The sequence below is a fragment of the Choristoneura fumiferana genome, chromosome 24, assembly GCF_025370935.1.
Source record: "Choristoneura fumiferana chromosome 24, NRCan_CFum_1, whole genome shotgun sequence".
In the NCBI taxonomy this organism is placed as follows: domain Eukaryota; kingdom Metazoa; phylum Arthropoda; class Insecta; order Lepidoptera; family Tortricidae; genus Choristoneura; species Choristoneura fumiferana.
Genome location: NC_133495.1, coordinates 7357594 through 7501772, shown reverse-complemented (window position 1 = coordinate 7501772; position 144179 = coordinate 7357594). Strand labels below are relative to the sequence as shown.

The window sequence follows — 144179 nt, the reverse complement described above, 5'->3', positions numbered from 1 at the left end:
AGAACAAATAGAGTTTAAAATACAAATATTATAGTTCCGTTTTTTTGTGTTTTTTCTGCCACATTAAAATGTGTCGTACTATACTCAGGGGGGCTAGGCTACTATACTATCTAGATAAATAAATACTCAAAGGCTTTATCGCTTTATGTCACGTGACCAGCAGGGCCACTACGAATCACGAATTTCGTGTCGTGCGGTCCCTCTGACACTATTATATACGAGAGCGAGAGGGACGGTACGATACAAACATCGAGTTTCAAGTTTCGTAGTAGCCCTGCAGTAGGGCTACTACGAAATTCAAAAATCAAAGTTCGTATCGTACCCTCCCGCCGACACTTATATTATTTAATACGAGAGTGAGAGGGACGGTAAGATACGAACTTCGATTTTCGAATTTCATTTCATAGTTAGCCCTGCAGGTAACTCGAAACTCGAAGTTCGTGTGGTGCGGTCCCTCTGACACTTATACTATTTAATACGAGAGCGAGAGGGACGGTACGACACGAACTTCGAGTTTCGAGTTTTGTAGTAGCCCTGCTGCTGATTTATCGCTGGAAACGAGCGTCGAGGGATGTGCATGTATGTGGCCGCACCGCGCGTCATATTCTGTTGCCATGACAACCTTCTGTCAAAATATCGGTGTTTACTTTACCTTTTATAATGTGAAAGAAATTTTGTGTAAAGTAAAACATTATCTCCACGTTTCCAGCGTTAAACTCAAGTATGGCATTTTAAATTTGCTGAAACTGTGCTAATTACCATATATTTAACAGTGAAACTGTAACTGACGGGGCGGGAAACGATTAAAATGTTTTATCAATACTTTCGTCACGTACCGAAATTTTGTGACCTACTTTTCCGGGTGAATTTGTGACCTACAAATTATTGAGAACACGCAATCAGCAAGGCTTTGTCTTAGCGGGAACTAGGATCGGAATACTTGCCTTTGTTGTGCGACTAACAATAACAATATGGGAGCTAAGTATTTAATTGGGAATAGTCGATGATGGAAGATGGTTTTTGTCCTTCGAGTCCTAAGGTAACCTGATTTATTTTTATTCTATATAAGAGGTTTTTGGGCATTCCAAAACCCCAAAAATAGAAATTGAGACTAGTGCCTCCCAAATGTGCAATAAAATGAGCACAGTTAAATTATTTTGTTTCTCTATTGTTTTTGGTATACCATGGCTGTTCTTATTCCTGAAACAATCACATTCAAATTGCTTTGTCATTTTTTTTAAATATTTATATGTTGAGCCTTAGGACGATATTCAGGGTTGTTAATTTTTTCCACACTGACTCTATTTACAGGTTTTATTTTGTTTTGTGACACCTTTATAAAAGAAAATAGTCAGTGTAGCTTTAAATAAGCATGGCCGGGGACTGCATACTCATCATATATGCAACCATCTAACAATGCCCCTGGGAGAGCACCACACTTACTATCATACTATACACCAGGGTTTCTCAAACTTATTGCTCCACATACCCCTGTTAAAGTTTCTAAACGATAGCGAAACCCCCACCAAAGAAAGTAGTCACGTAAACCTTGATGCGAACCCCCTACCGTCGAATAGCGAACCCCTAGGGGTTCGCGTACCCCACTTTGAGTAACCCTGCTATACACTATTATAGACAGCTTTTGAAAAAATCACAATAGGTTAGATACTTTGAAATACAAATTACCTAGTCTGTCACTTAGATTTTCAAAAAATATCACGCACATATTTCTCTTTCTTTGTTGTCATCTTTGTGCTTGTCAATTGTGACTGTTTGAAGATAACATCTTAGAAGTAGGGTGGATGCTCCGGTCCCAAACCAGTTAAGGAGAAATTTTGACTTTAAAGTGTTGTTACGCAAAATAGTATCAACGTTTATTACATTATGTAATTAAAAGTAAGTTTTTTTTATAGGTCCACTTAAGCCTCAAAAAAAAATAGAAAAAAAAGTAATGGTTCAAAAGGAAATTGCTTCGTTCTTAATAGTTTTTTTATTATTTTTTTAAAAGTTCAAATTCTGGAATGTGTATTTAGTTTGACCAGCCGGCCCCAGTTGTTGTCTGGATTTGTACCAAAGGTTGACCAGTGGTTTGACATTGGTGCTGCATACAAAAAATATTTTCCTAAGATTGACCAAACCTGTTAAAAATTTGCATTTCTCAAAAAAAATGCCACTTTCAATTTAGACTGCAGGCAGGTAGGGTAAATGATACTCAGCTTAATTAATATAGATTCCCAAAATAATTTTAAATTTACCATTCCTGTTCATAATAAATAATATTATACCTTACACAATTGTTATAATAAGAACAAGGCACCTACTGACTTAAAAACCATTCACATATTTGAATTAATTTAACAAAAAGATCATTATGTTTGCGTGTCTATTGAAATTACAGTTTTTGCGCTTTTTTATCACCTCATCATTGCCTATTTATGTTATTTTCGGGCCTCATTATAGCTTCATAGACATGGAATTATATTGTGTGAAGCAATTTTTTGTTTCTATCAGAATCATGCATGCATTCATCTTTGCAAATGGTAGTATTGCATACTTAATACTTAAAACTAATATAAAAAACATTCTGTCATTTTGTTCTCCAAATTTACATACTTTTATACTATATCTTTTACTCTCTGGATAATCCTACTAATATTATAAGTGTGAAAGTTTGTGAAGATGTTTGGAGGTTTGGATGTTTGTTATTCAATCATGTCTAAACAGCTGAACCGATTTAGATAAAATTCGGAATACAGATAGTTTGAGTCCCAGGGAAGGACATAGGATAGTTTTTATCCCGGAAAATTGCATTGTTCCCGCGGGATAGCGTTAAACGTATTCTGAGCGGACAGAGTCGCGGGTAACAGCTAGTAATGAATAAAGATTGTATCTCTACTCTGTGGACAGTGACTGAAATTCTGAGTAGAGTTCCATGTCAGGATTGTTCTAATATTGAAAATTATATGATTACATACTTAAAAGAAAAATATTTTCAAAATAAAATTAACATACATGTGTCCCGAAGTATTAAATCCTAAAATTCTCTGTTAATACTGCTGCGTTTGGTTTAAGGCCTTGTACTGTCGAAAAAACTGAATCACTACTAATGTACTAGGGTGGAACTTTGTGCCAGTAATGTTGTGTTGACATCTCATTACTTTAGTCAAGGAAATGATAGTGAAATTGATTATTAAAAAGTTCCATACTAGTACATGAGTCGGTTTGTTCAACTGTACATAGGTTAGAAATGCCTTAATCAACATGTTCTATTCATCTTAGACATGTTTTATAACTTTTAATTCCCTGCAGGTGTTGCTAAGGAAATCTAAGAAATGTCTAGCTCACATAAGTCCGGAAAAGCTCACATTTTCCGGTAACTTCACAGCTCACCATAGACACTTTGACATCAGAGCTACGGAGAAACGAGCCAGCATGAGAAGGGATATACTGAACACTGTTGTAAAGAGAACCGAGTCAAGATTGCTGGAGGGTACTGACGAGGTTCCCAGTAAATTGATTGATGAGAATCCAATGTATGAAGACCCTAGAGATCTTGTTGGTATGTATATGTTGACGCAATGTCATTATATTATTTTTCATCACACTTGCTCGTAAACAGCGTCGAAACATGCAGGCTACCTTTGTTGCAACCCCCCAAATAAAACCCTCGACCTTAATGTGCTTGTCATGAAACCCGTGGTCGGTAAATGAGTCATTGCGCGTACACATTGTCTTGTCATGAAGCCCAAGGTCGGTAAATGAGTCAGTGCCCGTACTGATGGTGCTGCGCGCGCTGCTGCGCATGGCGTAGCAGCAGGACCACATGCACACGCGGCTCAGGCACATGCTGAGGGAGGGGGAGGACGACGCTGCCAAGAGCGCAGCCTAAGGTATCGCCAATATTTGGAAGAATTATATTTTTTCTTTTACAAATATAAAATTTTACTCGCAAATGTGATGAAAAACATTGTATGTCGCACGGGCGGTACTAGAATTACGAACATCGACTCATTAAAGCCCTCAGTCTTCGACTTCGGGCTTCTAATAGACTCTCGTTCGTAATTCCTTATTTACCGCCCTTAAGACACAATGTACTAAAAAGAGGCGGAAACTGGTCTTCGCATAGTAGCCAACACATGCAGTGGGCTCGGCAACAACCCATCACGCCATCTCAGGTACCCCAGGTACACTACCTGACTTGTAACTGTGGTGGTCTTACCTGAGTTGTTTACGCCCGCTTATAAAAGCTGGAGAAAAGCGATGGGGGGGAGTTCACACTTAGGATAGAGTCGTGACCCGATGCACATGTTGTAGCTCCGCTAAGCGGTTGATTATTGTGTGGAGAACTTGTTACCGCGTAACTACTTGTGTTCGTTGGTAGTTTTAATGACATAAGATATAATTAGTATTAATTACGTTATGGAAGTATTTGTGCAATTAATTGGCATTGAATTGATTGCCGAAATACAGCTTAAAACAGCATTACTCCCGGGTTTTCTTGATAATGACTGACCTGACCTCTTCTCCTACATATACGAGTTTTAGGGGCTGTTTCACCATCCATTGATTAGTGTTAACTGGCGGTTAGGTGTGATGCCGTCTCTATTTGTTTTGTTCGAATAGACGGAGACGGCATCACATTTAACCGTCGGTTAACGCTAATCAATGGATGATGAAACAGCCCCTTAAACTAGTTTTTTTTTCATGGAGGTATACAATATACAAGAAAGTGGGCCATCGGATGTTGAGTTACCCTTACCATGGAGGTAAACAGTTTTGTTGCTCTGTTTTTTTTTTTTACATTAAACTGACCATGATTGACCCCTATCTCACCTGATGAACTCTAATTGAGTTCGAAACGCGTTAGTTTAGTGTGGTGGTGGTGATAGATGGTTTTGTGTGATTTGTATGTGTTCTTATAGTTTGGAGGTGATGATGATGATAAATGTTTTTGCTTTCTTTCCTACTTATATTCTGTTTCAGGAGAGAAACCCCCGAAGCCCCCGCGCAAGCGCACCATACAAGCCGTCGCGATGACGTCGCCGCGCCCCAGTCGCGAGAATAAATCCTTGCTCAAGGAACAGAAGAGGAAGCTGTCAAAGAAGTATGAGGGGCTCATAACGACGCTTATTGGTCGGTGCGAGGAGAGTGTGGTTGTGGTGAGTGCTTTGATATGAAGGGTACGGTCAGCATTCAAAGTAGCTGATTCCTTTTTTAACCGACTTCAAAAAAGGAGTTTGTTACTCGATAACTCCGCCAATATAAAGGACATACTTCCGAGGTGGTCCCATTGACACCAAGTTAGGATCTGATGATGGAATCTTAGAGAAATCGAGGGCAACCCTGGAATTTTTAAAGCACACCTATAGCGATTTTGGCATTTTTAACATCAAGTAAAGTATTTACATTCAGAAAGTATCATTTGGTGAACTGGACCCTGATCAAGATGACCGTAGGTACCGGTACTCTGTTATAAAATGATATAACTATGCTGTGTTTGAGCTTAATGGAATCGTTGTGAGATGCTCTTTGGCTACAAATCACTAAAAAGTATGTTTTTTTTTTTTAACAAAAAATGGAACCGAGCAAGAGTGATTGAAGCTCAATATTAATATATAGTTTGTAGGTGAGTTAGACGACTATAGTTCCACTCCTGCTGGCTCGTGCTGAGGCACCGACTTCAAACTAGTAGAAAATTATTTTCAAGGTTTTTGAAGTCTGTTCCATTTTTTGTTACAAAAAATTACTATGTGACTTTAACACACATTTGTCAATCTTGTATGTCGCTAATTACGTGGCTGTTAACCGATAAAGTACAAAAGTAACCAGCTACTTTTTAGGGTTTCGTACATTTCAAAAACGGAACCCTTATCTTATAGGAACACTTAGTTGTCCGTCCTTCAGTTCGTCCATCTGTCCGTCAAGACCCTTTATCTCGGGAACGCGTGTAGGTATCGAGTTGAAACTAAAGCTATATTCTCAGGTCTACAGTCCCTTCAAGCTGTGAAAAAATCAAACTTCTGAGTCAACTTAATCAAATGATACGTCATGAACAAAGGTGTTCCACACAAATTGCCTCAACCGAATTTATAGGGTACTTCCGGCTCTCATATAAATTTGAAATTTTGTACTTATCTAAAAATCGTAATTTCATAATCATGATATTAATCATAATTAAAAAAAAACTGTTTTTTTATGTCTGACCGTCTATGTCAATAAACCATCTAAAGTTACTCTATACCATACCCACTGCGTACATTTTGCTTAGGAGAGGGCCTCTGTTAATACTGGATGTTCAAGATTAACCTTTCAGTTTTTCATCCTAAAACCCACAACGAATTCATTCACAGATAGCAGAAAAAGACTCGCAAATGTTAAAACTCAAAGACAAACTAAAGACAGTGCTAGAGTACAACAAGCTGTTTGCCGACGAAAATGACCAGCTAAAGAGCCAGTACTCAACACTAGTGGAATACGTGGAAGAGTGTAAGACAGCGCTGAAGGAGGAAAGGGAAAGGAATAGCGAGTTAGTCGCTAAGTGCAAGGAGTTGGGCGATAGGGTGAAGCAGTTTGATGTACCTGACAAAGGTGAGTTATGTTTATTACGTGACGTTAGAGTGATTTCAATTTTTTTTGGAATTTACCCCTAACAACAGTGTCCTAAAAAATTTATTTAATCCGTCGGTCAAATTGTCAGAAGATATGGACACATATTTTTCTTTTGTCAATTAAACAAAAAATTATAAAGTAGTTTGTTAGGTCAATTTCCCAGAATCGTTATTTCCTTTCGCTAATTTATTGAATCAGGCGTTACTTTGCGGAGGTCCATATCAATGAACTAAAATAATTTCCTTGCTCACCCGCGACCTTACGATAGCTAAGCTTATGCAAAATATGCGTGTTCATGCAGTTCCTCCACCTCCAAACTGTAAGAACACACACAAATCACACAAACCCATCTATCACCACCACCACACTACACTGACGCGTTTCGAACTCAAACTCTTTCTTGGTGTACGGTTGTGTCACTCTGAAGATGAGCTCTGGTTGAGTTCGAAACGCGTCAGTGTAGTGTGGTGGTGGTGATAGATGGGTTTGTGTGATTTGTGTGTGTTTTTACAGTGTGGAGGTGGAGGAACTGCATGAACACGCATTTTTTGCATAAGCTTAGCTATCGTAAGGTCGCGGGTGAGCAAGGAAATTATTTTAGTTCATTTCCTTTCGCATTTTTCCCGAATGCCTTTTTTCCCACTATGGTTCTTTACTGAAGCTTATTTTCACAGTAGCGTTTTTTTTTTCAATTAAAATCGACACAGACAGTGTTGCGCGGAGCTCCTGGAAACGGAGGCTTAGGAATGCCGACAAAAATGGGCCAATCAACTTTTTTACCGACACTAATCTGTCCGCTACATTTTTCAAACAAATTGTTTCAAACAATTGTAGATTTTTGTAAGTAAACATGTTTTTTCTGTAATTTAATAGATCACGGTCATGTACACCACATGAATACATGCCATCCTACGTAAGTTTAAGCTATTAAACCGTGAAATATCTTGTTGGAAGTACGATTTTTTTGGTAACGCAGGAGACGCCCAAAGTGTCGGTAAAATAGTTGATTGACCCAAATACGATTTACACACTAATCTCTGATCTCAGAATAAGGAGTTGATGGAATATAATATAAAATCTTGGAGATCCAATTGACATTCTCTTTTTTGCGCCAGGGCCGCCCTTAGCCATCAAGACGCACCGGGCAAGTCATAACTTTTAGATATGACAAAAGACAAAATTACAGGTCGTGTTTGTTAGACATAGAATAATCCAGGGATGTTATGGATATAAATTTCGGATCTGGATATGGATACGGATATATGTCAAACATAATACCGGTTTCGGTTACGGTTACGGATGTTAAATTATTGCGGATTATCCGTTAGTTTCGGTTTCGGTTACGGATATTGGATTTTTAAGGAAGTGTAAAAGTAAAAGTAGTTTCCCGTGTGGTGTCGGGTTAGAATTACACCACTCCATTTCTTCCGTGGATGTTGTAAGAGGCGACTGAGGATATAGGTTAAGGTATACCGTAGGCGACAGGCTAGCAACCTGTCCCTATTGTACCGTTTTTGTCAAACTTAAAACCTAAAATTGCTAACAGTGGCTCCGAAACGGTAACGTTTCGTGTGCTCTGCCTACTCCATACAATTGGCAATACAGGCCTGTAGTAGGTACCTGGCACCCCGGGCAGCCGCCGCAGTCTAAAGTCGGCATTTTCTTGAGTCACACACGCCGTGACATCGCAATGACGTACATCCATCACATTTCAGAGCTCACGGAAGCCATCCCGCTGGTGGAGGTATGCATGAGTTGCAGCAGCCGTCAAATCCTGCTGCATCAGTCCAGGGAGCAGACCGCCCGGCTGCAGAGAGACATGCAAGGGCTGAAGGATGTGCTGTACAGGTAGTTCGTTTTGTGAGGCGCCATCTAGTGTCGAAGAGGTGAACTGCTACGACGAACAAAGATAAATGCGCAGTGGCGTCACTTGTGGCCCTATACTACGAACTAGTATGAAGTGCAAAACTCGAACTTCGTATGTTGCCGTACCGCTGACGCTTCCGTCATTTAATACGCGAGTGAACGGGACGGTGCGATACGAACATCGAGTTTCGTAGTAACCCCTCTGCATGCTACTATCGAAGATAAACAAGGAGTTAAGGTGCAGTAGTGATTGCATCTGCCTTGCAGTACGTCTTGCAGTGCGCTGAAACTAAACTGTGCAGTCACCAGTGCCAATATCTGACACAACAAAGACCATTCTATTTGTCGGCCCGTAGGACGTGTCAGATATTTTTGCACGCTCCGCTGTGGCAGATATTAATTTAGTGCAAGTGACTGTACAGGTAATTTGTAGCGATCCTAGCGCCACCTAGTGTCCAGTAGATGAAGTGTTATGACGATCCAAGGAACCAGCAAGTGGGAGGATAACGCTAGATGGCGTTAGTGTCGTGAGGTCCAATTGACGTAATACTGGCTTGCGATTGACTCATCTAGCAAACCCAAACGTGACACAAGTGTCAAACGGACCTCATGCATGATACTAGCGCCATCTAGTCTGGGACAGAAACCCTCATTCAAAGTTTTACAGTCTGTTCTTTACCACTTTCTTCCAGACTGAACGTCCAACTGTCAAGATATCAAGAGAAACTGCGTGTCAACATCCAAAACATAGCATCAGAGCAGGACAAGAGTAAAGTCGAGCGGTCCCATTTGGACTCCCTCATCGCCACAAGTCTAGGGTACAAGGGAACAGGTACGAAATCTAGATATTCAGTTAGTCTACGTGTACTAACAACAATCCGCTCCTTTTGCCATAAAAAACTGTTTTACTGATTAGGTTTAGCGTATATTTTTCTTTTTCAGCTGTTTTTATTTTTTATTTTTTTTGTTGCAACAAATGATTTCTTTCTTTCTTTATTAGGCAAGCTTATGTTTTTATTTTATTCGACTGGATGGCAAACGAGCAAGTGGGTCTCACCAGGGGGATTCCAGATGCGTTGCCAACCTAGAGGCCTAAGATGGGATACCGCAAGTACCATTAATTTCACCGGCTGTCTTACTCTCCATGCCGAAACATAACAGTGCAGGCACTGCTGCTTCACGGCAGGATTAGCGAGCAAGATGGTGGTAGCAATCCGGGCGGACCTTGCACAAGGTCCTACCATCTGCAATTAATTATGTAGTTTGTATGTAAGTTTATTTTGTCTTTTTGTTTTTATACGTATTATGTAAACCCTTGTATTGTATAATGTTATGTGTGGAAATAAAAACAAAATATGGACAAGTAAACAAACCTTGTTGAAATTGTCTGTGATTTGATCTGTAGATAAGTAAGAGGTTGGTTGTATTTGCCAGTGAATGTAGACAGAGAGACAGTAACCTGCAATCCACTCTCAAAAGGTTGTGGGACTGCGTGCATTTGGTAGATATAATCAGACCAGTCCCAATAAAGTATAAGGGAGAAGACTAAAAAGTTGCACACGAAAATTAATCATACATTTGTATGGATAATTTTCGTGTCACAATGGAAAAAGTTAATGGAAATCATAACTACCTGCTAACGCAGCTTTAACGGTGTGCAACTTTTTGGTCTTCACCAACGAGTTTAGCAATATCTGCAAGGCAAGTTCTGGGGCGCAGTTTCATCATCATCCCAGCCTATATGCGTCCCACTGCTGGGCACATGCCTCCTCTCAGAATGAGTGGGCTTGGGCCGTAGTTCCCACGCGGGCCCAGTGCGGATTGGGAACTTCACACACACCATTGAATTGCTTCGCAGGTATGTGCAGGTTTCCTCACGATGTTTTCCTTCATCGTAAAGCTCGTGGTAAATTTCAAATGTAATTCTGCACATGAATTTCGAAAAACTCAGAGGTGCGAGCCGGGGTTTGAACCCACGACCCTCTGCTTGAGAGGCCATAGGTCAAACCACTCTGCTACCACGGCTTCTACGCAGTTTCATGATCATGATATTTTATAATTTTATGATTTGTTGTGTTTTTGTTGTACAGAGGTTGTCAACACGGAAGAAAGTCAACCGAAGAGCGGGACGGAAGATCAGCCGCAGACTGCGAGGCTTGTGGACCTTTCTGGGCTACTCAGTGCACAAGCATTAGGTAACATACAGATATAACCAGCGGCACAACATTTCGGCCACTCTGCTTACAAAATTACCTTTTTTTTTTTTTTTTATTTGCTGGATGGCAAAATGCAAATCTCTCCTGATGGTAAGAAATCACCACCGCCATAAACATCTGCAACACCAGGGGTATTGCAGACGCGTTGCCAACCTAGAGGCCTAAGATGGGATACCTCACGTGCCAGTAATTTTACCGGCTGTCTTACTCTCCACGCCGAAACACAACAGTGCAAGCACTGCTGCTTCACGGCAGGATTAGCGAGCAAGATGGTGGTAGCAATCCGGGCGGACCTTGCACAAGTCCTACCACCACACATACATTTAAGGGACAGATTTTTTGCCGCTCAGTATATTATTAATAGCTTTCTACTCCTATACTATAATATTATCTGTGTGTGAATCACGAACACTTATGTGAGAACACACATAGCAAGACTTTGGATAAGTCTAATCTATTCCCATTACCAATTCCACAGAGTCTAAAGACGAAAGTCTTCAATCAGTGCGTCCTACCCGTCATGACATACGGTGCCAAAACATGGACGCTCACGGTAGGGCTGGTCCACAAATTTAAAGTTGCACAACGTGCTATGGAAAGGGCTATGCTCGGAGTTTCTCTGAAAGATAGAATTCGTAACGAAGTGATCCGACAGAGAACCAAAGTTATCGACATAGCCACCGCATTAGCACGCTGAAGTGGCAATGGGCCGGCCATATAACCCGAAGAACCGATAACCGTTGGGGTAGACGAGTTCTTGAGTGGAGACCACGGATAGGCAAACGTAGCGTGGGACGTCCTCAGACTCGGTGGAGCGATGATCTTCGCAGGGCGGCTGCAAGAGCTGGATGAGAATAGCGAGGATCGTGCTCAGTGGCGTGCCATGGGAGAGGCCTATGTCCAGCAGTGGACGAACATAGGCGGATGATGATGATGATGATTTCCATTACAGCATTTGTAATGTAATGATGCTAAAACGATTCGCTGCAGCCACAGACTGCCAAATCAGGGTTAACTTAAGAAATTTCTTAACGCATGTGGTTTTTATCTATACTTCTATACTAATATTATAAAGAGGAAAACTTTGGATTTTTGGATGTTTGTTACGAATAAACTCAAAAACTACTGGACCGATTTTAAAAATTCTTTCACTATTAGAATGCTAAAGTATTCCAAAGTGCCATAGGCTTTTTTTTTCTGGCTCGCGCGGTATGCAAATTACTGGACCGATTTTAAAAATTCTTTCACTATTAGAATGCTAAAGTATTCCAAAGTGCCATAGGCTATTTTTTTTCTGGCTCGCGCGGTATTGAAATTACTGGTATAGAATAAAAACTTTCCAAGCTAACTGAATATTTATTTATAATATCCTAACTTTACACTAATAATATTAGCATTATATGATTGTACAGTCAAGTGCAAAAATAAGTATATATTCGAACCACTCAAAAATATTTTACTACGGCCTTATTGCGTCGGAATAAGAGTCTGTGGTACCTACATATTTTTGAAACTTTGAATAAGTACATATTTTTACACTTGACTGTAAATTAGGTATACAAAAAAAACTTTAATTAATCTCTGCTCAAATTTTATTCTTCGACAGCACCCCTTTTTGACGCCTATCAAGAGAATTTGCAAGAAAAAGACAGCCTCATTTTAGACTATGAAAAACAATTCGAGAAAATAAACAAAAAGTCAAAACAAATTGTCGATGAAAACAAAGGTTTGGTCGAAAAAGTGGCCACTTTAGAGCAAGAAGTCGCGCAAGTGAGACAGAGCTATAAGAAGCTGGTGGTCGAGAAAGAGACGGCTGATATAGAAAGAGCTACGCTGTCGGAAAGGGCTGAAAGGGCGGAGTCTAAGTTAAAAGAGGTTTATGAGTTATATGAAGATAAAAGTGAGTTGTAGTGTTTTTAGTACTAAAAATATTTTTTAATGTAAATAAGTTTTTGCAAAAACTCCCTTTTTAATATTTGTGCCTTGCCAAGAAGGTATACAAAATGGAATATTGACGATACGGAAATGATGACGAGTTAGGAAGGCGGTTAGTTGATTTGAGAATTGTATGTGGACGACATAGCATAGATGACGATTTAAGTTGACAAAATGGAATTTGGTCGAAATTAAATTGTGAGTTAAATAGCTCGCGGTAAAAACCGTGTAAAATATTTAGTAAGCTTATTCTGTAGACTTTCTATACCCCTTTCGAACCCAGCCGAGTATGAAAAGAGTTACGAAAATGGACTTTATGTACAATACATGTCAAATTAAAATTCAAATGTCATTAACCTGCACAACTGTATCGGCTGGGTTCAAAAGGGATACATATAATCAACTGTCAAGTCAAGCTTAACTATTTTTTAACCCAGTGGCTGCCATGATGCGTGACTACGAAACCGTCCATCGGGAATATTTCGGTCTGAAGACGGCTCTAGAAGCTTCGGAGGGCAAGATGGCGCAGCTTAACGTGCTGCGTACGCGCACCGTGCCCGCCGACCTGCACGAGCGAAGACTGCAGCACTGCTCTAGGTTAGCTGTATTTGTCGGTTGACCGAATTACTGTTAGTCGAGGAGACCATTCGTAGAATTATCGTTTCCTAGAATTTAGTGTGTGACTGCGGTTTATTTCGAAATGCTGTGTCATTGCAAGGGATTCAAAGAATTACTTGATAGAGTAGTTAATACTATAAACCCGCATGACTGTAATTATAATAAAAAAAACTTTATTTTAGCCCCGAAGGTTTCCACTGATTGTAAAATTTGATTTTTAGTTACTTTGAAATAAATAAATGGGTAACGAATTGAGATAGCAAATAAGTGACTCCTATACACAAAACCTATCCTATACTTAAAATCGCGTTTAAAAATTACAGCTCATAAAATAAGGATTTCAATTTTAGTGATCTCATTATAGCATCTGCAAGGGATTTCTTACATTTGACAGAGTAAAATATCGTCATTACTTTGAAAAAATCTCGTATCTAAAACCAATGTGTCAACAAAATTCAACCTTGACGTAATGTTCATAAGGTCCACTCAGAAAAAATATCTACTTCGAGATACGATTTTTTTTAAAGTAGTGACGATATCTTATTAAGTAGAGGTAAAATTGGACAATAAGAACTCAACGTCCTGTTATCAATCAGCCAGCAGCTATTGAAGCACAAGACACAACAATCAGGAATATATTTTTCTGCCTAAAAATAACCTAATATTATACAGGCTACTAGAAGAATTAAAGCATCAATACAGCATGGAAAACGAGCGGAAAACAGAGCAGATTGGCAAGTTGCAGCAACAGTTGCGCAGTTCGGAGGAGCGTTGCGGGGACGCGGCAAGCGCGCTCGCAGCTACCAAAGACGAGCTAACTGTCGCACTCAAAAACGTCCGGTAGGTTAACTAATGGTAATGTACGGTCAAGGACTATTCATGAGCTACCATGGAACTATTTCACAGTTAATGTAATGATTTTTCCTTTGTGGCTCATGAATTAAAGTCCTTGACCGTACCTTATTTTTACATTTCACTCGATAAGGTACTAGGCTATTGCTTAGTAAATAGTATATTAAGATTGGTTTTTGGAATCTTTTTGTATTTTTTATTTCAATTCCAAATTTTCCAAAAACCAATCTTAATTTGATTGCTTAATAACGACATCTCTTGTCCGGGTGAGCGGTTAGTTCCAATGCAGCATAGATGTCGCTAGTGTCGCTGCTTAAGTGACTAAATAAGAAAACAAACAAGCTGAGATATGTGGTGCATAGGAGAAATTCGTGTCTGTATCACTGTCCAGTGGTGGTGTAGTGGTATAGCATGTGGCACGGAATGCCGAGGACCTGGGTTCGATTCCCAGCACTGGTCTTATTTTTCTGGTTTTTCTATGAATCTATATTTCAGTTTGTATTTTCGAAATAGTATATTTCCCGCGCGGTCAGTGCGTTTCAAGCTTGATAATGTTCTTTAGGCTGTACCGGAAGGCGGCGGTGATATTCCGTCAGCGCATGCGCGCGGCGGCAGCTCGGGCGCAGCGCGTGCGACGCAGCGTGAAGACGCAAAACGCAGAGCCGCTCAAGAGGGCGCTCGATACGCTCGAGCGGATTAAGCGGGAGATCAAGGTTAGTGAGTGTTACTTAATTATAAGAATCTGGCTGGAAGAGCCTGGACTGGAGGGAGTTAGCTTGTTACAAGCTTTTCTTTAACTTGCCCTGTTTATTTATTTGTTTGTTTGGGTCAAATCTTGACCCACTTCCATTGGTCTGATTGACTTGAAATTTGGCATACTTATGTAAATCTGGTGATAATAGAATAATCTGGTAGTGGAATCCTGGTAGACCAGCTAGGATCGTCTCCGCAGAACGGAACTCCTCAACGGTTAATGGCATCGACTTTAAATTTGGTACGGAAATGTAGCTTGGATGACAATGCAAGTACAGTCAACAAAAAGTACAGTTAGCAAAAAGCTTGTTTTAAAACTCATTTTTAATACTAAAATAGGCTAGCGTTGGACCACATTCATCCCTTATGGTAAGCGAAGATGTAGACTAATTGAAGCACGCTAGTATAATAAAATAAATTATGTAACATATATTTATATATAATATATATATGTGTCATGAAAAAATCTCGTATCTAAAATCAATATGTCAACAAAATTGAACCTTGACGTAATGTTCATTAGGTCCACTCGGAAAAATTATCTACTTTGAGATACGAGTTTTTTAGGGTTCCGGAGCCAAGATGGCAAAAACGGAACCCTTATAGTTTCTCCATGTCTGTCTGTCTGTCTGTCCGTCCGCGCGTTTTGCTCAGGGACTATTGATGCTAGAAAGCTGTAATTTAACACGAATATATAGGTAAACTATGCCGACAAAATGGTACAATTAAAAGCTTAAAAAAAAATTGTTTTAGGGTGCCTCCCATAGACGTAAAGTGGGGGATTTTTTTTTGTCATCCAACCCTATAGTGTGGGGTATCGTTGGATAGGTCTTTTAAAACCATTAGTGGTTTGCTAAGACAATTTTTCGGTTCAGTGGTGTGTTTGCGAAATATTCAATTTTAAAGTGCAAATTTTCATTAAAATCAAGCGTCCCTCCCCTCTAAAATCTAAACCGGTGGGTGGAAAATTTGAAAAAATTCAGGATGGTAGTAAGTATATCAAACTTTCAAGGAAAACTATAACGGCTAAGTTTGCTTGAGAATTATTAGTAGTTTATGAGTAAATAGCAGCCTAAGGTACAAAATATACCTTAACTTGGAAGATTCCGTAAAAAATAAGAAATCCTTAGAAAATTATTACTTAATTTTTTCGTAATGGCTACGGTACCCTATTTTGGGCGTGTCCGACACGCTCTTGGCCGTTTTTTTTAAAAGTAGTGACGATATACACATTGTTTACGTAAAGGGGGGGGGGGGGTTGTCTTTGCTTCCTTTTTATGACAAGGGAAAGGGGAGGGATGACCCTCCTCTCTCTCTCTACTAAACTATTAAAATTCTGCTCACGTAATACTTGAATTTATCCTATCTGTTGAATTGAACAAAACAAACAGAGACGACGCTAAAATACCAGGAATTCATAGACAATCGGTCATAATACATTTCGTCACTACTTTTAAAAAAACTAGTAGCTCAAAGTAGATAATTTTTCTGAGTGAACTTTATAGACTAATGTCTATAAAGTCAACATCAAGGTTCAATTTTGTTGACATGTTGATTTTAGATACGAGATTTTTTCAAAGTAGTGACGATTTTCTTTTCCAATAAACGCCATATTTTTATACAGGAAGTAAAATCTCGCGCTCATTGTTCACTGGAGGAGTTAGAGCGACGTATTTTGGAGCAGGAACGCCGTGCTGCCTCGGCCCAAGTCGAATACAGGTTTTTCTTATTACTAACTAGGGCCCACCCCGGCTTTGCACGGGTTTAGGGTTAGGCACGGACAGGGTCAGGTCCAAAAACACACAAGCCGGACAGTATTTCATAATAAAAAAACAATTAATTATAAAAAAAAAAATTATGCACCCATGAACCAGTGGCGTTGTGGCTTTACTTGCGTTCGAGTTTCGACTCGCGCGGCAGCCACACAAAAAGCCTAATAAAAGATGGACAGGCTGGATGAGAATTGGCTTTGGCCGGACAGGTCCGTAAAAACCCAAACATGTCCAAAGCCGGACACCTGGCAACCCTACACGGGTGCAACTTTGAAAATGAGGCTAAAAAGTATTGAAAGTCTTGGTGGTAACTTCACACTTTTCACATTTTGTCAGTATGTGTGTGTGTGTGTTTGTTCGTTACTCCTTCACGCTAAAACGGCTGGGCAGATTTGGATGGAATAGGCTACTTTTTATCTTTAAAGGGAACCGAGGCCTTATCGTCTAAAAGCCTTGGAATCATAATTGTTTTCACCGCTTCTTTCTGTCACACGGCATAAGACGAGGGTAGAAAGTGATGGTGAATGCAATCGCGAGCGCCCGGGCGTTAAGCAATACATTGCGGTTAAGTTGCATTACATTGCGGCGCTCGATTGACCACTACAAAGTCATTGGCATTGCGGCCTCGCAATGTAATGCCACTTGCACGATTTTTCTTGCAAGTTTAAACTCTGCTTTAGACAATACGGCCACTGTACCAGTTAACCTTCGAACGGGTGACATCAAAACCCATAGTGAAGTCTAAAGAATTCAAACTTAAAATTAACACCGATCATTTTTAGTTAAGTTTGTTGTATTTTTGACCAGGAGAGAATTGGAGCGGGCTAACCTGGCCCTAGAACACAAGGAGGGAATCATACGGAGCCTCATTGACAAAGTGGCCGACGTCGAAGAAGTCAGGCGAGTATACAGAAAAACGTGAATCAGGCCCCAAGTCATAACTGACACAGGTTGCTTTAAGTAAAAAAACCGGCCAAGAGCGTGTCGGACACGCCCAAAATAGGGTTCCGTAGCCATTACGAAAAAATTAAGCAATATTTTTCTAAGGATTTCGTATTTTATACGGAATCTTCCAACAAACAAACAAACTTAGCCGTTATAGTTTTCCTTGTAAGTTTGATATACTTACTACCATTGCGAATTTTTTCAAATTTTCCACCCACCGGTTTAGATTTTAGAGGGGGGGGGGGACGACGCCCTATTTTAATGAAAATTTGCACTTTAAGTTGAATATTTCGCAAACAAAAATTTGAATCGAAAAATCGTCTTAGAAAACCCCTAATGGTTTTAAAAGACCTATCCAACGGTACCCCACACTATAGGGTTGGATGAGAAAAAAAAAACACCCCCACTTTACGTCTATGGGAGGTACCCTAAAAATTTTTTGTTTTGAATTTTGAATTGTACTGTTTTGTCGGCATAGTTTACTTATATATCCGTACAAAATTACAGCTTTCTAGCATTGATAGTCCCTGAGCAAAGCCGCGGACGGACAAACAGACATGGCGAAACTATAAGGGTTCCGTTTTTGACATTTTGGCTCCGGAACCCTAAAAAAGATAAATTATGAAAAATTGAAAATATATCCTCATGGTAGGCCCACTAGGTAGACCGACGACATCGCGAGAGTTACGAGCAACGGGTACGTAACGATCGATATAAATCATTTGATATATTTTCCGATGTCATCCCTCCAACGAATCTGAGGTCTTCCAACCGGTCTCTTGCACCCCCACGGCCTCCATTCCAGTAAAGCCTTGCACCACGAGTCTGTTTCTCTGGCAACGTGACCAGCCCATTGCCACTTCAGCTTGGCTACCCGCTTTATAATATATTTTATCTACATGCATATCATAACTTCCCTATTATATGTTCAGAAACGACTATCAAATGCCCTTTATTAAGAAACCTGGTATCTGCGGGTGCATCTTAATGTTTACATTAAAGTATCGGTAATACTTTTTTTAACAATGCATATCTGTACATATTGTAGAAAACTTATGACATGCATGTAGATAATAATTATTATTCAAAGTCAAAGTCAAAGTCAAAGTCAAGTCAAGTCAAAGTCAAAGTCAAAGGCAAAGTCAAAGTCAAAATACAGGCCATATCTGAACATATTATAGAAAACTTATGATATGCATGTAGATAAAGTTATGTATGCGGCTATACATAATTAGGCATTAAAACACTCGTGTGATCTTATTATGAACCACACTCGTACTTTAATGCCTCTCATTATGCACCAGCCACATAAATAACTATAACCAGTGCATCTTAGCAATGAATACTAAAACAAATGATTTATACCAGACCCTTTAGACAAGGTTCCGAAGATGCCAGCAGCGTTCCCTCTTTGATTTGCTAGGCTAATTCTTTGTCCGGAAGCTGCCAGCCCTGTGACGTCTACTAACCTCTTCGATATGTCATTGTAAAGTTTCAGAGCGCTTTCGGTTTATTTTATCTTTTATAGTATGTATTCGGTTGAATTGTCTACAGGCTGAGCCAAACCAACGCGCATCGCTTGCAAGGCATAGTGTCGGACTCGTCTCCTGAACGGACCGGCTCCCCGGATGAACAGGACCGTGCCGGCAAAACGCCGGGACCCGGCTATTCGCAGGATAGGAAAAGAAGAGAAAGGGATAGAATAAAGTAACCCTCAGTGTCAAGGGAATACCAATGTATTTAGCAGTATGATACCGTAGAGGTCAAAGATATCTTTACACTTTAGTACCTTGTCGCTGTCACTCTGTTTGAACTTTTGTATAAAATTGACAGAAGGCAATATACAGTGACAAGGTACGAAAGTGTTATAATAGGACGTTGTGTCTTAAGGGCGGTGAATAAGGAATTACGAACGAATCTGTCAGAAGTCTGAAGTCCAAGAGCGCGGCAGCCAGCGGTATCGACAATTTTTGTAAAAATATTAGTTTTTCTTTTACAAATATACAATTTTACTCGCAAATGTGGTGAAAAACATTGTATGTCGCACGGGCGGTACTAGAATTACGAACATCGACTCATTAAAGCCCTCAGTCTACGACTTCGAGCTTCTAATAGACTCTCGTTCGTAATTCCTTATTTACCTCCCTTACGACACAATTAACTATTACAGGATCTTATGAAAATTCTACGTATTTGCCACTGAGTGTAGGTAATTAATTTATTGTTACAGTGGCTGCTTTTGTAAGCTTGTATAAGGATTAATATAATCTATGATGAGAGAAGTTATACAGGGTGTTTTTTAATCAGTGACCAAATTTTATATGTGATTCAGAATCGCTAAAAATATATTAACGTATTGTAAGAAACAAACGAAAGAAAAACACTTGTGAACGATATTATGAAACGTAATTTTGGTACTGAATAAAAAAAACCTAGGTTTTTAAAATATATATCTTTTTGGTAAAAAATAAAATATACAATTACGCGATGGTATTAGTAGGTAAACCTACGTAAAGCTAGTCCTGATAAAATGTACTAAATACAACAGCTGTTGTCATAATTTAAAGATAAAATATGTATATACAGGTGTTAAAAATATCCTGTACTTACTATAATTTGACCCACATTAAGGCTACTGATTACTATATGATTTTTAACAACATGTATAGATTTTAGCAAGCCTTTTATTATTCAACTTTATACTGTATTTATAACTACAGTAAACAGTGACTTTTAACTCGCTTTTCATGTATTTAGAAATCTGATGAGAATACTGTAATAAAATGACGTCCACAAAAAAGTTCGTGTTCAAAAATTTAATCTTTAGCAAAATCTAATAACTGGATAAATTGTAATTATTATTTGTAATATTATATATATATATACCGCTTTTATCTATTCCCTTGTTTCAACAAAATTGCACTCAATATAAATAAGAAGAGTTAAGGATAACAAAATAAGTACAATTAAGATAACGAATATCTAGTAAAAGTAAACTATAGAAAGTTGTAACTTCTACACCGTGTTTTTCTTAATTCCGTTATTTTCAAAGGTGGCTCAGAGCATTAATTGGAATCTAAAGCCAATAAAAAAAAGAGTTTTCTCTTAATTTATAATATACCGTAAGGTCTGGGTACTTTGACCCTGAAGGGTAACTTTGACCCTTGAGATTAATTCGTGAGGCCGTATTTTCTAACGTTTCTGGCGCTCGCGATCGCTATAAAATGACAGTTTTCGTATGCGAAATCTGTCATTTGATTGCGATCGCGCGCGCTAGAAACGTTAGGCAGTACGGCCTCTACTGTTATTGCTTTGAGAATATGGCTCTTTGTCGTGTGCTTGGTGTTATATGATCGATCACGTTTTTTATGGAGTTTTATATGGGACAAAAACCCGCTCCAATGGGTCAAAGTACCCCGACCTTACGGTAACTTTACAGTAGTTTTTAAAGGTCAGATTGTAAATTTTACAAATTTAACGAGTGATATTGACGTGAAATGTAAAAGAGATATTAAATATCATTTTTTTAAAGTTAATTTGTTAAATAGGCACGTGTGAATTAAAAACACTTTATTTACGGGCTTTAAAAAAAGTCACTTCTGATTATATTTAAACAGTAGGTAAGAGTTAGGCAGCTAGAGTCTTGTTCAAATTAACTTCATCTGACTCGTTGAAAGTTCCCTTAAAGTTACCGGAAATCAAAAACAACACGTCGTATTCCAAAATACGAAAACAATCGTTGCAGTTCAATATCATGAAATTTTTAAATTTTATTACAAATGAATAGAATTAATAGAATGTAGATACATACAATTAATTGAATAAATGTATTCCTACGGATTTTTTTTGAGTTTGTTTTATTTGCTTTGTTAGCCTCAAATTGCATTACCTATGTTAGCATGTGAAAATAGTCGTGTTCAATATTTAAAGCTAAACTTTTTTATTTATTTATAACAAGAGACATCTCGTATTGTTTTCGTTGCGTGGTGTTGTTCGGGTCGATGTACCTACCTCCTATGTATATGTAACTTGTGACACGGAATGTCAATTACATATATGTGTCGCACAAACGTATATGTCTTGTACGTACGTGTGGTCGCGGAGTAACCAGATAAAAGGTGAACTATTGATAAGGACGTAACGATTGAATTTTTTTTCAGCTGAAATATTTTAAGTCCATTTTAACCAACTTTACAATAATTACAATACCTTGAATTTATTGTACACCACAGAAAGTAAGCAGTAAAGAAAACAGAGGAAAGAAAAATTTTCAAGGTAAGCAATAGGCGGCCTTATTGCTTCGGAGCGATCTTTATTTAGTGTAATTGAAAAAAAAATGTAACTTAGGCGATTTAGGCTGATTTGTTCGAATATTTTAACGCCTAAATTTATTGCGTCTCATGTCCCATGACATTGTGGGGATTGACGTAAGACCTGCATACATCTATCAGTTATCTAAACGCGTGATTACACCGTCCCCTTGCGCCAGCATGCCATTGAAAATACCTTGTTACCGAGAAAACATCATCCGGTGGAGTTGTGTTGCATTTACGAAATCTTGACAGTCGGTAATTAATAAATGCGTATTCATTGAACCATAGTGTTCCAAAGACAATCTTTGCAATGAAAAAGTGAAGTGAATTTATTGTGTACCTTCCGAAATGTTTACTGTTTAGCATATTTGGGGGAAGTTACAGAGCTGGTTGGTTTGTTTGTTAGGTTATTCTTTCACAGGGTTATTATTATTACCGCACTTTTATTTCAAAACAGAGTGCAACTTAATAAAAAGTACATATCAAAAATAGCCACACATAAGGTACTTGCCATTTTACTGAGCAAGCTTGCGGCTTTATATGACTCCAAATATAACATTTTAAAAAGAGCCACATCTTAAACAAATAACAAATGAAATTTTACTTGTGCTGTACAGTCAAGGGGATAAATATCTATACAGCCATAGCGTCAAATATATGTATACATCGACCTAATAGTGGCATTAAGGTGTAGATATAGATATTTTTGACGTCTTGTTAACGTTGTTATTTATGCCCTTGACCAGTGGCGTAGCTACAAGGGCCCTAGGTACTGCATAGAGAAAGAATTGGGCCCTCACCCCCTCTTTCCACGTTCACAGCTTGAACTTATATTGGCCTTCAAAATTATAGATAAGAATAAGAATAGGATACAGTGAGTTTAAATTATCCCTAGTAGGCTCGAGGCTCAAGCCTGTTCACAAGATTTTTTTTCCTCTCTTTCTTTTATGCTCCTCTCTTGTCAAGGCTTAGGTTAGAGGGCCCCTTGAGCTCCGGGGCCCTGGTGCACAGCACCACTTGGCCCTACGATATCAACGCCACTGCCCTGGACTGTACAATGCTATTCCTCGTACGCAAAGATGCCTAGTGTAAAACATTAGCAATGAATCAAGAATTAAACTGGCACGGTAGACGCGGACGATTTAGTACAGCGAAATCGGAATGTCCTTAGGAGATTATAAATACAGTGTCATATTTTGCATGAGTACGCCGTAATTTTCTTGTTTTCTGCTAACTTCGACAGAAGGCTCAGTTGATAAATGGTAACATTGGTAATTATGTTTTCGGCTACATGGAAAAAAAAAACTTCATACATTTTAACTATATATTTTAACTCCATAAATGTATGCCCCAGCCGGGATTCGATCCCGAGACCTCCAGCAAAGTCATATAGGAAGTTCATGAACCTAATCGTCCACAATTGCACCGCAATTTGCCAATCCAATTAAATAAAAGGCTTTCGACTAGTTTTTCACTATCTTTTCCTATGTTTTCGTCGAACATCGCTTATCAAAGGTTTATGACGATTAGTGCCGCTCTGTTTGGTCTTTATCACTTCATGTGTTAATTACTTTGAAACAATTAATCGCGTCTAGGCGTCGTTAGCACACGCTTGTCGCTTGAAGGATAATCTAAAGGTAAGATATTTACAATGTTTATTTTTATGGAACTTTGATCAATAATTGAACAACATAGAACATAACCCGAGCCGTGGAGCCGTGGTGGCCGAGTGGTTTGACCTATGGCCTCTCAAGCAGAGGATCGTGGGTTCAAACCCCGGCTCCCACCTCTGACTTTTTCGAAATGCATGTGCGGAATTACATTTGAAATTTACCACGAGCTTTACGGTGAAGGAAAACATTGTGAGGAAACCTGCACAATAAACCTGCGAAGCAATTCAACGGTGCGTGTGAAGTTCGCAATCCGCACTGGGCCCGCATGGGAACTACTGCCCAAGCCCTCTCATTCCGAGAGGAGGCCTGTGCCCTGCAGGACGTATATAGGCTGGGATGGATGATGGAATGGATTGAACATAAACCTACCGTGAGACTCACTCATATTAAATGAAAGTTAATCCGGATTACTCACGTCTTAAATCGAGTTCAGCTCGACTTGTTTCGGGCTAATTTGTAGCCCTTTCTCTAGGAGCAACACGCGCACTGCGCGCCACCGCGTACGGCTTACGGTACGGTTTTTAACCGCGTGACTTTGTGTTTCAAGTAAACTAATGCCGCAGGCGGTTTTAAGTTTACTTATATAAAAAAGTCACGCGGTTAAAAACCGCGGCGGTTTAGCCGTAGTGCGGTCTTTTATTAACTTTAGAGCTGAGCGTATTTTCTGAAACTATTTCGAGAAACAGTTTATTTAAGTTCGTATCGTAGCGTCCCTCTCGCTCTCGTATTAAATAGTATAAGTGTCAGAGAGACCGCACGACACGAACTTCGAGTTTCAGGTTTCGTAGTAGCCCTGCAGTTTCGTGCCGAAACGAAAAACAGCAGGGCTACTACGAAACTCGAAGTTCGTGTCGTGCGGTCCCTCTGACAGTTACACTATTTAATACGAGAGCGATAGGGACAGTACGACACGAACTTCGAGTTTCGAGTTTCGTAGTAACCCAGCAGTTTCTTTAGACTTACACTTCGACTTGAGAAACGATACCACAGAGTATCAATTACTACAAAACTGGTGGTGGCCGAGTGGTTTGACATATGGCCTCTCAAGCAGAGGGTCGTGGGTTCAAACCCCGGCTCGCACCTCTAAGTTTTTCGAAATTCATGTGCGGTTTACATTTGAAATTTACCACGAGCTTTACGGTGAAGGAAAACATCGTGAGGAATCCTGCACAAACCTGCGAAGCAATTCAATGGTATGTGTGAAGTTCCCAATCCGCACTGGGCCCGCGTGGGAACTACTGCCCAAGCCGTCTCATTCTGAGGGGAGGCCTGTGCCCTGCAGTGGGACGTATATAGGCTGGGATGATGATGATGATGATCCGAAAGAGCTACACTTGGTCACGAAATTTTCGTTTCCTTGAAACGAAACAAGCCGTAGCGGGGAAACTGTTTTGTTTTTTAAGTAACTATTTTACTTGTCAAAAATAAACTTTTACGTTAAGTTTCACAAAAAATACGTATCGACCCAGCTCTAATTAACTTTCATCTAATATAATTGAACAACATGTCAGTTCCAACAGACCCAGTGCCGGTTTAAGGGGGGAGGGGCGACCGGGGTGCCAGGTACATATTACGGGGCGCCGCGCCCGCCAGCATACTTTTTTCATAGATCTGAATGAAAACTAGACTCAGTGTGCTAAAGTTAGTTATAGATTTTTCTTGTGGGGATACTAAAATAAAATCGCGCCAAAGGCAAGGTCGAACTTTCAAGTTGACAGACAGTCTTTTGGCATTATTGTTTTATGATTTATGACATGCAAACGATTATCAACTTTAGGGTGGTAGACCATATATTTGGCTGATGGTACATCTGGGGAATTGTACCGAGGACACTTTTCCCTTTTTTTCAGCCCACCTACCTAAATATGTGAACTGAAGCTTAATTGTGCATCTATCTTTATATGTTTTTATTTAACAAACAGAATACAATAGAACTCGATCCTCCTTTTTGATGTCGATTAAAAAAATACTTATAACTACGGATAAACTAATTAACACTAGGTAGGTATATTTTATATTGATTTAGGTAACTAGGTATATAGATTAATTTGTTTGTGGTTTGTTGATTTGTTTTTAATAATTTGACCCTGTTCCTCCATTTTTATTGAGGTGTAAAGATATATAGATAGGTATAGCAACATTTGATGTAAGTACCTGTATTATTTGGTATAATGCTACATTTGACATAATCGATTGGAATCCCAGAATACTGTATTTGACTATTTTTTATATTTTTTATAAATTAAAACTTCACAATACCTATTATCGAATAGAGAAGCAATTTTTAGGATATCTTCACAAATAAAAAAGTTACAAACTGAAATATATGCACATATATAGATGCACAGAAAAACCGGAAAAATAAGACCAGCACTGGGAATTTAGGTTTTACGGGATGACCGTAAAAGTAAAAATTTGGAACTGAAATATAAAATACAAAAAGATTCCAAAAAATCAAAGTTATAAAGGTTTGAAATTTATGATAAGACAGAGAAAGACTTACTTCCATGCGACGTCACACACAAGTAGCGTATGCCTACTTGCTGCTAGAGAAAAGCGTTTGAGAAAGAGAGAGGTAGGTACTTATATGTAATCTCATAGTTTTTGGGTGAGCTACGCGGGATTATTTATAATTAGAATAATTTTGTGAATATTTTGCATTACTGAAATTAATTATGGCAATTATGCGTTACGGGGCAATGAATGTCTGTGTTATGAGACAGTTTTGTTTTTCGGAAACTTTTGTCCTCCCTTTTTTCCGAACAAAACGGGACTACGCAACACTGTGGTTACTCGATATTTTTATAGTACCTACGGTTTTAAGGTATATTAAACATGATTTTAATCTAAACTTTGTTTTCACGCCTGTAATAACAGACTTTGAAAGCCACACTTAAAAATCTCACGGAACAGTAGCGCCATCTAGAAAGACAAAAAACGATAGCCCTCATTCCTCGGGCTATGTCGGTACTTAGTGGTTAGTTTCAGTTTGTATTTTCAATTTTTGTTATGTTATGACTTAAGACTATAAAAAAACAACCTACGTAGGAGAGGTACGAGCGCTATTTAAATAAACCGAAATGCGAAAACAATTTCAACATTTCGTATAAATAATCTACCACAACTTGGTACCGCATTTCAATATAATCCTTTCGCACTGGGAGTTCTATTTAACTTGGACACTAAATTAATAATAATGCATGTACACAAGTGTCATTAAATTACCTTTACATACTTAAGTAAATAGATAATTGCCATTTTGTGTCGAGTTTAGTTGTAGTCAAAGACCGAAGAAGGTATGTTATATTCTCGTATTATATTGTGTATAGTTTCTGCTTTATAGTTTCATACAATTGTGTGTAAACGTTGACTTTATATAAAAGTTTCATGTAGTGAGATAAGTGAAGAATTATAAATGGATCTGAACCGGTTTTGGATGTGTAGGTATCATTCTTTCACGCGGATATTTTTTTTCTACGAGTACAAGGAAATATTACGATTAAGAAAATAAGGTAAGAGTTCCGTACCCAAATGGTAAAAACGGAAACCCTATTAAGACTTACTGGCTATCCGTCCGTCCGTCCGTCCTTCCATCCCTCCGTCTGTCACCAGGCCGTATATCATGAACCGTGCTAGTTACACAGTTTAAATTTTCACAGATTAAGTGTGTATTAATAACTGTGGCCGCTATAACAGCAAATAGGTAGTAAAAACAGAACAAAATAAATATTTATTTATACAATATACAATTTCTATACAATGATATAATTGTATCTTATTTATGGACGGCACAAAGTAGCACAGCAGTAAAATTTATGGGCCCTGGGGTGAAACTGCCTTAAATACTTTAATTAGCTTACTTTAATTAAAGGAAATATGTTTTTTATTTAAGATACGAAACTGCATTCAAAGATTTTCCAAAGTTAATAAAAAAAAACTTTCATGTTTACACGTGCTCTTCGTATTAGAATTGATGATAAGATAAAATGATTTTACGTTTTTTTTTTTTACTTGAAAGACTCAAAGTTTATCAGATTTTTTATCTTGAACAATAATCCGATCTGTTAATGAGAACACAGCGGTTGTCGTCGACCTGCCTACAAAGTGGTGCGATACTTCGGCCATGTGGCGCGTAGGAGAGCGGACAACTGGGAGAGCTTGATGGTGAAAAATAGAGGGTCAAAGACCCCAAGGCCGAACTCCCAAACGATGGTCAGACCAGATATCGGGAACAACTTGACTTAATTGTCAGCGCTGCACTGCATCAAGCGACTGAACACAGCCGATGGCGACAGCTGGTGGACAAAACCAAGAGTCACGATCCTCAGCAGTGTGGGAGCGACTGAGTAGAAGAAAGATTAATGAATCTCTCTTCTTCTCTATCGCTCGTGAGTCACGATCGTGATTCACGATCCTCAGCAGTGTGGGAGCGATTTATTAATCTCTCTTCCACTCAATCGGCTGCGTTCAGTCGCTTATTTCATTAAATAACGAGTTTTTATTTTTAGATTTTCTAGTTGGCTGAATTTCCGGGTGAGACAAGCGAATTTTAGAGAATCTTTGAATATAGTTTTTTGAGTATAGTTTTATGGGTCCCACTGAAAAACAGCGTTGCGGCTTGCCGTAACAGTATGCTGAGTGGGGTCCACTTTATACAATTCGATGTTATTATTTTTTTTTTCTCTCCATCTAATGTATTTTTATGTGTATCGAATATATGTAAATAAATGTTTCTCTCTCTCTCTCTCTCTAATAGGCTAGAGACCACAATCACGTCTGATGGTAAGCTATTGTGTACTAAGATGGAGCATGCTTGCTCAACAAATGTCCATTCACCCTAGATTTTAAGACGGCTAGATTGTAGCGATCAGGGGACGCAGGCGCAGGCGGGGCTTCCACTCTTTAGCTGTCCGAACATGAGCTAACTAAAGGATTTAAGGCAGATTCCTTTAACTAGGGGCACCAGTGCCGCCAAGTCAAGCAAAAAAAACAAAAGCGACCCGTATACCTAGTGCCATCCACGAAGACGCGTGATTTTGTCAAAACTAGGCATTAATGACATTGTAATAAGAACCACGGCACGCGTCATCGTGAATGACTCTACCTATACCACACTTTTCTCGAAGCTATTAGGCAATTTTCAACCTTAGTTTTATCCATTATGTATGCTAATGCGGTTATAATTTTTTCAGGGATGGGCCTGCTCGTAATAACCGTCTTGTTCATCTTGTTGCAATTTGTGGCCTCGCAGGATGCCAATTGTGACTTTACGCAAAATGTAAGCACCATGTAGATCTAATACGTAGTTAAGACCACATGCTGAAAAGTGTAACACGATTTAGTGCTCCCTCGTGCTGCGTTGCGGGTATTTATGGGCGGCTTGGCAGACAAAAATTAATAAGCGACATTTTACTCTATTGTACCACTGAAGGAGTTTATTTTCACCTATTTATCACGTTTTTATCCCTTGTAGTTTTAGTTGTCGGAAGGTTGCCTGGAAGAGATCGGTCTTAAGCGATAAGGCCGCCTATTGCTCACCTTGTATTTTTTTTTCTCTGTGTATCTGTTTTCTGTATGTCTGGTGTACAATAAAAAGTCTTTGTATTGTATTGTATTGTCGCTATTATAGCTCTCTTATTGCTTTATTATACCTCTTAACCAGTTCAGTAACTCCTCTTTACGGCCATTAAACAATCTTAGATTATAAAAATAGTGTGCCCATTTGGGGGGTATGAAGGGTGTATGGTAGAGTTATAGCGCGCTCTAACTCCAGATGCGAAACACTTATTTATAACTTTAGGATCTGGTTAGCTCTCTTATAGATTTCCTATAACTCTTGTCGTAGCGCGTGTGTGTTACTTGGGTGTGATTACTACCCAACAGGTGACACGGTTACTCGTTTTTGCCATCTTATGTGTGTAAAAAGTTACAAACAGGCCAAAAGATAGGTAAAAGGTAAGGTAAGTTTTATTTGTTGTAACAATCTCAGCTCATCCATAATTAATTATCTAGTTTGATTGAAATCTTTACAGTCACTGTTATCTTTATTTTTCTTGATTTAATAATAGATAAAAGTTTTTTTATCTATTATTAATTCTTTTTGTGGGTACCTAGTTTTGTTTTGTTTCATAAAACGTATGTGGGTACTTGGGGAGTTACAGTGACAAGTTAAAACGGTGGTTATGGTTCGTTAGTCTAACAACTGGTAGCATGGTGTACGGTTGTGTCACTCTGAAGATGAGCTCTGGTTGAGTTCGAAACGCGTCAGTGTAGTGTGGTGGTGGTGGTAGATGGGTTTGTGTGATTTGTGTGTGTTCTTACAGTGTGGAGGTGGAGGAACTGCATGAACACGCATATTTTGCATAAGCTTAGCTATCGTAAGGTCGCGGGTGAGCAAGGAAATTATTTTAGTTCATTGATATGGACCTCCGCAAAGTAACGCCTGATTCAATAAATTAGAAACACATAACTTTTGTTTGAAAACAGGTACATTATATTAAATTATATTGTTACGGATAACTCACGTCTTAAACCGAGTTTAGCTCGACATGTTACATATGCACACACACATGACATGTATGAGTCGCGCGAGCAAAGCGGTGGCGCGTAGTGTGAGTGTTGCGGCAGCCGCCGAGTCGCGTGCTCCTGAGAAGAAGGGCTACGAAATAGCCCGAAACTTGTCGAGATAAACTCGGTTTAAGACGTGAGTTATCCGTTACAATATCATTTAATATGAGTGAGGCTCACGGTAGCTTCATGTTCAAAGGTACATTATAGTATTTTATGCAACAGTTGTATAAGAAGGATCAAAAAAGGGCGAGAGGCGCGGGTTGACATGTGAGCGTAGCGAGCTTTTATTAAATGTAATACAAAATTTGAGAAAAAGTAAACTCTTCATAAACTTTACCTAGGTACTAAAAATTATGGCGAATGTAAATATAAAGTAAATGACAACAAACGAGTGAAAAACATGAAAATAATGAATCTTAAATCATTAAAAAACTATCAGAGATGTGAGATCAGGGCCCTCGTTAAAAGAAATTGTGGTACATTTCTAAGAAAATTCAAAGAATGAAAAGAAAAAAAGAAAGAAAAGAAGAAAGAGTTTATGATGAACCGATTTTGATACTGATAGACCATGTTGTAATTTCAATTAAATTTTCTTTTCTATTACTATTTTTTTCGTAGTTAAGTCGTAAACAAGTAAATCGTGTTTGAACCGTGTATCGTTATTGTTATTTCACTTCACGACATTATAATTGTTATGGTAATTAAGTAGCTTCTTAGTGTTCTAAAACAACACACCAACTACAATAACTTAGTCATGGTAGCATCGAATGACGGGAAATAATAGATTAGATTTTTTTAGAAAAATATGGCCTTGTCCATCGGAGGACAATTTTGCCAGTGTCTAGTAGGTTTTGCCGTTGTACGGTAAAAAAAATCTAGAAAACGAAATATGAGAGGTAATGGTGGATGAAGGATGACAGCGCGAATCCCGGGAAATAATAAAAAATGGAGTTAACATCACATTTCACGAATAAAAAAAAACTGTCACAAATATGTAACAGTGGGCACACACATGCGCGCAAACATTCGCGCATTGTTCAAATGAAATGAAAATGAATGAAAAGAGAAAGCAAGGAAATGATTCTTCATAAAAATTATTTTAACAGAATGATCTGAGCCGTAGTCCAAAGCAGACTAGAAAATCAAAGCCTATAACACTTTAAACAGCACGGTCATTAATTAATGAGATATGGTTCAAGTTCTCCTGTTATTTTGTCCTCTTTTATATGATATGGGAAAACCGAGCAGGACTGTCACCTGATGGAAAGCAATCATTGCCGCCCATGGACATATGGCTATGGCCCATAACATGTTGAGGTACGGATGCGTTGCCAGCCGTTGGAGAAAGATGAAAGGAGTACATTTTTTTTAAATCACCATTGTAGGTACCTGTCCGGAAATACAGGCGCTGGTGATTCCAAAGCTTCACCGGGCGTGGCAAAAAGTTCCGCAAGAAACGAACTGTAGACTGCCAGCTATTGAAGTGAGCCTTTTTCTTTGTACCCTTCACATATTTCATTTTTCTTGCTTTTCCAGGTCCAACCAGGCCAGACGTACTACATCTACAACGCTGAATACCCCAACAACTACACCGGGGCTCGGCAGTGCCGCTGGATCGGTATCGCTCCAGACGGCTACCGGCTTCTACTGGAGTGTCCTGTGATAGAACTGCCTGCTGTAAGATGTTTGATACTGTAACATGTCTAAGTTTGACGACCGGATGGCCAAGTGGTTAGATTTAGAATTGGTGATAAAAGTTCCACAACAGCGTTTGCAAGATTCACTATGAACGCGGTAGACTGATAGGTGTTTTTATTTATCCCCTTCATTCCTATGCTTACATTCCTTTGTAGCTGGTACGAAGATGTAATGAAAAAGAAAAAATGAAAAATATTTATTTGCCAATTTTAAAGTTCATTACGTAAGAATTTACATGGCTAATTAGCCTAAAGGTAGGAACTAGAGTTTAACAGCGGTTCTCACACTAGGTCGGGCCTGTATCGTGAGAACCCAGTAATTTGGCTTTTACAGAGCAGAGATGGCTAGCATGCATAAAAACAATAAAAGTCTCGTACAAGCTAAAGTTCAAAAGAAAAATAAAGTAATTAATTTAATAATACTTAGGTACTAGCTAAAGATACTGCCTAAAAACGTGTGTGCGTGCGTGCGTGCGTCCGTGTGTGTGTGTGTGTGTGCTTTTAAGCTCGTTAAACCACTTTTTTAATAATTCCTCTGTGTCTGTATATGAGAGAGAAAGTAGCATACTTTTTAAATTTGTATTCATCTGTTTTAGTGTAGAATTCTGAACATCACATAGTCTGATGATGCGGTTATATATGTCGGCGGCCGATCGTAAAATCCGCCAGATCACGAAATTCCTTGGCATATCGTGAAACGCCGCCATTTCATGATATGCCTAAACGTTGGCCAAATCATGAAATGGCGGTGCTTCATGATATGCCTAGGAATTTCATGATCTGCCTAAACGTCACTAGGCAATCGCTAAACGGTGAGTTTTGAACGATATGGGCGGATGTCCTTAGCCAATTCATGAAATGGCGGCATTTCACGATATGCCTAGGAATTTAATAATAATAATAATAATAGAAAATTTTATTCACCATCACAAACATAAAATACAATACAAGACAGATAACATTATGAAGTGAGGCAAAATGGACATGAGACTCAGCGAGGTCGCTGGTTTTCAGTCTCCAACCAAACTAAAACTAACTAAACTATACTTACTACGGTAGGTGCGCTGCCACAACGACAGCATTACAACAAAGTATCCGGTACATCTATCTGATCTGGCGGATTTTACGATCGGCCGCCGACATATACAAATGGGTGAAGGAACTGTGGAAAACGGCGCGCAAAGGCTGATCTAACCTTAGTTTGTGGAATGCAAATAACTCTTTTCTTCAGTAGAGCGGGGTATAGAGGAGAGTTTAAAGTTTCGCGATGCATTTTCACGGCGACTCGATGGATAAATAACTGGCGGACAGTGAGTCTCTGAGCCTCCCTGTTAACTTCCACGCATTTGGATTTTATTCGATCACAGTTAGGTATCTTTTCTGCTAGTAATTCACCTCACGTTCTCTTTCGCGCGGTCGCTCAAGTTTTTCTTTATCCAGAGTCAAGGCTGTTCTATGGACCGCCTGCTCATCTCCAAGAGCGGGGACCCTCAGCTCTCGGGTGCGGACGTGTATTGCGGCCGCGGCTCCACCACCGCCATGTCTCCTGGCCAGCGGATCAGTGTTGGTAAGTTACTACTCGTAGAGCTAGGAGTCGTGGGTCTACCGAAACAGTGGCGTAGCGTGGACTAATGTAGACGTGGGCGAAGTCGTATCAGCGAGGCCCCTTTTCAACGGTCGCATTGCATTTAAAGAGGCCTCGTGAGGCCATTTTAAGTGCGAGGCCGTGGGCGAGGGCCCACTCCGGCCATGCCTAGCTACGCCGCTGTTCCGAAACTGTACGTTGTGAGGTATTCGATAGTCTTTCAAAAGAAGTTAACTAGGTACTCGTATCTTTCAATCGAGCCGCTATAGGACGTGCCTTTTTTAGGACTCCAGAGCTACAGTGGCAAAACGGAACCACAATTAATAACTGTAAAGAATAAGGAATGTGATAAAGTACAGTTGTGTGGAAACCATGTTATGCAAAATCACGAATACGAAGAAATAAGATTGGCGTAAGTAAATATCGGACAGCCGCGGTGGCCTAGGGTTTTTGACATATGCCTCTCAAGCAGGTCGTGGGTTCGAGCCCTGGCTGGCACCTCTGAATTTTTGCGGAATTTGTGTGCGAAACTACATTTTTATTTTGCACGAGCTTTATGGATATCTGACACAACAAAGCGTTCATATATTTTTTATTGCCAACCTAGAGGCCTAAGATGGGATAGGTACCTCAAGTGCCAGTTATTTCACCGGCTGTCTTACTCTCCACGCCGAAACACAACAGTGCAAGCACTGCTGCTTCACGGCAGGATAAGCGAGCAAGATGGTGGTAGCAATCCGGGCGGACCTTGCACAAGGTCCTACCACCTGCACAAATCCCAAATTTTGCTGCAAATATCTGATATAACTCTATATCTTTTATAGGTTTGACGTGTCAGATATTTTTGCACGCTCCGCTGTGGCAGATATTTATGCAGGTGACTGTACCTGGAAACATCGGCAAAAAAAAGAAATAATATGTGTGGGAAGTTCCCAAACCGCACTGAGCCCGGGTGGGAACTACAGCTCAAGCTCTCTCATTCTGTGAGGAGGCCTGTGCCCAGCAGTGGGAAGTATATAGGCCGAGATGAAATATGGGTAATACTGAATTCTGTTGGTAGGTTTGATCACTGCGCGTACGACGTTTGGCGGGCGGTTCTACTGTCAGCTGAGCGCTCAGCAGACCACCCCCACTCCTACGCCGTGCAGCTGCGGGTACAAGAAGAGGGCAAGTACTTTATACTTACACGTTTTTGTTTTATTGTGTGTTGTTCGTAAGTTGATGACTTTATACCCTGTTTCACCGCAAGATTTACGTACTAGGTGTTGGTAATTAATTGTCTCCAATGGGCGATACCGTAATTTATTGAACAAGTACTTACAACTACCATGAGTTTACAGTGACCGTACTCGATAGCGACGGCGTAAATTATTTGTAGAGGCGCTGTCCATACAAATAATTAACGCCGTCGCTATCGAGTACGGTCACTGTAAACTCAGTGGTAAAGGTGTTACTTTGCGGAGATCCATAAATGACTAAAAACAATTACTTTGCTAGCCACCAGACTACGCTAACGCGTTTCGAACTCAACCAGATCTCAGCCTCAGAGCAACACAACCGTTCACTATGCTACCAGATATTAGATATAGTATACGTTTGGTATAGGTCTGGTGGGTCTCTGGGAGACAAGACCGTTTACCTTTACTTGCCGAAATTTCATTTGCCCGAATTTCACTTGCCATGCCAACGTTTGCCATAAAATATATAGAACCGTGCTGTTTTCAGGTTTTTTTTATGTCATCATATAGAATGCAGAAGCTTAGCTTAGGTTAGTTTAATATCAACTTTGAAGTACCTAATTACTATTTCAGAAACAAATTACTTTATGGCAAATGAAAATTCTAGAAAACGATACATTCGGGCATATGAAATTCGGGCAAACGATAGAGAACCAGACAAGTCATGTTGCATAGCCGTAGCTAAGTTGCTAATGCAGAATGAGAAAAGTATGAATTGTAGGTATTTATTAGAATTGATGAATTCATTCGAGTTTCGGTTTCGACGTACAGGAATGATCGATCAAGCAAGTCAAGTCAAAGACTTAGGACTGGTTTGGTTGCTTTACATTTGGCGACTTTTTTAGAATCTCTGGGGGGGGGGGCTGCCCCTCCCTGCCCCCCTGGCGACGCCCATTGATATGGACCTCCGCAAAGTAACGCCTGATTAAATAAATTAATCTTTCAAATCTCATGCTCGTAAAGTTCGTGTTTATGCTGGATCTAGGCGACATAAAATTACTTATTATGCTCTGGTGCATAAAATAAAATCTTCGTCTAAGACCAAGGCAGTCAGGTGTCAACAGCCACAAACAAAAAAGTTTCTATATATTTTTAAATAATTTTTAATTTATATAAAACTAAAAATCAATCAAAAAAATCATCCAGATCACAAATCATCAAAAACAATATAATTATTTAGCAATGCATGAGAAATAATAGCTAGAACAATTGTTTCAACTGTTGCTATTTCATTTCCTCGCAATCGAAGTGAAAAGCAGAGTGTATAACTCGAGCATGAAATCCATTTTCCCCTCGACGTCTATCCACGCACACACGGCTATATGAACGTCTCGGGTAAAATGGCTCGTTTTATGCTCTTGTTGTACAATCTTCTATTATTAACGTCTGTCTTCTAGAACCGCATCGTAGGTGGCGTGGAGACCGGCATTAACGAGTACCCCATGATGGCCGGTGTCATCGATCTCAAAATCAGCGCCATCAAGTGCGGCGGCACCATCATAGAGAAGCGCTACGTCCTAACAGCAGCCCATTGCGTTGTCGGTAGAGATGCTCAAGAGGTGGCCGTGGTTGTCGGCGAGCATGACATCACTGTCGGTAAGTTTTACAAAAAACAAAATCAAAACCGGCCAAGAGCGTGTCGGACACGCCCGAGATAGGGTTCCGTAGCCATTACGAAAAAATAAGTAATATTTTTCTAAGGATTTCGTATTTTATACGGAATCTTCCAAGTTTAGGTATATTTTATACCTTAGGCTGCTATTTACTCATAAACTACTAATAATTCTCAAGCAAACTTAGCCGTTATAGTTTTTCCTTGAAAGTTTGATAGTGATACCATCCTGATTTTTTTTCAAATTTTTCCACCCACCGGTTTAGATTTTAGTGGCGGTGGACGCTCGATTTTAATGAAAATTTGCTCTTTAAAGTTGAATATTTCGCAAACAAATCACTGAAGCGAAAAATCGTCTTAGCAAACCCCTAATGGTTTTAAAAGAACTATAGGGTTGGATGAGAAAACAAAAATCACTCCCACTTTACGTCTATAGGTGCGCTAAAAAAAATTTTTTTTAATTGTTTTATTGTACCATTTTGTCGGCATAGTTTACATATATATCCTTGCAAAATTACAGCTTTCTATCATTGATAGTCCCTGAGCAAAGCCGCGGACGGACGGACAGACAGACAGACAGACATGGCGAAACTATAAGGGTTCCGTTTTTGCAATTTTGGCTCCGGAACCCTAAAAATTTGGAGTTGAACACTTGGAGTTGAAATAAAGACTCCAAAAACCAATCATAAGTTTTAAAAGCTGCACAGACATACGAAACAATGCCGTATTTGACAACTGCAGGTCCAATACTACGAAGTGCAAAATTCGAACTTCCCACTCCCGCCTTGTATTATTTAATACGAGAGTGAGAGGGACGGTACGATACGAACTTCGATTCTCGAATTTTGTAATAGCCACTCTCTCAAGAGTGTAGCGAAATAGCTTGGCATTACGAGGAATTACTTAGACATTGAAAATCAGAAAGGCCATAAATAGGATAGGATTGATTCTTCTTCTGCTTAGAAGTAATGTGTTTCCCGAAATGTAAAAACTAAGGGACTGAGGGCCCGTTTCACCATTCATTGATAAATTTTATGTGACAGATATCTGTGTTGCCGTCTCTGTTTGTTTTGTCCGGCGGAGACGGCATTACATTTATCACTAGATGGTCAGCAAGCTCGTGCAAGGTCCGCCCGGATTGCTACCACCATCTTGCTCGCGAATCCTGCCGTGAAGCAGCAGTGCTTGCACTGTTGTGTTTCGGCGTGGAGAGTAAGACAGGCGGTGAAATTACTGGCACTTGAAGTATCCCATCTTAGGCCTCTAGGTTGGCAACGCATCTGAAATACCCCTGGTGTTGCAGATGTTTATGGGCGGTGGTGATCTCTTACCATCAGGAGACCCACTTGCTCGTTTGCCATCCAGTCGAATAAAAAAAAACTCAAATAAAATTTATCCATGAGTGGTGAACCAGGCCCTTAGTCCTTCAGTTAGATTATCAATAATATAGTAAGTACCTACTCGTTTGTTTTCTTTTATTTGAGATGTTGTGTTTCAGGTGACTCGCCTGCAACACAAGGAATAAACGTACAGCAAATCACAACACATCCACAGTTCTCTTCGTAAGTTATCAATGATTTTGTAAGTTTAATTTATAAGCTTTAGATACTTTTATATTTTCTAAAAACAAACGAAAACTTGCTCTGAACACAGCTGCAGTACCTACTCACACATTCACACTTTATGCCCTTTTTGCTTTCGTCATGAAAGGCATACATCACGTGAGCACAACACACATTGTTACGTATATTGTGGTGATATATTATGTAGGCCAGTGTTTTTCAAACTTTGTCATGTTGCAGTCCCCCTTGATTTGAAAAATATTTGGCGACCTCCGGCTTACCTCCACTATACAAATATTGAACAATCAAAATCATGCAAAATAACGGTGATCGAGAGTATTTTAAAGATACTGCCAACCCCTTAAGGGGTCACCCCGGGGGTCGCGTCGCGACCCATAGATTGAAAAACACTGATGTAGTAAGATAGTTTTACTTTTCTCTTCTTGCATTAAACTCGCTGCAACGGACGTGTTTGTTTTGTCTTTCTTCTTGATAAACCTCCAGCCGCACCTAAGCCACATACTTTTCACTATCTTTGTGCTATTATAGCTCTAACTACGACTACGACATCGCCATCTTGCGTTTGGCGGAAGACATCACGTTCAGCGACCTGGTCGGCCCGGCCTGCCTGCCCTTCAAGTTCGTCAACACAAACTTAACGGGCGCCATCGTCACTCTACTCGGTAAGACACCCAAATAGCCTGGCAAAGTGACACAATTTTTGCTAGCTGGCGCTGTTTATTTGATAATCAGGATTATGGAAATTCGCTGATAAACTAAAGACACCAACACTACATAGTCTTCAAAGTCTCTTTGAAGGGTAAAAATTTATAAGGGCTTGTTAACAATCCTCCTAAGTTCTAATGATCTTGAATTTATTCGCTGTAAACATCTACCTACCTGTAGTACCTACTATTGTTATTATGTAGACGTGGGTTACTAGCTTTATTTAGTTTTTTTTTAAGTTTAAAAAAGAATACATTCAGTGAACAATTTGTGAAGTACATTTGGCCATTGTTCAGTGTTAATTTGTTTTTATAAAGTACGCGAAAACTTACGGGGTTAGCTTAAATTTAAAAAACACATTTTTTAATTTGACTTTGAATGGCTCTACTCTCGTTCCAGGTTGGGGAACTCTCTGCCCCGGTTGCCCAACGTCCAAGACCCTCCAGAAGGTGGACGTCCAGGTGGTGAGCCAGAGCTCCTGCCAGAGCGTGGTGTCCAGCCTCACTTCTCGGCAGATGTGCACATATGCCCGAGGAAAGGATGCTTGTCAGGTGAGTGCTGAGGGGCTACTACGAAATACGAAAATTGAAGTTAGTATCTTACCGTCCCTCTCACTCTCGTATTAAATAGTATACGCGTCAGCCCTGCCCTGCTGTTCTAGCAGCCGGAGTGGCGAGACGTGGCCTAGTTTAGAGCAAAGTGGGTTTCTTTGGTTTCGGAGGCTATGGTCCACTTCATCAGCTCTTTCGTCTTTGAGCCATCCTAGTATTAGTATAAGACTAATCTTTTACTGCAGGATGACTCGGGCGGCCCCGTGCTGTACACGGAGCCATCGACCGGCACCATCTTTGGCGTGGGCGCCATCAGCTACGGCAACTTCTGCGCCACCGAGGGCCAGCCCGGCATCAACACGCGCGTCACCGCGCTGCTGACGTGGATACAGAACAACACGCCCGGCGCCTCTTACTGCAGGAAATAAACTATGCTGACTAAAATACTGTTGTTGTTCATTGATACCTTGCCTGTCCACTGGAGTGGAGCGAGGGGGTAATGCGGACTGTTTTTAGGGTTCCGGAGCCAAAATGGCAAAAACGGAACCCTTATAGTTTCGCCATGTCTGTCTGTCTGTCTGTCCGTCCGCGGCTTTGCTCAAGGACTATCAATGCTAGAAAGCTGTAATTTTTCTAAATATAAAGTATCCAACCCAATTGTGTGTGGGGTATCGTCGGATAGGTCTTTTAAAACCATTAGGGGTTTACTAAGATGATTTTTCGACTCATTGATTTTTTTGCGAAATATTCAACTTTAAAATGCAAATTTTCATTAAAATCGAGCGTCCCCCCCCTCTAAATCTAAACCGGTGGGTGGAAAAATATGAAAAAAATCAGGATGGTAGTAAGTATATCAAACTTTCAAGAAAAGCTATAACGGCTAAGTTTGCTTGAGAATGATTACTAGTTTTACTCTTTAATAGCAGTCTAAGATATAAAATATACCTAAACTTGGAAGATTCCGTATATAATACGAAATCCTTAGAAAAATATTACTTAATTTTTTCGTAATGGCTATGGAACCCTATTTTAGGCGTGTCCGACACGCTCTTGGCCGGTTTTTAAACCAATGAGGGCTATCGCGAATGAATTCGCCGCTAGAGGCGCTAGTGTAGCGTGAGGTTTCCGAAATGTCAAATCTCATAGTTTTTGGGTGAGCTACGCGGGTTTATTTATACTTAGAATAATTTTGTGAATATTTTGCATTATCTGAAATTAATTATGGCAATTATGCGTTACGGGGCTATGAATGTTTGGTTTTCAGACAGTTTTGTCTTTCGGAAACCTTTGTCCTCCCTTTTTTCCGAACAAAACTGGGACTATGCAACACTGTGGCATGCTCGATATTTTTATGGTACGGTTTTAAGGTGTATTAAATATGATTTTAATCTAAACTTTGTTTCCACGCCCGTAATAACAGACTTTGAAAGCCATACTTAAAAACCTCACTCAACAGTGCGCCATCTAGTGAGACATAAAACGATAGCCCTCATTGTCATATCCATATTACGTATATTTTTCGACATGATTTTGACGTAAATTGCATCCGCCCACTGCACATGAGTAGTGGTCTCAACAACATATTAAAAAATCAGAACTAGCCTTTAACTTGCGATTTTAGCAATTTCTAGTGTTACGTAATATGGCTGGCCTAGAAAGTAAGTCCTACAGTCAATTAACTCCAAAAAGTTCTTGATCTACCTTCAAATAAATGACACTATTTATCTAATTAGATAACATTAAAAAGTTACTTATAAGACTAAAAAAATACTCAAATGATTAACCTAAACGCGTAACAGATGGCGGTGTCATCTACCTCAAAACAAGCATCCCGAACTTGGCCGCAAAACTATTGATTTTCACGCAAAGCGCTAACTTCGCTCGTCCTCTCTTCATTTTCTTACTGCAACCTCTCCAGTTTATACCTAAATTTTCACATTACACTAATAATACATGTAGTTTAATAAAATTGTCTTCAAACTCCTATACACGCAATGATTTGACAAATAACGTACCATTTTCTTTTTCTAAAGTGTTTTTTCTCGGTTACTTATTTGGTTTATTTTCGTATGGAGGCACTCAGAGCGGCGACTATGGAGAGATAAGGAGATGCCTAAACGTATACCTTTTCACGTAGTATACGCAACAAGTAAGTATTTATTTTATTACCTTTTTAATAGCTTTACTGTCTTATAATGTTTATCTGGTATTTATCGTCGGTTTTTAGGGTTCTGTACCAAAGGATGCTCAAATTGATACCGTCTGTGGCTCTACTTTTTGAAATAATAAAAGACTTGAATGTGTATCATTAGTATCTACCGATTTTCTCAAGAAAAAAAATTATCGTTTTCAACTGCGATTTGCAAAAAAAATGCTGGCAGGTGGGTTTAGACAATAAACTTAGTTTCTCAAAATGTTCCAATTTATTTGTATGAGAATTTCCTCTTTTGTTACTAAAATTGTATAGTAGGTACGTGGTAGGTAACAAAACAAAGAAAATTTCCTTGAAAATTAATGAAGACATTTTGAAAACTATGTTAATGCTAAGTGTCATTCAACTTATAATTCTGCAATTTTTTTGCAAATCGGATTCTAAAATAACATTGTATTTTTTTTAAGAAATGTTCAGTGTGTGACTATATAACAAAATATAACAATTTTTTTTCGGTGCAGTGGCACTGGAAACATCGTAGATGAGCCCGATTCGCACTTGGCTGGTGTAATTCATTTACTAGCTTCACTTGTGGTAGGTACTTAATCAATTTTTGAAGGTCGAATTATCAGGTACATATATATATATATATTCGATCACAGGGCTACAAAAAGTATACTCAGCAAAAGAGGTTATTTTTCGACAAAAACTCATTTAAAATTGTTCTTATTAAATATTATGGAGATAACATTTTGTTCGGACTGGCGTTAAAATTTTAGCAAGGGTCTACGATCTACGACACTGGATAGTCAAGTGCTTCAAACATACGTACCTAAGTAATTAGAGGTGCTACGTGGACTCATAGAAAATAAGTTACATAACAGAGGGTGTCCTATCATATGTATCATTTATCGCCAGGCATTTAGAAAATGACTTAATTCTTTACCTATTAGGTATACTACCTATAATGTAAAGATGAAAAACATCAAACTAACTCAACCTAATGAAATACGTATGGTATAAAAATAAATATTTCGCTCACCCGCGACCTTATGATATAGCTACGTTTATGCAAGATATGCGTGTTCAATGTTCAAGCAGTTCCTCACACTGTAAGAACACACACAAACCCGTCTATCACCACCATCACACTACACTGACGCTTTTCGAACTCAACCAGGGCCCTGTTTCTTAAAGCATATTAGTCTAATAATATTAGTGAATGAAAAACCGGCCAAGAGCGTGTCGGACACGCCCGAAATAGGGTTCCGTAGCCATTGCGAAAAAAATAAGTTATATTTTTCTAAGGATTTCGTGTTTTATATGGAATCTTCCATAGTTTAGGTATATTTTACTTAGGCTGCTATTTACTCTTAACATACTAATAATTCTCAAGCAAACTTAGCCGTTATAGTTTTTCTTAAAAGTTTGATATACTTACTACCATCCTGAATTTTTTCCAATTTTTCCACCCACCAGTTTGGATTTTAGAAAGGGGGGGGGACGCTCGATTTTAATGAAAATTTGCACATTAAAGTTGAATATTTCGCAGACAAATCTCTGAATCGAAAAATCGTGTTATGCAAACCCCTAATGGTTTTAAAAGACCTATCCAACGATACCCCACACTATAGGGTTGGATGAGAAAAAAAAATAACCCCCACTTTACGTCTATTCCCATATTCCCATTAAAAAAAAATACTTGTACCATTTTGTCGGCATAGTTTACACAAATATCCGTGCAAAATTACAGCTTTCTAGCATTGATAGTCCCTGAACAAAGCCGCGGACGGACAGACAGACAGACAGACAGACATGGCGAAACTATTTTGCCATTTTGGCTCCGGAACCCTAAAAATGAGACTTAAAAACTAATATTATTAGACTAATACGCTTCAAGAAATTAGACCCAGATACCCAGAGCTCATCTTCAAACTTTGAGTATTTATCTAGCTAAATACTCAAAGTCTTCAAAGTTCGAAAGGCGTCAGTGTAGTGTGGATAAACGGATTTGTGTGTGTTCTTACTCGTACAATGTGGAGGTGGAGGAACTACATGAACATTATTCTTGCATAAACGTAGCTATCGTAAGTTCGCGGGTGAGCAAAGTACTCAATTGTTTTAGTTCATTGATATGAACCTCCGCAAAGTAACGCCTGATTCAATGGAATGTTTTTGATCAATATTAAGACGATATGTTTCTGATTCCCTGGATTGGTCGAGTTTTAGTTTAGGACGCGATACGACAGTTAGCACTTTCACAGTCACACCTCAAGGTTAGAACAAGAAAGTCAAAAAATATTTTTCTTATTAAATTTAGTCTATAACAACTTATGAATGTCAAAAAAATCTACCACCTGGCTGCTGGAACAGCTGGCGCAGCGGCGTAAGCAGCCAAAATTAGGAAAGTAATAAAATAAAAAGGTCGCAGTCTACAATTGTTTTTTTTTATTCGACTGGAAAGCAAACGAGCAAGTGCGTCTCCTGGTGGTAAGAGATCACCACCGCCCATAAACATCTGCAACATCAGGGGTATTGCTAATGCGTTGCCAACCTAGAGGCCTAAGATGAAATACCTCAAGGCTGTCTTACTCTCCACGCCGAAACACAACAGTGCAAGCAAGATGGTGGTTCCTAGTTTCATGTGCAAAAAAAAACAAAAATGGATGCAGGCCGCTTTCAATCGAAGTAACTGGAGGTCCATGGAATAGCCAATGTTCAAAAATGGACGTCTTACGGCTGATGATGATGATGATGATGAGCTACAGGCACTGACTCCTTGTTGTCCATTACTAGGTACTCTGTGCTTAACATATCCGTCATTGGTGCCGTCACCCTAGTACCTATTTCATTTCATTTCCAAACGATAAGTTATCGACTCGTGTGGGGTCGTCATACGCCGGTCGTAGTGCATCATTAAATGCTTAAATATTTAACTAGCCCGATCAATAGTTTGTTTCCACTGACATTAGGGTTCACGAAACGAAAAGTTTTACCGAATTCGAAAATACCGGGTAACATAAAATAACAGCTTTGTTTGCAGAAATTCGTTTATCGCTATCCCGTGGGAACTGTGCCATTTTCCGGGATAAAATTTATTTATTGCATTCTTTGGGGGAGCCTTAGTCGCAATTGAAGTCTTTCGACTGACGATGCCGATGATTTTTCCCAGGCGAAGACAGCGCATACCCAGCATGCGAGCTGAACGCGCAGGGCCCCGCAGCGCGCGGCTGGCGCTCCGTGGGCGCGCCGCCGCACGAGCTGCTGCTGCGTCTCACCAGCGTCGCCAGCGTCCACAAGCTGCAACTGCTGGCGCACCATCAGCTCATCCGTGAGTTACTGATAACCTCAGGACGAGCTGGCTCACCGCTAGGCCCTCCATTGCTCAATGGATCATTACCAATCATAACGAGCTGAATACACACGAATTTGCCTGGTGAGCTAAAGCCAGAGTCTGATCACCAGCGTGCACAAGCTGCAATTGCTTCGCATTAGCAGCTCATCCGTGTGTTACTGACGAGCTGAATGAGTAGCAGGGAGCTGCTGACTAACATCATCAGAATAAACTAGGTAATTACATTAATTGCTGATTCTGGTCCATTACTAGTTCGTTAGTGAGTTACTTCAACACATAGCACGAGCTGAATACATAATTCTCTTACCCTCAGCTTGCAGCGTGGAGGTGCTGGTATCGGGCGGGCTGGTGTCCGAAGGTGCTGCCACGCCCTGTGGAGCCACGTACACCAGTGTGGGACGCGTGACCCTCGCCTGTCCGGCGCCGCAGGCTCGCACAAGGGAGCTCAGGTAGTCATCATTATTATCAACTTGCATCAGCTCACTGTTTCACATACGAGTAGGCCTCTCTCATGGCACACAACATTACAACAAAACATTAAATCAAACATTAAAACACACCACCAAGGTAGAAGGACGCCCTATACTGCGTTCGTTGTCACACGATCGCCTCTGGAGATTTGTATGCCTGAACAGTCATCAGTTGTGCTGCATATATGACACACCCACCGCCTTTTGCAGCTTGCTAATGCGCTGAGCTATATCAGTGACTTTAGTTATCTTATCTAAAGAATGACTTAGTTCCGGATACGATCTCTAAAGAGATACCTACTCTGAAACATAGCTTGCTCAACGATACAACTAAGTAAGTATTACCTACTTGAACCGTGTACCATAACCAATTTAATGTTGTTCAGATCGGCAGCGCTACCAGAACCAACCATCGCCCGCTTCGTCAAGTTAAAACTGTCCGGTCCACACCCGCCTGCAACGGATGATGATCAGGTATTTACTAATTACTTTCAATTTATGGGTCGGACCAATACCTCTATAAAGTTCCGCTTCTATTTAATCGAAGGTGATGAAAGACTTGCAAGATCCGTCCATGCATTTGACGACACAGCCCAGCTGGATAAGAAGAGTAATGTCAGCGAAGTAAATGTAAACGGAGATGTAGCAGTATCGGACCACATTTTATCTCTTGTCACGGAAACCTATTAAATTTCATTAATAAAACATTTAAATCACCACGACCTCAACTCCAGGTAGCACTAATGGCAGTGAACGTCCTCGGCGAAGAAGTTGAAGACCTGGAGAAATCGCCGGTGTCCAACAAGGAGCTGTGCTACTCCCCGTACGATGACCTTGCCTTCGTCATGTACGTTGACAACGAGATTGCTGATCTCGTGAGGAGCTTGGATGAGAAGAAACGAGCTGCAGTATGTGGTAAGGAGGCTGGAGACTATAGTGATTAGGGTAGGGTCACGCTGAAAAATAGTGTTAAAAACTTTGCTAATAAAATCAGTCAAGGTCAAGAATCTATTTAAACATACTTTATGGTTGTCTGGCAGGGGGTTGCCTCCCTGCAAAGTGTCTGGCAATGAAGGAGCGAAATATATAAAAATCATGTTTGATACGTAATATTTCCCAAAGCGCTCAATATCCAAACTTCATAGTTGGGGATCATTCTTACCTGTGTTAGCACCATATATAAAAAAATAACTTTCAGCCTTTAGTATGACGATGGCTTGGCTCAACTGGGCTCTAGCTCTAGCTCTATAGGTACATCCCGTAAAAAATAAAGGTACCTACCTAAGTATATCTAAAGGTCTTACATACTTAGGTACCTAATTTTACAGAAGAGCGCTTCGAATACGCCCGTCGCCTCAAATCAGCGGGTGCTGCGTTGGCGGCTGCGGGAGTCAGGATCGGTCGCTGGCGACTCCGTAAGCGGACCGCAGCCGCGCGGGATGACTTCGAGCTGGCTCGCTGCATGCGGGACCGGATAGCTGATGCCACCACCGGAATCAAGGAGGATCCGGCGTTGTGCCGGTTGTTTGAAGAGGAGGGGGTAAGGTCACAGAATACTTATTTTTTATTTATGTTTGTATTTTTTAACTCTGCTATCGTTTCCTTAAAGTTGCTTGCTTTTAGGAGCTCATAAACGGTGATCAGTAACTTTCAAGAATCTTTCCAGCCGTGGTGGTGACCGTGGTGGCCTAATGATTTGACATATGGCCTCACAAGCACAGGATCGTGGGTTCAAACCCGCACCTCTGAGTTTTTCTAAATTCATGTGCAAAATTGCATTTGTACCATGAGCTTTATGGTGAAGGAAAACCCGCACAAATGGTGTTTGTGAAATTCCTGATCCGCACTGGGCCTGCGTGGGAACTATGGCCGAAGCCCTCTCGTTCTGATAGGAGGCCTTGTGCCCAGCATTGGGACGTACCTATATAGGCTAGGATGATGATGATGACGATCTTTCCAGCCGGACTCCCGCAATGACTCATCCATGCCGCAAGAATACGACTTCTCCCATCACCTGTCACCATCAGTAGCTGCTGGTGCGCTCAGTCTGGACATCCCCTCCCCTGTGCCACCGGTCGACCAGCCGGCCGAACACTTGGAAGATGAGGCTGATGTACCACTGGTAACTTATACTGCGAGTGTATTGTCATATGGGGAAGGCCTATTGTCCAACAGCAGACTTCCCATAGCTGATATGTTGATGATGATGATAATAGTTAGTAGAAGTGCTCGCTGTGGAAGATATTATTATCATATTCATAATCCTGGTAGATAATTGTGGACTGATCTATGCTGCAACTACTTTGCGCTCATATCTCCATCTATAGCTGAACCTGGAGTCAGTGCTGACTCTATCAGCTGTCTGAAGATTTTGAAGATGATTCTGATTCATCGCTGGTAAGTTGTCTTCCTGGCAAAAAAACAGTTCACCATCAAATACCTCATTATCATAATAAGTACTGGAGGATGAATTTTACGGACAACATTCTTTCACACCAACATAATATAAACCATGCATAGTAACTGAGTAACATTATTAACTTGGGTAACTAGGGAACCTTTTCACAGTAAAGTCAATGAATATGATTTATGACATTCATATTTCATCTAAAATAGTCTGTACGTAATTTTCTTCTACTCTCCGCAACTGAGGAGCTATTAGAGTTTGTAAGATAAATAAATGATAGAATATAGTTACTGAAAAAATTACCGTTCTGGATTAAGTGATATGTTTTTTTTCAGTCACCAATTTTACAAATGCCCGAGGAACCTCAGCCAGAGCCTCAACACTTCCAAATTCAGTCACCACATGTGCAGCAGTTCCCAATCCAACCACCGCAATCAACCTCAGAAGAATTACAAGAAGAGATATTAAGAAACGAGGAAGCACAGAGAAGAGAAGAGATCCAACGGAAAGAAGACTCCCTGAGAAGAGAAGAAATCCAGAGAAGAGAAGATATTCAAAGAAAGGAGGAAATCCAAAGGAGGGAGGAGATTCAAAAGAGGGAGGAGATCCAAAGAAGAGAAGAGATACAAAAGCGAGAAGAGGAAGAAATGAGAAAGGAGACTGATAGCCCTAGGAGGAGTATTACGCCCAATGCAGCCAATGGTACTTTAGTAAGAAGGAGAAACAAGAGTGCGGGGCCAAGGTCCACATTTGAAGCTTATGAAGAGAGGTTGCTGCCAGCATTGAGGCAGTAAGTATGCGTCTGGTATACGCATTACAAATCAAGACTTATTAAATAGTAAAGCGGCAATTATACTGAGTCGTTCGCCGCATGCTACATGCGGCGACCGCAAAAGCGTAAAGAACACCGTAGTAATAAAATGTCTTATTTCTTTTAACAAAAAGTTCTGCTAGTAAAACTAGAAACAATAAATTAACTGCTCATAATATTAAATTTGTTTCCAGTTCGCACACAAACGAGTATCTCCGTGAGGCGCGCGAAGAGGAGTGCAGCGGCGGCGGCAGCGCGTCCTCGCATGCGCGTGCGCCGCACAAACTGAACGAGCGAGAACGCAAGCAGGCCGCACTGCCCATACTCATCTTCGGATACCCCATAGTAAGTAAAGACCCAGCCACCATCAGTTCGCTAAATTTGCTTCGTGTTGATACGCATGAATCGCATGATGTCGTGACGTGATGTACCCTTGACAGTCGTTCGTTGACCCTCTGCTAAGGCAAGACTCAATTTTCGAGCTGTTACATCTGAGGATAGGCAGAGCCTAAATGCCTTTATACTTAGGCGTTGCGCCCAGTCAGCAAAAACAAGCGAAAATCGATGACTTTTTTGCGCCATGATTATTTAAGTTCATGTAGGCATACCTAACCTAACTTTACTCTAAATATTCTACGCCTCTGATCTTGCAATAAAGTGGACTTAGGCAGACAGGGTGGTGCTCGTTACTGTTCCAGTTTTTGGCGGGGTTTCATCTATTGGGCATATTATGTCAAATACAAGAACATTTACCTACTTAAAAACAACTATATTATTTGTTCCGCAGGTCGAAAAATTCTACTCAAAGAACTACCTAGACAAAGAGGAAGGGCTGGCCCGCTTACGCGCTGAGCTGACATCCCCCTCCAACGGCAGTACCAAGACCTCCCCCAACAAGACCGCGAGGGCCGCGGCGCTACTATTGCAGCGGTCTCTAAGGGACAAGGTGTTCTCTGTCTATAGTCAGGCCAACGAAGTGTTAAAGACGCTGTTCCTGGAATTTGTGCCTGGCAGGTGAGATATCTTGGATGGAACTAACTGACCGCACTGGGCTAACGCAGCGCAGTGTTCTCATTCATGAGAGAAGGTATATAATCCAGTTATAAGACGAAAGTAAGCTTAAGAGCCTGGAAATGATGGCGAGAGAATGAACACCTCTAAGACTTGGTACAAACAAGCCAACAAGGGGAATTTGAGACTACTGTTCTTTGATCTGTCCTGGTTCTGGTTCTGTTCTGGTTGTGCGTCCCACAAGAGTGAAAGAGTGTGTAGCGGCCAGATAAAACCATTACCCCCCTAGCCGCAGTGGATTCCACGCGTTTTTAGGTGAAAACGAGAGAATAATAACTGTCCACTCACTTTCCACACTGCACTAAACGCTGTTCCTATTGATAGATTTTTGATTGAATAGGGCCAAAATATAAAAACAATAACGTTTACAAAAACTAACATAACTTGCTTCTAGATTCGGAAAGACCTTTTTCAAGTCTAGTCTATCGCCTGATTATCCTTCATGGTTTTGGTGTTCAGGGTCTGCGCCGCAGAAGTGGGCCGTTGCTTGGAGAAGCTCCTCCCCGAGCTGCTGCGGGCGTGCGGAGATCCGGCGCCGCGCGTGCACTCCACCGCACAGCATACGGTGCTGACCGTCGCTGACTGCCCGCAAGTCAGGTCAGTAGGTACTGTGGGGACTGTTACTTGGTAAGAGCTTCTATAGGTACATGGGATCTACGCGCGTGACTTTAAACTGTTAAATAATAACGTCGTTTTCCAATTATTTAGATTTATTGTGGAACTTATAAATACATTTACATAGAATGGCACCAGCCGCTTAGGCTATCGGAAGCAATCTGCGCTCCCGGCATGTATACCGCTGTCAATCGGTTTTAAAGTTAAATTCTAGAAACACAATATAAAAAATCCTATCCTTTTATACAAAACTAGGTTAATCTAACCTGCCAGGTGGTCAGTTTTACCACCTGCCAGCGGTATACAGCCTAGTTCCTACAGTACATACATTATCTTAATCAGCCGCAGGGAACCCTCTGTTGGACATGGCCTCCCCAAAAGACCTTTAGTTGCTTCGGTTGGAAGCAGCCTGCATCCTGTAAGCCTGCAGCTTTAACCAAATTGTTAATCTTTACTATAGAAAACACACGGAATGGGAGCAAAGCTTGTGTTATGAATACTAAGCAACGGACAAACATACTTAAGGGGCTACCCGAGGTTTTTATCGATTTTTGACAAGTTTTGATTCGTATCTTCTACTTTTTTGCACTACAGATAGAATTACGAGTATATGTCAAACGGCTATCGGTTCTCCAATCTTTTATCTCCATTTTTGTCTACCGGATTTTGAAAAAAAATAATACTTAATTTTGTATGATTTTTTTAAACAACACTTATCTCGTATCTCTATTGAAATGAAAGATCTAACATATACGAGATCAACATGGGGTTTTCATTTAAAAGTAATTAATACAAAAGGTATAGCCAGAAAACCAGTTTAAACTTTGATGCCAAATATCTCGAAGACAATGAACTTTGAAGTAAATATGGGATGCCGTTGTTGTTAATATAATCAGCTACAAAAAACATTAGAAAACTAAGGAATTCAGATCGAATTTCATTGGGGCATGGGATCTCCTTAAATAAATACACATGCCTAATTAAATACATAATTGTTGAATTATGTATTTAATTAGGCATGTGTATTTATTTAAGGAGATCCCATGCCCCATTGGGCGTTGGCCCAAGACTCGAAATCTGCTACGAATGGGGATCGAACCGAAGACCTCGCAAGCTTCGTCAACTTAACGTTATTCAGGCATGTTGTTCAGACGCAGATACTCAATGGGAACCTTTCTTCTGTACGAGGATATTTTGCAAAAAAAAGGTCATTTTTAGAGTTCTTACCTTACCTTACCTACTCCTCCATTATCATTAACGTTGTTTGTTGACTTCTGCAGAGCCCTGCACGTGATCCCCCAGCAGTTGGTGCGGCCCGTGGCTGCTTCCATGCACCCTCGGCTGGCGCTGTCCAGGCTGCAGATGCTGGAACAGCTCATCTTGAGCCACGGCATCTCCACAGATAAAAATAGGTCAGTTTGTTACTAGAACCTTAGTATCACCACCAGCAGATTTGTTGAGTTTGATTTGTACATTGAGGCACCGACCTTAATTTTTTTTTAAAAGATAAAACTTTTATTTCTTCCGCTTTGGTTACAATTTTGAAGACGGTTTTATTTTTGTAATTTTTTTAGTGTAAAATTCTTAAGCAAAATAATAATAACAATTTTAAGTAGCAATGCGTAAAATATTATTAAAAAGATTTTTACAATAAAAAAGACATAATTATCAGGATGTATATTATTAAAGTTATGTATTATTTTTAAATTTGTTAGTAAATTGTTAAAAAAAGTGCAAAAACTTTTGTTTGACAGGGGACACCCGGATTTGAACCGGGGACCTATCGATCTGCAGTCGATTGCTCTACCACTGAGCTATATCCCCTCTGACATATTGATTGAAAATGGCAAATAAGTACTTTCAATGTCATAATTAATCAAAATAAACGTAGATTGGAATGTCACGTCAGCTTTTATTATTTTCGTAACTATAGATTTTATCGCGGAAAATTGCATAGTTATAGCGGTGGTATAGCGATAAATGAATTCTGCGTGGACGGAGTCGCGGATTACGGATAGTGGTATATGAATTCTTATTTATGATTTGTTAGGTGGAATTACTGATATTTTTGCCTGACACGTCTATTAGGGTCATGGTATGATACGTGTAGTGGGCAGAGACTTTTTAGGGTTCTGTACCCAGAGGGTGCCAATGGAACCCTATTACTGAGACTTCGCTATCTGTCTGTCCATCCGTCTGTCACAGGGCTCCATCTCTTGAGCCGTAATAGCTAAGCACTTGAAATTTCCACAGATTATGTATTACTGTGGCCACTAGAACAACAAATATTAAAAACAGAATAAAATAAATATTTAAGAAGGGGATCCCATACAACAAACGTGTTTTAGGGAACCCTTCGTGCACGACTCCGAGTCGCACTTGGCCGGTTCTTAATATGGTTGTTCCCGCTAGTGGTCTCACGGTCCGCCGGCTGGGCGAGTGCGGCGCGGCGGGCGCGCAGCACGCGGCGGGCTCGGTCCGCGCCGCCGCCGAGCGCATCCTGTTGGCTGCGTACGCGCGCTCGCCGCGCGTCGTGCGCGCCCAGCTGCCCCCCGACGACGCGGTCACAAGACGGAACCTGATCTACCGGCATCTGTTCCAGCAGTTCGATAGGATCGACATGCAGGTGAGACCAAGAGGTCAACGTACACCGGATTTTATCGTCAATCGGAAGTCGTTCACGGTTGAACTGAACAAGGACCGCCTTAAGGCGATTTTCCACCGGCGAGGTGAATGCATACAAATTTGAATTCTCGTCTCGCCCCGCCTTGTCTCCCCTCGCCGGTGGTAAATCACCTTTAGTATGTAGAGTCAGTCCAACTGTAGAGAGAGAGAGTAAGTACCAATATGCGCACCGCTCCCAACTACTTAGTACAATCGTGCAAATGTAGTAAGTAGTTCGGTCTTTTGGTACAGAACCAAAAGACCGAACTACTGGAATGGAACTAAGGGACACGGGAATGTATCCGGACTCGCTATCAAACTGTGTAGTTCTAAATAAATCTAGAGACTCTGTAAATCCTTTATTCATTTGCATACTAACAACTTTAGGCTGGAGGCACACATTCAAGCTGCTCAGTTACTTAACTCAGACTTGACCACAGAAGCAATAAGTGTACCTAAAGTTATTCATTTCTACATGTACTGATTAAGAATAGAAAGGAGATATTTAGAGATATGCCTTTTAGTTTTTTCTATACTTGGTTTGGATAGGTATTAAACTAAATGTAAACAAACATCAGCTGCCAGATTTGGTACATTCAAGGATTATAAACATTTTACTTATCTATCATTGTAATACAAATTAGACTATACCTTCCGCCGCCTAACTTTGCCTAAAAGTTCATTGACACGACTAGTACCACAAAAACTATAAAGGTATAATTCTAATAATTGAATAGGCACTATACCGTTAAGCGATTCGAACACAATCCGGGAGTAACGTAAAGACGTCGCATAAAAAATGTATCTCAAAAATGCGTCAAAACTGAGTATTAAGTAATGAACTTTTAGGCAGATTTATATGGCGCGTGGTATAACTAATGTAGTTCAATACAGAAATGTAAATGTTAAGGTATTAGTTTAATGGGGGAATTTCAATGTTTAAGACACCAATTGACGCTCTTTAGTTTACATTTAGTTAAATACCTTACCTATCCAAACCAAGTATAGTACAGTGTTAGGAATCAGTAAGATACACCTTTGGCGTCATCTGCACTTTTCATCTGGTGAGATAGGAGTCAAAAAGTAACTTTTTATCTTAAACTATTTATGTTGCTTGCAATGCATACAGGTTTAGTCGTTGGGCACGTGTATGTAAGCTTAGGAAAAGAAAAACACTCCAAAAATATATCACTAAACTTCGCAACAAATTGGCATCTGCAGTAAATAAACCTATCTTCAATTTAAATTTTTATAAAAAAGTACAAAACAAACTGTCAAGGGGACACCCGGATTTGAACCGGGGACCTATCGATCTGCAGTCGATTGCTCTACCACTGAGCTATATCCCCACCTACCTAATAAGTTAAAATTATGAATACTTACTTGATTAATGTAAAATAGACAGTTTTATTATTTTTCACAATCAGCGCAATCACTTTATAAGCACGCTCGTTCTGGGTTCTGGCAATATTGGATATTAGCACGAAGCATTCAAAAACAAAATCTGATACACTCTTACTGTTTTGTGAAAAGAATTGCTTTAGATAGTATTGAGTGCTATAGAATATTATTGCCAGTTATTGTACAGTACCTGGTTAACCGAGCTTCAATCGGACTAAAATTCGAAGACATGCGTTTTCCAAGCTCACTTTTTAGAAAATCCTCACTTAGTTTTCTTCAAAATCGTTAGAGCCGTTTCCGAAATCCTCGAAATAGATTAATGAAAAAAAAATATAATTAAGTAATTAATATTATTGACAGAAGAAGCATTTACATATGAATATCCAGTGGACCCCAAACTAGGCCACAAATAAATATGTACTTACATACATACTTACATAAGTGGCTTATCATTATAACCACCTATTTAAAACTCATTAGATTTAAAAGCCTAATCTTCTTTTTCAGAAAATGCTGAACCAAGCGCCAACAGAAGAACAGCTACTAAACGGCGACCAATCAGAGCACTCCGTTGTCGAAACCGCCAGCGTCGCCCAATCAACGCGCAGCGCGACCACGAGCGGCATGACGTCATCATTCGGCATGACTTCCTCCCTCGGAGCCACATCTTCCTACAGCCTAAAGTCAATGACCTCAAGTGTCAGTGGGGTTACACTAGCGCCATCTAGTTTGAGCGGGAGTTATACCACGTCGAAATCGAAGAGCAGCCTGAAGAAGTCGCCGACGAAGAGGTATACACCAAGCAGAGCTGTGAAGGACTTTGCTAATTATCCGTGCTATAATAAGCTGAGACTGGACAGCGCTGTCAGTCCGAAACACTCGCCACGGTCAAGTGCTGTTGAAAAGGTAATTTTTAGAATATAATATCCATCAATATTACCTATAATTTTATTTACGATCATGAATATCATGATCAGATCACCTACTATCAGGAGAAGGAGAATGGAACTACAAACCAAAACTACTCCAGCTAAATCGCTTTTGCTTCCGTTGCTTGACTTCATAGTCAATGGTATTGTGTATCTGGATCTGAGTGAGGGTTTGTTTGACAAGAGACTTATTTATCATTGATTTTTTTTGGCTGGTGATGTCTGTTGAAAACCACTAGTACTTTGTTTTATAATCTCCAAGACATCAAACACCTTCACAATGAAATCATCCACATAGCTTCTAAACAACAGCGGTATATTTTCTCCTAGGTTCATTTTCAGGACAAAAGCGAGGAACAGCCAGTGGTCTACCGTCGCACCAACCGAAACGCCGAAAACCGTCACTCCATGATCCATTACGACCACGAGAACTCCAAGCCTCAGATGAAAGAAAGGCCCATCACCGTCTACGAACCACTCCACATTGATTATAGAGACTCACCATCCTTAGGGTCCCCTAAGAACTCGAGGACTGACGTCCGAAGCATGGATTCTTTACCGATGGACTCGCCTCAGCTTTCTAGGATAGATTTAAGGTAATCGTTTTCTAATTCACTCCGTCCTATTTGTGGTTCCATTTGGAAAATGAAGATAAGGAAAACAAAGCAAAGTAACCTTTACAAATCCTTACCCATTTCCCCACCAACCCACCATGTATGTATGTGCTCCTCTATCCTTAACGTTCTAACCCCAAGATTGGCGCAACCCATGCGATTCCTAGGTTTCCTATTCTCCTAGTATCGTTTCTCCCCTTAGAGTCGAGGATCCTAGGTTCTAATCGTCAACCCCAGAGTCTCCGCTCCCTAGTGTTATGACACTGACTGTAAACAAGCAACATAACTTTTTCCTGTCCCCAGGTGTGATTCGGACAGTAGGAGCTTGGACTCTCCTAAAGTAAAAGCGGAGTACTATAGGGAGGCGGTACTGGAGTCACCGAAGCTGGTGTCTGGGCTGAGGAACTTGCATTTGGATGACAGCCAGATGGACGAGAGCGGATATTACAGTCCTGGTAAGCATCCAATGTTCTTGACATTTTTCTAGCAAGGGTTATACATTATTTACGTGAGGCCATTTTTGACTCTTAGGGTTTTACCACAATTCACTTAAAAACATCTCGGACATACTTAAAATTGTAGTTTTCTGTGGTTTTACTTGTGTTTAACGATTTGGGGTGGTGTTAAACGATTAACTAAGTTTTTTTGGCAACACGGTTGTAGTTTTTCTGATTCAGACGCCTGTAAGATCATATCCAATTATATAGGTCTCTATTTCGTGCGAAGTCGGAAAAGTCTCTTCTTAGTGCACTTCAATGATCCTCAAAGAATATTTTGCCAACTTTCAATTCTCTGGCTTCAGTGGTTTAGGGTTAAGGGTGTCCCTTGTCTGTTAGTCAGTCACGCTCACGTTACGTTAATCTTGATCTTAATTAAGACAGATACTTATTGTTACTGTCCATGTCCAAATGAGAAAGCACTTACTTAAAAGTCCGTTATTTTTTGTTATGGTTTCAGTAAAGAACGTTATATTTTTTGAAAACAATGATGTGGCAGGTCGAAGGCAGCAGGTGGGAGTGAGCGAGACTCACTTTGAGGCTTACGAGAGAGGGACGGGTGACGTCAGCAGCGACACTACTCCAGAGCCTGTTTGCAAGTAAGCTGTGTGACTTGTAACGCAATTATGTTTGTCCGTCCGTTTATGGTGCCAAGTTTTGTCAAGTCTACTATCGAATCCTATGCAAAACCGGATACTTAGTGTGTTATGACATGGCTGTCCGGTTTTGAACGACCCTCCGGTCCGGATCTCGTGTTTTGCAGAATTCTTGAGTCAAGCTTTTGTGAATCGGTCCGATTTATTGTAAAAATTCTTACGCCACACACACGCTACGTTTATAGCAATGATCTTCGACAACACACTGACGGCGGGCGCGGGGCGGGTCGTGCGCGGGCGCCGCGGTGTGATGTTGTTCATATACAGCGACGCTCGCCACCCTCCCGACCCGCACCCGTCCTGTGTTCTTTTGCGCTTGGAATATGTGGCTAATAAGAGAAGTCCCTCTTCAAAGTATCGTTTGAAAAACAGGCGGCGCGCTAAAACCGCGCGGTTAGTCGCATAGTGCATACGTGAAGTAACGCAGAAAGTGTTCCCAGTACAACGTGCACGTGGTGCGGGCGGCGCGTGCGCGCGGACGGCCTGGAGGCGCACTACTGGCGGCGCTGCGTGCTGCTCGCGCGCTGCCCGCACTGCCGCGTGGCGCTCGAAGCACGCGTTCTGCACGCGCATCTATTAGGTAAGCACCTAGAACTTCCGCCAAGGCGTTTCGCTCGCAGCCCTTGACTAAAGACACAAAATCTTCGTTTTTACGAGAGTAAGTTGCTTGATTTAGAAAAAGAAAATAATAAGACGATTTTGCTGTTAATTAAAGGTTTGTTCTTTGTTCAAAGGTAAGTAACTTTTAGTTTCGTACCCAAAGGGTAAAAACGGAAACCTATTACTAAGACTTCGCTGTCCGTCCGTTCGTCTGTCACCAGGCTGTATCTAATGAACTTATAGCCTAGTGATTAGATCTTGGCCTATTGTGCCGTGCGAAATTCCAGTTTTGCTGACATTTTACAAAATTCTTCGTGTTTTATGACAATTTATGTCTGCAGAAGAGTGCTCAATGGGCGAAGGGTCGTGGAAGGCGTGCGCGAAGTGTGGCGCCGCCCTGCCGGCGGACGAAGGGGACTATCACGCTAACTGCATACGTAAGCTTATCTTTACATTATTCTAGATAGGAAAAGAAAAATAATTATCTGATATCTTTACCTTTTTACGCAATGGTTCCTTACTGAATAAATTATTACGGCTTTTACGAGCAATTCTTGTGTATTTATTTATTTATACCTATACTATATCGGAGATCTCAGCAACGGCTCTAACAATTTTAACAAAATTAGCTACACGGGGTCATTCGGGAGCGAATAATCGATCTAACTTGGTTTTGGTGATCTTTGAAAAACGCGTATTTTTGAATTATAATTGGTTTTGATAACTTTGACATCAGCCTGTCGGCTCGGCCGGCGATATAGCGTTGAACTTATACGCCGGAGGTGTAGAGCTAAAAATCTAGATTTTTCTCATTTTTTATTTAAAGATTTAAATCTAATTCAAATACGAGTACATAGTAAAAAAAAAAATTAATTAAAATTTACCTACAAGGCGACCACATGTCATTTTCTTATAGCGTTTTTTTTGTCCCCAGCATTGGGTATGGACGAGTGGAAGTGCCCATATTGCCTGACGAACGTGCTGGCCCGAGACCTGCCCTGGCAGCGGCACCTTATGCAGTGCCCACGGAACCCACGGCTCAGCAAAGCTACGTAATATAGGAAATAAACTGAGACTCAAACTTATTTTCATTAAAAAAAAGCAACTCGCTAGAAATGATAACTCATAGCCAGCCTTATTATACGTCCGCACACAGTCTAACAGAGTACGTACACGGCGTTTGGTTATCTGTGATTGGTGCAGCGCCTATGTGTGAGTTTAAGGCTGGATACAGACTGTCCGTGCATTTTTTTGTTCACTTTCATAATAATACTCATTAAAGTAGACATGATCTCAATTCTCAGTAGATATTAGATAGTCATAACGAATTTAATTAGATATTTTTCTCTAAAATCATAAAATGATACGCGACTAGATTGACCGGCCAAATTTGAACATTAGCTCCTGATACGTAAAGTCCATTTTTATGATAAAAACATGAATTTAAAAGTTTAGAGAATTAGGTAAGAGTTATGGAAAATAGATTAAAGAACATACATTGTCTTGTAGAACATTGTTCTCTATAGAATAGTCAATTGAATAAATGAAATATGAAGCGATACACTTATAGGCAGATATTGTTTCAACAGTAGATTATACAACAAGTGTGTAAAACAAGCCATTTTATCCGAGACTTTGGCGAGGTTGATAGTTAAATCGAGGGTAAAATGAGTTTCATGGATAAGTTATACGCTCTACCTTTCACCTCGGTTCATTTACTAGGTACTCGTATCTTTTATTTTTCATGCAAAGCTATACTAATACTATTAACTTATTAATATTTTCTAGTTTTATTCATTTATAAAAATAGAAAAAACTAATAATTAAAAAGCATAAGTACCTACAAACTTGTTGTTTATGACTGTTGGCGCTTGATTGCCTTGGTCTTAGACAAAGATCACAGAGCACAAAAAGTCATTTCCCGCCGCCTAGATTCAGCATAAATACGAAATTTTCAAGCAAGAGAAGTGCAAATAATACTTATGTACCAACACTTTGCTAATTCATCGTTGTTTATTTAAAAATGTTAAAATTAAGGCACAGCTTTCCTCCATCGCTACCGTCCAAATTCAAAAATCCGTCTTTTATATGCTCATGTTTCAGTTAAAACTATAATGACTATAGCTTTGGCAAGTTCGTACGTGACACTCGATAGAACCCTGTCGCAGGGAGCCTCTGCTGCCCTTGACAAGATTTTTTTGATGAGTGCAGCAAATACTGACAGCAACAGGGTTCTATACTGATTGCTTAGTAGCGTGTCAGGAATGTTCTACATAGTTCGCTACATAAGTAGCGTAAACTGCTGTCGAGCATCCAAGTTTGTAACGTGTCGAATTTTATTTACAAAGACGCTGTACATTATTATTTATATTACTGTATGTCAGAATGTTGTATATTCGTATATTTAACTCTACGTAGAATTTAGTTAGTTCAGTTATCATTGTTACTAGTTATTTTATTTTGTTATAGAAGTTATTTGTTACTTATATAAATGGAAGTGCAATACTTAAGTTATATAGAATCGAATGAAGTGCGCAATGGTATGAATATAATTGTTTTTATTGTTGTTTTCTTTTCTCTACGTTTAGAAATCATTTACATGGTTTAAGATTAGATTTGAAACTAGTATTTTTCCTTTCTATCCCACCATTCTCGTTTAATGACACAGATAGAGAGAAAATTAACACAATAGGCTTCATCTCTCGCGCCGAAATTTTAGTAACTTTGTAGGCTTCCAGAGCAACATCGTAGAGTCATTAGTCAAATGGATTGTTATAACATTTTTTAAGAAACAGTTTTTTTTAACACCACGTTTATTTCAGGCAGCATTAGATTACGTTACTTTCATTATTAGATCACTAAAATGTAATAAAACATTATATTAATTTTACAAGCTTATTTTGACGACTGATTTTTAACACTAACGTTGACATGCTTACATTATCATCCGACTTGTATGAATTACTCGTAAACTGATTTTCAGCTCTATCGAACCTTGCGAAGTGTGTGACATTAACAACTTACAAAATTTGAATAAAGACAGACATCAGGACAAGTGAAAGTACCTACATAAATATAATGAGCGGCACCAAATTTGGCCCACACTCTTCATACAAAATTACCTATAACTGCATACATTTTTTGCCACTCAGTTTATACGAGCCTGTAAATTCATTATCATTTTCATTATAATATGTTTAGTATTAGTTTCTTAGGTAGGTAGAAGTTAATTGAAACAGTAAGTAGTAATATAAATAGACAATAGTTAGGTATAGGTATATAGTATTAATTAGCAGCAGATGTTGTGGTTTCTGAAATGATCAACAAACTCTCACTATTCGAGCAGTAGAGTCCTATGTTCTTGAGATCCACGACCGTTCATCCATTTCTTGATTAGATACCGAAAAAAGAATATAGTGCATCAATGTATAGGTTCAACACAACTCCAAGAGGTGGTTTGATTAATGAGTTACTTATAAACTTGTTGTGTGCAAAGACGTATAAACTATAGTCATAGATAAAATTAAACTAGTTGTAGCTAATTATAAAATAGTGTTCTAGCCACATCACCCACTGTGATAGGGTCCGCGGTTTCGTTAAATCAGGTACAAAGTGTGGGACTTCGTTGACGGTTTAGATTTAAATTAAATTTAAGGTCGTAAGTTGCACCAGTATATAAGCTAGACTACACTTTACTAAAAGGGCGTTTGATCGCTCGTTGTCTCACTTGCACTTACGTTACGCGCTCGTTTGCTCTCGCTCATACACTACATAGAGCTGTATTTCCTCCAGTTTACATTAAAAAGGTTTCTTTACTGGCTTCATTTAATTGTAAGTAAAATTAGGTAATAAAACAGAAAAATTAGGTTTTAATCCCTCTAAAGGTACCGATAATACAGAAGGTACTGAAAGTCATTAGAAAATTCTAGTAGGTTAAGAATTATTATTGTATTAGCAGTTCCTGGCAACTTCGTCTAGGAAAAATTTGAATATCGCGCGCCCTCGGAGAGTTTTCAATTTTCCTGGATATAAATTATCGTTTGAGGACTTCTCAAGGTTTCAATCTATTTTCATAACAAATTTCATCACCATCACACACGAACATACTCACATTCACATTTATTATATTAGTTGGGAACTTAGGACACGATAGTTCTATTATCTAGGGGTTTCTAGCGTTAAATATTTTGTTAGGCTAGGCGATTTGAAACGAAAATTCTTATTTTTGCCCGACTGCAACAGAAGGAGAATTATGTTTTTTACCTTGCTGATAGATAGATAGTGTCTCTATATCTTAACTTCTAGATTGTTCCGAAATCGAGTAAAGTTGGTCTTATCTTAACCATGTCTATCTACATCTAATCTACATGTAGAATATAAGGAATAAAGACAACATCTAGGAATAAATAAAAGCAAAGAGACTGAAGTATTTCTCCTGCTGCCGAATCTTTTAAATAAAATAAAAGTGTTTCTCAAACTTTTTCCACGACCACGAAAAAAAAAAATTGGCGACCCCTTCGCCCGCTTCTTCTCCTTAGTATTTTATTTCGTTATAGGAAATACAGATTTACATTTGTATGTGTATCTAAATGAGCGTACCTAATTTATTTTTGTGTTTTCAAGTGTATTGTCTGTAGCAGTGGTAATAAACAATTTTTCGTTTTTTAAATCACCTTGACACGTGATGAGGGTTGTATTTATTTTAACCAGTCCACCAGATGCTAAAGGTATACAATGCGGCAACTAAGTTAAAACTGAAAAAGTAATTAATTAGATTCGTTGGTAGGTACATAGTAGTCAAGGATCTTTAGATTTAATAAAACAACAAAGTTCACTACATATGTTCTTCCATATAAAAAAGTGACAACAAATAGTGTTATTATATAAAATATACCTACTTAGCTTATTACAAAGTTATAACGGTTATTGGCAGAGCTTTCAACATCGTCTCAGTTACATGGAGTCGAAATCAAGATCACACATCGATTAAAGATCATTAATCTTAGAATCCTTTAATAACGTCGACAAGGAATAGGAACGGATTTATGTGGACCAAACCACGGGCGTACTTAAGTATATTTTTCAAATATTCTACTTACCAGCGTTTTCGAATAGGTACCTATACTTACTAAGAATGCTGCGAAAAACTTGGAAGACAGTATTTTTTTCTGATACTTATTTATTAACTAATACTTATTTATATGAGCATAAAGAATAACTACTATTTCAATATACCACTTCATTCCGTGTTTTGTATTAGCGACAGGTATTACCTTCTTGTTTACCCCCGACGCAAGAAGAGGGGTGTTATAAGTTTGACCGCTATGTGTGTCTGTGTATCTGTCTGTGTGTTTATGCGTCTGTATGTGGCACCTAAACGGGTGGACCGATTTGAATGCGGTTTTTTTCATTTGAAATAAAGTTTTCTAGCAATGATTCTTATGTTTCATCAAAATCGGTTTAGCCGTTTTGGAGATATTGAACTCTGAAGTGATAAAGTCGGGGGTTTTCCAACTTTTTGTCTGAAATGTCAGCAACAGAAATTGTACCAATCGATATGCTAATACAGATTACAAAGTGAGCTGATATCACTATCATAATGAATAATCTAGTTGTTGTACTTCTTCTATGTTGCTTAGACGGTGTTGAATAAGTAGTCCGTAAGTTTAGTAAGTTGGTAATTTAAGTGCCCCTGCGGACAAGTACTTACTAATTTAACCTTAGCATAGAATAAGGCAGTCTAAATCCCTGGGTCAGGGGTTCTCCAACTATATGACGACCCGGAGTGTCGCGACGCTCCTTAAGCAACCCTTAACGGCCCCCTAGAAGGTATCATTAAATGATATATTTTGGGGCCCGGTTTTGAATCACGTGTAAGTAAAAAAAACCACTGGAAAGTAGAATAAGTTGAGCTGAATTTGAAATGAAAACCAATAGAAAAAAGGTTAATTTACGTCATCCACCTATGAGGGTGAGTTAATTTTTTCGGAGTTTTACTGTATTCATATTTAAGTAACAAACTTATTAGCCTGGTTGGTAGTGACTGGTGTAAATCTGTTAATAGCATTAACATTAAAATAAGTAAGTAACTTTTTAGACGTACTTAATGAATAAAATGCAAATGACATAATAGTACCTTTTTGTCTGTAAGTGACTTTTAACTTTGCTGCAGGTACAAATTATTTCGAGATATGTATTTTTTGTACTTCTATTTACATTTTACAGGGAAAATCGGAAGACTATTGACAATTATATAAGCATATATATAAAAGTTGTTATATTTTTGCCTATACCCTTTACACAAAATCCGTTTGACTGATGACTCTTTGATGCCACTACTCGTACCATAGGAAACCGCCGCCATTTTGACGCAGTGCAGTAGGAAAAAAATTGTCGACCCCTACTTAATTACTGCTTTTAATATTGCATTATATTGTAATACTAATGTTCAATAATGTTCAGAAGTGTTTGCGACCCCCTAAGGAGGTTCCGTGACTTCTGAAGGGGTCGCGACCGACCTGTTGACAAACACTGGACTGTTAAGCGAGCTGTTGGCGCAAATGCGTTTGAGACTTTTTTGTATCTGTTTTCAAGACTTAGGGGCTCAGGCCGCCGACCGGAGGCCAGCGGACAGCGGGGCGGGTAGCGGAGCGGTGAGCGTATTCTTGTTCATTACGCGGCCAAGAGACGCGCTGCGCATTTGTTATCTGGCAACAGGCAATGTACAGAGAAACGCTAACCGACACGATGCAAGCTGGCGTCCCATTTGCGGCCTTTTATAATATAATATGGTGAAAAAGTGAAGCATATTTTTATTGCTAAATATACCTACATACTCATTAAGCATAACAGGGTACTCAGAAACAAAACGTAATTCTCAGAAACTCATTCAGAACTAATATTTCTAAGGACTTAATCACGAACTATTTATTGCTAAAATTGCTTCCATGTTTCGACCACATCGCAGCGTCCGTGATCACGAGTCGATTCAGAACGATACGAAACGTGGAGGTAATTTAGCAATAAATAGTTTGTGATTAAATCCAGAGAAATATTAGTCAGGTAGATACTACGAATAAATAATAAGTCTTATTATTTGTTCGTAGGGTAGATACAATCGAGGGCATAAATATCTGTACAGCTATACGAGTAGCAACAAATATATGTAGACAAGACATCGACCTTATGGTTAGTGACATAGGTAAAGGTGTATATATATTTATGCCCTTGACTGTACTTATAATACTCAGAAGTTGTCAGTTTATCAACTGTGGAAGATTATTTGTTAATTTAAATTTACTGTTCGATGAATCTATTTTGTTATAATTTTTTGTACTATCGAGCTATTGGATTCCTGAACCGCTGTAGGACGTTTTCACATTATGTTTCATAATAAATTCCCTTGTCAAACAATGCGATGTCACTATGATTTTTTTGTGAAAAGGTTTCAGTGGCTAGGCTAACAAGCGCTTCAGAATGTAGCATTAAAAAGAAGGTACAAGTGATCTTGACGTGTCTTTTTATTGAAAAACACTTTTGAAGAATAAGCCACAGCAAATTATGTAACAAGTGGCAAGGATATAATAATACTAGCCTGTTACCCGCGACTGCGTCCACGGTTTTCACTATCTCGCTGGAACTGTGAAATTTTCCGGGATAAACTATCCTATGTCCTTCCCCGGGACTTTTAACTATCTATATACCGAATTTCATCTAAATCGGTTCAGCGGTTTAGACGTGATGAAGTAACAAACAAACAGACTTACAAACTTTCGCATTTATTATATTAGTGGGATGATTTACTTTTTTTTTAAAAACGTTTTTCATGAAAGACTCGTCAAGATTGTTTACCCTTTTTCTAATGCCAAAGAAAATACCAGTGTGAAAGACCTCCGTTCAGTTGGTTCAACAGTAAGTACAGTCTGCAGTCCCCTGGTGTTGCAGGTGTCTATGGGCGGTGGTGATCTCTTACCATCAGGAGACCCACTTGCTCGTTTGCCATCCAGTAGAATAAAAAAAAGTCGAGGAAAGTGAATCGCAGTCCAGGTTGGACTACTGATGTCATATTGAGATTCCATACATCTGAAATTATAGCGAAATTAACTATGAAAAGTTCCCACCCTGGTACGCGATCAGTTTCCTTGACTGTACTTATCACCTCAAGATATATTGTTGTTGTAGCTTTTGTTTGTAAATTATTACGCACAAATAATTTCTTTATTGAATCTATTGTTATTACACATACGAATTAGATATTTATATTCTACAATTAAGAAAGAAAGGTTTATTTTGGCTCCATAAGTACCACCTAAAACTAAGACTAGAACTAGCACTAAAACTATGTTACTTGGTGACACGGCAGGATACCAAAAAGGGTCTCCACTCAATTACTTCGAGAAACTTTTAGTTTGAGTTCAAAACAATCATAATTACTACCACTCTCGACTTAATGAGGGTTTCACAGAGGTGAAATATCGCTAGATGGCGTTAGTATCGTGAGTCCGTTTGACGTTTGACGTTTGCTTGCGATTGGCTCATTTAAGTTATTTAACCAATCACGAGCAAACGTCAAACGGAACTCACGATGCTAACGCCATCTAGCGATTATTAACCCTCATTACTTCGATGTCTCGGCAATCTGAAATCTATTGTCTTTATTTAGCAGAGCGAGAGCTAGTCATTGTGAGAGAAAATCTTGAAAACGAAAACATGTATTTAAAATGATTGTAGTATCAGGCAAACCCATTCGAAGCTCAATCGAAAAAGCTAATACGGTACGAAGGGCGAGAGGGCAAAAAATGTTAACACATTGCTGTAATCATTAACTTTAACCTCCTCAGAACCCGCGTATAAAATGTTGAACATCATGTCTAATCAAATGTCAACTTTTCTTGATTGTCATTAAGTTCAAAATTCTTGCATCAAACATTCGACGCGGGGTCTCAGGAGGTTAGTGTAGGTACCATCAGCCAAATAAGTGGTTTATAAATTTTTAAACAAATTCCTACCAAATGAATATGTCGCTGAAGTCGAACTTTAGTTGACAGACACGTCTAGTAGCATTACTTTAGGGTGGTAGACCACATATTTGACTGATGGTACCTAGAATATTAATATCGCCCGGGACTCGTCAGTTTTCTTCGTTTTCCTGAATATTCATTATTCATGATGCAAATGAGAAAGAAAAAGAAAACCGGTCTTCTGTTTCGAGTTCTAAACGACATTAGTAAACTAGTTTTGTACGGTCAAGGACATTAATTCATGAGCCAACATGGAACCTTTTCAAAGGAAAAGTCATTACGATTTTCCTTGTTAATTAATGCGATGTCCTATGAAGTTTACTGTGAAATGGCTCCATGGTCATGAAAGTCCTTGAACGTACCTTACATTCTCACTATTTGATCACACTCTTTAAGTACCTATTTATTGCATAATTAAATAAAATATAAAGAGTTTGTTATGTCTCTAACGCTAAAAATAATTTCAGTAGATACATTGTTTCTTGAATTTGAATCAGACCGGGTTGAGTTTTGAATGAACAGTATTTTAACGAATTTATTAATAAGAAAGTATTATGTCTTACCTACTTATATGTAAAAATGGACTGAAAGAAGTTGATCGAGACGGTATTTTTTTATTGCAAACTTGGCACATTACATTTTTACTTTATAATTTGGCGATTTTTTTGTGAAAAATGTTGCAAAATACGTAGCTCTAACAAATGAGATGGTTTTTTAAATTCATTCTGAAGGTTAATTTTATGTTAAAATAACAATGGACTTATTAAACTTAGGTCAGTTTATTATTGAACATGTGAATTGTTTAAGCACTGTTTTGTTGATGTAGCACTTTAAACTTTAACGAAAGGGCGTAAGAATTGTTATCGCAAACGCGAATGATTTTGGATACAGACGGAGTGAATAAAGGGTTTCTAATGATGATTTGTCTTTTATTTCTACACTAGCTGTTGCCCGCGACTCCGTCCGCATAGAATTTTTTTATCGCTTCGCATGAACTACGCAATTCCCCGGGATAAAAACTACCTTACGTCCTTCCCCGGGACTCGGAAACTATCCGTGTATCGAATTTCATTCAATCGGTTCAGCGGTTTGGACGTGATGAGGTAGCAAACAAACAGACTTACATTAGGCTTACATTACAAACTTTCGCATTCATAATATTAGTGGGATGGGATGGGATAGTATTTGGGCGACCGAGCTTTGCTCGGCGAAAAGTGCGAAAACTCATAAAACGCGTTTTCCAAGAGATAAGATTTTTTGTCGATCAAATAAAAATAAATCGGAATTTTTATAGGAAGCCAGACCATTTCCCACGAACCAACCCCTACATAAGAAATTTCGGGCCGTTTTCAAGATCCCAGAAATAAATAAATCAATTTAAAACAAGAAATGCTTGAAAGGTATTTAGACTGCGTTGCACACAGAAATATCAGTAACTGCACGAACAAAAACAAAAATAATGATAATAAATGTCATTTATTTATAATAGTTATAACATTACATCACTACGCTTAATATCAACTCTTAGAACCGTTCGTTTCAGTGGACTCCGCCTCTTTTGCTTCGGCTGCTTCGGACACCTCCATCGCTTCTTCCACCTCTTTTGCTTCGCTCGCCTCTGCTTCGCTCGCTTCTGCTTCGCCATCAGGCACGTCAGATGCCTTCTTGAATTTATTTACATCTGGAAAAATTTACATATGTATGACTAAGCAAATCTCAGCCAAAATTTTAAGTTCAAACTAACCATTACACCCGGCTTCCCACGCATGAACCATTAGATGAAATTTTCAATCATATCATTTCCATTGGTTAAAAAACACCCTTAAAAGTAATGTTTCTACACTTAGCGGTTAATGTTTTAGTTAGGGTTTTGTCGTGTCAATGTCACTCGTTAAGTTTGTGAATTTTACAGTTTCACCTTTGACTATGACTTCATTATGTATGAAAAACACGAAATTCAGCTAAGTAACTTTGCGTACTATCAGTTATAATATAACTATAAGCTATGCCTCCTGTATATTGGGTAAATATTCAGCGTCTTTGCGGCGTTTTTCGCCATTACTGTTACGGCAAGTATTAAAAAAAACAATGCTCAGGGCTACATTTTTATAAAAACTAAAGACAATACCGATCTTTTAAATCTAGCGTGATCAAAATTCTTGCGACTTGTCCTTCTGTTGAGCTAATAAATACGGGATGGTAGTGATATTTAAAAGAGGCCAAAAGGCTTGAATATTCCCTGCTACGCTATATTGTATTTCGATGCAATGATTAAAAAGTGTAAACAAAGACGCCATTTAGCCGACCAAAGAAATTCAATGACGTGAAAACCTAGAACCTATTGCAAAATAATTAATCTGTTCAGTAAATCGATTAATTTATTAATTGAATAGATCAAAGTATTTTTGTCTATTTTATTATTTACAATCCTTGATTTAATTCCAAAGACTATTTATTCAATTATAATAGCAGTAACTACTTTTTACTTTTAAGGTAAGTAAACAAAATCGCTTACTATCGAGCATTAATCGATTTTTAAAATGTCAAATTTTCCACAATGTCTACGCTAGTCTGTGCTACTACAGATTATACCCATGTTTCATTCAAGAAATAACGTCAGATTCTGACGAAATTTTTTAAAATGAAAATTATATACTGAAATCAAGTGAATTTTGGTGAAAAAAGTGATTAGACGTCTAGTTAAAAGACTATAGATGACTGTGTTATTGATTGGATCCAGTGGGTGTTAATACAAGAATGCGAAAGTGTGTTTGTATGTTTGTGTGTTTGTCAGTCTTTCACGCCGTAACGGAGCGACGGATCGACGTGATTTTTGGCATAGAGATAGTTTATGGGCCCGAGAGTGACATAGGCTACTTTTTATCCCGGAAAAATGCACATTTCCCGAGGGAACAGCGCGCGATAACCGAATACCACGCGGGCGGAGCCGCGGGCAAAAGCAAGTACTTTTTATGAATTGGATTGATATAAAGCTACATAAGAAATTGAAAATGACAAAATATCGTACCATATTTGCTGTAGTCCGCCCCCAACAGTCTCAGATAGTGCACCGTGTCCGGAGTGGCCGTGTAAGCGCGGAGAGAGTGCACGCCGCGCCACCCCACCAGTGTTAGCTGGAGGCTGGACGAGTCGTCCTTGTATTGGAGCACGCAGCTGCCGGTTGCTGGTGGGAGAAAAGTCACCATCGTTTAAGGCCATTCTAGTAATATGTTAGAAGAATTTTAGAGTTTTTGACCCTCCCTTCCCCTTTATCGGCAAAATTAAGGTTAAGTGTGGCTTTCAAAGTCTGTTATTACGAGCGTGAAAACAAAGTTTAGATTAAAATCATATTTAATACACCTTAAAACCGTACCATAAAAATATCGAGCAACCATAGTGTTGCGTAGTCCCGTTTTGTTCGAAAAAAAGGGAGGACAAAAGTTTCCGAAAGACAAAACTGTCTCAAAACACAGACGTTCATTGCCCCGTAACGCATAATTGCCATAATTAATTTCAGGCAATGCAAAATATTCACAAAATTATTCTAATTATAAATTAACCCGCGTAGCTCACCCAAAAACTATGAGATTTGACATTTCGGAGACCTCACGCTACACTAGCGCCTCTAGCGGCGAATTCATACGCGATAGCCCTCATTGAAATAAACGTATGATGTATTTATTGAATTTCGAATCGAAATTCCGAAACGGGATTCCGAGCGTATGTGGCGGCCCTTAACCAGGTCATCCATCCATCTCGTTGGTAGACGTTCTGCGCTGTGCTTGCCGATCCACGGTCTCCATTCTAGAACTTTTCAGCCCCAACAGCAATCTGATATTCTGATCTGATCAGCTATTACACCCCCCCCACCCTCCCGTGTATATACAAGTAACTATACGAGTACACGAGAAGTTGGCTATAACCTTCTAACCATGTCAAATGAACATCTTGCGAGCACTCACCAAGACCCTTAACCTGTGCCTGCGTGTGTTCTGAAAACCGGGCTATTTCCGGCGGCTTGCTCGGATTGTCGTTCTGCAGCACGAGGATCAAGTCTTCTTTCAGGATGCGCACGCGACGCTTCGGGCCTATGAAGGGAAGCACGCTGCCAAGACCTTCTTGGGACAACCTGGAAAAAAAATTGTTGGTCACTTACCTCCTGTGGCATAGTGGGCCACAATATATATAAAAAAATAATTGCCAAAGCGATGTGAATCCAATTGTTTTGGAAAAAACCGGCCAAGAGCGTGTCGTACACGCTCAAGATAAGGTTCCGTAGCCATTACGAAAATTTGTTATTGTGTACTGCATCTTCCAAGTTTAGGTATACGAGTAAAATATACCTTAGGCTGCTATTTACTCTTAAACTACTAATAATTCTCAAGCAATCTTAGCCGCTATAATTTTCCTTGTAAATTTGATATATTTACTACCATTCTGAATTTTTTCAAAATTTTCCACCAAATAGTTTAGATATTAGAGTTCGCTCGATTTCAATGAAAATTTGCACTTTAAAGTTGAATATTTCGCAAAAAGATCACTGAATAGAAAAATTGTCTTGGCAATCCCCCCAATGATTTAAAAGACCTATCCAACGATACCTCACAATATAGGGTTAGTCGAGAAAAAAAAACACCCCCACTTTACGTCTATGGGAGGTACCATAAAAAAATTCTTTTACTTTTTTTATTGTACCACTTTGTCGGCGCGACTGATATATATATTCATGACAAATTACAGCTTTCTAGTACTAACGGTCGCTGAGCTTACCCGCGGATAATCAGACGGACAGACATGGCGAAACTATAAGGGTTCCTAGTTTTTTTTTTATTCGGCTGGGTGGCAAACGAACAAGTGGGTCTCCTGATGCTAAGAGAGCACCACCACCCATAGACACCTGCAACACCAGGGGATTGCAGATGCGTTGCCAACCTAGAGGCCTAAGATGGGATACCTCAAGTGCCAGTAATTTCACCGGCTGTCTTACTCTCCACGCCGAAACAAGCGCAAGCACTGCTGCTTCACGGCAGTTGACTACGGAACCCTAAAAAGTCAAACTGCCGTGGTGTAAAACAGTAAAGTACTCAAACATTTTTTACTTTGTTACAATGTCATAGGTTAGTGTCATGCCTTATGTCCAACAGTGGACGTCTTACGGCTGAGATGTGATGATGATGTATCTTCGTTTCCTTCCTTTGCCAATATCCTGCACTTGGATAAGTCTTGGTAGCCTATTATTTGGACCTATGGCCTCTCAATCTGAGGGCTCTGAGTTTGAGCCAAGGTTCGCACTGCTCGCTCGGAGTTTATTTACGAAACTACATTTGGAAGCATGGTATGAGCTTTAATGGTACAAAAAAAACAGGGTGTCCATTCCATTAAAAATCCTAGAAAAATCCCTGTCTTTTCCCTGATATTCCCTGGCCACATTTTTAAGTTTTCCTAGCCAATCATGTACATTTCAAAGCAGGTTATATGATTTTTTTCACTGCTCGAGATACTAAGCTAGACCCGATGATGGGAATTCACTGCACACCGAACGTGCTCACTTTTTCCTTGACTGTTTTTATGGTGCCGCTCTTTAATACGTCGCCTGGAACGACTGGTGTCAAAATATCGAGCTAAGTTTTGGAAAATCACGAGTTTTTTGCCCGACTTTTTGGATTTCTAGCAAATTTCCCTGATTTTCCCTGACCACCATGGAGATTAGTACGTTTTCCTGACTTTCCAGAAAGTGGACACCCTGATAGTGTGGAAACCATCGTGTGAAAGTCCAACCACCAACGAGATGGACGGATGACCTTGGGCCTTATTGTCTAACACGCTTGGAATCACAATCGTTTTCACTTCTTTCTGCCACACGGTGTAAGACCAGGGTAGAAAGAGATGGCGAATGCGAACATCAGCGTGTTAGACAATACAGACTGGTTAAAGCAGCGGGTTCGGATGCAGGCCGCGCTTTCAACCGAAGCAACTGGAGGTCCATGGAGGAGGCATATGGCCAATAGGGGACGTCCTGCGACTGATATGATAATGAAATAACCAATAACTAGTAGTCGGTGGTTTTGTTTTGTACAAACCTGAACGCACACACCATGTTCTTGTTGTCGCAGCGTACGAAGGTCTTCACCCCTGTGTTGATAATCTTTATCTTGGACTCGTTCTTCATCACGACGTCCCTCACCAAGGGAGACACCAGGTAGATATTCTTCTTTTTACCCACGTAGCATCTGCGTTGAATACGGAATTAAAGTTTTTGTTAACCCCCGACTTAAAAAGAAGTGTTGTGTTATATTTATATATTTGACGCCAATGTCTCTGGGGCATCAAAGCTCTAAAACGGATGGACCGATTTCGTTAAATAAATAAAATAAAATAAATCATAAATTCATTTGCGAGAATGTAGTATTACCAAATTCCTTGCGTTTTTCTTGTAGTTTTTAGCTCTATGTTCTATTAAAATCGGTTCGTTTTTGAGATGTTGAACTTTGAAATGACAATGTTGAGTATTTTTTAACTTCTCTGCGTTCGTTAGGTTATTTAACGAAGAAGATTTATTATTTTTCAGGTATCAAAATTTTTGAAAGAGTTGATCTGGAGGCAAGTGGTGTAGTTGATGGCACAGTTGGCACGTATAGCCGGGAGATGCGGGTTCGAATCTTTTCCTGCGTCCCCGAAAATCTTGAGACCACACGAAACATTACCGCTTCGGAGCCACTTTTAGCAATTTTAGGTTTTAAGTTTGACAAAAAAGGTACAATAGTTGACAGGTTGCTACGGCTAGCTACAGTATACCTTAACCTATACCTCAGTCGCCTCTTACGACATCCACGAAACAATGGAGAGGTGTAATTCAGACCCGACACCACACGGGTCTTAAAATCTTCTTCGTTTAAATAAAATAAATTTGGGCAAATCTACTTGCGTTGAGCAAACAAAAGGAGCGCGTCACTAGTGTTTTGGTAAGTGTCATTAAAAGAGATAAGATAATCAGGGTTAATTTTTTATGAAAATTAAAAACAGTACTGGTGACCGGTGCTGAATTTGGCGTGACCAAAAGTCTTGCGACTCGTCCTAATAAAAGTGGGATGCTAATATTGTTTAACCAACCGGTTTCTTAAAGGGAATAGGGGATATGGGGGAAGGTGAGAAGGGAGATAGGGGCAAAGCGCAGTGGCTCAAGACACGTTGCTCAGAACGCGCGCGTTCTTAGGTATTTTCTTCGTATTACTAAAACGCTATTGTATTTTAGAGACAACTTTGCGATTTTTTCCTATCGATCGAACAGAACGAACTACAAGTAATCGTGCATCTTCAGTGTATGATTTATAGAGTAACATACATACATACATAAAACCACGCCTCTTTCCCAACGGGGTAGGCAGAGGCTAGATCCTTCCACTTCCTACGATCCTGGGATACAACTCTCGCTTCCTCTACATTCATCAATCTTTTCATGCATGCACGTCGGTTTAGAGTACTCCTGACCCGACCTTTCTTCAAAACGTCCCCGATTTGATTTATAGAGTAAATCCTCAAATATTCAGTTTCAAAACTAAAGCTTTACTAGCAATGATAGTACAAGGGATTAGATGAATGCAATAAATGCGCAAAAGATCGGTGCGCCCTTCAGGCCCTGTTCACATTATTCCAGTAGAATTACATTGCAGGGCCGCGATGTTAATCAGATACAATGGACCGAACCAGCAGCGCAGTGTCAATCTACTGGAATGGTTTTACTGGAATAATGTGAACAGGGCATAAATCCAACGCATTTCAGTAAAACCTAAAACCAACCTCGTCAGCAAGCATTTCGAATCAAACTCTTCATTCAGATCATAGTACTCCTTGATCGAAGGGAACACATCCTCTTCATCCCCTTTAAAGAACACGAAGGGGTCCTCTTTATAACCACCCATTCTCCTCCTCTTGGCTGGCGGTTTCTCTTCTTTCTTCTCCTGAACTTCTGTATGTTCTCTTTCCTTCTCCCACGGAAGAAGGGCGGTTTTCTCTAGGACGGCCACGAAGAAGCCACCAGTGTCTTGGTGATGCGGCAAGATTCGTATACTGGAGAAAAGTTAAAATAAGATCCAGATCACACTCTGCAGTTACTCTTACTTACGTAAGTATTATCAATTGAAATTAAAGCCATATACTCAAGTCTAGAGCCCCTTGAAATACGGTATTTGACAACTCCTGATTTTGCCATATCTTAATATTATTATGAAAATATAATACAGATAGTGTGTTTAGCGAAGAGAAAATTTAAATCGGTTAAAAATTGGATTTATTGTGATTTTTTGAAAAATCTATATACCTGTCTCTTTCTCAAACGCTTTTCTCTATGCAGCAAGTATGGCGGTACTGGTGTGTGACGTCACATGCCAGTATGTCTTTCTCTGTCTAATCTTGAATTTCAAACCTTTATAACTTTGTTATTTGTAAAGGTAGCTTAAAAATTGTTTTTCTATTCGATAACAGGCATTGTGTAGTTTTAATTTATAAAACATATACAAAATAGTCAAATACCGTATTGAAACTGTGTTTCTTTTTAAATTCCAAGTTTACGTTAAAAAGGTATGGCTGTTAATGCTGCGTCAACGTATATTTAGACACTCTCAAGGCATTCTAAATTTAAAGGGGTAGGTAATGTTAACCTAGGATTATGAAAGTCAAGTAATATCGTCTTCTACTATACTTCGTTTTTTTAGCATTATAAATAGGGTAAACAATCTTGACGTGTCTTTTTATTGATAAACGTTTAAAAAAAATCAGTAGCTACTTATTACTTATAATACCAAAATAATGTAAATGATCATACGACCTTGCTAACTGTTACATATTTGCTGTGACTTATTTTTCAAAAGTGTTTTTCAATAAAAAGACACGTCAAGATCGCTCACCTTCTTTCTAAAGTTAAAAAAACGAAGTATTCAACTAGGCAAAATTTGAAACTATATACTTATAATGAAATCATCAGAAATATAGTATTTAATTGAAGTACGTACATAATCAATTATCGAAGTTAAGCAACGGTATGCACGATCATAATTGTACGGGACTAAATCTTTTTGTAGACTAGGTATTTAAACTTTTACTCATTTGTACGGGACCCTCGGTGGGCGAGTCTGACTCGCAGTTGTCCGATTTTTTTAAAGTAGTGACGATATCTCACCATCTGTCGAGATGGTACTTGTCTAGGTCCTCGGGTTTGGGCGGGAACATCTGGGGGCGCACCACCGTCTGCCACTTCTCAGGGACGTCTTCGTATTTGTCGTAGAACACCATGTCTTTGGACGCCGGCCGCCAGTGGCTCATGCCTGGTGCAAAATGCATATAATAAATGTATATAATAAAACAATGCGAGTTCTTTTAAAAATAACTATTGAAACTTGAACACAATTGTAGTTTATTACAGCCAGCGTATTGGAACGCCGAAGAACCGAAAAAGCATAGAAAATAAGGTTTTTTTTACATTCAGAAATGTTATTTTATGTTTTTTATCTATTTTTATATACTACTTATGTTACTTTTAAAGTTTCTATAGACGTTTTTAATTGCAATTCTTGTAGATTTACTTTTTAATTTCATGATCATTTACACACCCTGGCGATAACAGTTTACATGTGTTCCTTGATTGTATGGATAGTTGGATGATCTTACAATTTCAATATAAGCATCATTTTCACTAAATCTTGACAAAAAATGTCTATGACGTATCAGTATTTCGGTAAACTATATTGTATTTCGATCCAATTTATGAAAAGCGTAAACGCAGACGCCATTTATCCGACCACATACATTCAATGATGTGAAAACCTAGAACCTATTGCAAAATAATTAATCTGTTCAGTATATCGATTAATTTATTAATTGAATAGATCGAAGTATTTTTCTCTATTTTATTATTTACAATACTTGATTTTATTCCAAAGACTGTTTATTCAATTTTAAAAGCAGTAACCATTTTTTAATTTTAAGGAAAGTAAATAAAAATCGCTTATACATCCGCGCATTAATCGATTTTTAAAATGTCAAATTTTCCACCATCTCTACGCTAGTCTATGCTACTACAGATTATACACTGTTTCAATCAAGTCAGATTTCGACGAAGATTTTACTAATGAAAAATAAATATTGAAATCAAGTGAATTTTGGTGAAAAAAGTGATTAGACATCTAGTTAAAAGACACGAATTATACATAAATGTGTTATTGATTCGATCCAGTGAGTGTTTATACAAGAATTTAGATGAAATAGGTTTGTTTACACTTTCAATTAATTTTATATGCATAACGTATACTTTGCATACACCTGTTTTGAATGTTCTAACAAATCGCTCCACAGTTCCATTGGCAGCAGGATCATATAGTGTGAAAGTCTAATGTGCGAATATGAAGCACTCAATCAATCTTTTAGTCCTGAAGCCCTACCTGGATGTGACTTAAGCCCCGTCAAGTCGTTCCTGGCATCCACTAGGCTGAGGCTTCCTTCAGCCTCTGCCAGCATCCTGTGCAGCACTGCCTCATTCTCCACCGGGTTGAAGGAACAGGTGGAGTAGACCAGTCTTCCGCCCACCGCTAGGAGCTCGCATCCTCGCTTTAGTACTCGGTATTGAATGCTAGAAAAAAATTATTGGGTAAATCACAACAGAGCTGAGCGTTATTTTATGAAACTGTTTGGAGAAACGTTGTGCCGAAACGAAAAACAGTTTCTTTAGACGTTACTTCGACTTGAGAAACGTTACCACAGACTATCACATACATGCGTTAACGTGAGGAAATTTTCTCACAAGAACAAATAACATATTGTTATCATAAACTAGTTTCACATAATATAAAAAAATTGTTTCTTGAACCAAACTGTTTCTTGAAGCAAACTATTCAAAATATCCTAAAGAGCTACACTTAATAACGAAGCTTTCGTTTCCTTTGAAACGAAACCAAGCCGTACCAAAGAGACTGTTTTTTAAGTAACTGTTTTTCGAAACTGTTACTTGTCAAAAAAACGTAACGACTCAGCTCTATTCCACAACGAATATTATACTTGGTGTATGGTGGTACAGTCAACGTCAAAAATAAGTGATCAGTTTTGTACCTTGTCACTTTAACGTCATGTTTGAAAAGCCATACAAAATTGTGTAACGTCTGAGAGCGACAAGGTACAGAAATGATCACTTATTTATGACGTTGACTGTACTGTCATAGATAGACATAAAAAATAAGATTTTAAAACTTTTCTTATTAGTTGTGCTGTAAGAGCTACCTTCACACCAAATTGCGAGCTTCTAGGACAACCACAACTTAATGCGAATAAATGAATATTAATACGACCCAAAAGTACCGTATTGTAGTACTTACAAATGGATCAACATTGCTTTACACTTTTTGGTTTCTTGGTTGCAAATCTTGGTTTTTGCAGTAACATTTTGCAGGTGGTAGGACCTTGTGCAAGGTCCGCCCGGATTGCTACCACCATCTTGTTTGCTAATCCTGCCGTGAAGCAGCAGTGCTTGCACTGTTGTTTCGGCGTGGAGAGTAAGACAGCCGGTGAAATTACTGGCACGTGAGGTATCCCATCTTAGGCTTCTAGGTTGGCAACGCGTGATGTTTATGTGCGGTGGTGATCTCTTACCATCAGGAGACCCACTTGCTCGTTTGCCATCCAGTGGAATAAAAAAAAAACCGTTCCATTTCCAATCATTTTGCATAGGACTCAAGCAAAGTCACTCACCCATGCAAATTGTTGCCATTTCCTGTAGACCATTTCAGCCAGATATCGGGGTTCTTGCGGAGCGTAGCGTCGCCGGAGCACGGCACGTCGCACAGGATCCGGTCGAATTTCAACGGCACGGTCGATTCCGGATTCTGATAAACATTTTTTTATTTTACTTTTAATGATTGTTTTATTGCATACTAGATTGTTGCTCCTGTGAAAATGGTAGTTTATTGGTTTGCGTGATTTGTGTGTTCTTACAGTGTGGAGGTGGAGGAACTACATAAACACACATTTCTTGCATTAACATACAAAAACGTCTAAGTGACATACTTACGTTCAATCCATTCGTGCCAGCTTCTCTGAATAGGGATGTTACGAATGTCATTTCTATCACATTTGCAAATGCGAATGCGGATGCGAATATTTAGGGCGCGAATGTGCGAATGCGAATATTAAGGGAGTATACTAAAAACTGAACTTCAAAAACAAAACTAATCAAGCAATCACAAGCCACTGTCACAAGTAAAAGTGCTTTCTACTGGTCAAAATGAATCGGCGTCTAGGCGGCCGGCGCAGCCGATACACGTCACAACTTGCACACATTCGCATTCGCAAAACATAATGATGCGAATTATTCGCATATGCGAATGCGAATACAAATATTCGTGACATCCCTACTTGTGAATCGTGGGGTTACCTGTGGGTCGGTGACCATAATGTTGGGCATGACGGCCGAGTCGTGATTGGTGATGAGGATGTTGGGCGAGTTCAGCCGCTTGGCCTGGTGCACCAGCATGTAGCAGCGGCTGTTGTCCACGTCGTTGGCCATCACGAAGCCTGGGTGGATGGAACAGATCATAGGGTGACACACTCCTGGATTTGACACAGTAAATCCTCAATTATGCGTTCATAAACTATAGGTAATGACCAGCATTACGACATTGGATTCTATTATGAACACGGCTCATTACGATACAGAAATCTGCATCGTAATGACATTTCATACACGCGACCACGTGCAGCAGCAGGTCGTCGCGGGCGCAGCTCGTGGGGCAGACATACCTACCTAGTTCTCGTTAATACAGGTCATTCTCAATGGTTCTTAAACACATGATAGAGGATTTAATATATGGATATAGATAAAATATTGTATGCAACTGTACGTAATAGGCCTTAAAACCTCATGTGACCCTATTAGCTACGCCTCGTTTCATAAACTCGTGTTTTAAGAACCCCTATTACGATACAGTTGCATAAAATACTATAGAAATGTACATGGGGCGGTGGAAATAAAGTGGCCGACACTAATAAAAAATATAAATCCGTCACTGGAGTGATGGCATCAATCATGGACATGTTAGTAGCCCAGTAATAGACAACAGGGATTCAATGCCTTAGCTCACCATTCATGAACTTTAATTTATGATCATCAGTTATCTCATAATCATTATTATTATTATTTATAATGCACAGGCAGCTTATAGCTGATGCGTGCATATCATTGTTCACTTGTGTAATTGTCTTCAAAGTACTTATCAAGTCTGTTTTTAAAAGTATTCACTGAAGGTGCACTGATCACTGTCTCGGGCAAACTGTTCCACTGTTTCACGACGCGGTTGCCCAGGAAATGGCGCCTGGGGTTGCTTGTACTTAGAGTGCGTATCAGTTTCAGAGAGTGACCTCGCAGCCTCTCATTCATGCTCCGTGTAAATATGTCACTTAGTTCAGGTACATTATAGTGTCCGGTCAATATCTTGTAGGTTTCGATCAGATCACCACGCTGCCTCCGCCTCTCCAAAGTGGTAAGTCCCAACTCTCTCAACCTGTCTTCATACCCCCATAATCGTCAGTTATCTGAGCATAAGTATCAAGTGCAAGTACAATATTTTAAAAACAGTTCAGTGATAAGTTTTTGTTAAAAATTCTAATTTTTTTTTTGCTGAATGTACTTTTTGCCCCTGGTTACCGAAGTACTCGTCAATACGAATCAACTAGTCTCTAGCAACTGACGGCAGTCACCTTGGCCGCCAAGCAACGCCTGACAATGCCTGGCAATGAAAAAACGCCGAAAAAAAACGCTTCTTGTATGACAACCCCCTTTAATATTAACTTTATATTATTTTTAGTATTTGTTGTTATAGCGGCCACAGTTGAATTACTATGACAACTTCTTACCAGTCGGAATTTTATCTTCATCAGCATGTAGGAATTCAATTAGTTGGGCAGTTTTTGATCCCGGTGCCGCACACATGTCTAATACCTAAAACAAGAATACTAATTAGTCAAGAAATACTATTAGAAGGTACCTGGATATTACATCACACTACCACCACTAACACACAGTCCTTACACTTACGTTTACATTTAGGGTAATGTGGTAGTGTCTGGTTGCCTGGAAGAGATCGCTATTAAGGATAAGGCCGCCTATTGCTTACCTTGTAATTTTCTCTCTGTGTATCTGTTTTCTGTATCACTTACTATTTCTTATTTTGTACAATAAAGATTCTTTGTATTGTATTACTTTGCAGAGGTTCATATCAATGAACTAAACAATTATTTTTCATTTCTCCTGTTCAGAAAGTTTAAAGTAACTCCTGATTAAATAAATTATTTACAATAAACACAACAATCGGGAAGTACGCTAAGTCTTTAGTTTACCTTATGGTGTGGCTCCACATTGAGCACTACAGGTGGTATCATGGACACGGCCTCTTGTCGCGAGACGCCGCCTGCGGCTGTCTCTGCTACCAGGAAATTATGAAGTTTGTAGAGGGGCTCGCTTCGGCGAATGTCGGTTCTAGACAGACGGAGCTGCCAGGCTAGACCATTTGGGTACCTGTAAAGCAAAAGCTAAAAATTTCATTTTTAATACAAACTATTTTGCTGACTGTGCTTGCATTGCCATTTGGCATTGCGTTTTTTTATTTTTATTATAAATCTTTGGCATCTGTGTGCTTGTTGGCAAAGGCCCCAACGGTGTACCAAACTTGTAGTCTGTATGACCTCTGGTGTGGGATGCAACATCTAAAATTAGTGCCGTTGCATATTATGCCGTACTTACAGGGCAAGTTAAATAAGAGCTTGTAATAATAAAAGCAGTGGTAACCTACTAATTCGAACTATAACCTCTCAAGCAGCCCTCTCACTGGGAGGTTTATGCCTGCAGTAAGACATAGCATGCATATTTATTTATATTTGATAAAACCTCAAACTTTAAGGGTAGTTTGAACCATCCATTGATTAGTGTTAACTGCGGTTAGGTGTGATGCCGTCTCTATTTGTTTTGTCACGGAGACCATCACATTTTATCACACTTTATTATGTTTTAGTAAATTATTTAGACTTTACATTGCTGCTCGAAAAAAAATCATAAATGAATTACTCTGGTAGTTAATTCTAAATTATCAATTTGTTTTAATATCAGTTCTCAGCACTTAAATCTTCGTCTGGTTAGGTATAGTTTGAGGTAGGGTTTGTAACGGAGGCCTTCTTAGCGGAGGCGGAGGCTGATGCGGAGGCGACGAGATTCGCGACGGATGCGGAGGTGAAAGTGAATGTGGAAAAAAAAAGTAGTTTATTCTTTATTCAACTCTAAAAACTAAAATTTCTAAAAAAACTGCCAAATCTCTCTGGTTTTCGGCGTCATCTTGTATGTGACTTAAATAAAAAAATTACTTTGTACAAAATCACTTCAAAAATTGCGGTTCAATCAAACATATATATTACAATTTCGTACATCCAAGCAACGAGACAGGTTGATTCCTGTCGAGTGTTATTTGACATACGCCCGCCCCCATCCGACCGCGTTTCTGCTGCGCGCCGAGATAATGAAATGAGAAATAAACCTCCGTTATAACTCCGCAAAAAAAATTGCAGAGGCGGAGGCGAAGATACAATTTCTTGCGGAACTTCTGCAGTAACGGAGGCGGAGACAAAGATCTGTTACAACCCTAACTTGAGGCAGCAATACATGCTGTATAGACCGAGATGATGATGAATAGTAAGGGTCACTCAACTTCTTAGTGTATGTTATCCTGTCCCGTAACTCAGAAGACATTGTGATACACTTTGTTAGAAATATAAATAAATAAATAAATATAAATATCACCGGACAATTCACACCAATTGACCTAGTCCCAAAGTAAGCTTAGCAAAGCTTGTGTTATGGGTACTAAGCAACAGATAAATATAATTATATAGATATAGATACATACTTAAATACATATTAAACACCCAAGACTCGAGAACAAACATTCATATTTTTCATACAAATATCTGCCCCAACACGGGAATCGAACCTGGGACCTCAAGCTTCGTAGTCAGGTTCCCTAACCACTACCGGCCATCTGGTCGTCTAAAATATGTTTGCAATGTAGCAGTCTTGGGAGATGAGTCATGAAGGAATTGCCTTAAAACTGTCACAACTTCTCTAACTTTTAGTGGATTTGTACCCCATAAAATCATCTTTTTAATTAGTAACTCAGCGACGTTACCATAGCAACAAGCTGCACGAAAAAGTTGATTGACCCATAAATATATATACCCATGACCCATATTATATATACCATATCCCATACCATATACCATATATTTATACCAAGGCAAATTTAATGGCTTGATTTCCTCTTCCTCCTCTCCCTCATTCTTTAGCTTGACATTCAGCAGTTCCGAGAAGTATTGACTCTTGACGATGTCCATCAGGGCATCGGCTTCACACTTGGAGCCAGTGATGCGGAAGGCAGTCGGCAGGTTGTCTTTAAGAGCCTGCATGAACACAGGCCATTCTTCTTCCGGACAAACCTTTTGACCCTTAAAAAAGAAATAGCAAGCATGAATAAGAAAATATAGTGCAACAAGAACTTTTTTGAACATGAAAGTACCATGAGACTCACTCATATTAAATGATATTGTAACAGATAATTCACGTCTTAAACAGAGTTTAGCTCCTGAGAAGAAGGGCTACGAAATAGCCCGAAACATGTCGAGCTAAACTCGGTTTAAGACGTGAGTTATCCGTTACAATATCATTTAATACAACTAGAACTTCATAAGTGCTTGCTATAACTTAAATTGAATAAAGATATTTTGACTTTCACTTTGAATGTTAATTTCACTCGACAAAACCAAAACCGATCTTTTGTACCGATGTTGTGTGTTGGAGGTATACAATACAACTTATTTAGAAGCTCCAATGAAAATATCATGTATATAAAAAACTCAGTTTTTACCTTATAGTATTCCTCAAATGCAGCGTTTTCTCGTACAATGTCTTCATAATGTTTACGTGTGTCGCCTTCAGGCTTAGGTTGTGGATTCTTTTCCTAAAAATCATATCAACATTAAGGTAATGGCATGCTGGCTTCGTCTCGGTGTTTTACTTTTCTACTTTTTCTATTCACCTGTTCCTTTTTGTCGCGCTTTCGTTGAGCGAATTTATTAACAGTACGGTTTCTTTTCCCCATCCTTCTCAAATAAACACCGAGAGTAGTATATGTTTTAAGTGAAAAATAAGAGAAAGTAATCATACAATCACAATTTCATGAAATTCACAATGTTCACAATTCACAAGGTGTTGACGTGACGATGACAGTTAAAAAGTAAGGTTATATTTACGTTGCTTTTTTTCAGATTATCACTTCTCAACAGGCGAAAAACTCTATCCCATACAGCTCTGCCAACAGTTAATTTATATTTTGTGTAGCTAAGCCAAATAGCTAATACCTGAAAATATTATTGAAAAGTGGCAAAAACCTTGTTTTACATACAGAACTGTCAATCAGTTTGGAAAAATCATTGGAACTGTTTTTTTTTTTCACTTTAATCAATATGTTTTTACTAGTTTTCAAATGTATTTTCGAATAACGTAATTTAAAAAAATCTGTCCCTTTGCTGTAAAAATATTGAAGCTGTATGAACATTATTTCCTGTTCTTTTGCTTTGACGGATATAATAAAAAAAAGAACCAAAATGTCAGTTCAGTACATTGACCTATACACCTACTGTGTTTACTTTTTACTTGCTCTGAGGTTCAGTACGTCACTATTTCCCAAAAGTAAACAAATAAATACGCGTGTGATAAAAATTAATTTAATTAATAAGCCAGGAATTAAAGCTAAGTAAGTACTGTAATATATTTAATAGCACCATTTTCCCAAGTCAGTAGAACTGAACAGGAAAACAATTGTAGTAAGGTATATTATTTTATTACTTACCGACTTTATGGAAGGATCTCTGGAGCCTGTGTTGCTATAGGTTTAAGATCTATTATGAAATGTAAGGTATCAAACAATATTTAGCCTTCATCTCTTATCAATTATCAAGACTGTCTGAGATAATGTAATGAGATAAGTAGGTAAGTTATTTTCTTGTTGTTGTAACTACAAATATAATACAGACAGACTTTAAAGATCTATTGTTAAAGACGGTTGTGTGAGTGTGACTATAAAACTTACCAGGCACTTTGTAAGTCACTATTTTTATTTATGATGGAAATATTTTTATTGCTGAATCATGTTTTCTTTGTAGATAGAGTGTTGATCATACTTTTGCAATTTCTACATGTTTGAATATTGATAGTAGCTAAATGGGAGTTAATTTATTTGTTAGAAGAAAAGAATACGTACAGTCAAGTGTAAAAATATGAACTTATTCAAGGTTTCGAAAATAAGTACCACAGACTCTTATTCCGACGAAATAAGGCTGTAGTAACATATTTTTGAGTGCTTCGAATAGATACTTATTTTTGCACTTGACTGTACATAGCAATTAAAATAAACCTAAATTTAAAATACCTACATAAAAAAGACAAATAATAATAATAATGTAAACTAAAACAAACAATTTAAACCAGACCCCTTAAACAAGGTTTCAAAGATGCTGGCAGCATTCCCTCTCTAAATATTTATGTAACTTTTATATAGTGACTACTCTTAAAGATAATAAAGCCATATTTCAATCAAGAAAAGTTAATATGTCTTTAATATATTACATATTAAATTAATTAAAAAAGCAAATGTCTGAAATTAAAACTAATGTAAACTAACCACAGTACATTTAAAAAAATTACAATAATTTATAAAAGAAAGCTAGGGTAAATATAAAATGTTTTTCTAAATTGAAAATAAAATGAAACTTTTTTGTTTCTCAAGGCCAAAATTCTAAGATCATACGACTAAGGGCCACTGAATGGTCCTAGGTAGTTGATGTATGTGCATATTATTACATTGAATCAGAAGAAGAAAGAACTGATTGCTTTCCAATTAATGGACAGTAAATAAGTTTGGATATTAAACAAATGCCAGCATCTTTGGTATCAAGCCACAGGGTCCATTTTTAGATTTATTATAGTTTTAGCTTATTTAATTTTAATGTAGTTTTAGTTTTTTTTATTGTACCTACCTAATCTACCTTTTATACATTTTAAACAAATAATTCCAGTTTATTTAGTATAAATGTTACACAATACTTCATTAAAATTCCATCATCATCACATCATCATCATCATCATATCAGCCATAGGACATCCACTGTTGGACATAGCCCTCCCCCATTAAAGTTTACCTCAGTATAATCTAAGTACATCCTGGATATTATGGTAATTTTGTAGAGTATGATCTGATAATGGGTCCCACTGAAAAACAGCCATACATGCCATGGCTTGGCATAACATTATGCTGAGTGGAGCCCACTTTATACTATTCAATGTAATTTTTTTATTCTTTCCATCTAATGTAGTTTTGTGTGTATTGAATATGAGTTAAATAAATGTTTCTCTCTCTCTCTATTTCTCATAACAAACAATACTTTTTTTTTAAGTTTACAGAACATGGCACCACCAATAGGCTTCCAGTTTGCCATTGACCGTGGCGGCACATTCACAGATGTTTTTGCTCGGTGCCCCAATGGCAAGGTGTGTATGTTAGTTAATTATTGTAAGCATTGCTTTATAGGCAGCGGTAGAGGCAGGGCTAGAGCTGGTGGCACACTACTGTGGCGCAAAGTACCAACTGCCTTTCCTGGAATTGGACCAATGCAAGTCAATGCATACTTAAATAGAGACAGACATTGAGTTGTTTGTCAGTGGAGTTACCTAATTTTTGGCTGTATTATAATAGAGTGTGACGTCAAAAATATAATAATAAGTTTGTTTACAATGTTTTCGAGGACATATTTCTGTTGTATTTAATCATGATTTATTTTCGTGACAATAAATAAAGTCATGAAATTAATCTTTGAAATAAAAGTTTTTAAATTTCTTTCTTGTAATCTGACAAATGAGCTATTCTTAAAAATTCCTAATGTTTTTACCAGGTCCGTGTGATGAAGCTATTGTCTGTGGACCCGCAGAATTACGATGATGCTCCTCGGGAAGCCATCAAGAGGATACTGCAGGAGGTACTGGAAAACTTTCGCATTTGAAATATTAGGCCAAAGGGTGTGGGCTAGGTGTTGATGTGTCAGTCAGTTAAGGCTTTCTTTTTTACATATAAAAGACGAAGAAGTTTTGCATCCGAAGATCTAACTACACCGGAGGGTTCTCTCGCTTTCCAGGTTGCCTGGAAATATATTCTTTCTTCGCCACTGCAGGGTAGTTCGTTTTTTTTTTAAATATGGCTCCTCTGTCTAGTACGCGTGTCGCACCCAGGGGCGTACCCAGCTTCTGGCCTAGGGGGGGGGGGGGGGGCAAGTCAGATATTTTAGGTCAGATCGCCCGCGCTTGTTTTGTCATACGCACTACTCAAAGAGAGGGCAAACACCCGCAAGGGATCCTGCTTCATAGGTAAACAGGGCATAATATATATTGTAGAACATACAATTTCCAGGGGGGGCAGCTGCCCTTCCCTACCCCCCCTGCGTACGCCCATGCGCACCGTAGGTATGCATAGGTCTCGGCACGCGTATATAGAGCTGCTTACTATTTTCTTTGATAATAATAACAGGCCTTGACATCTATTACAGATGATCTAAGTAGCATCGCGACTTGCGCAAGTGACTAAATAGGCCGATTCGGTACAGGATCCCCGGCCGCACACGCGACAAGTGTACTCCCCCCAGGTGGTCGGGGGTTGATGGCCTGCCTGCTCGAGACACCTCGTGCGCTTTTCCTTTCGTCGTCGTCATCATGTAGTGCTCGACCTTTGGGAACAAGGGGTTTCTTTGATAAGATACACAACAATTAGGTACAAACTGTAAAGGGAGTCTTATACTTCGGTGTTTTTAGCATTAGAAAAAGCGTAAAAAATCTTGACGAGTCTTTTAATCGAAAAACGTTTCTGAAAAAACAGTTACTATTACTGTCTTATGATACCAAAAGCATGTAAATGATCATTATGTCCTTGCTAATTGTTACTATTTGCTGTGACTTATTTTTCAAAAGTGTTTTTCAATAAAAAAACACTTCAAGATTGCTTACTTTCTTTCTAATGCTAAAATAAACGAAGTATAGTATCGGAAAAAATTGGGAATTCTAGGTGTAGTTGGTTTTGCCATACTCGGTGAAATATCAAATCAAAATCGAAAGTTAATCTGTAAGTAGGTCGCAAAGGGCTCTTTTGCATTTCACTTTTTAGGGTTCCGTACCCAAAGGGTTAAAACGGTACCCTATTACTAAGCCTCCGCTGTCTGTCCACAGATTATGTATTTCTGTTGCCGCTATAACAACAAATAAGTACTAAAAACAGAATAAAATAAATAATTAAGGGGGGCACCAATACAACAAATTAGATTTTTTTTTGCCGTTTTTTGCTCGATATTAACAACGGCAACAGGTAGACGCTTGAAATATACATAGAATATTTAGTCGTATATTCACTTTAAAAATAAATAATTAAATTAAAATAAAATAAATATTTAAAGGGGTTCCCATACAACAAACGTGTTTTTTTGCTAATGTTTAATGTTTTATGGATAATGGTACTGAACCCTTCGTGCGCGAGTCTGACTCGCGATTGGCCAGTTTTTTTTATACTACCAGGGCATGGTACTGGTGGATGAACGATGACAGTGCGAATCGAAACTATCTAAGCAACATATCAACTAGTAACTCATTAAACATAAAAATGCATCAGTGAGTGGACGTCTTCCGTCTGATGATGATGATGATGATGAGTATATCCATACTTGCATAGCTGCAATGCTACAGTATCAATCCTATAATGTCACCCCTCTCCCTTCTACTTTAGGAGACGGGCAACGCGCTAGACAAAGACGGCAAAGTGAACACATCCCTCATAGAGTCAATAAGAATGGGCACCACAGTTGCTACAAATGCCCTGTTGGAGCGGAAAGGTGCTAAAATGGCTCTGGTTATCAATAAGGGCTTCAAGGATTTGCTGCTCATTGGAAACCAGGCTAGACCAAACATTTTCCAACTGGTAAGTTAGATAGGTGTTTGAAAAAAACCTAAATAGTTTAGTTAGTTAATAGTTGCACCAGCAGATGTTCCTGCACGCTGACTTCTGGCCGGAGGTTGTGGTCTTCCGTTGCTTCAGAGAAGCAAAGATAAAAATCCCTAAATAATTCTTTTTATTTGTACGTCTTTTACACCTACGATAATTTTACATCGAATTGGTTTTTTTTTGTGTTTCATATCCGAAGCGAGATAAACGGAACCCTAGTTTTTGTGGCTTCGCTGTCCGTCTGTCTGTCTGTCACATCGTATTTTTTATTGCGCCGCTACACTATAAACATTAATAGGGTCCCTCTGCTAACTAGAAACATTTCTACAATTTCTTCTTTTTACATTTCAATGTTTTCTCTAAGACTAACTCATGCTTAACCGGTTTTAATTATTAGTTGATATAGTATATTTACCTCTATTATCATTTCGAGTTTGACGTTTGCATGTTTTTCCGTTACAGAGATAGAATGAAAAGAAAGGGGGTCTGAGTAGGTACAAAAAAACATGATTGTGTTCATTCTATTTCCATAACGAGTAAACAAAACATAAAATCTCAAACTCCAAGCCGACTTGTTGGTTGACTGCATATGGTATTTTGTACAGTCAAGGGCAAAGATATCGACACGGCCAAAGTTGCAAAAATATGTATACACGATTATGATTGTTTTTCTGGAGTCTTTTTGTATTTTTTATTACCATAATATTTATGGTTTCACGGGATACCCGTAAAAGTAACAAATTTGGAGTTGAAATAAAAAATACAAAAAGACTCCAAAAAACCAATCATAATTTGATTGCTTAGTAGCGACATCTCTTGTATGGGTGAGCGGTTGGTTCCGAAAGAGTGTGACGTCTGTCGACGCCACATAGATGTCGCTAGTGCTGCTGCTTAAGTAGCAAAGTAGAAATAAGCAACCTGAGATATGTATGCATAGGAAAAATTCGTGTCTAGATTCCTGTCCAGCAGTGGTGTAGGGGTTATAGCACGCAGCACGGAATGCTGAGGATCTGGGTTCGATTCCCAGTGCTGGTCTCTTTTTCTGGTTTTTCTGTGCATCCATGTCTCAGTTTGTATTTTCGATGTATACACGACTTTATGCATTTAACATTAAGGCCGTGTATACATATTTTTGCAACTTTGGCCGTGTCGATATCTTTGCCCTTGACTATACGGAACCGTCGGTGCGCGTGCGACTCGCACTTGGCTGGATTTTTAACATTTCCGTCTCATCAGGACATAAAGCGCCCTGACGTACTGTACTCCGACGTCATCGAAGTAGACTGCCGCGTCATCCCAGCTTTAGAAGACCGTTGCCAGCTGGGCCAGCTGAAACAACCTTGGAGGGAGGTCATCGGCATCACTGGAGAGAAGATGTTGGTGATGAAGGAGCTAGACGAGGACGCAGTGAGGCGGGACCTGATGAGACTGAGGGAGAAGGGTGTAGAGAGCGTGGCTGTGGTACTGGCTCACAGCTATACGTATCATGACCATGAGCTCAGGGTTGGGAAGATTGCCGAAGACATTGGTGAGTTGTGAGCGTCTAACGTAAAAACTTTAGTCATTTATTTATTTATAAAAAAATCTCTTGTAGACTTACAGTGGAGGCAAAAACGTCCACAAGCGAGTAAACTTATAACTACTAAAAAAATACTACGTAAAAAAAAATAATGAACAAATAAAAAAGATAAAATTTACACTAGAGTCTTACGAATATTTAAAAAGCGTCATCTAGTAAATTACATTTTTAAGCTATGTACCTTTACATAACTATACAGTGTTATAAAGGTTTAAATTTTCATATTAGACAGGGAAAGAAATACTAGCACGTGGCGCCATAGCAACTGCATATAGAAATTATAATGAAAATATACAATCAATATTCATTAAATATTGATTGTATATTTTCATTATAATAAATAGGTTATGGCAAATTCAAGAGTTGTACAAATACCGTATTAGCTTAGGGGTAATCCAATCATGTTACATGTCTAGGAGGGGGGGGATCAGAAGGTTTGTGACACAGGAACTAAATGATTGCAAATTAAAAATGGTCAAAATATGTGTGACGTACTTTATGCATGGCCTCTACTACCTTTGCCTTGGTATTATTTTATAAAGTGCTTTAAACGAGATGGGGGGGAGGGTTGAGTAGTCGGGGAAAATCCATTATGGACGACTGGCAAGAGAGAGCTCAGACGGTGCCGGGCCCTCACCGGCTAAAAAACCCAGCTGCACGTCCCTCGAGAGCTCACTAAGGGGAGGAGAGGGTTAAAGGAGTTTCTTATCCACCCACAGAGGCTTGCTTCAGCATTTTGCTGGAAAACCTGGAGAGGAGCATGCATCCTCTGGTTAGGTTCTGCGGGGTGCTTGGGTCAGTCTCTTTTGTTGATTGCGCCATTGGTTTCTTCCTTGACCGACCCTAGCCCTTTTACTTGCCTTGGTATTTTTTTTGCCTTACTTTTATTGTGATTTGATTGGATATTGACATTGATAATAACTGTTTTTATTTTATGCTTTTATTTTAACGCTGACATTTTGTTAATAATAATAATGAAACTTTAATGTAGGTACATTTTTCTAATTAAGTATTGTTAAAAATGGATTTTCATTCACTCAGTCCAAATAATGTATCGAAGAATTTAAATTTTGAATGTAAGAAAATTGCAGTGCCCTGACAGGGTATCATGTACCTACTGGCATGTTAACTTTAAGATCTACAATAATTGTACTAATGAACATGATGCAATAAATGAATATGAATATGAATATTACGAGTATAAGTGGAGGAGTAAAATTGCCTTTAACAGGGTTTACTGGAACTCCTCGAACTACCGAACTGAACGCCTTTACTGATCTACCTTAACTACAAGAAATGCTAAGTTAGACGACCAGATGGCCTAGTGGTTAGAGAACCTGACTACGAAGCTTGAGGTCCCGGGTTCGATTCCCGTGTCGGGGCAGATATTTGTATGAAAAATACGAATGTTTGTTCTCGGGTCTTGGGTGTTTACTAAGTATTTAAGTATGTATCTATCTATATAATTATATTTATCCGATGCTTACTACCCATAACACAAGCTTTGTTAAGCTTACTTTGGGACTAGGTCAATTGGTGTGAATTGTCCCGTGATATTTATTTATTTATTTATAGACTAGAATATTTCTAAGGTAATGAGATGGTGGCGTGAGATAGATATCGCTGCATTCCAATCAATCGACACGATCCAGATACACCATTGTGCCATGGCATATATTTGATCCTACATCTACCCCCAGGTTTTCCCCTGGTCTCGCTGTCCCACGTGGTGTCCTCCACGGTACGCCTGGGTCCGCGGGGGTACACTGCGGCGGCGGACGCGTACCTCACGCCCCACATACAACGCTACGTGCGCGGCTTTGCGCGGGGCTTCTCCGACGACCTGAGAGGCGCCAATGTGCTGTTCATGCAGAGCGACGGCGGACTGACGCCGATGGATCTGTGAGTTTCTGTTTGTCTGTGTGGGATGCGTCCGTTGCGGATTAGAGGACCTGATACGAAGCTTGAGGTTCCGGGTTCGATCCCCCGTCGAGATAGATATTTTTATGGAGTGAAAGTAAAAAAACATTTTTAAAAACAAACTTTTATTTACGCTCAGAAAAAAAGAAAATAAACATTAGATACACCAAATCAATCAACTCATTGCGTTACACAATTTATATGATATAAAAGTTTGTCGCGAGATTTATTGACTTAGGTATGTAGGTAAAACTTAGACACTATTATACTTTTTTTTTGTAAATTTCGTGGCACTAACAGCTGCTATTTTTACAAAGCGTCTAAAAAAATAAAGCTGAGAGCATAAGCTTAATTTACATCAAGCACTTAAAACTATGACAGTTTTTCTATAAAATATGTTGAATATTACAAGCCTTAAACTCCCCTACACTTTGAACATCGACAAATGTATGGCAATAGTTAAAAAATCTTTAAAGAAAGAAAGAAAATAGGTATAACTCATTATAAAATTTCACGCTGTTCTTTTTTTCATAGCATTTTATTTCGTTAGCACTTAATGTAATATTTTCGTTTTTAAAATGAATGTAATAGGTAAATAAGTAAATTAAAATTAAATTAATATTTACAAATGATGATGAATATATACTAAATAATTGGCATGTTTACAAATAAAAACAAATTTGCATCTAGATAGTACTCTATGTTTGCAACATAATGATTCTCGCCTTCTGTCTTTGCTCCATCCACAACACTCTATGCGTCCTTAGCATCAAGAAGAATACATTTATTAACAGAATCACAATCATATGTATAAATAAAAAACTCAAGTCTAAGTTATTCTTTACATCAGTCGGATTATTTATCTTCATTAAAGCCCACACAATATAGTACGCTCCTGTGATGAAAAAAGCAAATGTAGACAATATTATTTTTCTACCGATGTACTGTCCTGATTCGGGTATGGACGAAGGCGTGCACAACGCAAACAACACATTCAAGTACAATATAAAATTTACAAAAATTAGCGAATACATTAAGTAAAACAAAAAATCAATGTCGTCTACATGCACGCCAATATATATTTCCACCAGCGGCAACAGCCAACCAAACATATTGGCGTAGAGATATTTATGTTTTATCGCGTTTAAACTTGTAAAAACTTGCACAAATTCAATGTAGAACATCACTGTAGTAATCACCAACCAATGCACGAACACCAGTGCAGAATGTAAAATCATGTATAATATTATTTCGTGTAGAGAAGATAGTAGGAAGAGAACTTCACTGTATACTACAGAGGACAGCAAGGAGACGAAGTTGTAGTTACGGAACTGCCGCCACTTGGGGATTTTTATCCAGGAGACAATACCAAATAGAACACTAGCTGGAGTCAGCACAGCTACACAAAAGAAAGTATATCTTGTAATTCTTAATAATATCGGATCAAACTCGTATGAAGCCATTTTGTTTTCGGTCAGTATTACTCGCACAATTTGTGTTTAAGATTCAATAGTTTCGTTAAAAGTGGGGCTTTATCAAGAATAGATCGACTGGTTTTCCTTTTCAACATCCGGGTTACATATATACGTCTCCGACTAAAGATTAGGTGAACGAATAGGCTGTTTTGTGTGACGTATTAGCCCTTGCCCGCTGCGCTCTAGTTAACCATTAAATCTAACATTTTAATCGTAATTTAAATTATAAAGTTCAGAGATTCATCAAAAAGTACTGCACTTTGCTATGTTTCTGAATAGTTAGAAGATAATTTTTAGTGCTTTTAATTTTGAATAGGTTGATCATTTCTCAGTTTATAATATGACACAAAATTTTAATTTATAAGAAATAATTGAAAAATAATCACGATAGTTATTCTACTATACGATACAGAATCATAATTATCACATTTGAACATACATATACACTGAAAAATACAACTTGCAAAGGCAAATTTTCGTCTAGTTTTAGTTGATATTATTTATAACTTCACAAAAGAATGATCCTCTCCTTCTGTCGGTGCTCCATCCACAGCACTCTATGCGACTTTAACATCAGAAAATTGTGTCTTTAGGACGGTAAATAAGGAATTACGAATGAGAGTCTATTAGAAGCTCCAAGTCGAAGACTGAGGGCTTTAATGAGTCGATGTTCGTAATTATAGTACCGCCCGTGCAACATACAATGTTTTTCATCACATTTGCGAGTAAAATTGTATATTTGTAAAAGAAAAACTATTTTTTTTTTCAAAAATTGCCCATACTTTCTCCTATGGTAGCCCGAAAATTTTTAATCCTATTTTCATTACCACTAATTTCACTAGCCCTAAAATGAAAAAGACGAATTTTTAATTTTCCTAACTATTCATTAGCCCTAATTTTAGCATTCCGAATTTACGTTATATTTAATTTCACTAGCCCTAAAATCAAAAAGCCGATATTTTTATTTTCCTAAATATTCATTAGCTCTAATTTTAGCATTCCGAATTTACGTGGTACCTAATTTCACTGGCCCTTAAATCAAAAAGCCGAATTTTTGATTTTCCTAACTATTCATTAGCCCTAATTTTAGCATTCCGAATTAACGTTATACCTAATTTCACTAGCTCTAACATCAAAAAGCTAAAACATTATTTTCGTCAAATGTATTGATTGGAACACCTTAATTTGGCAACATAATATATTGAATGTCATCCATCCAACCTACTTTCCTAGTGGGAGTTATCTTGGCTGCTATAAAAAAACCTAACATCTTCTGAGCCTAACCTATCCAAGTCGCTTCTTCTCCAAACCGTCTTGCTCGCTCGCTTCGCTCGCTCGCACGCATTTTATTTTATCTTTAGTACAAGTAAACATTAGGGTTCATAACTTTAGGTCTATTAATCTTTAGGAATAATCAGTATTAGTTTAAGTAATATTAGAGCATTAAATATTTAGTATAAGTAAACATTAGGGTTCATAACTTTAGGTCTATTAATCATTAGGAATAATCATGATTAGTTTTAGTAATATCAGAGCATTTAATGTTTAGTACAAGTAACCATTAGGATGTAAAACTTTAGGTCTAGTAATCAATTCGGACATACAAGTTTAGCTGTCATGACATTAGGGCTAATGAAAATTATATCTAACGTTGGTATGCCTAGTGAAATTAGCTTTAATGATATTCGGTCTAGTGAGGGTGAATCGCTGACTATGCTCTTGGCAATGCCTGCTCCCCTTGCCCCCCCCCCCGCAGCATGTGCCCGAAGTGAGCAGCGCGCGTGGCAGTATCAGTACTACGTTTCATGACAAACATATTAAGGTCGAGGGGTTTATTTGGGGGGTCGCAAGCAGCAAGGTAGCCTGCATGTTACGACACTGTTTACGAGCAAGTGTGATGAAAAGATATATTCATTGACAGACTCACAAGAGCATGTGTAAGGTAAGCTCCAAATCAGAGATATTCCGCGTATAGTTGGGAATTATGTATCATTAGTATTACGGTCCATACGATAATGTACAATCCCGTGGCGATAAAAGTAAACGTAGACATAATTATTTTTTTAACGGCACACTGCCCTGATTCGAGTATAGGTGAAGGTGGCTAAACCTAACCTAATCTAACCTATATGGATAAAATTTACCTAATTCAAAGGCTTGTTTGTCGTATGGAATTAATCATTAATCACCATTTACATGGATGACATTATGCCATGTGATAATTATGGATTACAATGATTATGAAAAATGTAATTATTGAAATTAATATTATGAGAAACAAACATTCTGTCATTTGATTAATATGGTAAACAATGAGTATGGCAAATGAAATTATAAGAAACATTATTATAGCAGGCACTTGAATATTATGGCACATGAAATTCGGGCAAATGAAATTCTGGCAAGTAAAGGTGTACCCTGAATAATTACCATGTTTACAAGTAAAAACAAATTTTCATCTAGATAATATTCTAACTTCGCAACATAATTCTCGCCTTCTGTCTTTGCTCCATCCACAACACTCTATGCGTCTTCAGCATTAAGAAGAATCCATTTATGAACAGAATCACAATCATATGTATCAAAAAAAAAAAACTCAAGTCTGAGTTATTCCTTATATCAATTGGATTATTTATCTTTATTAAAGCCCACACAATATAGTACGCTCCTGTGATGACAAAAACAAATGTAGACAATATTATTTTTCTACCTATACACTGTCCTGATTCGGGTATGGACGAAGGCGTGCACAACGCAAGCAACACATTCAAGTACAATATAAAATTTACAAAAATTAGCGAATATATTAAGTAAAACAAAAATCCAATTACTTCTTCTTCTAAATGTACGCCAATAATTATTTCCACGAGCGGCAGCAACCATCCAAACATATTGGCGTAGAGATATTTATGTTTTATCGCGGTTAAACTTGTAAAAACTTGCACAAATTCAATGTAGAACATCACTGTAGTAATCACCAACCAATGCACGAACGCCAGTAGAGAATGTAAAGTCATAAATAATATTATTGGGTGTTGAGAAAATGACAGGAAGAGAAACTCACTGTATACTATAGTGGACAGCAAAGAGACGAGGACGCAGTTTCGGAACTGACGCCAGTTGGGGATATTTATCCAGAAGAAAATACCAAACAGGACACTAGCTGGAGTCAGCACAGCTGCCCAAAAAAAAGTATATCTCGTAATTATAAGTAATAAGGGGTCGAACTCGTATGGAGTCATTTTTCCCTTGGAGACTACTCCCACGATTTGTGTATAAAATCCAACAGCTTCGTTAAAACTGGGGCTTTTATCTTCATTGTTGACTAAATCGACGGTTTTTCCTTAATTTCAGCATCCGGGTTATATATGTACAGTAACCTGAATAAATATCTGCCACAGCGGAGCGTGCAAAAGTATCTGACACGTCCTACTCCTACCGGCCCTAGAAATAGGGTCGCATCAGATATTTATGCATGCTTTGGTGTGTGAGATATTAGTGCTGTTGACTGTATGCCCTTATCCGCAGTTTCTCTCTAACTACCCATATTACATCTGACATTAAAATTCAGAGACTTAGCAAAAAGCACTGCACTTTGCATATGTTTCAGTATTGTTAAAAGAGAATTTTTTAGTGCTTTTAATTTTGAATACGTTTATTATTTCTCAATTTATAACATGACACAAAATCGAAAATTATAACAAATAATTGAAAAAAAAGGAAAATAATCACTATAGTTGAGTCTACTGTACAATAAAGAATTATATTGATAACAATAGCTAGGACCGTCATCATAATCATTGCAATAACAAATATTTAACTAAAACAAGATTCAATAGAGTCGTAGTACCTAAGATTTGTACAGAATATTTGGTATGTAGGTAGCTGGACCTCTGGAATAACACATACACTACTTTTTATCCCGATATTCCCACGGGATAGTTTTGTAACTAAGGGACCCCATACATCCCTGTATTATTATTATTTTGTAATTTTTTTTAATTCTATACTGTATTTTTAAGTATTTTATTTGTAATTATTTTATTTTGAAAAATGACTTTCTGCCGAATTTCTTGCGGCGCATTCTTCTTGGCAATGATGGTCTTTCCGAAAGCGTTTATAGTTTAAAAAATGACGTGTAAAAGTGCCCATTGCGGCCTATTTACTGAATTTGAATTTGGATAAGAAAAAATTTAGAAATTTCAACACTGGGTTTAGTCTTGAATTTTGTACAGTTATTCACAACAAAACCTCAATGAAGACCACGATATAAATTTTGAAAATTTCAATTGCAACTACCAGACCGAATAGTTTACGCGTGCGAAGCCGCGGGTAAAAGCTAGTTAAGCATAATGATGAATCCGCATAATTGAAATATGCATAACGTTATTAACTATAACTTAAACTGTTATAAAATGAATACGCATAACTTTATCAAGCGAGTGAATTAGCTTGTTCAGTGCAAAACCGACTCGGTTTAGGTTAGATTCAGTTAGTCTCGATGTTACGTATTTTTTTTTATAATAGTCCAATAATAGATATTCTCACATAGTAGTTTACTTCTCAGATCTAATTGAATTAAGTAAATAAAACTATAACCGTTTTATTCTTAGTAATAATTTTTCACTTAATCTGTCATCTCCCAGGATAACAGGATCAAAGGAATTTGGGCACAAATTTGTGCCTCTGGGAGAGGACAGGTTAATGTAACACTTTATCTGTATATTGTTTGACAAATAGTATTTTCAATTTCATTAAAATAATCATTTTATGTTTATACTCCTTTATACTTATGCAAAGCAATGTTATGCTAATTAAATTTATGCCAACTTATCGTTATGCTAATCCACATTATGCGCATTTACATTATGCGTATTCAGTTATATGGATTAATGTTATGGGAATTAATAATTATGCGAAATAACGTTATGCCAATTTCAATTAGGACTTGCTCGTTTGCCATGCAGGCGAATTATAAAAAAAAAATAGGAAAATTAATTTATGCGAATTAAATTGAATTAATAAAGACCCACTCATATTCGATACATAGAAAAAAACACGTTAGGAAGAAATAATAAATTAAAAAACAGAGTAGTATAAATTGGGGCCTATTCAGCATAATGTTGCGGCAAGCCACAATTCCGTTTTTCAGTGAGACCCATATAAAAACTAACACATAATAGTATTTTATGCAACTGTATCGTAAATAGGGTCCTTAAAATACGAGTGTGGGTTTATGAATAGGGTCACATGAGTGTTTTAATGCCTAATTACGTACAGTTGCATACAATATTTTATCTATATCCATATATTAAATCCTCTATCATGTGTTCAAGAACCGTAAACTCAAGTTTCTATAGTCCCAAGCGTTCATCAATAGTCCAAACGGACTTGTTAACATTTCGAACAATTACAGAACTGCTAACGTTTAGGAGGTTCATCGTGCATTTTCTATTGGATTAGGCTGCGATGAACCTCCTAGATGACGTCAGCAGTTCCGTAATTGTTCGAAATATTAAAAAGACCGTTTGGACTATTGATGAACGCTAGGACTATAGAAACCTGAGTTTACGGAACCATTGAGAATGACCTGCATTAACGAGAACTAGGTAGGTATGTCTGCCCCACAAGCTGCGCCCGCGACGACCTGCTGCTGCACGTGGTCGCCCCCCCCCCCGTGCTGTAAAGATTTCTGTATCGTAATGACCATTACGATACAGCCGTGTTCATAATAGAACCCAATGTCGTAATGCTGGTCATTACCTATGGTTTTTAAACGCATAATTGAGGATTTACTATATGGGTGTAGATAAAAACATATACACACTAGGCTGTGACGACACGAACGCCATTTGATCTTTTTTCGTTGCATATCTGTCATAGGTTTGTCAAGTGGTATTCCTGAAACAGTTTTGTGACACTTGAAATTATTAAAATTATTTAGAACATGAACTACCGTGAGACTTACTCATATTAACATGTCGAGCTAAACTCTATTTAAGACGTGAGTTATCCGGGTCATTATATTTAATAAAATTATTTAGTTTTGGTTATTTCTAAATATTTTAAAAATGGTGAATTTAGAAACGGTTAATAAGTGGGTATGGTAATTTTTGGGTTACCATTACAAAATGTAATTGAAAAATATAGTGTGAAATAGTGAGTTGCGGGAAACCGGTGGATGCAAGTGGCGAGTTGTCTTTCATTGTGGCGTTCTAAGGCGTGGCAAAGGCGTTCAGCAGTGGACGTCTTCCGGCTGATGATGATGATGAGTGAAATAATACTGTCATAATACGACTCCATTAATCTTGTTCCATTATCGTGTTGCGATTGTTTTGCGATGACCTATCCGAGCTATGTTGATAACATTTGAACCTATACATTGATAAAAAAATACAAACTGCAAAGGCAAATTTTCGTCTAGTTCTAGTTGATATTGACATTATTTATAACTTCACAAAATAATGATTCTCGCCTTCTCTCGGTGCTCCATCCGCAGCACTCCATGCGACTTTAACATCAGAAAGAATATATTTATTGACAGACTCACAAGAGCATGTGTAAGGTAAGCTCCAAACCAGAGGTATTCCGCATAAAGTTGAGAATTATTTATCATTAGTGGTCCATACAATAATGTACAATCCCGTGGCGATAAAAGCAAACGTAGACAATATTATTTTTTAACGGCACACTGCCCTGATTCAGGTATAGGTGAAGGCTTGCACAATACAAATAACACATTCACGTACAAGAAAATTATGGAGATTAGTACGAGTACTAAATACACCGCAAATTCATATAATTTCTCCAACATAATTAATTCCATTAGAGGCAGCAACCAGCCAAATATGTTGGCGGAAATGTACTTACATTTCATAGTGTTTAAACTCGTAAAAACTTCCACAAATTCGATATAGAACATCACTGTGGTGATTACCAACCAATTTATGAACGTCAGTGCAAAGTATCTAGCTATTACCCTGGACCACATAAAATAATATTTGTTCTGTAAGTCGTAGAAGGTTTTATGGAGAACTTCAGCAAGCAGCAAGCACAGGAACACGTAGTTTTGGAACTTTCGCCATTTCGGAATGATTATCCAGGAGATAAGACCAAATACAACACTCGCCGCAGACAATAGCAGTACAAGAAACCAAATAAAACAAAAATTAAAAAAAAAAAAACAAAAAACCCGACTGCCTTAAAAATACTAAAAATAAGAAAACAAGTCCAGTGGGCTAAAACTTTGTTAAGTAGCTGACTTAAAGTTCAACACTCGGGACCCATTAGGTAAGAATTTTGAGCGTCACGATTTAAATGGGTCCCGACTGTTGAACTTTAAGTTAGCTACTTAACAAAGTTCTAGCCCACTAGACTTGTTTTCTTATTTTTTGTATTTTTAAGGCAGTCGATTTTTTTATTTTATTTTTATTTTCTGTGAAAATGGTATACTAAAACGATGATAACCGATATATATTTAAAATGGGCTATTTATTAGCTTTCATTTGATACCCCACTTGATGGGTTTGAATAAAAAACATTTTTTGAAAACTTACAATTTGGCGCTTAAAATCCGCCATTTTAATTTTTCAAGAATTTCATGTACCTACCCAATGTCACTCGCGTCATTAAGACGAATCCAATGACGTATCATTTATCAAAATCGGTTCAGCCGTTGAGTAGTTACGAGAGGACATAGGAATAGACATACATACATACGCGTCAAACACATAACCCTCCTTCTTCGCAGTCGGGTAAAAAGATCGACTGAATTTAGTACTAACATGTAATTCGTGTAATATTAAAAGGTTTCGCAACAACTTAAACATGGTTTGATGTAGGTTGACTGATGTTCCTTTATTTCAAATTCCCCGATTTATATATGTTTTTGAACTGGTGATAATGCGAATGCATTGTGACGCACGCAGCGTTATGTCACTCGAGCCACACCAGAGCCCTAGCAATAGCTCCGATTGAAATATACAGTTCAAGTGAATATTGTTTTGCCATCATATTTTGTGGGAAAATTTTGAACATGAAACTACCATGAGACTCTTTTGATCATGCAACTACCGTGAGACTCATTCATACTAAATTATATTGGCCCGGATAACTCACGTCTTAAATCGAGTTTAGCTCGACATGTTTCGGGATAATCCGTAGCCCTTCCTCTTAAGAGCAACGCGACTCGGCGGCTGCTGCAACGCCCGTACCGTGACCGTGGTACCGTATACCGTGAGACTCACTCAATTTTTCACTTTTTTGAGACTTTTTGTGGGAAAAGTTCGTGTTTATTTTTTTATTTTTGTCATGTTACTGTACTGCTTTTGGTGATCAATAAAGAATATTTGTATTGTATTGTATTTATCCTGCTTCAACTAGCTTACTATAATGTTTACCGAAACGAATAGAGAAAGAAAAACAACTGCTGATGATGCTTCGGAGAGAAGCGAAACACGTGTCCGGGATCTTGTTTTTATGGTTGTGGTGGTGGTGGTTCTCTTGGTGGTGGGTTCAGTTGCGTTTGCGTTGGTCATTTACGTTTTTTATGTGGAGGGAGGGCGGGTTAAATTTAAATTGCATGGAAAAACATTTTTTCCGACTCAAACGTAGCTGTTTCGCACGACTTGGCCTCACTACTTGGCGGAGGAGCAAGACAGATATTCCATTTATTTTAACATGGACCTATTTAGGATTTATGGGAAATCTGTCATTTGAATGCGCGCGAGTGCCAGAAACTTTACGCAATAGCCCTTAGCTAGCTTTTTTTGAGCCGCCATTTGGTTTGGATACAACGACTATAACCCAAATCCGTTGAGTCCTTTTCGCGTGAAGAAGAACACAAACTTTCACGTTTACAATAATATTAGTAGGATTTCTGGTACATTTAACTACAACGTCATTTACCTTCTTTTTCCCATTGTGTCACTTCACACCAACTTACAATTTATTTTACGAATAAAATCAATGACGTCACCAACTCGATTTCGATTAATTACCGTACTAAAATGTCCTGGTGAGTAACTATAGGTAAAACAAGCTTTGCTTGGTTTGGGGCTAGAAAAAAAAGGTCAATTGGTGTTAAATGTCCCATGATATTTAATTATTTATTTTATGTTATAACACAAAGTAAGCGGTTAAATTAACCCAATAGAGCAAGAGCCCGCAAGAGCCAGACTTTCGTTAAAAGTTTTTTTTATAGGTACCATCAGCCAAATAAGTGGTCTATCAGTTTTTAAACAAGTTCCTATCAAATGAATATGTCGCTAAAGTCGAACTTTCAAGTTGACAGACTCATCTATTGGCATTATTGTTTTATGACATGCAAACGATTATCAACTTTAGGGTGGTAGTCTACATCACATCACATGATAAATTACGGTTTCTCTTTTTCTGTAGGTGCTCTTTCCAAAGCTCTCTATGCGACCTCAGACTTAAAAAGAATATATTTATCAACAGAATCACGATTGTATGTGCCAATAAAATACTTGATGACCTAACTTTATGCGAAACATCTAACACATTAATTATTAAACCCCACACCAGGAAGTATGACCCTGTGACGATATAAGCGAAAGTAGACAATATTACATTTCTCCCCGTACTCTGCCCTAAGATAGATAAAGCTGAAGGCTTGCACAATGCAAACAACACATTAAAGTACAGCATAAGGTTCATAAAAGTTAGTGCATAAATAACGTACACCGAAAATCTGTATATTTTGATCGAAATAATATTTTCCACTAGAGGCAGCACCCAGCCAAATGTGTTCGCGTAGATATACTTATATTTTATCGTGTTCAAACTCGCAAAAACGTTCACAAATTCAACGTAGAACATCACCGTAGTAATCACCAGCCAATGTATGAAAGTCAGCGCAAGGTACGAGCCGATGTACCGTAAGGTGTAGAAAATCCCAAGGGCATTGTTGAACAGCAAACAGAGGAACACATAGTTTCGGAACTGTCGCCATTTGGGGATTATTATCCAGGAGACGAAACCAAATACAACACTCACAGCAGACAAAAACACTACACAATACCAAAAATAAGATACATAACTTAGAAATAACTGTTCAAAATCGTCTTTATTCATTTCTGGATCGACTGTAATCCTTGTTTGAAATTCAACTGTTTCGTTGCAACGTTAACTATGCCTTCAATAAGGATGTGTAAGGCCGACTGATTTTCCTTAATTTCACATTAGACATATATATAGGGGTTTGCACTGAACTTAAGATAGTGTGAAACGATCGTCACAGTCACACGATGCAGCGTTGTCATGCCTGACCTCATTCTAAAATTTCTAGGGATCCATACAGTGGCTTGCGAGTCACTGCCAACTAGCGGCGGTAGCTCGCGCCCCAGCTGCGAGCCGCCAGCTCAAGGCACTGCCTATTTTATAATCCTACTAATATTATCAAGTAGTGTTTACCCGCGACTTCGCACACGTAAATCATTAGAGCCAGCAGCTGGATTGAAATTTCGGGATTTTTAAAATTCCCGTGGTAATTCCCGAAAATTAAATCGTGGTTTTCATTCAAGTTACATTGAAAACAATGATGTCAAATTTCATGACTCTAAGCCCAGCGGTTGTTATTTCGAGATTTTATCCCTATCCAGTGGGAATGTTTTATTCCAGATGTCCAGCTATCTACTTACCAAATTTCATCCAAATCCACCCAGCCGTTTCAGCGTGAAGGACACGAACATACTCACTCACTCACAAACTTTCGCATTTAAAATATTAGTAGGATTGTACAAATACTCTTTTTATTAAAGTAAGCGCAAATAAAGAATCAAATTCGTACGATAATGTAAGACATTACAGCGTTTTACCGTGCTATCTTAAACAAACAAATGATTATTACAAAATTTACAATTTCTATTGTTAGAGATTGTATGACATTAAAATTTGTGATAACGTTATAGTGTAATATAAGGAGAACGTGGGAGGTGGTCAATAAGACGATAGCTGTAGTTGTGCGTAAAGAGAGCAAGAACAAGAACCCCTTTATTAAGTAAACCTTAGATTATATACATCATGATTGTCGCTGACACAAGCAATATGCGTTTATGTAGCAGTAAACTATTGTGTTACTGCTAAACACTGAAAGTGGCCAATTGCCATACTACACCTCCCCCGAAAGTCCCTTCACCCCCGGGGTGGCAGAAAAAAAATTAAACGCATGTTACTTGTTTACAATTTTTTTTAAATTCCTGTAAAATAAAACCAGAGACCAACTTTACTATTCAGATAAGTTACTTATTTTAAGTTTAAACATGAAAAGAAAAATAAAATTTACTGGGTAATTATTTCTGTATTTATCCTAGTGTCACTTGTTACGTAAAATTTTTAGGGAAAAAAAATCTAAAGACGTAAAAAAAATATAAAAAAATTGTAAAATAAAAATCTTTATCCATATCTCAATAACTTAATTATTCATCGTTGGCATATATCTATGTGCCTATTTATTATTATTTAATTTATTAGTTTATAATGGATAATAGACGTAATACTTCTTTGGTATTTTAGTATCGGTACTATTTTATATACTAATAACTAATGCCATAACTCGGAGTCATCTGCTCCTAATGTGTGTCTCTTGCACACAACATATGAGTACGCATTTGTGCGTCCCTTTAATATAAATGGGTATTGTCACCCAAGGGCATGGTCACCCTATATAAAAAAAAATACCTTGGCATATCAGGTCACCCATTTCGGTGTGCCTGTAATAGTTACGGGATACCATTTAAGATTAAAATCTCCAATAGGATTTCACAGAGGACACGGTAGTTCACACCATGATCAATCACTATGGACTGGTTCTCTAACTATAGTTTCAATATGTACCGTACCAAAATAAAACTATAAAACTTTATCAAGTAAAATAAATAGTTGGTTAGTAAGTTATCAAATTTCATTCATTTTAAATTGGAATGTTTAAAAACAATGCGCCCGCGCTCGTCCTAGTTAAAATTTTGCTGACGGGAAAACATAAAATATCTGTGATCTCGCAAAGTCCATTTGTAAAGTTGGGGAGCCCAAGAGGGTATTTTTGGATTTACTCAAGCGTGTCAGATGAACATAAGAAAGAATACCTGAGGCCTAGGTGTCTAACGCACTCTGAATCAATCGCTTCTTTCTGTCACACGTTTCTGTAAAGCAAGAGGATAGAAAAAGATGGTGAATGCGACCGCAGGCGTCCGTGCGTTAGACAATACGGCCTCAGGCCCTGTACTACGAAGTGCAAAATTCGAACTTCGTTTCTTGCCGTCCTGCTGACGCTAATATTGTTTAGTGCGAGAGTAAGAGAGACGGTACGATACGAATTTCTAATTTCGTAGTAGCCCCCCCCCCTGGTATCCTGCTGAATACCTCTACCCATATATATAGGACCGTGCATCTGGGTGGCCCATCATATTAGTAAAATCGATCGTCAGAAATACTAACGCACGTCAGATTAAGCTAAGGAGGGTTAATTAAATGCGAGCTAAAATTGCATTTAGAAAATCTGACGATTTGAGCTTAACGCAAGGGAGTGGGAGGGTTACAAAGTTGCAAAAAACAGGTTGTCTTGGCATTTTCGAGCGTTCTCGATTTTTTTAAGGAAATAATGTAAAAATAAAAAAAGCATAATAATATTCGTAGATTATTATTAAAGGTTGCAGCCTGGTGTTGCAGGTGTCTATGGGCGGTGGTGATCTCTTACCATCAGGAGACCCACTTGCTCGTTTGCCATCCAGTCGAATAAAAAAGGTGTTTTTTTGGCTGTTTCTTTGAAGGAACTATTGCGTTTTTTTCGCTCTATATCTTCACAAGAGATGAAGGAAGAACTGTGTTTATATTTTCTACGTTGTTCCTTTCCTACCTTCAGTGCGTGCAACTACAGCGAATATTCTATTTTTGAAACAAGTTATAAATATTGTATCCATTGTCCTAGGTTCAATGGCTCGCGAGCAATCCTCTCTGGTCCAGCAGGCGGCGTGGTTGGCTATGCAATGACGTCATACCAGAAGGAAACCGGCCTTCCTGTCATAGGTCAGTCTTTACAGCCCCGGATCTAAGGGGGGCAAACCGGGGCGCCAAATCCTTGAGACATGAAATGAAGAAGAAAAATGCTACTCCTTGGTTTTAACAGTTTTTCTCAAACACTGAAGGGAGGGGGCGCCACCATCAAGGTTGTCTAACGCGCTGACGTTAGCGATCACATTCTCTACCTCTTTCTACCCTCATCTTATACCGTGTGACAGAAAGAAGTGGTGAAAACGATTGTGATTCCGAGTGTGTTGGACAATAAGGCCTGCAATATGGGCGTAAAGACGGCCATGTTAAAGCGGGACGGAAAAAGAAGGAAAAACGTTTATTTGTGGTATTTGTAAGTGTACCAAAGAACGTCTATGCAATAAGAAAGAAAGACAGAAAAAATATCGGCCCCAACAGTATCACCATTGTTAACAATAAAGCAATAAAATACAACAAAATACATCGCAAGTGGATGGATGCGAGGAGCTGATGATGATGATGATGATGACATTGTAATGGTGGTGGTGGTGGTCGTAATAAATGTATGTTCTTAACGGTTGTGTTGCTCTGAAGATGAGCTCTGGTTGAGTTCGAAACGCGTCAGTGTTGTTTGGTAGTGGAGGAGCTACATGAACAGTCGTATGTCGTATATACGTAGCAAACGTAAGATTGCGGGTGAGCAGAGTATTCAATTGTTTGGATGTGGAATACGGACCTCCGCAAAGTAACGCCTGATTCAATAAATTACGTATATTTGTAGGATTCGACATGGGTGGTACATCGACTGACGTGTCAAGATATGCTGGTACATTAGAACACGTGCATGAAGCGACAACTGCCGGAGTTACCATTCAGGCGCCGCAGTTAGGTAAGTTTTATCAGTCCGATTTAGGATTACTGTCCACAGAGACATAACTGACTACATAGATGCAAATTATTATGCTTCGGTTGAGAGCGGCCTGCGTCCACTGTGAACCCGCGACTTTAACCAGACCATCAGTTCATCTTGTTGGTGGACGTTCTAAGCTGCGCTAAAATTTCAATTTAATTAAATAACCTATTATCAGAATATTCGTTTTGAACTCCTTACTTAGCTTTCATATGAAAATACGAGATGAGATTAGGACAAAACATATTATATAACAACAATACAGTCTTGGCAGCGGAAACAAAATCTTCTTCTTTTTTTTATTCGACTGGATGCCAAACGAGCAAGTGGGTCTCCTGATGGTAAGAGATCACCACCGCCCATAAACATCTGGGGTATTGCAGATGCGTTGTCAACCTAGAGGCCTAAGATGGGATACCTCAAGTGCCAGTAATTTCACCGGCTGTCTTACTCTCCACGCACTGCTGCTTCACGGCAGGATTAGCGAGCAAGATGGTGGTAGCAATCCGGGCGGACCTGCAAAATCTTCTATCTATATAAAAAAATATGAATCGCTGAAATGTATTTATTGATTGATATCTGAACACCACTCTATTGTCAACGGCGTAGAAGCGTTCAGATATTTTTGATCAAATTTTTGCTCACAACTTTATGTGAGCACCGGCACACGGCCACACGGCACCTATTTGGATACTTATTTTTTTGTCGTGTCGTGTTCGATACAGCGCCATCTATAGTTCATCTGCTGAACTAGATAGCTTGCTAATTAATCAAAATGATCGATGCCCGTTGACATTCATGAACCTCATTAGTTACAAAATAAAACACAAAATGTGGTGGCGCTAGTATCGCGCATCAATATAAATAAGGTTTTTAAGTTTGTTTCTCACTGTTCCATTGCAATCGGCTTCGGAGTAAAAGGTCTAAAAAAACCAACCGATCTCTCATTTCGGGCACCCAATTTTACACAAGGTTTGTGTTAAACAAAAAGTTTAAAAAAATGGAACGGGGGCGAAGTCGCGGGCAACAGCTAGTAAAGAAATAAAAATAGAAAGATTAAAAAGTTATTTTTCATTTAGGAATTCCTGAACACTATCAATATTTCTCAATTAAGAATAGTTTTAGGCAGCTTTTTCGTCCATCAACTCTATGGTCTCTTCCAGATATAAACACGGTAGCAGCAGGCGGTGGGTCCATGCTGACCTTCCGTTCAGGCCTGTTCGCTGCTGGCCCGGAGTCGGCCTCCGCCCACCCCGGCCCGGCCTGCTACAGGAAGGGGGGGCCGCTCACCGTGACAGACGCTAACCTTCTATTGGGTGAGACCTTACAATTTCTGGGCTCCTAGTAACTGGGGTTACAGGCCTGCTACAGGAAGGGGGAGGGGCGCTCACCGTGACCGACGCTAACCTTCTATTGGGTTTTCAATTTCTGGGCTCCTGATAGCTAAGGTTGTAGATAAACTGTAGTAGACGTTGTAGATGTTGTAGATAAACTGTAGTACCTAGTTCTTAGCCTTGGGTCGCGGGCGGTATTGGGCGTGTTGCGGGAATTCTATTACTAAAGCGTGTGCTAATAGTACACTGTGTCTAAAGGGCGGTAAATAAGGAATTTCAAACGAGAGTCTATTGACTTCGGGCTTTAATGAGTCTATGTTCGTAATTCTAGTACCGCCCGTGCGACATACAATATTTTTCATCACATTTGCGAGTAAAATTTTATGTTTGTAAAAGAAAAACTAATGTTAATGCTCTTGGCAGCGCCAGCTCGCCAGCTCCCCTTGCTCTCCCCCCCTCCCCCCAACATGTGCCCGACGTGCGCGCGCGGCAGTATCAGTACGGGGGATGACTCATGCGACCGACCTTGGGCTTCATCACAAGAAAATTAGTACGGGCAATGACTCATTTACCGACCACGGGTTTCATGACAAGCACATTAAGGTCGAGGGTTTTATTTGGGGGGTTGCAACCAAGGTAGCCTGCATGTTACGACACTGTTTACGAGCAAGTGTGATGAAAAAAAACTACCGGCTAGTTGGCGCTATCACGAGGTCCATTCCATTTGACATCTTTGATATTTGCGTCACGTTTGCGATTTGGTTAAATAACGAAATGAGCCAATCGCGAGTGAGACTGTAACGTCAATAAACGGACCTTTCGATGCTGACGCCATCTAGCGATATTTTGCCTGTTAACAAACCCTCAGTACGATATTTAGTTCTCGTATCTTGTTAAAAGGTCGTTTGCTCCCCGAATACTTCCCGAAGATCTTCGGGCCGAATGAGAACGAGCCGTTAGACAAGGATGCCACGATCGCTGCCTTCAAAATCATGACAGATGAGATCAATGGCTTCTTGAAAGCTGATGGTGGCAAAGAGGTCAGTTCTGTAACAAAATGTATAAGTAAGTCGTGAGTCGTGGTGTTCTAGTGGTTTGACTTATGGGTCGTGGGTTCAAGCCTGGGCTTGTATGTTTAAGTTTTTCGCATTTTATGTGTGAAATTACATTTGAAATTTACCACGATGAATTTATGATAAAGGAAATTTGTACACATCTGTAAAGAAATTCGATAGTGTGCGTAAAGTTCCCAATCCACGCGGGGCCCACGTGGGAAATACGTCCTAAGACCTCTTATATTGAGCGGATACCTGTGGCCTGCAGTGGAACGTATATAGGCTAAAAAGATGATTAATAATAACCCCGTGTGGTGTCGGGTTAGAATTACACCTCTCCATCTCTTCCGTGGATGTCGTAAGAGGCGACAAAGGATATAAGGTTAAGGTATACCGTAGGCGACAGGCTAGCAACCTGTCACTATTGTACCGTTTTTGTCAAACTTTAAACCTAAAATTGCTAAAAGTGGCTCCGAAGCGGTAACGTTTCGTGTGCTCTGCCTACCCCATTTGGGAATACAGGCGTGATGTTTGTGTGTGATAGTACATTTAAATGAAATAGTACATTGTGTCTTAAGGGGGGTAAATAAGGAATTACGAACAAGAGTCTATTAAGACTGAGGGCTTTAATGAGTCGATGTTCGTAATTGTAGTACCGCCCGTGCGACATACAATGTTTTACATCACATTTGCGAGTAAAATTTTATATATCTAAAAGAAAAAATGTATTGTTCGAAATATTGGCGATACCTTAGGTTGCGCCGTTGGCAGCGCCGCCCTCCCCCCCCTCCCGCAGCATGCGCCGCAGCGTGCGTGTGCTGGTCCTGCAGCAGCGCGCGCACGGGCACGGCGCAGCACCATTAGTACGGGCACGGACTCATTTACCGACCACGGGTTTCATGACAAGCACATTAAGGTCGAGGGTTTTATTTGGGGGGTTGCAACCAAGGTAGCCTGCATGTTACGACACTGTTTACGAGCAAGTGTGATGAAAAACATATTATGAGCACTTGCAAGGTTCAAAGCGATATTTGACTGATTGTTTTTATTTTTATTTTAGATGACCATGGAGGAAGTTGCAATGGGATTCCTCAACGTTGCCAACGAAGCGATGTGTAGACCTATTAGGTAAGTCGAGCCATCCAAATCTGAAACTTATTATGATAATATATCATATATTGTTATGTATGATATAGGTTTTATTTTAACTGATGCTTAAAATCTGACGACATGACGCGTTTTTGACATCAGTCAGTGTGGTGACCTCACGTCCATAAAACGCTATGTACAGTCAACTACAAAGAGATCGATACGGCCAAAATTACAATAATATGTAAGTAGACGACTATATGTACTTTACAAATGTCGTGTATAAACATTATTGTTACTTTAGTCATGTCGCTTTCTTTGTAGTTTACTGTATAGTGAGTATAAATCAATATAGCCGGCGTTTCTTTCCATTCACTCGCCAGAGCTCCCGTGAAACTATTCAAACCAACTTTTGCGTTTTTGACGCAGTTTGACTTACCTCGCGTCAACATAGTTTTAGAAGTCCAAACCGTTTATAACAACATTAAAGGGACAGTAATATTTGGTCGTTACACACGGTTGGTCGTTGTAAGTTTATAACCAGTGTTATTTAGGTCGTGAAAATCAACACAAGATCGTGAAGGTTTTCTTGGTCGATTCATCCGATATGTCGTTATAACTGTGTTTTGACTGTGCATGTTTGCGTTTTTGACAACGTATTTTTATCTCCAGCGTTGTTGACACTAGTCTCGTATATTTGCTAGTGCGTTAACGACGGCCCGCGGGCACGACGCGTCGCGTCACGCGCTGGCGTGCTTCGGCGGCGCGGGCGGCCAGCACGCATGCGCGGTCGCGCGCACGCTCGGCATCACTACTGTGCTGCTGCATAAGTACGCAGGTGCGTGGCAATGACGTCGCGTCACAAACGCGCGTCATACGCTAGCAGTTTGGGACCAACTCAATTATTGCCATCATCATTAGGTGCGCCAAAGTTCGCATACTTTTCGCAAGTCATACTATAATGTATTCGAATTATTTTTTGGCATAATTTTTTTCCCACTGAAACCGTTAAATTTAAATTTTTAAATGGTCATCCGATAGAACACTTAAGGTTAGGTTAGGTTTGTTTTATAACAATTCTGAACAATTGAGGAGTATCTTTTCAAAAGGGCTTATTTCCACTTTTAAATTTTTTGGGGAAATTGAGGAAAACATAAATCCACGGTTTCCATTTCGATATTATTACTTTATTATCGATATTGTATTTAAGTAAGTTGACATAAATGTTATGGCACTATATACATTGCTTTATCTACCTAAATATTTACGTAAATTACCATACATTTTCAGAGGTAAGCTCTTTTGACCCGAACTTTTGTAATTAAGCCAATTTTGAATAACTTACTTCTTTTTTCTATTACCCTTCATCCAATTATAAGAATATTATATTGCTTTGATGGCTAATGGTTTTGATATAGCGATCATTGTTAAATCTAAAAGCGATTTTGGTGTCAAACAAAACACAATTAATTATACAATATATATTATATCGAAAATATAAACTGAGACATGGATGCACAGAAAAACCAGAAAAGAGACCAGCGCTGGGAATCGAACCCAGGTCCTCAGCAATCAAAGCAGTATTTTCAATGTGATTTCACGGGATACCGGAAAAGTAACAAATTTGGAGTTAAATAAAAAATACAAAAAAACTCCAAAAAACCAATCATAATATAAATTATGTTATAAAATACTAATTTTACAAGTACGTAAGTACCTTTGCGGCATCACACCTGAGTCACACGTTGAGGGCAGCTGGTTCCGCGGCTGAAAATGCCGCGCGGTCGAAGCGGCTATAATACTCAGCCTTGGAACCGGCGTACGACTTTGTGCCATTTGCGGTCGAGACGGCTGGCCCCTGGGGGGTGGACGACAGGTCGTTGGTTTGGGAGTTGGGGCGCAGGATGAGGGACAGAGGAGGTGACCCCCGTTCCGGGTCGTACTTGGTCCAGCGGGTCTCGTTGGCCATACAACGGGGCAATGCCGCTGGGGTAATGGCGTTTGGGCCGAGTACGATGCGGACGGGTATTGAGTAGTTTTATTTTATTTATTATTATTATTATTTTCTTTTTTTTTCGTTTAGATTTTTTGATATTTTTTTTTTAGTATTAGGTATTGATTTATTTTGATTTGTAAGACAATAAAAAAAATACAACATAAATTACTTACATGATTGAATAGTTATCAATAGACGCAATTATCTTGATTCTCCCCAACCTAAATGGTGATTTTCCACCGGCGATAATTGAAATTTGTATGGCGGCACCTGCGGCGGCTCGCGGCGGGCGCGCGAGAATGCATACAAATTTCAATTATCGTCTCGCCTCGCCAGTGGAAAATCACCTTAGTAAGTGCAGAAGACTAGACATAGCTGAGTGGTTACTAAATCCATTCCTGTGGCAGGCATTCTGTCGGCGTACGGCATGGCCTTAGCCCACGTGGTGCACGAAGCCCAGCAGCCCAGCGGCGCCGTGTACGCGCCCGACAACTTCGCCGACCTGGATCGCCAGCTGGACGTGCTGGCTGCTGTCTGCAGAGACAAACTTAGAGCACAAGTATGTATCCTACTATTATTATTATTATATTTAGCCTATAACTGTGTCCCACTGCTGGGCAAAGGCCTCTCCTCTTGACTTCCACATCTCCCTATCCAGAGCTATATTTATAAATGCGAAAGTTTGTATTTGTGTGTATGTTTTTGCGCTAAAGCGGCTGGACGAATTGGAATGAAATTTGGTATGTAGATAGCTGGACATCTGGAATAACAAACAGGCTTTTTATCCCGCTATTCACCCGAGATAAGGATAATATCTCGAGATAATAACCGCTGGGCTTAGAGTCATAAATTGGGCTTGGTTATGTTTAGTACTTACAACATAAATGAAAATCACGATGTAATTTTCGGGAACACCCACAGGTTATTTTTTAAACCCGGGGTTTTAATTTAACTACTGTGTCAACTAATTTACGCGTGCGAAGCCGCGGGCAAAAGCTAGTTGAAAATAAATGTTCTTATTTATTGGAATCTCCTGCACTTGTCTGTGAAACGTGGCAACTACATCAGCAAAGACCTTAAAATTTTGTAAGTAAAGTAAGGAGTTAGTGTTATTGTATCAATGAACTAAAATAATTTATTTGCTCACCCGCGACCTTATGATACAATACAATACACAATACAAATATTCTTTATTGATCACCAAAAGCAGTACAGAGACATTACAAAAATAAAAAAATCAGGTAGACAATAGGCGGTTGATAGTTTAAGTTTATGCAAAATATGCGTGTTCATGCAGTTCCTCCACCTTCACACTGTAAGAACACACAAATCACTCAAACCCATCTATCACCACCTCTGTATCAGTGTAGTGTGGTGGTGGTGATAGATGGGTTTGAGTGATTTGTGTGTGTTCTTACAGTGTGGAGGAACTGTATGAACACGCATATTGTCGCGGGTGAGCAAAGAAATTGTTATAGTCCATGTTTTTTATTCGACTGGATGGAAAACGAGCAAGTGGGTCTCCTGATGGTAAGAGATCACCACCGCCCATAAACATCTGCAACACCAGGGGTATTGCAAACGCGTTGCCAACCTAGAGGCCTAAGATGGGTTACCTCACGTGGCAGTAATTTCACCGGCTGTCTTACTCTCCACGCCGAAACACAACAGTGCAAGCACTGCTGCTTCGCGACAGGATTAGCGAGCAAGATGGTGGTAGCAATCCGGGCGGACTTTGCACAAGGTCCTACCACCTGCAAAAGCTGTCATTGATATGGACCTCCGCAAAGTAACGCCTGATTCAATAAATTGTTATTATCTACACCCATATAGTATATCCTCAATTATGCGTTCAAAAACCATAGGTAATGACCAGCATTACGACATTGGATTCTATTATGAACACGGCTGTATCGGCTCGTGGGGCAGACATACCTACCTAGTTCTCGTTAATGCAGGTCATTCTCAATGGTTCTTGAACACATGATAGAGGATTTAATACATGGATATAGATAAAATATTGTATGCAACTGTACGTAATTAGGCCTTAAAACACTCATGTGACCCTATTATGAAACTCGGCTACGCCTCGTTTCATAAACCCACACTCGTGTTTTAAGGACCCCTATTACGATACAGTTGCATAAAATACTATTGTATCCTCAGGGTTTCTCCGCCGGCCAAATCCAAACGGAGCCGTACCTCCACCTCCGCTACGTGGGTACGGACTGCGCGCTGATGGTGTCCGCGGCGCCAGCGTCCGGCAGACCGGCTACAAGACACGGCGATTTCTATACGGCTTTCGTCACAAGGTAGAGTTTTGTTATGTTGTACAGTTTTTTTTTTACGTTAAACAGACTTGTGTTTGACCCCTACTGCACCTGATGAAAGAAATAATACGTTTATTCAGATTCACAAAGACACATAAATAAAACAAAAAAATACAAAAATGAAAATAATGAGGTCCTCAGCATTCCGTGCTGCGTGCTATACCGCTACACTATCACTGGACAGGAGTACAGACACAAATTTCTCCTATGCACCACATATCTCAGCTTGTTTGTTTCTTATTTAGTCACTTAAGCAGCGACACTAGCGACATCTATGCTATAGCCCTCATCTAGAAACTTTCAGCACTCCATTGGAACTAACCGCTCACCCGGGCAAGAGATGTCGCTATTATTATTATGCTGAGGACCTGGGTTCGATTCCAGCGCTGGTCTCTCTTTCTGGTTTTTCTGTGCATCTATGTTTCAGTTTGTATTTTCGATATACATTTTACGGGATGACCGTAAAAGTAACAGAATTTGGAGTTTAAATAAAAAATAAAAAAATACTCCAAAACCAATCTTAATAATAATAATAGGGTGTCCGTTAGCGGTAAGAATGCAAAACAAACTTTTGGTCATCCCTCGGGAACGACAGCTTTTTTCGGGATAAAAAATATCCTATTATTTATTCTGGACTTCTAATATGACGTATACAAAATTTCACGGGAATAGGTGCAGTAGTTACGGCGTGAAACCGTCACAAACAAACTCACTTTCCCCTTAATAGTAAGGATTAAATGAATCGCTTTTTTCTGTACAGGTATCAGAACGAATTTGGGTTTACGCTAGCTGAAAGGGACGTGATAGTTGACGACATCAGAGTAAGAGGAGTTGGACTGAGCGAGGTGAGTATAGGTTTCGGCATGACTATTGAGGCCTTTGTTGTAGTGTGCTGAGCGTCCATTGATAACGTGACATGATTTCTGTGATTTTTCGACCCCTCCTCCTCTCTAGTGAGATGTCATGCATGAGATTTAGCCCAAACCTCCTCTCACCTCACCCCTTCCTAGCCTAACCTAAAAGGGCACTTTCTAATTGCTAATTTAACTTTTGCTCTCGTTAATCCAGTAGGTGTAATTATACTTAATACGGTAGAATTAAATAAAAAATACGATAATAATAATTTGTGATACCACAGGTGGCTGAAGAGAAGGCGCCGCCTGGCGGAAAGGGGACGAAACCTGTGCCTGAAAAAGTAAGTGTACTTAAAGCGTAATCAACCGAACTACAGATGCAGTGAATAATATTTTATCTACACCCATATCAAAATAAGTCCTCTATAATGCGTTCAAAAACCGTTGGCAATTACCAGATTTTTAAACAACCGATCTTACTATGACAACTTTCTTAGTCTGTGGTAGTAGGCAACAACAGTAACGTAATGTTCATTACAGTATCAATTATAGTACTGTAATGAGCTAAGATCGGAATTTTCACGGCATTTTTGATCTATCATAGTGACTTCTCACTTATCGACTCTACCTAAATTATATCGATAAAGATTATTATCAAAGATAAAGATTAATCTTAATATCTTTTATAAAGACACTAATGGAACGCTTATTAGCACTACAACAGACTTTAAATATGAAATTGAATTATTAAATTAGAAATTGCTAACTATTCATTGTTTTCATGGCATAATCCATATTTATGTCTATTTCACATTTTCGACTGCTCAAAAGTTAGTTAGTTAGTTAGTTTGCAGGTGGTAGGACCTTGTGCAAGGTCCGCCCGGATTACTACCACCATCTTGCTCGCTAATCCTGCCGTGAAACAGCAGTTCTTGCACTGTTGTGTTTCAGCGTGGAGAGTAAGACAGCCATCTTAGGCATCTAGGTTGGCAACGCATCTGCAATCCCCTGGTGTTGCAGGTGTCTATGGGCGGTGGTGATCTCATATCATCAGGAGACCCACATGCTCATTTGCCATCCAGTTGAATAAAAAAATGTTAATTGGAAGGAACCGTTCTTTCAAGATAAAAACGTCGTTTGTTGACCTCTACTTTGATTCTTTTTGAACATGTTGTGTATCGATATATCGATATTGAATATCGGAAGTCGATACGTGAGAAGTCACTATGACAGATCAAAAATGCCGCAAAAATTCCGATCTCTGGTAATGAGTTTCAAATTTAGAACAGCTGTCAAAATCAATGCAATTTAAATGGGCCTCTATTCTAGTATGCTTAGATTCATCATTTTTAGGGTTCCGTAGCCAAATGGCAAAAAACGGAACCCTTATGGATTCGTCATGTCTGTTTGTCCGTCCGTATGTCACAGCCACTTTTTTCCGAAACTATAAGAACTATACTGTTGATAACTTCTGTTGAGTATTCTGTGAACCGCATTAAGATTTTCACACAAAAATAGAAAAAAAAAACAATAAATTTTGGGGGCTACTACTACTATACTTAGAACTGAAACTCAAATTTTTTTTTTTCATCAAACCCGTCATTCATCAATACGTGTGAGGTATCTATTGATAGGTCTTCAAAAATGATATTGAGGTTTCTAATATCATTTTTTTCTAAACTGAATAGTTTGCGCGAGAGAAACTTCCAAAGTGGTAAAATGTGGGTGTGTCGTCGTCCGATCAGATTGTAGAGATTGTAGCGATCAGGGAACGCAGACGCAGGCGGGGCATTCCACTTCTTATGTGTCTGCCTAAAGGTGAAGATATTTAGACTTTGACGGTTTGAATTTGACTGCAGGTGGTAAAAGTGTACTTCGAAGGCGGTTATCAGGACACAGCGGTGTATCTCCTGGAGAAGATGTTCCCGGAACAGGAGGTCCCCGGGCCGGCTATCATCATGGACAGCTTGTCGACAGTGCTGGTGGAACCAGGTCAGTTGTGGAGGGGGGAGGTGAATGTTAAACGTCATTACCATCCCACGTTCATTTAGCACAACGAAACGAAACGACAACGGTGAAAAGAGACGCCGCGAAAAGGGTGAATATTTACCCAGGAATACGTACAACTTCTTAAAGGTAGACCTAAATGTATTCTTAGCTATTCAAAAGTGGCGAGTTTGTTTCGTTTTTTTTTTTCATGTGTTTAAAAATAAATTGAGAGAGAGAGAGAGAGAGAGAGAGAGAGAGAGAGACTTTTATTTACACATGTTCGATACACATAAAAATACATTAGATGGAAAAAAAACAATTGCAGTTTTGTTTCTTTTTATAAAGGTTTGAAATTCAAGATTAGACAGAGAAAGACATACTGGCATGTGACGTCACACGCCAGTACCGCCATACTTGCTGCATATAGAAAAGCGTTTGAGAAAGAGACAGGTATATAGATTTTTCAAAAAAACACTAAATCCAATTTTCAACCGATTTAAATTTTCTCTTCGCTAAACACTATCTGTATATTTTTTTCATAATAATATTAAGATATGCCAAAATCAGGAGTTCTCAAATACCGTATTGTTGTTAAAAGTGGAGACTTTTACGATTTTTTTTTTTTTTTTTTTTAGACTGCCGCGCATCCATTACTAAGTTGGGCGACATAAAGGTGACCATCGGGTCGGGGCAGCCGCGGCGCGCGACCACCGCGCTCGAGCCCATACAGCTTAGCATCTTCTCGCATCGCTTCATGTCCATCGCGGAACAGATGGGGAGGTTAGTGACACCAAATAAAACCAAGGCTTAGCGACTAATTAGTCCATCCAATCTTCATGCTTCGAGCTAAGTATGCTCGGAGTTTCTTTCCGCGATAGAATCTGAAATCGCGGAAGAACCAAACTCAATGACATCATCAGCGGCGTCTTTAGCCCATGTAGCGCCCGTGTGCAATAATTACTTTAGCGCCATCTAGGAAGCGCGCGGTCAAAATGGAATAGGTACAAAGTGCCGCGGCCGGCGCCCCTAACACCGCTGCGCCTGTGTGCAACGCACACCCTGCTCTATAGGTAAAGACGCCTCTGGACATCATCATCATCTCAACATTATCTCAGCCGTAGGACGTCCACTGTTGGACATAGGCTTCCCCCATAGACCTCCAGTTGCTGCGGTTGGCAGCGGCTTGCATCCACCGTCAATCCGCGGCTTTAACCAGGTCATCCGTTCATCTCGTTGGTGGACGTCCTACGCTGCGCTTGCCGATCCGTGGCCTCCACTCGAGAACTTTTCGGTCCCAACGGCCATCTGTTCTCCGTGCTATATGGCACGCCCATTGCCACTTCAACGAGCTAATTCGCTTGGCTATGTCGGTGGCCTTTGTTCTTCTACGTATCTCCTCATTTCTGATTCGAGAAACCCTAAGCATAGCTCTCTCCATAGCTCGCTGAGCAACTCTGAGCCTATTTATAAGGCCTACAGTAAAGCACCACGTCTCAGATCCATATGTCATCACTGGCAACACACATTGGCAACTTAATGACATAGCTCAAGACAATGCGAATTGAAGTGACAATAAGTGAGACACATCGCCCATAAGATGGATAATTGTATGTAATGTATCATCATGTCAGCTGAAAGACGTCCTCTGCTGGACATAGGCCTCCCCCAAGGCTCTCCATTCAGACCGGGCTTGTGCTTTCCGCATCCACCGCGATCCCGCGATCTTAACCAAGTCGTCGCTCCATCTTGTTGGAGGCCTACCGACAGCTCCCGCCGCCGGCCGGCTTTGTATGTAATGTATGTAAACTCTTTATTGCACATAAAAATAAAAATACAAATACACAGAGAGAAGAACAAAGGCGAGCTTATCCCTAAAAAACCGGCCAAGAGCGTGTCGGACACGCCCGAAATAGGGTTCCGTAGCCATTATGTTTTTTTTTAGTTTTTTATTGTACCATTTTGTCGGCATAGTTTACATATATATCCGTGCAAAATTACAGCTTTCTAGCATTGATAGTCCCTGAGCAAAGCCGCGGACGGACGGACAGACAGACAGACATGGCGAAACTTTAAGGGTTCCGTTTTTGCCATTTTGCCTCCTCTTGCGGATCTCTACCAGATAATTGTTTGGGGAGAAAGACCCTTGACTTGAGTGGCGACCACGAATCGGAAGGCGAAGCGTTGGCAGGAGGTGGACTGACGATATCGCGAGCAACCGATGGATGCAACTGGCGTTCATTGTTGCGTTCCAAGGGCCTTTGTGTAACATTGGACGCTTTCCAGCTGATGATGGTGATGATTTTACTTTAACCCATAAGCTCATGAATCCATTCGTTCTGTAATGAAACATTATGTCAAACTAGTCGTTACACGCGACTACGTATGCGCACAATTCGTTTATCGCTAATCCGCGGGAACTATGCAATTTTCCGGGACAAACTATCCTATGCTATGGGCTGAGCTGTGTTTCCAATCTTTAATCATAACAATGTTACTATTACTTTTGGATGTTTAATGGTTTATGGAGGGTTATGTGATGCATTACAGTATTATAATTATTGAACTTGTTAATAATTCACTGCAATAATAGCCAAATCAAATCCTGGCCTGACTTGATAAGGTTTAATTGTTCGAAAGTGGTTAAACTGAGCAAGTGTTGCCATACATTCTTCCGGAACATAACTTTGTTTGCGAACTACCTTCCGCTGGCGTTCGTGTCGTCACAGCCTAGTGTGTGTATGTCTTTCTTTTATGTGTTTAGTTTAAATGGCTCCCACTTAAAAACAGCGTTGTGGCTTGCCGCAACATTATGCTGAGTGGGCCCTAATTTATATTATTTGATGTTTTTTTTAATTATTATTTCTTCCTAACGTGTTTTTTCTGTGTATCAAATATGTGTAAATAAATCTCTCTCTCTCTCTCTCTCTCTCTCTCTCTCTCTCTCTCTCTCTCTCTCTCTCTCTCTCTCTCTCTCTCTCTGGCGTGAATCTGGCGTGATTGTGGCCAAACGCAAGCCTACATTGTATTAAAAAAACTGTATACCGAATTTCATGTAAACGTAAAACGTGATGAAGACGTGGTGAACAAACAAACAGACTTACAAACTGTCGCATTTATATGCATTTTTTATTGTAGGGTACTACAGCGAACATCAATATCAGTAAACATCAAGGAGCGCCTGGATTTCTCGTGCGCCCTCTTCGGTCCTGACGGGGGACTTGTGTCCAACGCGCCCCATATACCAGTACATTTGGGCGCGATGCAGGAGACTGTGCAATACCAGGTAGGCTCTGAGTTAACGTCTTGGTGTTATAATCTCCTGGTACTCTCGGTAACTTTTATAGGTTAGGCGAGGGTTAGTGGGTAAACTAATGGGTAAGGGCGTCTCAACCGCTATCCGATTTATGTTGCGTATACTGAGGAAATGAGTGGGGTAGAATTGAAGGATTTTATAAAACAACTAGCCGTTACTCGCGACTCCGTCCGCGCAGAATTTGTTTATCGCTATCCCGCGGGAGCTATGCAATTTTCCGGGATAAAACTATTCTATGTCCTTCTCCGGGACCTAAACTATCTGTATACCGAATTTCATCTGAATCGGTGTAGTAGTTTGGACGTGATGAAGTAACGAACAAACTAACAGACTTACAAACTTTCGCATTTATGTATGATATTAGTGAAAAGAGAGATATGGTGTGCATACGGTACAATTATAATTCATTAAAGTTTCTTGCTTGAAGTCTCTCATTTCTTTTTAGTATCCATATTTTTCTTGCCTTTTGTGACTGTCCGTACTTAAACTAACTGCTTTTCTAAGATAATAGTAATTTGTAACAGTTATTATTTCATTGAAAATCAATGTTAAATTACCAACCCACTCTTTCCGAATGCTGCTTTGCGGGCTTTATTCTCGCTTCCCAAAGTCCTCCGAATTCGGGTGCATGCGGAAGGATATACGAGTAATGTCACTTGACTCAAATACTTGTATAATTATTTTCTGATCTACTGTTGATGCACCACCTGCTGTAAACTAGTCCTTTCTGCTTTCTGTAAAAAAGGTTGCCTTGGTTACCTTGTAATTTTCTCTCTGTGTACCCGTTTTCTGTATCGCTTACTATTTCTGGTGTACAATAAAGAGTCATTGTATTGTATTGTACTTGAGCTGCTCGATTAGATTTGTGATCTACGAGTACATTTTATTATTAATTTAGATGGATTATCTTTTATCTTACTGAGCTATATTAATCCTCAGTTATTTTCAGATGAAAGTGCGTGGCGACTCCCTCAAACCCGGCGACGTGCTTTTGGCCAACCATCCGAAAGCGGGCGGCTCGCATCTCCCTGATCTGACTGTCATCACGCCTGTTTTCCACAAGTTAGTACTTACAGTAATACTTGTTATTATACCCGGCAGATTTACGATTAATTAATTTATATTCTTTACTTGATGTAGATCGTGATTTCTTTAAATAAGCTCCCGATATTGCAACTAAATATTTTTAACCCCCAACGCAAAAACTTTGACCACTATGTGTGTCTGTCTGTGGCACCGTAGTTATTAAACGGGTCGATCGATTTGAATACGGTTTTTTTATTTGAAAGCAGGTTTTCTAGTGATGGATCTTAGACATGTTTTATCAAAATCGATTCAGCCGTTTTTGAGATATTGAACGTTGATGTGACAAAGTCAGGGGTTTTCCAACTTTTTTTTGGATAGTTTAGTTGTCTACTAAAGTGCCCCCACATGCAGTCGCTCGTCGCTCGATTGCAGCGATAAATCTGGCCACGTGACCCCATTTGGAAGGTGAATTTGAATTTCCCGCGACTCAAAAAAAGTAGCGCCAAGTCGCCGCATCGAGCAACAGCGACAAGATGGCTTCTTGCAGGATTGATCTTGGCCTTGGAAGTTGATTTCTTAATCTAATTTAGTACCAGTCGTGGCAGTGGTACAAGTAAAAGAAATTGGAGTGAATGAAAAAAAAAACATTGTTTATGCCGAAATTGAAGACGTTTTTTTTCCAGAGATAAAGCTCAACATTTTTAGCTTTATCGCTATTATGTCACGTGACCAGATTTGACACTAGAAACGAGGGTCGAGCGATTTCATGTGCCCGCGGCCATACGGTATTTGACAACTCCTGGTTTTGCCATATTATCCTATTCAATTCATAATTAAATTATATGAAGATAATGTTTAAGAAAATATAAAATTCGGTTGATTAATTTGTAAATCATGAAATGGCGGCGTTTCATGATATGCCTAGGAATTTCATGATTTGCCTAAACGTCACTAGGCAAATCGTTAAACGGTGAGCTTTGAACGATATGGCGGATGTCCCTTAGCCAATTCATGAAATGGCGCCATTTCACGATATGCCTAGGAATTTCGTGATCTGGCGGATTTTACGATCGGCCGCCGACATATCTATAAGGCGCTACTTGCGTGTGACGTCACATGCAAGTATATCTTTCTCTGCCCAATCTTGATTTTTGAACCTCCGAAGCTCTGTTTTAAGTAAATAAAAAATAGTCATATATCGTATTGCGTCGAAATATTGAGAAAAAAACCTGCGTTCTAGCCTCCTTTGTTTCAAGATAGCATCAATAACGCAGATTAAGATAAAATACAAAAAGATAGTCTTACATTTAGGAGCATCGGAAAGGTTGAAACGTAATAATGGTCCACATCCCGTAAAAAATATCTCCAAAGCTACTCATTTCTCCAGTGGCCGCGGCCGTCCGATCTTCTTCGTCGCGTCACGCGGTCACCACGCAGACATCGGTGGACTGACGCCGGGCTCCATGCCGCCTCACTCCGTCTCGCTCGCGCAGGAGGGCGCCGCCTTCAAGTCCTTCCTGCTGGTTGATGGGGGGAGGTTCAATGAAAAGGAGCTTACTGAAGGTAGGGCTTGTGTAGCGCCCACTGGCGCCATATAGTAGCGAGTGGGAGAACTAAATTAGCTTGGACGGGAGCCACGGGAGGGCATTTGTGTACGAATTCCATTTATGAGCGATTTCTTCCTGCTGGTTGACGGGGGCAGGTTATGATGAGAAGGAGTCCACTAAAGGTAGGATTAATGGTGGCTATTGGTGTTTTCTTTTATTGAAATTTGTTTTTCTTTTGTCAGAGTTAATGAGGCCAGCGAAGGAGGAAGGTTGTTCGGGCACTAGGAATCTGGCCGACAATCTATCTGACCTGAAGGCGCAGGTCGCGGCTAATCAGAGGGTAATTAGTAAATTCATTTACTGTTATTACCTGTATACCGAGTAACGCCATCTAGTATCTAAAAGACAAAATTATCTTACGAATGAAGATCTAGTGTATGGCCTCGTAACGCTATTCTAAAGATTTCTAAAAAAAATATATGAATCTTCATCGTGTTGTTACGAGTATTGATTTTTAATTCACACATATTTAGGAACAAAAGGTACACAAATTAGTTTTTTGATGTCTCTCTTTTTATACTAATTTAATCGCAGGGAATTCAGCTGGTGGGCGAGTTGATTGGCCAGTACGGGCTGGACGTGGTCCAAGCGTACATGGGGCATATACAGAAAAACGCGGAGCTCGCCGTCAGGGACATGCTCAAGGTAAAACAAATGGCACCGACTAGAGGAATGCTGCTCCGGTAACATTTCCGTTAAGTCCAAACTTCTGTTTACAGGGCCGGATTTAGGGGAGGGTAACCGGGGCTACAGCCCTGGGGCCTCCACAAAAAGGGGTGGGGGGGGGAAGGGGCACTATTGTAGACTTCAATTTTTTTTGTCAACGTGTAAGCAGGTATTCAGTAAACAGGTATTCATCTATATTTGTTCACTTCAATCAGGTAATCGGTAAAATATCAAAATCTCAAAAATGGCCGTGGTGGTGGTGGGGGGAAGGGGCCGCCATTCTTTTGTAGCCCCAAGGCCTCCAGACCTAAAAATCCGGCCCTGTCCGTTTATTACGGGAACACCCAAATACTCCGAAATATTTTATTTCGAATTTGCTAATTCCGATTTTCAAAACTCCGAAGAATGAAAAGAACGAAATGTTATTGGCCCGAAGTACAGTATTCCGATTATCAATTTTCCGAAATTACATCGCTAATTCGGAAATATGACAAAATAAACTTCGTGGTTTTAATAATCGGAATCTTGAAAATCTCGAATTAATATCAATCAATTTCGATAAATTGACCTGCATACTTAGGTTAGGTTAGGTTAGAATTGCGACAAGGCGCGAAGCGCCATAACTGCGCAGAATAGGAGCTCCGCGAAGCCGCGAAAATCAATAACAGTAAATACTGTTTTAGGCCAATCTAACCTACACAGCTTAAGTTAATAAGTCGGGATTTATTATTGATCGGTGAAATGCTATTTGGAATTTTGAAAATCGGTATTTTAGTAATCGGAATTCGTATTTTTGAAATTTCGGTTAATTAAAATTCGGAATTTTGAAAATCGTAATTTTAAACATTAGGTATTTTTAATTTTCGGATTTAGAAAAATCGGATTTATGAAGAATCGGAATAGTCATATTAGGAGTTTTAAAACATTCGGAATTATAAAAAACGGTATTTTGAAGTTCGCGATTCCGAGTTTCGGAATTTCGTTTTTCGTATTTATGTAGTGTACCCCCCTTTATTACACATCTTTTTCGGTTCGGTAACTTTTGAAACGGAAGTTATGTCGTCAATCCTGCAAAAACAAACAGCAGTCATTCGCTCACCGCCTCGCTTGCACTCAGGCCCCGATTCTGCTTCCGGTTTCGATTCCGTTTCTGTTTCCGAAAACTAAATTGAAAACATCTGGTTCCTCTTTCGGTTCTGATAAAACCACATCCCTTACATCCCTGCTTTAGACTCTTCGGCATCACCAATCTCATGGGTAATCTCGATTCATTAAATCCAGTTCTGGTATCGGTACCGACTCCGCTGGCGACTGACACACATCATCATTAACATCATCCTAGGCTATAAACGTCGCACTGCTGGGCACAGGCCTCCTCTCCAAATGAGAGGGCTTGAGCCGTAGTTCCCACAAAGGCCCAATGCGGATTGGGAACTTCACACACTCTATTGAATTGCTTCACAGGTGTGTGCAGGTTTCCTCGCGATGTTTTCCTTCACTGTAAAGCTCGTGGTAAATTTAAAATATTATTTCGCACATACATTTCGGAAAACTCAGAGGTGCGAGCCGGAGTTTGAACCTACGATCCTTGCTTGAGAGGCTATATGTCAACCCAATAGGCAACCACGGCTTCCCACACATGAATCACTCAACTATCACCACCCCCACACTACACGTTTCGAACTCAACTAGAGTTCATCCTCAGAACAACAACCGTTCACCATGCTATCAGATGTTAGTAAGGTCGCGATAAGTAATTGTTTATAATTGATATGAATCTTCAAAGTAACGCTTATTTTTTTTTATCCCTAGGAAATAGCAAACAAAACATACGCCAGTACCGGCTCGACAGTACTAAAGGCTGTGGAGTACATGGACAATGGAACTCCCATAGCACTCACCGTCACTCTGGATAAGGAGGAAGGCAGCGCCCTCTGTGATTTTACGTGAGTCAACAAAAAAGGAAACTGTCAAAGTTGACTTTAGAATCGGAAAACAAACATTTGTACATTTGTACTTTTTTATTGCGATATTAATAGCGTTTATACCTGCTGAGCTGGCGACGTTGCATTTTTGTTAGTTTTTCTCGATTATTCCATAAAAAAATAACCAAACATAAAATGTGGTCTAATAGAACTGTTCTTAGTATATAAGTTAATGTGTCTACTCCAATAATTATTCGTGATAGACTTTTATATTCTTTAAAAACGAACAAATGTTTAATAACGGTTAAACGGTTACGAGAGTGAGAGGGACGGTACGATACGAACTTCGCTTTTCGAATCTTGTATATAGTAGCCCCCTGTATAGGCGGGTAGCCATATCTATTCTTATTCAGTTGATTTCTTAGAACCTTACTTCTGCTGAGCTGTGAAGTGTTTGGACACATAATAATTTAATGTTTTGCATTTTTTTCCTCGCAATGTGATGAAAATCATACAAACTCGGGTCATCTAATAGACTCTCGTTAGTAATCCCCTTCTTACGCCCCTTAATGCACAATGTACTATTGTGTGCTGGAAAGGAATACGTCAACGAGTATTTATTTAACGTATTCCCTCGATAAGATCGCAGCGTCGCGTCTCGCCATGAACTGACTCCTTATTTTTCTGTCGTAGTGGCACCGGCGTGGAAGTATGGGGCAACCTGAACTCTCCGCGCGCCATCACGCTGTCGGCTCTGATCTACTGTCTGCGCTGCATGGTGGGGCACGAGGTGCCTCTTAATCAGGTGACTGTGTCTCGGACTCTTCGCCATCATCATATCCAGAGAGCGGAATTTTCATGGCATTTTTTGACTTCTCACTTATCAGTCGGTACCTAAATGATGATGAAGACGTCAAAAATATTTATACACGTTTATGCCACTAACCATAAGTTCGATATACATAATTTGACGCCATGGCTGTATAAGTGTTTATGCAAGGACTGTACCAGGGAGTGAGCTATATTTGGTTTGTATACAGCGTGATTATTTGCTTTTCTTCACAGCAGCAGTGTTGAGTTTCATGGTAAAGGAAAACATCGTGAAGAAATTAAATAGTATGTATGAAGTACCCAATGCAAACTGGGCCCGCGTAGAAACGACGACCTAACCCCTCTAATTGTGGGAGGAGGCCTGCGCCGACTCTGGGACATATGAGAGATTTGTACTCATTTTTCGGATCTCCCTTGGCAATCAGTTCATCCCACCACCTCTTTTGTCTATCGACCACGCATATTTATACTTTCGTATGGTCTTTATGTTACAGGGCTGCCTGAACCCGGTGCGAGTGATAATTCCGCCGGGTTCGATCCTGGACCCGTCCGAGGGCGCGGCCGTGGTGGGGGGAAACGTGCTTACCTCCCAACGGATCGTTGATGTCGTGCTCAAAGCCTTCCAGGTGACTAAGAAATGAATTAAGTAGTATGAGTTAGTAGGGCACGAGTATGTCGAAGAATATGTAAGAAGTGATAATGGATGGACACTCGAAGGGGCGCGCTAAAGTTCGCATACTTTTCGCAAGTACAGTATTGTAATGTTTGTCCGAACTATTGTTTGTCATAATTTTTTTTCCATTGAAACTGTATTTTTTTCTGAAAATTTTAAATGGGCATCCTATTTATAGAAATAATATACTTATGTAAGTTAGGTTTGTTTCATAACAATTCCAAACTATTATAAGATTCAGGGAAAAAGGGTAATGACAAACGATATATACGGACAAACATTACATTTTTTACTTAACTAAATTAAGTTGAAACTATAAATACAGTTTTTTACGAATGAACTAAAGAATTTCCTTGCTCACCCACCCGCAAGATTAGTTTCATCTCCCTTGCTACGGCTTGGATCTAATTTCAGCAATGGTAGTTAAAACATGCCTTGACAGTAAATAAATAAAAATTAAGGTAGTTTTGAAGGACGGTTAAAAAATATTAATAATTTGTAGGTAGTTTTGTTTTGTTTCGTAAAATATATGTGGGTACTTGGAGAGTTACAGTGACAAATTAAAACGGTGGTTGTGGTTTGTGGTTCGTTAGTCTAACATCTGGTAGCATAATGTACGGTTGTGTTACTCTGAAGATGAGCTCTGGTTGAGTTCGAAACGCGTCAGTGTAGTGTGGTGGTGGTGATAGATGGGTTTGTGTGATTTGTGTGTGTTCTTACAGTGTGGAGGTGGAGGAACTGCATGAACACGCATATTTTGCATAAGCTTAGCTGTCGTAAGGTCGCGGGTGAGCAAGGAAATTCTTTTAGTTCATTGATATGGACCTCCGCAAAGTAACGCCTGATTCAATAAATTACAGTTTTTTACTGTACAATCACGTTAATTGGCGTTAGCAGTAAGCAAAGTCTAAAGTAAACATTGTTTGTCAGGTGTGTGCGGCGTCGCAAGGCTGCATGAACAACTTGACGCTCGGGGAAGAGAGCTGGGGCTACTACGAGACCGTGGCGGGAGGCAGCGGCGCGGTGCGTACTTTAAGTCCACACTTAACTTAGCAAATTTAAAATATCCAGTGACATCACTTAAAACGTTCAGCTCCGGCAACGCTCCGCTAAGCCGTTACGCTACGCCGGCCGTAATTATCTCAGTCACGAATGATGGTGAATTTCCACCGACAAGGCAAGACGTGACGAGGCGAGATGAGAATGGGGAATGGATGAAAATTGTAGAAATGCTTGAAACTTTTTTTATTAATAGGAATAACCTTCCTAATTAAATGTAAAAAATATCAGTATTTTAAGTGGCATCAATTAACTTTAAAAAATGAAAGAGTTATTAGGAATTGTAACTGCGTTAGAAAAATGGCCTTCCGTGTCCTAGTGGGCGGGGCTTAAAAACCGTGTTCTGCGCGTCATGTGACATTGCATCACGCGCGCAAACCAATCCCTGCTTTATAACGAGCACGTCTATTTGCAACTTCGAAAATGATTCGCATTTGAATCATAAGTCGCTTTGGTTTAAAGTATGGCCACTTTTTGTGTAGAGTTTGTTCTGAATTACGCTTCCTAACTTATTATTTATTCATAGGTTGTATAGTAATTCGATGTGTGTCACAGTGGTTGTATACCAGTGATGTTCTCTGGGCAGGGTCCGGGCTGGCACGGCGCGGGCGGCGTACACACGCACATGACGAACACACGCATCACCGACGTGGAGATTGTGGAGCGACGCTACCCCATGCTGGTCGCTGAGTTCTCACTACGGCCGGAGTCTGCTGGCAGAGGTGACATAGCTTAACGCTGCATACAAATATAGTCTAACATTTGGTAGCACGGTTGTGTTGTTCTGAGGATGAACCCTGATTGAGTTGGAAACTATGCGATACGATACCGAATACTGGCCGGATATCCGTTGCATCTCTATTTAGTGTTTGTGGTGGTGATAATTGGGTTTGTGTTCTTACGGTGTGGTATTATAGCTATCATAAGGTCGCGGGTGAGCAAAGTAGTGTTTATAGTTCTTAATATACGCGTAGCATTAGACGGTTCTATACCAAAATAAGGTAAACGTACGAGTGGTCGTCGCTGTCCCAATAATTGGCATCTTTAGGGGCTGTTTCACCATCCATTGATTAGTGTTAACCGACGGTTAAGTGTGATGCCGTCTCTATTTGTTTTGTTCGAATAGACGGAGACGGCATCACATTTAACCGCCAGTTAGCACAAATCAATGGATGGTGAAACAGCCCCTTAATCTTATGTCATTAGCAATAGAGATGACAGCAGGGTGTCGTCTATTGGACATTAGGGTGTCGAGCACTGGGACGTTAATCGTCCTAATTGGCAAACGCATAATTATTAATACGCTTAATAAACGTAAATTTTGATGTGTTAATAATAAGTGGAATGAGATGATATTGTGTGATGTCTGATATGATTAAATTAGGAAGATGAGACGATGACAAAGAGCATGTGAATATGTGACGACCGGATGGCCAAGTGGTTAGAGAACCTGACTATGAAGGTTGAGGTCCTGGGTTCGATTCCCGGCCGGGGCACATATTTGTATGAATAATACAAATGTTTGTTCTCGGGTCTCGGATGTTTAATATGTATTTAAGTATGTATTTATCTAATTTATTGAATCAGGCGTTACTTTGCGGAGTGGACCTTCGGTTTAAGGTCGCGGGTGAGCAAGGAAATTCTTTTAGTTCATGTATTTATCTATATAAATATAAATATGTTTATCCGTTGACTAGTATCCATAGTACAAGCTTTACTTAGTTTGGGACTGGTTCAAGTTGTTGGTGTCAAGTGTCCCATGATATAAAGAAATAAAAAGAAGTAAATTTCAAAATGAAAATTATCACAGAAAAAAGTTTGCTTCCATATATTTGCAAAAAAAAGGCTCGTGTTAAATAAAGAGTGTTTGGGCAGGTCGTTGGAATGGCGGGGCCGGAGTGCGCCGAGAGCTGGTGTTCCGCAGAACTGTGCAGCTGTCCATTCTGACGGAGCGCCGCGCCTTCCAGCCTTACGGGATGAACGGTGAGTTAATGCCGCACTCAGAGACGGCCATCAACCCTGCAACTTGGACTATTAACTTCGTAAAGCCCAAGATATTAAAAATAGGACGGTGGGTCTTACGTTCCGAACTAACACGGTATTTTTTATGTTTTTTATATTAAAACTTCACTATGCCTGTTATCGAATAGAGTAACAATTTTTAAGCTACCTTTATAAATAAAAATTCAAGATTAGACAGAGAAAGACATACTTGCATGTGATGTCACACGCAAGTAGCGCTATACTTGCTGCACAGAGAAAAGCGTTTGAGAAAGCGACAGGCATATAGATTTTCAAAAAAATCACTATAAATCCAATTTTAAACCGATTTAAGTTTTCTCTTCCCTGAACACGTCTCATCATCATCATCATTCCAGCCTATATACGTCCCACTGCAGGGCACAGGCCTCCCCTCAGAATGAGAGGGCTTGGGCAGTAGTTCCCACGCGGGCCCTGGGAACTTCACACACACTCACACACCATTGAATTGCTTCGCAGGTTTGTGCATGTTTCCTCACGATGTTTTCCTTCACCGTAAAGCTCGTGGTAAATTTCAAATATAATTCCGCACATGAATTTCGGAAAAACTCAGAGGTGCGAGCCGGGGTTTGAAACCTCTGCTTGAGAGGCCATAGGTCAAACCACTCTGGCACCACGGCTGCAAACACGTCTGTATACCTATATTTACATAATAATATATAAGACATGGCAAATTCAGGAGTTGTCAAATACCGTATTGTATTGTATTGTATTTTATGCGCAGGCGGCTCGCCCGGCGCGCGCGGTTTGAACCTGCTGCGGCGAGCGGACGGAAGGGTCATCAACCTGGGCGGGAAGGCTTCTGTCAAAGCTTATCCGGGAGTAAGTCCTGTCTCTTTCCATTTGTTTCTGTTTTGTTCGAACACTAACATATTTTATCAGGTTCAGCTAAGATCATACGAGTATACAGGGTGTAACATTCCGATCGGTCAGTATGGGAAAGCCTGAAACTATAGGACATAAGAAGATCTGTTCTTAGAAACCATGTCGTCGATTTTAGTAGGTAACAAGAAAAACTGCATTCAGACTTTAAAAAAACTTGTACTCAGCTCGTTAATCGAACCCGGTTGATTTGAAAAATAAAATTTATATTATTAAAGAATGTGAAATACAATGCATTTTATTTTCTGACCTACACTATCGATATCCAAATAGAAATAATGTAAGTTTTATTTTTAAAACCACCGGGTTCGATTCCCGTTCTGAGCACAAGTTTATATTTCATTTTATGAATGCAGTTTTTCTTGTTACTAAAACCGATGACATATTTCTTAAGAACGGATCTTCGTATGTCTCATAGTTTCAGACTTTCCCATACTGACCGATTTAAATGTTACACCCTGTATACACATTCGGTTTAAAAATAGTTGTAGTTGTTTTTTTAAAATACATATGGCTCTGTCCATTAGAGGAGATGGATGAACAATGACAGGTTTCGGTATCACTGGAGACTGCAGTCGGATAGTTATTTTATTTATGTGACTGATACATAATGCCTAATTATGTACAGTCGCATACATCATTTTATCTACATGCATATCATAAGTTTTCTACAATATGTACAGATATATACCTGGATTTTCGGGTTAGAGGTTCTTATTTGTAGGCATAAAACCTAAGTTATAGTTTTTTTTAAATTCATAAACAATCTAGGCTTGAGTCGATTTTGTTTCTCAAATAGATTGTAATATTCGGGGTGAAAATGTATGGAACAATAATTTTATTATTGAATTAAATTACAAAACGACTAATTCGATTATCGCAACCGAACGTGCAACATAATTTGCAATGATAATAATCTAATAAATGAAAATAATAAATTATATTAACAAAGAAGAAGAAATGATAGTTATTGTATTGTATTGTAAAATGAGAAAATAGCATTAAGAAACTGGGATATTACTTAGTATTTCTTGTATTGTAAATGCTGAGAGAAAATGATTTTAATATTGCACGCCCAAATAAGGTAGAACATAAGAACATTTTGTAGCACTAAGACCTTTTGTATTAACTATGTTCTGGCAATAAACATATTTCATTTAATTTCATTTTATGATTATTTTTTTAAGATGTTCGAAATTTGAATGTAATTAAAGTGTCGCTTACCAACACTTTAATGAAAACATTAAGATGCAACCACAGATAAGTTTCTTAATATAGGGTCATTTGCTCGTCGTCTCTGAATATAGTATTGTAGGGACGTTATGATATGGACGTAGGTAGATAAAATATTTCTAACAATCTCCATGTTATATTAAAACCCGGTGATATCCAGTGTACATGTAACGAGGAAAGGTTTCCCACCGGGCTCAGTAACTTTATTATTTACTGTCAAATGCTACCAATAAATAATACGTTAGGAAGCGTAACTCGGAACAATTTCCACACAGAAAGTGGCCATACTTTAAAACGATATCATTCAAATACGAATCATTTTCGAGGTTGCAAATAGGAGTGCTTGTTGATTGGTTAAAATTCAGAAACAAGGCAGGGATTGGTTTGCGCGCGTGATGCAATGTCACATGACGCGCAGAACACTGTTGAAGCCCCGCCCACTAGGACACGCAAGGCCATTTTTTTTTAACGCGGTTACAATTCCTGATTTATTATTTATTCGTAGGTTGGGTAATGAAGCTATTAATTGAGAGAGCACGCTAAATACGAACTTTTCCGGTAAAATAAGAAGAAAACCATCAAATAAATTTATTCTATTCTAAACAATATGCTCTACATGACTCGACTTGTTCCAGGATAAGTACATAATGAACTCGCCGGGCGGCGGCGGGTACGGCGCACCGTCCGACGGCGGCGTGGACACACAGACAGACAAGCCTCGGGGATTCCTGGAGCGAGGAAGTCTTTACGAGTACAAGAGCGCACAGGAGTCGGTGTAGTATACTGTAGATGTAGTGAAAAGATTTTACACAGGCCAAGTAAAAAACAATCTTATGTCAATGCCATTAAGGGCTAGTGCAGGCGGACTGCTTTCCAACTGCAACGTCGGCAGTTGCGGTTACATTGCAGTTGGAATGCAGCCCGTCTGTACTTGCCCTAAGACTTTGAAAACCTATCTCACTTTAACTATGCAGCACAGCATAAACTACTAAACTAGGTACACCAACAGAGAGAGAGGCTGACGTAGTCACATTTTGTGTACTAAAGCCTCGTTATAATATAAGATAAGAAAAAAAAAGATATACACACACCTGGTCACTCCCACAGGACACATTCCCGGAGCGGTACAACTTAGAGATCTTTAAAAAAGAGCCTAATCCCTAAAAGGGCCGGCAACGCACTTGATACTTGTCGATACCAATCGATTTATTGATGTCAATGAGACGGTAGTACCTACGTTGCGGACTACCCGCAGTTTATTAGATACTGTAATACATTACCCTCCTTTTTTGGGTAGTCGGGTAAGACTTGGCCTCTATACCAAATTTCATTATAATCTGTCTAACTTCTTGAGTTAAAAAATTGGTTTAACTAACCAAACTTTTATTTATTTATATAAATTTCAAGTAAGTACAATCTTCGTCACATCGTTCTCATCATTTTTTTAAAAGTTGTAATGTGAAAACGAAGTAATAATAATGCCAAATCGATTTTTGATGCATTTTTTTTAGTTTTAATCGCTGATACACAAAAGTGTCTTATACACAAAATAAATAATGTGATAATTTAAAGAAATGTGCATATTTTTATATAATAAACGTAATAAAATCAATGTATCAAATATACTTTATGTACAATTTAGATGTCTAAGAGTAATTTTGCGTGTTATTTTTATCGATATAAATTGTTTTAAATACTGTTGTTATTTTGATTGTTATAATTTACGTGTAATAAATAATTTATTCCAAAAACATATTATACTTGGACTTTAATTTCTAATAATAGAAACCCAATTCTTGTCATTCATGTAATCTGAGCACCTATATAAAAACTATATTTTTACATCATTTCATATTTTAGGAGTATTTTTACGTAACATCTTGTCATAATCATAACACTTTATATCGATAGTCAGTTCCATCACCCCATCCACCTTTCAGGAGGCTTCTCAACGCTCTAATTTCCAAAGCTTTGTCACCGAATCACTGATTTAGGATTCCGTACTCAAAGGGCGCCAACGAGACCCTCTTATTAAGGCACGGCTGTCTGTTACAGGGTTCTGTCTTTTGAACATAGCTACTTTAATTGTTCACGTGGTACCCACTACATACTATGACCAATACAACAACGAATGAAAAAAAAAGTAAAAAAACAAAGCAAGGCATTGTTTTTGTTTCGTCATTTTTTGCCTTTTGCTAATAATGTAATTCTGTAGTAGACGGAACTTTTCTACTTTTTTCTACACATTTATCATTATAAATACATCCCACTTGTGTTGCGTTAATGTCCAAGAACGCTGAAGACCGTCGTCGACAAAGTACGAATTGCAATGAAATCCAGCCTCTGGTAAGATGTGGCACCGAAAGAGACGCTGTCCCTTTTTTCACGTAAACGTTTTAAAACGTTGGCAACGTTTTCAACCTTAAATGTCACCAATAAATGTTTTTCTTTAACACTGTTATAGTCAGTTGATGTAGCTATGGTCGGCTTGGGGCACCAAGCCCGGAGGTCAGGAGTGGTCAGGGGCCGCGGCCAGTGCTTCGCGATTCTCGTACGCCCAGAAGCCGTGCAGCTCCAGAAGGATAGATACTGCGGTGTGTCCGTGCCCGCTGCGAATATATATAGGAACAAATATTATTCAAATACACAATTTAAGATTTTATCTTGAGGCCAAGATCCACTACGGGTCGCTGAGCCAGCGGAGTAAGTACCTAGTACAGTCAGCAGCAGAAGCGGATGAGCAGTTAGACTCTACTGCCAAGGTAATAAGAGAATTTGTAGATCATTTTGAGCTCTGTAACAGTAACTGCTCATCCACTTCTGCTGCTGACTGTACAAATATTATTGAATAATAGAAAACTTGTGTCTTATTGGGATACTAGACCTTGATCTCAAATCAAAGGCACTCCACATTGTTCAGCTCCATTTCTCAGAGAATACTGGGCGCGAATTTGTATTAATTGTATCATAAAATTTCGTGAAATATTATGGTGCATTTAGATTTAGTCCGATCGGCGATGTAGCAAATGTTTGTATGAAACGGACGTGATATTCGGTGGACCGGTTTTTCTTCAATTACAAAACTATCGATACCGATAAAGAGCAAGCGCAGCATAAGCTGAGCCTGTTCCTTTTGCCACACAGTGCAAGGGACTGGCAAACACACTCTTTATTAGTTTATTGTTTATTTGTATTCTGTGTGCCCATCCTGGATTGTTCATGTTGGCAAATAAATCAATCTTCTTCTTCTTCTTCTTCTTAAAATGCGACAGTCTTTTGTTTTGCCGTGAAAATTCCGACCTCTGGTAACAAGAGAATGTTTAAATCATGTTGAGCACCGCAACTGCTCATTTTCTTCTGCTGACTGTACAATCGGTACCAGTGGACACACCTGCGCACTAGATCCTGTAGAGTGATGCGCGAGGGGTGCTCCGGCCGGATCATGTCGAAGATCTCGTCCTTGACGTCCTCGAAGTTGACCGGCTCTGCGCCGTGCGCCACCATTTGCTCTTGGATTGCCTGACGAACAAATATTTTGTATAGAAATGAAATGAACGTGATATCTGCTATCCCCTGGTGTTGCAGGTGTCTATGGGCGGTGGTGATCTCTTACCATCAGGAGACCCACTTGCTCGTTTGCCATCCAGTCGAATAAAAAAAAAAAACTATACTATAGTTTAGTTGTGACCGGGAACGTTGTCATATGGCTAACGTCGACGTAATTTTAAATAGCATTTTTAGGGTTCCGTACCCAAAGGATAAAAACGAAGACTTCACTGTCCGTCCGTACGTTTGTCACCAGGTTGTCACATGAACCGTGATAGACAGTTGAAATTTTTACAGATTATTTATAACCGTGGCTGCTATAACAACAAATACTAAAAATAGAATAAAATAAATATTTAAGGGGGGCTCCTATACAACAAATGTGTTTTTTGCCGTTTTTTGCTAATATCTAATGAATGTTGTATAGATGGTACGGAACCCTTCGTGCGCGAGTCCGACTCGCACTTGGCCAGTTTTTAGAGATGCTGATAAACTAGAGCATTCGCTTTTACTGGCGATTATTATAAAAAAAGGTTCCTATTTTCTTTTAGATTGTATATTTATGGAGTGGGGTGTTTAGCCCTTACATGGCTGACGTACCCGTTCTTTGCGCTTAAACTAACCTTGAAGAAGTAGTTAAGCGTGAACTTGTCGAGATACCCTGCGAGTTGATATCCAGCAGCCGGAACAGATACGCCAGCGCGGCGGGCTGGCGCCGGTTCTCCAACGCCAGCACCAGCTCCAGGTACGTCTTGTAGTCCATCTCGCCATCATATGTTAAGCACTGCTGGAAGACGCGTTCGAGGAACGCGCGGGTTAGCGTGCCTGAGCCGTAGCTGAAAGAAAATGTTAAAATAAGTTGTTGGTAAAAAAAACATTTTTAATACAAGCCTTTTTTGCTGATCGTACTTTTTGTCGACACTACTTGTATTGTCACCCAAACTACAATTGCACACCAAATTTCAAGACAATGCCATTAACCGTTGAAGAGTTCCGTCCTGCGAAGACGACCCTGGCTTGACTACCAGGATGTCACTGCCAGATTAGTGTATTGTCACGCAATTTACACTTGTATGAAAATTTCAGCTCAATCGGTCACCGAGAAGTGGAACAAATTCAATTTGCAAGATTGATGACAAACATGAAACTGAATAAAACTAAATAATCTGAAACTAAATAAAAGCTTGTAATAATAAAACCTTCGTTAGATAGATAGATAGATCAGTTCTTTATGTAGCTGTGTATGTAATCATTTACTTCAACTCTCAAATCATATCTATAGTATATATAGGATCTCACTGGTTCTGTATCACGCTATTCCATCTAGTCTTGAAAAGCCTTGGATTGTATCTATATGGAACTATACAGAGGACCGGAGCGAATTCTATTCCATGTTGTGCTTTGGTATGCCCGTAGGTATGTTTTAGGTATTCAAAAAGAAAGGTCAAAGTTGGACTCTAATTAGGTTTTTTAGGTTTCAAATTACATTGTGGGGCGCCGTGATAGATCCGAAGAAAATTGGACTCTAAATATGTAAGCATAAGGTACACATTACTTTGGGGGCGTGGCCTGGACGGATCCGTCACACGGCATACCAAAGGGGAGCGAATTTTATTCCTTGTTGTATTTTGAATGTTGGATTTTGCTGTGTTGTGTTGTGTTGTGTTGTATTGTGTTATATTGTGTTGTGTTGTGATGTGTTGTGTTGTGTTGTGTAGTTACCCGGCCAGCTCGTTGATGCTGAGCATGCCGTTGTGATCGCGGTCGAGGTTGAGGTACTGTCCGTACACGCGCAGCGCCGACGCCGCGCTGAACCAGTTCTGTTCCTGGAGTTCCATCGGCAGATCCTCTTCACGCAGCTGGAAGAAGAGGACACTTTGGAAGTATGGCAGCGTTGGGGCATCAATACATTACGTCATACGTCTGTCTGTGACTCGTGATACATATTAATAATATAAAAAATGATATACAATTATTGTGATTCTCGTAGTACTTATGCGAACCAGAAGGGTTAAACTCGCGAAATCTGCAGTTCACACAACCAATAGTGCTTATAATTTTAAGGACAAAGTTTTATATCAAACATAATGTTTGAAATATTTTATGGAAGCTTAAAGTACTTCATCTTGGTTTAAAATTATAGGTAGCCCATATCTCTCTCTTACCTCCAGTAAATCGTCAAGGAAGGAACAGGACAGCACATCCCGGATCCTGACTCTCCCCACCCGTAGGGGGTCGAGGAAGAACAGGAACTTTCTGGCAGCAGTACAGACGTAGAAGGAGCTGAACGAGGAGTCCAGGCCATCCAGGGCTGCAAGGGATGGTACCAGCTCTGCTATGTAACTCTCCAGATCCTGGGGAAAAAGAAATAATTATGTATGTACATGCAGCCTGCCTATTGCTTACACCACCTGTGATTCCCCTCGTGTTGCGGGTGTCCATGGGGCGGCGGTGATCGCTCTCCATCAGGTGACCCGTTGGTTTGTCCCCTCTTATAAAAAAAAACCTTAGAAAATCTCTATATGTGTCCTGTACTACTTAGGTACTATGTGTTGGTATGCAATAAAGAGTTATTGTATTGTCACCAGCACCAGCACCAGTATCTGACACAACATATTGTGCATAAATATCTGACAACTCTGTCTAGGGCCGGTAGAATGTGTCAAATATTTTTGCATGCTTTGCTGTGGCAGATATTACCTACTACAAGTGACTGTACCAATATATTCCCTTAATCGTACAATAATAATGAAACGGACGCAATTGACAAACATTGGCTTACATCGCAAGAAAAGGATTCCCTTTAAAGAACTTTTACCAGCCAACCTTTAGTGGATGAGAGGAGCAATAATTTAGAGGGTTGTGTAAAAAAAATGAATATCTAAAGATCTGGTGATTTGTAACCCCTTTGAAAGTTTATAAGTCTGTTTGTTACCTCTTCACGTCTAAACCACTGAACCGATTTAGATGAAATCGGTATACAGATAGTTTGAGTCCCGGAGAAGGACATAGGATAGTTTTTATCCCGGGAAATTGCTTAGATCCCGCGGGTTAGCGAGAAACGAATCATGCGGCAACAGAATCGCGGGTAAGCAGCTAGTATGTACCTATAATATGTAATAGTGATACTGACATGTTCGGTCAAGTAGCCCTGTCCGGTGACGTCATACAGCGACAGGCCGATCCTGGTCTGCTGCAGCCACACGCGCCGCATGATGTAGTTGAACAGAGACACGCCGCGCACGCGCCCAACGTTGCCTTCCGCCGCTTGGAGGCGCCCGAACACCTCAGCGGTGAAGTATGGTCTGACAATTTAATTTAGCATTGATTAATATGATAACTAGCCAAGTATGAATCCGAATCGGAAGCTTAAAGTTCTGTACAAGTTTACAAGAAAGAAAACATCTTTTTAGGATTCCATACCTTAAAAGAAAAGAAAACAGGGCCCTTTTAGAATTACTTTACTGTGCATCTATCTGTCCGTCTAAAAAGAATATTTTTTCCAGAAACATGTGGGGGTATTGACAAGTGTGACAACTGTGACAAGTTAACTTTACTATATACAGGACATTCTACTTATCTGTCTGATTTGTAACTTGAAAGTGATGCCAAGACAAAAAATAAAATAAAATAAAATAAAATAGGATGCAGGCTCAGCCTAGTTTGGTAGTTACAGGATAGCACTTATAATTTTTGAAATCTCGTAATTTGTATTTTAATAAGCTAAATTTTTAAATATGATGAAAGTAGTTCAATCCCCCACGTGCATGGATTGTAATAAGATTAAGTACATAATACATTAGTAGGACATTTTTTGGTGGAGTGTGTATTGACTAAGGATATCCGCGAGAGGTATTTGAGTGATTTGGACCTGTTCAATGGTGCAGTGAATATTATTTTGAGTTGTATGGTATCGGAAGATGCAGTACAAATTTACAGGTTCATCAAGCATCCTTTGCAGCCAGATAATCTGGACATCGCAATAGAAGTGTTTGATGAATGTGGACATCGAGTCTTTCAATGAGGCCGGCATAGTCACACTGGTGCACTTAAGCCTCGAAAAAAAAAATAGAAAAAAAAAGTAAGCTATTCCATTCTCACTCTCATCTCTGTTCATACCTGTACTTGGGACCCGCATCATCCCTTATCTTTTTAAATTGAAAATAGTCAATAGTCAGCTCATCATTATTGGCCATACTGTAGCTGCCGTTAGACTTCTCCAACAAACCCCACAGGTGCTTTAGCTCGCTGTTATCTAGCAATTCTTTACTCTTTTTCTGTAAAAACTGAGCCCTGGCCTCTTCTCTCAACTTCTGGGACAATACTTCATCAGGTCGAGGCAGTTTGTAGTAAAACTTTGGTATTTTCTTGTAAGACTCTTCATTGCCATCAATTCTAAGCTTGTACAGCTGTTTAAATGTCTCTACTTCTAGTTTTTTGCTCTCTTCTTTTGTTATGCTGGTGTTTGTATCTGTTATAAAAATGGATATATTAAAATAAAGTTGGTTATTGATTTCTTGAGAATAAAATAACCTCATGCATTCCTTTCCCCCATTCCTCATTCTATCATTCCTTCATTTTGACCCATTTTTAGTGGTCAGATTGACTTGAAGTTACAGATATGTAAGTTGGATGACATTGCAAGTACAATCAGCAAGAAGTACCTACAGTCAGCAGAAAAAACTTCTTATTTTTCACTATGTTAAGTAAGTAAGTAAGTATTTTAAGTAGGTTATATAAGTTCGCCTTTGTACTGTTTGTCATCTGTGTTTGTTTACTTATTTTGTACAATAAAGAGTACATACATGCATACTTACATATTTTTGTAAGCTATGCTTAGATAAAAAGTAAAAAAAAGAAATAGAGATAGTATGAATTCTAAGAACAGCAAAATGTGGCCATATGTATAACTAGATTGCTTGGAGAAATTTGATAGTATTTGTGCACTTGGCCGGTAGCAGCATTCTGATCTTATATTTGGTCCGAGGTTATCACTACTCAAAGGGCTCGTTTTAATTCATGTCCTATCTATATATAAGGTGTATAAAAAGTTTTACCATCTAATTTCTTAATATACTTTCGTAAGCGATCTTTTAGCATGTTATTAACTTTAATTTCTTCGACATTTGCAGACTGTTCCTCGCTAGGAGGGTTGCTTACAGCGTCTTCATCTTTTACATCTTTTTCTGACATTTTGTGTGACAAATTTAAGTTTTTGAATAAAGTGGACTTTATTTTTTATTTATGTAAACAAACATCAAAGAAAGAATCTACGAAAGCGGAAAGACGAGAACGAGAACTGTCAACTGTCACTGTCAAAAATTACGTTCACGTTTCAGTCGCTCGCTCGTCTCAAGCATAAAATGTTTTGATTACTCGCGAATCATACCCAGTTATGTTTATTATACCCGCTTATTTATTATTTACTTATGTGAGGACAATCCCGAAATTATAATAACTTTCATGTATTCGTTAAAATAACTAGGCATCGGAGCTTATGCTTGAAAAAAAACAACAACCATCTTGAAATCAAGTGCAATGGAACGTATAATTAGTGTCGCTATTCTTCAACAGATGGCGTAATTAAAGTTGTTGCTTAGCCGCTAAATAAGAAAGTTTTTTTGTCGCAAAAACCGCAAATAAAACAGTATTATTATGATATATGCAAACATGCACTATTAATTAAGTACCTACTCCTTTATTTTTATTTTGCAGAAAAACGCGTATAGTTGATCCAGATCTAGACTTGCAAGATGATTAAATAAATGGACACAAATTTTGTAACAAGTACCTATAGATATACCGATAGATAGATATGAACATTTTAAAATTTATTATTTTGAATCAACCAGTTATTTCGAAGAGTTTAAAAAATGCATTTACCAACATCTTAACAATTACAACAAAAAAAGGAAAAGCCCCTTTCTACTTTTCCATGCGGCTACCGTGCTGCGTTAAAACCGATAACTACGGATTAAAGCTAATAATCAGCTATCATAACCGGTAATTTGCGGCAATTTTCATATTAACCGACTAATACTACACGGTGACGCGTTGAATGTTAGTGAAACCCATCTATCAAATCGCACGCGTCGATAGAATGGATAGAATAGACGTGCAAAGAGTAATTTAGTATTTTATGTAATACTCCGTGTGAAAAAACTGTAGCTAAGCAATTAAATAGACGACTGTAGTCCACTTGTAGGCTGTGTAGAGAACCTATTAGATAAATTTGATTTTTTATTTTTTTTCTCCTTAAACACCGACTTGCGGTTAGCTAAGTACAGGTTAAAAAAATTTATATCATTTTGATTGAGTTAATTTAAAATGTGAGTGGATCCCCTGGTTCATTTTACAACCAAGTACATAGTTAATTTAAAATGTAATCCGCACATGAATTTCGAAAACTCAGAGGTGCGAGCCGGGTTTAGAACCCACGACCCTCTGCTTGAGAGGCGATAGATCAAACCACTAGGCCACCACGGCTGATGTCCCCGCCGGCCGGCGCTGGATATGGTAACGCTAATCAGATCAATCCGACGTTATACCTATGCAATGTAGATAGGAACTAGATTGGTGACAATTTATATTCCCTCATTATTAGTTCTATCCTTTTCTAGAATTCTTAGCTCTACCTGAGATCCCATATCCGGCGCCGTGCGATACGTCGGCAAAGCTGCGCTGGCGCTGCGGTTTATGACGCTTTCTGCACATCCTTCAGCGTTTCACTAATATTTCACGCCAGACTCTATCATTTCGCTTTCTTTATTAGGATTTAAAGTAGAGATGTGCCGATCATGACTTTGGCCGACTAGCCGACTAGCCGATTAGTCGGTTGTAAAGAAGCCGACTAATCGGCCGACTATTCGGCCCAGCCGATCACAGTTTTAGGGATTTCGTGACGCTTTGTTAACCAGCTGATTTGGGCGCAAGTCGCAAACCGACGCCTGTAAGCGTATCGGAACCAGTTTATTTTATTTTATTCGTATTATTTTATTTCTAGATTTTTGCTTTTGTTTGTTTGCAAAGCGGTGTTTTGTGGAAAAAATATTGTGTAAAAATAATGCCTACTATTATTGTTCATTAAAGTGAAAGAGCTAAAAAAAAAAAAAAATCATGTCATAAAGAACGGCATCCGAAAAGGCTATAGAACCGTAGACCACGTACATGCTAGAAAGCCTTCGATTCGATCGAGACTTGGGCTGTGCTGCAAGGCTCTCCAGCGGTGCCAAGTTGACTACCGGTATATCGAAGTGTTGAAGTGTCTGTACGAAAACGCCACTATGTCCGTCCGACTACCGGACTAGAGCACGACGCCTATTCCTCTGCAGCGGGGAGTCAGACAGGAGATGTGATCTCTCCGAAACTG

The 144179-nt window shown here is 39.2% G+C and overlaps 6 protein-coding genes and 2 non-coding genes across 18 annotated transcripts; 4 read left to right on the top strand and 4 right to left on the bottom strand.

The window, feature by feature from the left end:
- Positions 1 to 636: 636 nt before the first annotated feature.
- LOC141441592 (uncharacterized) lies at positions 637 to 21363 on the top strand. 3 transcript variants are annotated; one of them, XM_074106377.1, is made up of 14 exons: positions 637 to 1039; positions 3386 to 3559; positions 4984 to 5159; positions 6351 to 6588; positions 8325 to 8457; positions 9168 to 9307; positions 10566 to 10670; positions 12298 to 12591; positions 13064 to 13223; positions 13917 to 14084; positions 14659 to 14809; positions 16474 to 16568; positions 17429 to 17521; positions 19121 to 21363. In XM_074106377.1, exons 2-14 carry the CDS (start codon positions 3433 to 3435, stop codon positions 19275 to 19277), a joined length of 2037 nt encoding a protein of 678 aa, XP_073962478.1. In that variant the 5' UTR covers positions 637 to 1039; positions 3386 to 3432; the 3' UTR covers positions 19278 to 21363. The 3 variants fall into 3 exon arrangements, with proteins under 3 accessions (XP_073962478.1, XP_073962477.1, XP_073962479.1); XM_074106376.1 differs by having other exon boundaries at positions 3310 to 3559; XM_074106378.1 differs by lacking the exons at positions 16474 to 16568; positions 17429 to 17521 and having other exon boundaries at positions 3310 to 3559; positions 19121 to 19266.
- A 2044-nt stretch (positions 21364 to 23407) lies between these two features.
- LOC141441572 (venom serine protease-like) lies at positions 23408 to 39540 on the top strand. 4 transcript variants are annotated; one of them, XM_074106347.1, is made up of 10 exons: positions 23408 to 23516; positions 28745 to 28830; positions 31659 to 31799; positions 33260 to 33386; positions 34465 to 34571; positions 36040 to 36238; positions 37753 to 37816; positions 38366 to 38499; positions 38942 to 39093; positions 39339 to 39540. In XM_074106347.1, the coding sequence occupies exons 2-10, from the start codon at positions 28747 to 28749 to the stop codon at positions 39519 to 39521; spliced, it is 1191 nt and encodes a 396-aa protein (XP_073962448.1). In that variant the 5' UTR covers positions 23408 to 23516; positions 28745 to 28746; the 3' UTR covers positions 39522 to 39540. The 4 variants fall into 4 exon arrangements, with proteins under 4 accessions (XP_073962448.1, XP_073962449.1, XP_073962447.1 ...); XM_074106348.1 differs by lacking the exon at positions 23408 to 23516 and adding an exon at positions 26747 to 26848; XM_074106346.1 differs by lacking the exon at positions 23408 to 23516 and adding an exon at positions 26855 to 26992.
- A 1434-nt stretch (positions 39541 to 40974) lies between these two features.
- Positions 40975 to 59566, top strand: LOC141441593 (centrosomal protein of 104 kDa). Of its 2 annotated transcripts, none has more exons than XM_074106380.1 (20): positions 40975 to 41242; positions 44418 to 44576; positions 44914 to 45049; positions 45457 to 45544; positions 45805 to 45985; positions 46399 to 46610; positions 47031 to 47192; positions 47813 to 48267; positions 48483 to 48633; positions 49076 to 49302; positions 49819 to 49956; positions 51255 to 51386; positions 52387 to 52600; positions 54547 to 54945; positions 55311 to 55564; positions 55886 to 56037; positions 56579 to 56678; positions 57176 to 57315; positions 57677 to 57772; positions 58270 to 59566. In XM_074106380.1, exons 1-20 carry the CDS (start codon positions 41203 to 41205, stop codon positions 58389 to 58391), a joined length of 3558 nt encoding a protein of 1185 aa, XP_073962481.1. In that variant the 5' UTR covers positions 40975 to 41202; the 3' UTR covers positions 58392 to 59566. The 2 variants fall into 2 exon arrangements, with proteins under 2 accessions (XP_073962481.1, XP_073962480.1); XM_074106379.1 differs by having other exon boundaries at positions 55299 to 55564.
- Positions 51727 to 51798, bottom strand: TRNAC-GCA (transfer RNA cysteine (anticodon GCA)). The gene has a single exon. It is a non-coding gene; the product is annotated as a tRNA-Cys (tRNA).
- On the bottom strand, positions 53916 to 53987 carry TRNAC-GCA (transfer RNA cysteine (anticodon GCA)). The gene has a single exon. It is a non-coding gene; the product is annotated as a tRNA-Cys (tRNA).
- Positions 59567 to 67812: 8246 nt separating the features above from the next.
- On the bottom strand, positions 67813 to 83677 carry Nsun2 (tRNA (cytosine(34)-C(5))-methyltransferase Nsun2). Its single transcript, XM_074106650.1, has 14 exons — positions 83473 to 83677; positions 83302 to 83394; positions 82671 to 82882; positions 80732 to 80909; positions 80249 to 80333; positions 78771 to 78910; positions 78089 to 78222; positions 76789 to 76976; positions 75531 to 75675; positions 74153 to 74422; positions 72436 to 72585; positions 70318 to 70484; positions 69384 to 69539; positions 67813 to 68036 (listed from the first exon to the last, which is right to left on the bottom strand). The coding sequence occupies exons 1-14, from the start codon at positions 83596 to 83598 to the stop codon at positions 67873 to 67875; spliced, it is 2208 nt and encodes a 735-aa protein (XP_073962751.1). The 5' UTR covers positions 83599 to 83677; the 3' UTR covers positions 67813 to 67872.
- A 383-nt stretch (positions 83678 to 84060) lies between these two features.
- On the top strand, positions 84061 to 135022 carry LOC141441782 (5-oxoprolinase). 5 transcript variants are annotated; one of them, XM_074106643.1, is made up of 31 exons: positions 84061 to 84189; positions 85889 to 85982; positions 86384 to 86467; positions 88255 to 88446; positions 89707 to 89998; positions 91750 to 91951; positions 106391 to 106488; positions 107234 to 107341; positions 108526 to 108678; positions 109597 to 109736; positions 110812 to 110879; positions 111545 to 111678; positions 113244 to 113395; positions 115003 to 115148; positions 115927 to 116011; positions 116305 to 116361; positions 117880 to 118012; positions 118645 to 118789; positions 121145 to 121292; positions 122272 to 122384; positions 123736 to 123911; positions 124138 to 124235; positions 124490 to 124600; positions 126434 to 126567; positions 127240 to 127351; positions 127872 to 128003; positions 128981 to 129073; positions 129696 to 129831; positions 130985 to 131092; positions 131874 to 131971; positions 133900 to 135022. In XM_074106643.1, the coding sequence occupies exons 2-31, from the start codon at positions 85899 to 85901 to the stop codon at positions 134041 to 134043; spliced, it is 3876 nt and encodes a 1291-aa protein (XP_073962744.1). In that variant the 5' UTR covers positions 84061 to 84189; positions 85889 to 85898; the 3' UTR covers positions 134044 to 135022. The 5 variants fall into 5 exon arrangements, with proteins under 5 accessions (XP_073962744.1, XP_073962746.1, XP_073962747.1 ...); XM_074106645.1 differs by having other exon boundaries at positions 84179 to 84264; XM_074106646.1 differs by lacking the exon at positions 84061 to 84189 and adding an exon at positions 84360 to 84425.
- Positions 135023 to 135102: 80 nt separating this feature from the next.
- LOC141441789 (serine/threonine-protein phosphatase 2A regulatory subunit B'' subunit gamma-like) lies at positions 135103 to 142101 on the bottom strand. Its single transcript, XM_074106653.1, is given in 9 exon segments — positions 135103 to 135873; positions 136656 to 136783; positions 137434 to 137474; positions 137477 to 137646; positions 138533 to 138669; positions 138976 to 139164; positions 139944 to 140115; positions 140930 to 141281; positions 141868 to 142101. Coding segments are annotated over 9 exon segments (1425 nt in total). The 5' UTR covers positions 142004 to 142101; the 3' UTR covers positions 135103 to 135773.
- Positions 142102 to 144179: the final 2078 nt, after the last annotated feature.

What these genes read in the sequence shown, in the direction of transcription:
- LOC141441592 (XM_074106376.1), top strand. Translation starts at nt 1,004, where the DNA reads ATGATGGAAGATGGTTTTTGTCCTTCGAGTCCTAAG. An exon ending in GGATTAAGCGGGAGATCAAG is followed by an intron (nt 14,810 to 16,473) that starts GTTAGTGAGTGT and finishes ATTTTTATACAG; the next exon opens with GAAGTAAAATCTCGCGCTCA. An exon ending in TCGGCCCAAGTCGAATACAG is followed by an intron (nt 16,569 to 17,428) that starts GTTTTTCTTATT and finishes ATTTTTGACCAG; the next exon opens with GAGAGAATTGGAGCGGGCTA.
- Nsun2 (XM_074106650.1), bottom strand. Translation starts at nt 83,598, where the DNA reads ATGATTACTTTCTCTTATTTTTCACTTAAAACATATACTACTCTCGGT. An exon ending in CATTTGAGGAATACTATAAG is followed by an intron (nt 82,883 to 83,301) that starts GTAAAAACTGAG and finishes TTCTTTTTTAAG; the next exon opens with GGTCAAAAGGTTTGTCCGGA. An exon ending in AAGTACCATCTCGACAGATG is followed by an intron (nt 74,423 to 75,530) that starts GTGAGATATCGT and finishes ACTTTTCTCCAG; the next exon opens with TATACGAATCTTGCCGCATC.
- LOC141441593 (XM_074106379.1), top strand. Translation starts at nt 41,203, where the DNA reads ATGCCTAAACGTATACCTTTTCACGTAGTATACGCAACAA. An exon ending in GGCGCACCATCAGCTCATCC is followed by an intron (nt 44,577 to 44,913) that starts GTGAGTTACTGA and finishes TCTTACCCTCAG; the next exon opens with CTTGCAGCGTGGAGGTGCTG. An exon ending in GCTCGCACAAGGGAGCTCAG is followed by an intron (nt 45,050 to 45,456) that starts GTAGTCATCATT and finishes AATGTTGTTCAG; the next exon opens with ATCGGCAGCGCTACCAGAAC.
- LOC141441572 (XM_074106346.1), top strand. Translation starts at nt 26,968, where the DNA reads ATGGATCTGAACCGGTTTTGGATGT. An exon ending in CTGTGATAGAACTGCCTGCT is followed by an intron (nt 31,800 to 33,259) that starts GTAAGATGTTTG and finishes TTCTTTATCCAG; the next exon opens with AGTCAAGGCTGTTCTATGGA. An exon ending in TGGCCAGCGGATCAGTGTTG is followed by an intron (nt 33,387 to 34,464) that starts GTAAGTTACTAC and finishes TTCTGTTGGTAG; the next exon opens with GTTTGATCACTGCGCGTACG.
- LOC141441782 (XM_074106643.1), top strand. Translation starts at nt 85,899, where the DNA reads ATGGCACCACCAATAGGCTTCCAGTTTGCCATTGACCGTGGCGGCACA. An exon ending in GGACTGACGCCGATGGATCT is followed by an intron (nt 91,952 to 106,390) that starts GTGAGTTTCTGT and finishes CCATTGTCCTAG; the next exon opens with GTTCAATGGCTCGCGAGCAA. An exon ending in GACAGTGCTGGTGGAACCAG is followed by an intron (nt 118,013 to 118,644) that starts GTCAGTTGTGGA and finishes TTTTTTTTTTAG; the next exon opens with ACTGCCGCGCATCCATTACT.